Below are 138,132 nucleotides of genomic sequence, written 5' to 3'. Positions count from 1 at the left end.
ATAGTTGCGCAGCCTGGCTGGCCCCCATTTGGTCCTGTAGTTCGTGATCTCCTCCTGTTCCCTCACCCCACCTAAGACAGGCCTGCTTCCTGCCTCCCACCTCCCAAGCGCCACTGACAAGGTCGCACGTATGTGACTTTCCCTGAAGGTTTGGGTTAACAAGGGTGATGGGCCCTGGCGGGTCACATGATATATGCAGGAACAGAGTGGTCGCTGCTAAACAGAGGGCCTAACAGCCTGGACTGGAAATGTGTGGCAAGACGATGTGTGTAGACAACCAAGAACTTCAGTTTGATCCCAGCGACCTTGCTAGAAGCAGCTTCTGCAGCACCGCGAGGCCATTATGCAAGGGCTTCAGGAAGAAGCGGCGGGGAGGACAGGTTGTTTGGCGACCCCCCACCCCCCCGCTCCTAAAGCTACATAGGACACGGCAGATCTCTACCCAGGACGGCCAGAATCCCTTGGCCAACACTCCAGTAATCCGGGGCGACCCAAGAAGCCACAATCCCTGTCCCCTCTGAGCCTGGCGCAAATAGTACCTCAGTGCGTTCCTGGGGCAGACGGCAAGTTTTGGGCAGGCCCGAACCCCACCTTCTGCAGAACCCGTCCAGCGGATTACATTTCAAGCACGTACGTGATGTGTATCAATCATCGCTGACCTCGAGACACCAGCCCTCCTACCTCGGGTATTCCTGGGGTTCCCCCGGGGCCCTGCCTGCAGCTGGGTTTCTCCTTTTCCCCTTGTGATCCCCAAAGAACCCCAAACTGCAGCCGCAGCCCACTCCGGCATTTTAACTCTTTTTATCGAAGACTTTGCATTACTCCGAGGTCTTGCGTTCCGTGAACAAAAATGTTAGTCGAGGTGCCTTTCCCCATCCCAGGAGTAAAAGTGATTCTCCGTAAAAGTGATTCTGCCTGGTTCTGGACCAACAGATACAATACACAGGCCCCAGCAAAGCACACGTCCCCCCATCTCCAAAACATTAACCTGGTCCACGTGTGTGGTTACAGCATTTCCCATACCCAAAAGTGGGACACATATTCTGATACTGGCCCAGAAATCTGCACCATCAGAATACCCTAGAAAATCCAGGATGTACTGTCTTACCTATTTTGCCACGTATCTACCACTCACACCAGCAATGGAAACAGTATCAATTGTATGACTCCCCCTTAACCTTGGAAATATCGGGACCCCTCAGGGGAGCTTCTCAGTCTCGGACACAGGAGACAGCCTCGGGGAGCCTCTAGAATCCTGATAAGCCGTGGGAATCAGACGGGTTTAATTTCAAGGTGCTTGGCAGTCCCCCGGAACCCCTCAGTGCTGGTGACCTGCTCCAGCCAGGTTCCTCGGAGCACCCAGAGCACCTGCCAGGCTGGCCACATTCCTCCTTGGGCTTCCCCCTCTTTTTTTAAGCTCCTACTTGAAGCCAGTTACGCCAGGCCCTCTGCATGAGAACCCACAAGGTTCACGGAGGACTCCAGCTCCGTCGCCGTGGGGAGAACCCTTGACAATCCTGGCCACGAGGGGTAGGACACCCCCCCCACCCCCCGCTGCCACTGGCTTTGGCCTCCTGCGGTGAGCAGTGCCCAGACAGCTCACGAGCAGATGGCATTTCAAGTGTGTTAAAATACCTATACTCAGAACTACTTTAAGATCAAGTTAGTTATTAGACTCACTACTAGATCTCTCTGTTTAGTGTTTTCATAAAGAAGCACATGCATTGGGGCGCCTGGGTGGCTCAGTCAGTTGAGCGTCCGCTTCATCCCAGGTCATGATCTCGCGGTCCATGGGTTCGAGCCCCGCATCGGGCTCCGTGCTGACAGCTCGGAGCCCGGAGCCTGTTTCAGATTCTGTGTCTCCCTCTTTCTCTGACCCTCCCCTGTTCATGCTCTGTCTCTCTCTGTCTCAAAAATAAATAAACATTTAAAAAATAATTAAAAAAAAAGAAGCACATGCATCATTGTATCACAATGTTTTCAAAATATTTTCATCATTACTTTTGAACACAACTGGTTTTTTTTTTTGTTCCAAAGTATTTTGCTTTATACATCTAAAGTGCATTTATGTATTTTTCTGGGAAGGGGCCCATAGACTTCAGATTGCCAAACAGACCGAGGGCAAAAACAAGGTAGAAATTGGGGTGCCTGACTGGTTCAGTCGGAAGAGCGTGTGACTCTTGGTCTCGGGGTCATGAGTTCGAGCCTCACATCGGGCATAGAGATTACTTAAATAAAAACTTTATTTCTAAAAAAAAATTTTTTAACGTTTATTTTTTGAGAGAGAGAGAGAAAGACAGAGTGTGAGTGGGGGAAAGGCAGAGACCCCGAATCTGAAGCAGGCTCCGGGCTCCAAGCCACCAGCACAGAGCCCGATGCCGGGCTCGAACCCACAAAACCGTGAGATCATCACCCGAGCCGAAGTCCGACGCCCAACCGACTGCGCCACCCAGGCGTCCCACTTAATTAAAAACTTTAAGAAAATAAAAAACAGGGGCGCCTGGGTGGCGCAGTCGGTTAAGCGTCCGACTTCAGCCAGGTCACGATCTCACGGTCTGTGAGTTCGAGCCCCGCATCAGGCTCTGGGCTGATGGCTCGGAGCCTGGAGCCTGTTTCCGATTCTGTGTCTCCCTCTCTCTCTGCCCCTCCCCCACTCATGCTCTGTCTCTCTCTGTCCCAAAAATAAATAAACGTTGAAAAGAAAAAAAAAAAAACCACAATAAAAATTATGTCTGTCTGAACTCTGGGAAGAGGGTCCAGCCATAAGATACTTCGCAGGGGGGACATTCTATGTTTTTAAGAGAAAATAAAAGTTGTTTGTTTGGGAAGGGCATCTGTTTATGCAAGATAATGAAGAAGGCCCAGGAGGTCGGGGCAGTAGCATTATTATGGTCAACATGGTCAGCATATAAATAAATGAATAGGTCTAATACCTGAATCAATGATATAGTATGCTACCAGGTGATGCGTGCTGGGAAAACACAGGGCAGGGTAAGAGAGATCCGGGTTGGGGTGCCTGGGTGGCTCAGTCGGTTGGGCGTCCGACTTCAGCTCAGGTCATGATCTCACGGTTCATGGGTTTGAACCCCGCGTCGGGCTCTGTGCTGGCAGCTCAGAGCCTGGAGCCTGTTTCAGATTCTGTGTCTCCCTCTCTCTGTGCCCTCCCCTGTTCACGGTCTGTCTCTGTCTCAAAAATAAATAAACATTAAAAAAATTATAAAAAAAAAAAAAGAGAGAGAGAGATCCGGGTTGTGGTGAAGAGCGGATGCAACTGTAAATCGAGAGGTCAGGGTAGGCGCCTTGAAGACTCATTTGGGGCAGAGACTTGAAGGAGGGGTTGACATGAGCCTTGATGTTATCAAGGAACCGTGTTCCAGGGAGAAGGACAGCAGGTGCAAAAGCCCGGGGGTAGGAGTATGTTTGGTATGTTGGAGGACGTCAAGGAGGCCAGTGTGGCCAGAGTGGAGGAAATCATTAGGAAACAATAGGACTGAACCAGTTTCGCTCCCGTCTCCAGGAAGTTTGCTCTCTACCCTCCACCCCTGGCGCGGTGTGCCACACACCCACCTGCTCTGGGGCCTGCGCAACTATTGTGGAAACCACGGCCCATTGTGGTCCCGGCTCATTTGGCACACTCTGATGTGTTTAAGCTCAAGGGGTAAAAACAAAAAACCTTCTCTCTGCCAACAGGTGGGTATGGCCGCTGGACCAGAAAATAAAAGTCGTGTTTGTCACCGGAGGGAGACGGAAGGATGCAAGGGGGAGGTCCTAGCTCTGCCACTTAACAAGCTGAGGGGCAGCGGTCACCATGCTCGCTTCGTTGAATCTGTTGCCACGTATGTAAACTGAGGTAACAACCCCTGGGAATGTGAGGCTGGAATGCAAAAAGCAGCCTCCGGGTCCCAGCCTGGCTGTAGCTCGCCACGCGGTCACCCCCTCCAATCCTGGCCCAGAAGGCCCCTGTGCTTCTCCTTTGACCTCACCTCCTTTGAAAGTCAACACCAACTCGAGGACCCGAGGGTCGGCTCCGGCGCAAGGTAAGATCTCCGCATGGCCTCTGTTCTATTTTTAATCCTGAAGTCTCCCACGTCATTTAATGCTTGAAGGCTTTTTAGGGGGAAAAGCCTAAATCCTAAATAAATAAAAATGTGAATTAGGTGGGGCGCCTGGGTGGCTCAGTCGGTTAAGCGTCCGACCTCGGCTCAGGTCATGATCTCCAGGTTCGTCAGGTCAAGTTCCGCATTGGGTCTCCATGCTGACAGCTCAGAGCCTGGAGCCTGTTTCAGTTCTGTGTCTCCCTCTCTCTTTGCACCTTCCCTTCTTGCACTTTTTCTCTCTCTCTGTGTCTGTAAAATAAATAAAACATTTTTTTTAATAATAAATAAATATGTGAATCAGAACTGGCACAGTCTTGTAATCATTTGAAAGACGTTGGCCAGAGATCACCCTCTGGGACTCCTTGTCCTCTGCTGCCATCGTCTGGAAGGAGGTGGGACTGCAGGGACATGGAGGGACAGAGACCCACAGGGCAAGGTGTTGGAGGGGGGGCGGCGGTGTGGGACCACAGGGACTGAGCCCCCTTCCAACTGACTAGGAGACACAGGCCTTCTCCGGAGAGGACAGCAGTGCACCTCACAGGAAGAGGCAGGAAGCGTGGCTTGAAAAACTGGTTTCTAGGTCCATTTCAGGGCCCCCGAGAGGGCCCAAGGTCAGAGGAGGGAGCTCCACCAAGGACAGGTGCACTCCTCTTTCCTTCTGCAAAAGAGGAAACCGAAACCAAGGCAGCTATGTAGTTTTCTCCAAGCTGAACTACACCTTAGGGACAGAGTCAGCATTCGAGCCCGGAGCCCTGAGCTAAATCCGGGGTCGCTTTAGAGCCTGGCTACTCGGAGGGTAGTCCTTGGACCAGCAGTCCCCGCGTCACATCAGAACTTGTGAGAAATAATGCAGGCTCTCAGGCCCCACTGGAAACTCACTGAATCCGGCTCGGCATCTTAACACATCCCCCTGAGCGACCGCTACGCGTGTCGCAGTGTGTCAGAGATTTCCCAGGAAGCTGCATTCACATATTCCTATTTCCCTAAGTTCTACACATTCACTGTAGAGAAATTCAGACAATACAGGAAAATTTAAGGCGGAAAGCAATAAAACACTGTGGTGTATAAATATCCTTCTGAGTATTTTCCGTGCGCGCACACACACGTTTTCATAAAAAGCAGATCGTATCCTCCACACTACCCTGTAGCTTTTGCTTTTTACTTAAGATTCTTAAGGATGATTTCTGTTCCGAAAGAGTGGCTGTTCGAGAAATAGCTGCTAAATGAAAAAATTGCCTTGAACAATAGTCAGGGGTGTGTTTGTGATCTAGTGCTGCGTTCAAAATGACTCCCAAACTTAGCAGTTTAAACCAACAAATATGTATCATCTGACAGTGTTTCCCAGACTCAGAACCTGGTGGGTAACTGGGGCTCAGAGTCTCTCACAACATCGCCGTCAACGTGTTGACCAGGTACAGCCACCTGAAGGCTATGACGCCTGGTCTAAGCCAGCACGGCCACTTGCCTGACCTCGTACGGTTGCCATTTTGTCCCTACAGGGTTCCCTGCATCTACGCCGACACCGCTCTCAACCCTCCATTCATTTACCAGCCAGGGTGAGCTTGAAAAAAGGCAAATCCAGCCTTGCTTCCCCCTGCTGAAAATCCACCCAGGGCTTCCCATGGCTCTTAGAATAGAGTATAAAAAATAAAACAAAGGTCTACAGGGCCCCGGGGGTCTGGCCCCTGATGAAGGCCCCCTCTGTCTCCTCCTGGCTTTATCCCTTCCATGTGTATGGTCCAGCCCCTCCTGTGTGCCAAACTCCATCCCATCTGGACTTCCTCCGACCGGGACTCCCTCCACACACCCCCACCACACACACATTTACAGAGGTGCGTGCGCGCACACAAGACAACTTCACAACTGTGCTCCGGCCTTAGTTCTGTGTCCCGATGCCCAGCGAGCGGTAGGCGCTCAATAAATATTTGCTGAACACACTATCTTTGTGGCAAATGCTTTCCCCGGGTTGTGGTTTGCCTTTAACTCATTGTTTCTTTAACCTTCCGAAGTTTAACATCTGATGTAGTCAAATCGGTCCGTCTTTCTTTTGGGATTTCTCTGTTGCTTTGTGCACAGAACATTCCAGAGTTTTGTCAGAAGGGCAGATGCCTGAACAAGGGCCCACGTTTGAGGAATTCAGATTAGAAGGAACAGGAAGCTGACCCCCTTGATGGAAACTGACGGAGGGAGCTACGTCGGGTGGGCCAGACCAAGTTCATGACCGCACCGGCGGGGTTAAGCATGTCCTGCTCACGGTGTTCTTGGCCCACCATGTCTTTGTGGTGTCCACCAAGTCCCTCCCTAATGGGCTGGGAAAGTGTTAACACCCCAGGACATGTCCAGGGAAAGCAGATCACAGCCTAGCATTTGCTGGGCATTGACTTGTAAAGTAAGAATAGGAAGGACTGAGGAGTCGTCCATTAGGGACAGGCTCTGAGTGTGTGTGCACGTGTGTGTGCGCATGTGTTCACAGGCAGAAATGTGTCTAGGAGAGGTTTCAGACAGAGAACAGTATCTTTGAAGAGCCCAAGTTGGTTTGTGCTCAGATGGTCTTCATTAGGTCCCCAAAGCGACTGCAATCACCTGCTGTCTCATCCAAAACCCGCCAATGGGACAGGGAGAGGGTGTTACTGGTCAAGAAGTACGGCCGTGTTCTTCAGGGCCTCGGTTTCCACAGAGGACAGGACCACCCAGCTCCGGTCCCACCCTGCTTCTCCACACCCCTGATGAAAATCATGGGCAAAAAGATCAGTGCAACACAGCAATTGTCCTCGGGAAGCCCTTGTCCATCCCCGGCTCCTGGCTGGCTGTCTCATCCTTGGCCGTGAGAAGGGGCTGCCTTCGGGTGTCCAGAAAAACACCTGTAAACCGCAGCCATCTGGGGACAAGGGGCAGCATTTAACCTAATGGGGTGGGAATGTCAATAAAGGTGCAGCTCAGGCCTGCCCAGCCCTCAGCCCCAGGCGACATGGGGAGGGGAGTCTCTGGCACTGCCTGCTGGGGACCGGTCAGAATAGAATGGTGACCTTATGACTCACAGTTGTTGGCAGAAGCCGGGGCTTGTGCTTTCTGTACTAAAACCTTAGGGAAGTAGGTGTGACCTTTATCCCTACCTTACAGATAAGACCCGGAGGCTCAAAGAGGTTCTGTGATTTGTCCAAGGTCATTCAGGAAGATCGGGACCCAGGTTGCCTGGCTCTAGAGCCCATGAGGGGAACCCGGGTGCCCTGTGCTCTCCCAGAACCTTGTGGAGGGAAGGTGCCCATGGGCTGGGGCTGGGCACACACGAGGGAGGACCAGGACCTCAGTGTTTGGCACCTGGAGTAGGAGCCTGATGCTGGGGGAGGGACTTCGATTCCAAAAGGGAAGAGCTTCTTGGGGACGTAGGGATGCTATTCAGACATTTCTTTGAAGACAAGTACCTCCTCGAGGTGCCTGGGGGACTCGGTCGGTTAAGTTTCGGCACAGGTCATGGTCGCGGAGTCCCTGGGCTCGAGCCCCACGTCGGACGCCACACTGACAGCTCAGAGCCTGGCGTCTGCTTCGGATTCTGTGTCTCCCTCTCTCTCTGCCCCTCCCTCGCTCGCGATCTGTCTCTCTCTCAGAAATAAATAAACATTAAAAATTGTTTTGAGAAAGAAAAGACAGTAGTCTTCTGCCCCATCGCAGAGCTGGAAGATTATTTTAGTAGAAGCAGAACTGTGTGGGCCCCCAACGGCTGGCAGGGAGCCGGCTAAGCCAGGTATGGACAGAGCTGGGAAACACTGAAACCACACTTGTTAGAACATCGCGTTACCCGCAAGGAAGGCTGGTGGGGTTTGGGCTGCGCGACAGCTGGAGGCAGGAGGCCACCCCCCCCCCCCCAGGGGGACAGAGGACAAGGCGCCAATCCGGGCTGTGAGAGGCACAAGGCTGCTGATGGAGAACAGAGAGGGGCTGCCTCCTCTTGGAGCGGGACCCCTGCTGCCTGCCTGGAGGAGGGGGGCCCTGCAGTGAGGGCTGGCGGCAAGTGGGGAACACAGAGGGGTGACGCAGCTTGAAGGGAGAGACCTGGGAGGGCAGCCAGCACCCCAGACCTGCTCTCTGGTGATCCACCCCTCCCCATTCCAGAAAGCCTGTCGAAATGGCCCCTCACTGAGAAGTGCAAAAGAAAGTGTGACTCCAGAAAGAGTGTGTGTGTCTGTGTGTCTGTGCATCTGTGTGTGTCTATAAACTTCCCCACTTCCAAGCTGGAACCAAGACTTACCCGGCAGAGAACGTCATCCTGGGGAAGGAGAAAGACCGCCCAGAAACAGGTGGAGTCGTTTCTCAGAGCTCCGCAGAGGACTTATTTGTCCAAGGCTCTGGTATCTTTCAAAGATAAATAATGGAATTATGGAAACTGAAAATGTATGCTTGCGCAACCTTTGAGAGGATCGGAGCGTGTGAGCCCGGGGTCTGCGTCAGCTAAAGCTTGTGCCTAGAGAGCTGGCTCTAAGCGTGATAAAAACCGGGGCTTACGTCATTTGTTTCTGTGCGTTGAATGGTTTTCTTTGCAGAAAACAGCCATGTGCTGTGAGCGTTCATTGGAAGGGATTAGAGATATGCCCTTGTATTAATAGATTTGTTTTGTTTTCATTGATAGATTTCATTCTTTTTTTTTTTTAATTTTTTTTTTTAACGTTTTATTTATTTTTGGGACAGAGAGAGACAGAGCATGAACAGGGGAGGGGCAGAGAGAGAGGGAGACACAGAATCGGAAGCAGGCTCCAGGCTCCGAGCCATCAGCCCAGAGCCCGACGCGGGGCTCGAACTCACGGACCGCGAGATCGTGACCTGGCTGCAGTCGGACACTCAACCGACTGCGCCACCCAGGCGTCCCTAGATTTCATTCTTTGAGAACAGTTTTAGGTTTACAGAAATATTCAACGGCAAGTGTGGAGTTCCCACATACCTCCCTTCCCCCCACACCCAGTTTCCCCTATTATTAATATCTCGCATTACTGTGGTATGTTTGTCATAGCTGAGCCGACACTGATGCATTATTATTAACTACAGTCCACATTTACATTAGAGATCGCTCTGAGTATCGTACGTTCCGTGAGTTTTGGCAAACGCATAGTGACCTCAATCCACCATCACAGTGTCAAACAGAATAATTTCACTGCCCTAAAATTCCCCTGTGCTGCCCCTATTATCAATAGATTGCTTGAAGGAAGATTTTAGATTTAAGTGATTTCCCCCCCACCCCACTTTCTTCTAGAAAGTAGAGGTTATATTGTGTCCCTTCCCTCCTCACGTCCACCCCCTCTCCATTCCAGAAAGCCGGACCCAATGGTTGGTGCTGACAACCCCAGAAGAGGTGGCCAGGACATGCGAGTGCAGGGTGGCCATGCGTCAGGCCCCCGAGGAACTGAGGGGACGGTCACACGATCGTCTCCCAACGTTGTAGTGGGACGTACTTACCCACAGTCCCAGCTCAGAAGCGCCCGGACGGGTTCCATTCTGTCCGTCCACCTGCCAGCAGTCGCTTCTGGTTGGTCTGGTCACTCTGTCTCTCTCTGTCTCAAAAATAAATAAATGTTTAAAAAAATTAAAAAAAATTTTTTTAATGTTTTTATTTATTTTTGAGACAGAGCGTGAGCAGGGGAGGAGCAGAGAGAGAGGGAGACACAGAATCCGAAGCCGGCTCCAGGCTCTGAACCATCAGCACAGAGCCCGACGGAGGGCTCGAACCCACGGACTGTGAGATCGTGCCCTGAGCCGAAGTCGGACACCCAACCGACTGGGCCACCCAGGCGCCCCCCGGTTGTCCTTTCTCCAGCCCCTTCAAGTCACAAATCGGTGTCACGTTAGTCACTGAACATCTAATTCCGCAAAATAGTGGAAATCATCCATCTTCCTTTTGAGGAGATTGCTCTCCAAGCTGCGGTCCAGACGTAGAGAGAGCTGTGACTGGACAGAGGCCGGCCACTAGTTTCTGCTGGCTTCCGGCAGGGACTTCCGGCCCAGTGGCTGGGAGCGCCGTCATTTCTCTCAGCGGCTGCCTCCCCAGCAGCCCGTCCCCACATCCAGTGACCGGCCACAGGCCCACTGGGAGACGTCACAGGTCACCTGGCCCCTCTGTGCACTCCTGCTCCTGCCCTTCCTTTATTCAGGCATCCTTCCCTCATAAACTGCCCTGAGAAATGTCCTGCAGGCCAAACTCCCCCACATCGTCTGCTTTCAGAGAAGCCAGACTGAGAAGCCCTTCCAGCCTCTCCCTTTCTGCTGGCAGAAGTTTCGGACTGTCCAGGGCCGGCACTCAAGGAGCAAAGCTGCCGTCACGCTGATCCAGCCTCTGCACTCTCCAGAACTGGGATGTATCTCAGGACAACCCCCTGGCTGGTACTTAGCATGAGTTTGCAGGGGTGAGGCTCTACCCTCTCCCCATCTAGAAGAATCTCCCGTGTTTGCTGATGAGACAAAGCTCAGCTTACTGCTCACTGTGGTTGGTCGTCACAAGCAGGTCACCGCCTTGCAAAGCCCAGTAGTGTCTCAGAGAAGGAAAGCTAAGGTCGGGAGGTACCGAGAATAGTAAGCTTGGGACAAATCAGGCCTGGGGGGTGCTAGATTAAGACTGGGTAAGAATCGTGATACAACAGTCCAGGATTGGTGGGGGCAGCCAGGCTAGGATTTTGAGCCACGGAATCTTAGGCCACAAAGGTTGATGCTTCCCATTGGAGAGCTGGTCAGTTTTTCTGGAAGCCCCTCTACCGAATCAACTATTTGCTTGGGCAAGACAATCCCAGAAGAGCAGAGAAACGCCAATGAAGGCAGTGGCCAGCCATGTCCTGTTAATGGGGATGATGAGGCATGCTTTCCCTTCTTGGCGTCCGGGCTGAGTGTGGAGGAGAGAGTTTTGGGTTACGATTAGCTCCCTCAACAAGCCAAATGCATCGCAAGCCCCAGCCCTGGGCCTCTGGCTCTACCTCTAGCTTCTCTCTGCCAAGATGTGTTTGCCACTCTTGGACTGCAGTGACCCCTCACGAGCACTTTCATCCAATCCACGGGAAGCACTCACCCTTCCTTTCCCCCAGCAAACCCTAGAAGCACGGGCCCTGCAAGCCACACCTGTTCTCAGGCCCAACCTTTATGTCCCCCATCCAGGAGTCCTCCATCCAGGGGCCCATCCATGCCCCGGGCTCTGAATGCCAGCGGACACATACTGAAAATTCAAAGCGGTTGGCCTCTAAGCTTAGGGTAAGAGGCAGGCACCCCTACCTACCACCTTCACGGGGGTGGGGAGAGGGGCACTCGTGGCATACCAAAGCTTTCTCGAACATGCCTTTCTCACCCAGCTTCCAACCCTTCCATATCTACCCTTAGGAATCACGCCGCCATGTTGGTATCTTGGCCGAACACCTAACTCTGAAGCGAAGTATCTGTTGTTAACTCCATGCTTCAACCAGAACTCTCTCTCAATATCCTTTTAATGGCATCAGGACCTCATGCCTAAGTGGCATTAAACTCACACCAACATCGTTACTCTCGGTGTTCTCGAAGGACTCTCAGCCCAACGACGATAACACCTGCTCTCAGCCCTCCGTCACCCGGATGCCCGCCTTCCGAGAACCCCTGGAGGTAGATTCATAACGTCTACAATTCTGGTGGTAATATCTACCATTTAGCAAGACATTATGCTAGTCTTTTTCTAAGTGTCATTTCAAATAGTCCTCATAGCAACTCTGTGAGACAGGTGTTCTTATCATTCTCACTTCACAGGAAAGGAAACAGGAAACCCCGAGAGGTTAAGTGACCTGCCCAAGATCACACAGGCAGTGATTGGGAGGTTAGGATAGGAAGCAGGCCCATGGGACTCTTGTGGACATGCTTCCTAGTATCTATTCCCCTCTTCTTCCAGCCCCAGTGCCTGTGTTCATTTTGGGACCCATCCCCCCTCCCCGGATAGCCTTCATGGTCCTGGTGGGCATCGCCACCGGCCATAGGGGAGGAGCACGAGACCAGCAAGGTGCACTCCCCAGAATTCAATCATTGGTCCAGGAGACAGATAGGTCTGAGGCCAGAGAATCGGCAACGCGCAGGATGCAGCTATTTTCAGCGGGACTTGAACTTAACAATATCAGGTCTCACTGCTCCTGGCAGCTACCTGCCTGAGAATGTTGTCAGCCCAGGAGACAGAAGCAGAGTGATGAGAAGAGGGGCGCTGGCCCCCACCAAGATCCTTGTGCCCCTGTGTTCAGCTCCCCCCCACACACACTGGGCAGACACAGCCCACACTCACCTTCTCCGACTAAACCCAACTGAGTGAAGTTTTCTCCTCTCAAGCACAAATGAGGAATCTTGAGGACCTAACACAGAAGCCCAAGCAAGATCTGAGAAGCTCTCCCGCTACCTCTCTGGAACAAAAAAAGCCCAACAGAAGAGGAAGTCTAACATCCAAAATGCTACTGCGTGACCTCCGTGTTTCTCGATCTCGGCACTACTGACATTTTGGAACAGATAACTCTTTGGGGAGAAGGGGGCGCTGTCCTGTCATTGGAAGAAATTTATTTACAGTGTCCCTAGCACCTGACCACCCCCACTTCCAATCGTGACCGCCATAAATGTCTCCAGATATTGCCAACTGTCCCCTGGGGATGGAACTGCCCCCGGTTAAGAACCCCTGTGTTGGGGCGCCTGGGTGGCTCAGTCGGTTAAGTGTCTGACTCTTGAGGTCAGCTCGGGTCTTGATCTTATGGTTCGAAAGTTTGAGCTCTGCATCGGGCTGCATGCTGATAGCACAGAGCCTGCTTGGGATTCTCTCTCTCTCTCTCTCTCTCTCTCTCTCTGCCCCTCCCCCCCCCTCTCGCTCTCAAAATAAAGTTTTTTAAAAAAATTATTAAAAAAAGAACCCCCGTGGTAACTGACCACAAAGAAAAAGAAGAACCATCTAGATGCTCCAGGCCCAAGAGCAAGGGGAATGCACTGAGATTGGAAAGGCAGGGCACGGGGGGGACAAGAGGGGAGTGAAGATGTCTATCCCAGAGATACTTGTGGGGGCCGGGAGTTGGCGGGCGATGTAGGGGTCCCCAGCTCATGGAGTGAAGAGAAATAAATGTGGTGAGTACATGCTGAGTCAGGCAGGATGCGGATCCAACAGGGCAGCCGGGGGAACTTCGATGATGGAATCGTGTACAAGGTACAGGCAGCATCCGGAGTTACTAACAAGCGACAGCCAAGCATCATCAGATTGGCATCTGCCGGGAGCTGTCACCTCCCTGGTGCCTGAAGGAGCGACGGCAGGAAGAGGCCTCTGGACATGAGCGGTGGCCTGTTGCCGTGGGTAAGGGAATTCAGCCACTGCTCCCCCAGCCCATCAGACCAAATAAACATCCTGGCCTCATCCCCTGCCTACCGTCTCATCTCCTGATGACGCTTCCTGAAGCCCAAATTCAACTGGCAGCCGGAAGATAAGAGAACCCGATAGCTACAGCTCATAGAGTTTCGCTTCCCAGAGCACTGAGCAAGGTGGAAAGTGGGTCTGGGAGTAAGTGGCAGGTGCCCAGCACACACACCACGGAGAGCTTTGCAGGGTTAGAAGCAATGGGTTGGGGTGGGGGTGGGGGCGCCTGGGTGGCCCAGTCGCTTAAGCGTCTGACTTCAGCTCAGGTCGTGATCTCACGGTTCGTTGAGTTCCAGCCCCGAATCGGGCTCTGTGCTGACGGCTCAGAGCCTGGAGCCTGCTTCAGATTCTGTGTCTCCCTCTCTCTCTGTCCCTCTCCTGCTCACATTCTGTCTCTCTGTCTCTAAAATCACAAAATACAAAATACAAAGCAGCAAGACTCTTTTTACAAGGACACCTACAAAGAAAAGATTCACTTGCGGGAGTATTTGCCTATGGCAGGAGAGGAGCTACAGAATAGCAAAGGGGAATGCGGATAACAGAGAATGAACTATTATAAACAAAAGAGGGGTCTTGCGTGGACTAGAGATAACAGAACCACATGAACTACGCATGTGATTAACTCAAATTTCTGCACAGAACGCTGAAACGGTATGGGGCGCGGGGCATAAAAGCAAAGGAAGGAGGAAGGAGGACAGGAAGGAAGCAAGCTGATCCAGGAAGGGAGCAGGTGGGTGTGAGCAGGAGCTTCCCAAGGGCGCCCCCCTCCCTGGTCCACAGGGGCTCCAGCCCAGATGGGGAAACGGTTGTTTCAGGGGGCCTCTCGGCACCTTCTCCACGTTTCTCTGAAAATGGAAGACACGTCAAGAGATTGTACAAGGTCCTCATTTCCCAAAATGATTCCAGAATTTTAAGGCCACTAAGCTTGACACCTTTGATTTTGGAATGAATTCAAGTCCCAAGACCCAAATCGAGCCTCGACTTTGCAACCAGCCAGGCGTGAATCAGCCAACAGATGGTGGGTGTGCATTTAGAAATGAGCCTGGTGAGCCCTGGGAGCTAGAGAGGCTCCCAAGACGAGGCCTGCCAAGCTCAGCCTCTTCTGCGAGGGGCTGAGGGACCAGAGGCCATGTGGGTCCCACTCTTTCAGGCTGCTGGGAGTTGTGGCAGTGGGGGCGGGGGGGGGGGGGTGGCGTCTGTCTCTCAGGGCCTTCCCTAGCATCTCTTTTTGTCTGCTTCTCACCTCCAACCTTCCCAAGGAGAGAGGGTTTCGGTGGATAGCCCGGTCACCAACCAACATGGAGACTCTTGATATGGAAGCTTCAATTGGCTCGGCCATTGTTAGCTCATCTGGGGCAAACTGGTTCTCGTGAAGCGCAGGGCTATTTTCTCTGCATGGCTGGGTGGCACCGAGGCTTTGCACCTGCCCAGAGACGCGTAATAGAGACCGTGGGCCTCAGTTTCGTAAGCGTCACTGCATTCGTTGTCCTGTGCCACATGCTGGGACACCACATAACTGATGTTGCCCAGGCCGCTCCTCTGGAGGTCCGTACAGCTGACCCTTAAACAGCACCCATATGTACTGTGGGGGTTCACTTACATGTGGATGCTTTTATAGTCCAGCGCCGGAAATGTGTTTTATCTTCCGTGTGATTTTCTTAAGAGCACTTTCTTCTTTCTAGCTGGCTTTACTGTTGAGAACACAGTATGCAACCCATATAACAATCAAAATACGTGCTAATCATCTGTTTACGCTATCGGTTAGGCTTCCGGTCAAGAGTAGGCTATTAGCAGTTAAGTTTGGGGGGAGTCAAAAGTTATAGGCAGATTTTTGACTGTATGGGAGGGAGGTGGCACCCCTAACCCCCACATTGTTCAAGGGTCATCTGTACAGGGTAAATGGAAGCCCCTTGCTCCAGGGTTCGTCCCCACCAACATGGCCACGTGCCATCACCTCCTGTCTTTGGGGCCATCCTCAGCGAGGAAGGCTCAGTTTCCTCCCGGTCCATGCTTGGGGGCAGAGTTTCGTGGCCAGGACCTTCTACTTTGATCCCCTCTAGACTGAACCAGACTGTTCCATCTAATGTTTCTTATTAGCAAAGCTTCAGGCTTTATGGATTCCCACCCAGATACCGCCCTCTAAGCCCCCACAGGAAGAATAAGATCCAGACATCAGTGACGGTGACAGTTTTGCCCAACGATGTCCAGAATAACTTGGCCAGCAGTGACCTTCTGACTGGGTCTCTCTGGTGGGTTCAAGCATGGAAACAAAAGGCAGACCTTCCCCAGAGAGGCACGGGGCTCATGAGGCTTTCCAACCCTACCCACCGCGTCGTCCTCTTCAGGGCAAAGCAAAGGACCTCCGGAACCAGATCAAATAATAACAGTGCAAATGTCTCCTTTCGATATGGCCTTGCCCGCGGGTTTTCAACGGATGAGATTTAGAATGTTTAGAAAGGAGCCTTCTGTTCTTATTTTGCGAGTGTTAGAGGTCACTGCAGAGCCATCCGCTGTCCTTGAAAGCAATCTCTGTTTTTCCCCCATGCCAATCTTGCATGCTCTGGCATGAATCAGCAATGTGGATTTTACTGAGTATTTCGTGGACAAAACTGAGCAGGGGGGGGGGTTTACAACACTCCCTGGATAGCAAACTCTTCAGATTCCTTGTCGCCCATGTCTTCTTCCCAGTCCCTGGTCAGTGGGTCCTTGGGGCTCTTTTCTGACCCTCCCCATGCAGCCCCTGGCATTGTTCAGCACCCCCACCTCCTGCTTCCTGGGCCCTTGCTTGTTTGTTTGTTTATCTATCTAATCTTTATTAAAGCTGGGTCTTCATGTTGATCAGTCTGACCAGGGGCGTGCCAGGGGCCCACCTTGCCCTTGGCCCTTTCTGAGGCTCTTGTCCCACAAGGAGAGAAACTTGGGACAGAGACAGTATCACCCAGCCTTCCTGATGCCTCCCTGGGAGCCCCGCCCTCCTCATCCTTCCACGCTCTCCACCCCCACCCCCCCCCAATTACCTCGCTGACACTTTTCCTGCCACTCCTGACTCTTCCCATGGACCTCCCCCTTCAGTGCTCTCCTTCCTTTTGTGGAATGGGTTGGCTCCTCTCTGGGCTTCTAAGCACTTTCCTACCTACTTCCCTTTCCGTGACCTTGCTCAGGAAACTCCACTTACCAAGAACAGCGTTGAGACCCAGCCCTTAGGCCTTCAGAGGAGAAGCCTCTGATTGGCCAGTATTTGTCACGTGTCCACCTCTTGGCCCAATCACTGTCTCCAGGAAGATGTACGGCTAAGTTAGGGGCAGCCGGAGGCACGAGCCCACCCTACTTGCAGGAGTGGGAGGGGCCCAGTGATTGACAGCACCCCCACGGTGCCGACAGGGCGTCAGGTGTATTTCCTCCAAAACAAAGGGGATGCTGTTAGCAGGGGAAGGTTGATGTGCACGCAAAACCAATAGTTATCCCGACTTGGGGATCCCCTTGGAAGTGGAAGTAGGCTATGGGAGAGGGGGAGGAGGGATTCGCCTTCTTACTTTGCAACAAAACATTTTGGTTACTTTAATCGCCCCATCACCCTCTCTGCTGGATTTCTACCACTTACCATCAAAAGAATCTATACTTTCCCAGCAGCATTGCAGGGGGGAGAAATACCAGTTTTCGCGCTTCTTTTTCATATCCGCTTGGCTAAAAAATGCTTTTAAGAATTTTAAACTATTTTAAAGTTTGTTTTGAAATTCCGCAGCTTCCTTCTTGACACGCGTTTAAAGATGGGCTTCTGGTGGTTTATCCTCTCTTTATCTCTTCCGCATAAAACTTTTGAATTACTTATGACTAAATACGGCTTAACTTGGTGGTTTCTCAGGAAGTAGACGGAGCGTGACAGCCTGTCCACGGGAAGATCGGCCACCTGAAGAATTCAGGTCCTCGCCTTCCTGACAAACATGTCTCGCCCCAGTTCCCACAAGAAAACTTCTTGCTTCAGCTGATGACCTTGCTTCTTTAGTTTTATTTGAGCTTCAAGCACTTGTCGGAGCAAGCCTGTTTTTTTCATGGGTGGCTGCAGACCCTTTATGAAGAGGAACACTTCGCAAGAGTTAATGACAGAAAGCACTGTCAAAATCCAAGACGTGAATATAATTAAAATCACATGGTGGTCCCTGTTGGCTGCCGCGGCACACATTAAGAAAGTCTTATCTTCAAGAGTACGTTTAGGACGCCCTGTCATAAAAAATTAGTTTAAAATGATAGCTCAGAAAAAGAAATGTAAAAAGCTCTCCTGCCATTTATTATTAATGTGATTTATGTTAAGTCTCTCAGTGGAATGTGAAAATGTGCCAATAAATTCGTTCAAGAAATGGTGTGAAATTAAATATTAATGAAGGGCTCAAACAAGCGCCCATTATACCACAGTATAAGTTTGTAAACATTTCCATAAGTAATTCACACCCCATGTGCAGGTAACCCTACAGTCAAAACAAAAACAAACAAACAAACAAAAAAAGAATCCTCATTAAATTTATACCGAAACCTTTGTGCATATTCCAATTCACTAATTTAATCTTGGCCTCTGGTTTTGAAAACGGGAATAAGCCGTCGGCGCTCGCACGTGGATCCACCGTTCGTGGACGGTCTTTGGGTCGCAAGGGACAGAAAGCCCAACTCACGTGGCCTCAGCGTAAAGGAGAATTTGCATGTTTAACTGAAAAGTACGAAGGAAATGTGACTTCAGGCAAGGTTTCACGCAGCAGCTCAAGGATGTCGCCAAGAACCTGGCATCTTCCGGCCTCTCTCGAGGTGGGGTGGGGGGGTGGGGGAAGGCCTGTGATATCCGAGAACCTTTCCTCTCCCTCCACTTCGGGATCAGGGCTCTCACGCCCCCAGCGGTCAGGTGGCTTGACTGTTGATGGCTCACCGCTTGAGGCGTTGTTTCGTATTAGTGAACGCTCAGGTATTCCCATCCAAATACTCCTCTGCCTCGCCCCAGGTTATGTGGCCTCCTGATGCGCGGTACAGCGGCAAGTCCTCTTGCCTAAATTTGAGACTGCTGAAGGGCCAACTTAGCCCCAGGGCTCCCTGCGGGACCGGCTAAGGCCTTTGCTACAACCTTTTGGTGGTTCACCTTCTTCCTCTGTTCATTCCTTCCTGGTTTGCCCTCTTACTGTTTCCTGAGACCGCTACAGTTTTTGAGACCACTCCCCAACTGATTTCTGGCATGTAAATCTGTTTCCTGGGACCCAGACCAGATATATATAGTTTCCTGGGACCCAGACCAGATATATATAGTTGAAGCTAGGAAGGACTTTAGGAAGCAGACTTCTTTTTAAAAAATTTTGTTTTGGGGCGCCTGGGTGGCTCAGTCGGTTAAGCGTCCGACTTCGGCTCAGGTCATGATTTCGCCGTCCGTGGGTTCGCGCCCCACGTCGGGCTCTATGCTGACAGCTCAGAGCCTGGAGCCTGTTTCAGATTCTGTGTCTCCCTCTTTCTCTGACCCTCCCCTGTTCATGCTGTCTCAAAAATAAATAAATGTTTAAAAAATTTTTTAATAAAAAAAATTAAAAATTAAAAAAAATTTGTTTTAACATTTTATTTATTTTTGAGAGAGAGAGAGACAGAGCACAAGTGGGGGAGGGGCAGAGAGCGAGGGAGACACAGAATCCGAAGCAGGCTCCAGGCTCTGAGCGGTCAGCACAGAGCCAGACAAAGGGCTCCAACTCACAAACCGGGGGATCATGATCTGAGCCAAAGTCGGACAGGAAGCAGACTTCTAAAACCAGTTTGGAGCTGGAAGGTCAGGAGCCGGGAGGCCCTGGCACTCTTGGACCTGGTGCAATTGTTAAAACTTTCACTGGGGATGCCCTGGGTTCGGAAACCTTGGAAGGAAGGCACTGGCGGAGGCCAATCCCCAGGCATTTCAGAAATTGGAGGGAAATAGGAATGCAAGGACTGTGGGGTCACATGGCTGGAGGCTATCAATGCTTAAAGAAAGGCAATGAAAGGCTGAGGACTTAATCACCAATTTAAGGCAAAGTGTAAAAGTCTCCTTGGCAGCAAGTAAAGAGAGACTCTTATCTTCTGCAGCTGGAGGGCAGAAAAAGCTAAGAATCAGGTCTGGGAATTCACTATAAGAATAATGGTTGGGGCGCCTGGGTGGCGCAGTCGGTTGGGCGTCCGACTTCAGCCAGGTCACGATCTCGCGGTCCGTGAGTTCGAGCCCCGTGTCAGGCTTTGGGCTGATGGCTCAGAGCCTGGAGCCTATTTCCGATTCTGTGTCTCCCTCTCTCTCTGCCCCTCCCCCGTTCATGCTCTGTCTCTCTCTGTCCCAAAAATAAAATAAAACGTTGAAAAAAAAAAAAAAAGAATAATGGCGCAGCCACAGGGGAGACAAGATGGCGGATGGTTACCCTTCTCACCCACCCCTTCAGGACTCGTCGTCTTCCTCAGCGATGCCTGGGCCAAGGAGCCAGTGCTGACCCCGGGCCTTCACCACAGGGGGCCTCACTATAATTCTGCCCCCCCCTCCCCACGCCGTTCAGCACCTCTTACCTACCAAGTATGCCATCCTGATTCACCAGGCCACACCCTACCACTACCCAGTGCCCCTCTGAAGGGATGGGAACATACCCGACACGCCCAGCCACCCCAGGACCCCCAGGGCCCAAGTTTGGACAGGCTACAGAAACTGTGAGCATCTCTGTCGACAAAGAGGAGGCTTCCTCTGTGGCCCCCAATAGCAGTGTGAAAACCGACCCCAGCGGAGAAAGAGAAGAATGGAGATCCAGAGAAGATCAAATTCTCAACCGAAGACAAGTCTGTCCTGCCAAGGTCATGCCCCAGTAGACAAGGATTAGGACTCAGAGACTTGGCATGGAAGCATCTGGGTCAATGCACTCAAACAGCTCGAGTCTCCGGGTTCCACTGAACCCCCTGCCCCTGAGGAAGTGCTCCACCCACCCTGTTAAGGGCTAAAGCCCCCCTCCCCCTCCCAGCTTATAGATGGTGCGGGGTCCCTGCCAGGCAGCATGGCACGCATGCCCTCGCCCGGCCCCCAGACAAAGAACACGGGTCAAGTCGCAACAAAACCCAGCCTGTGAAGGGGGGGAAGAAGCCCATACCGTACCCTGGAGGCGCTACCGGAATGTCCTGCCAACAAGTCCTGGCAGGAGTCCGGAGAATGGATCTGAGGCTGGGCCCCAAGAACGAGGGCCCCGGGGGCAGAACATAAGGTCTGATTGGAGAAGATTTTTGTTTTAAGTGTATTTTACTTATTTATTTTGAGGGAGAGAGACAGAGAGAGAAAGAAAATGCAAGTGGGGGAAGGGCAGAGAGAGAAAGGGAGAAAGAGAATCCCAAGCAGGCTCCGCTCCGTGAGCGCAGAGCCCCAATGTGGGGCTCGAACTTCACGAACCATGAGATCATGCCCTGAGCTGGAATCAAGAGTCAGACCCTTAACCGACTGAGCCATCCAGGGACTCCTGCTTAGAGAAGATTTAATAATATGGGAGCACGCTGCTGTGATACAGGATTCCGCCAGGATGGCTTGGGTGGGCCTGGACACAGCAGTGGCCCAAAGTAAGTGAAGCAGAAAAGCCAGAACTGTGGTGGCAGGTGATAGAAGGAAGGATCGAAGGGCTTACTGGACAGGGCCTGCTAGGCCGGATTATCCTACAGAAGGCCTGAAGACCCCCCAGCTGGCTCTTCTCCGGAGACCCCACAGGACACGCTGACCTTCTGGAAGAAGTTCGTTGTTGACTGTTTCCTCCACTGGCCGGGGCTGCGGGTGGGAGATGCTGTTCCAGAGCAGACTCCCTGAGAGCAGCGGGGATGAGAAGAACCTATAATGACAGAGACCACGTGGTAGCACTTGACTGCTGCAAAGTGGGCACAATTCTCATAGGAGCAGCAAGGTCACAGAAGCAGCCGGAGGTCCGGACTCCCAGGGGCCCGTGGAAACGGTTAAGAGCACATGATATTCCTCGAGGCAAGATACGCAGACAGACAGAAAGAGCATTGCTTGGGGCGGCTGGGTGGCTCGGTTGGTTGGGCCTCTGACTCTTGATTTCGGCTCAGGTCACGATCCCAGGGTCACAGGAAAGAGCTCCGAGTTGGGCTCTGCGCTGGGCATGAAGCTTGAGATTCTCTCTCCCTCTCTCTGCCCCTCCCCCGCTTGCGCGCGCGCACGCGCTCTCTCTCTTTCTGTCTCTCTAAAAAACGAAAGAAAGAAAAAAGAACATTGCTTATTTAAAAACGATCAGCCAGGGGCGCCTGGGTGGCTTGGTCGGTTAAGCCTCTGACTTCGGCTCAGGTCATGATCTCACGGACCGTGAGTTCGAGCCCCGCGTCGGGCTCTGTGCTGACAGCTCAGAGCCTGGAGCCTGTTTCAGATTCGTGTCTCCCTCTCTCTCTGCCCCTCCCCTGTTCATGCTCTGTCTCTCTCTGTCTCAAAAATAAATAAATGTTAAAAAAAAATTAAAAAAAAATAAAAACGATCAGCCACCCCAATAAAAAGTCATGATCCCTTGCCAGCTCCCAGCCTAAGGTAAGACCTAGAACCTACTGAATAAAGAAGGCCCTACATCACCTGGCAAACACATAGGGTGAGGTTTCCCCACGCTTTTCCATAGGAAGAAATTGGGTACTTGAGAATCATACACTGGGGAAAGGGGACTACACAGACATTTTGGAAACTGTTGGACCCAAAGTCCAAGTGGACATTATTACCCAGGCACCCGAAATGTCATCGTGGCCCCTTCCCAAAGGGAGAGCATGAAGGTCAAGTAGTAAGCGTAGTCCAAGTTCATGACCTGCTTTACAGTGGCTCCCCCAGGTCCACAGAACCACCTAGCAGTCATTTTTCTGGCCTCTCCATATATAATTGGGATAGACGGAGCTGATTTGGATCCTCGTCCTATGGGGTAAGGGCCACGAGGATGAGGCAGGAGAAGGGGAAGCTTCTGGAACTGCCTCCCACTCCAGCCAACCAATAATCCTGTCTCTTCGGGGCAATGGCAGAGATGAGTGCTGTCCTTAAAGGACAACCTCGTCATTTCTCCCATTTAGTCCCTCAGTCTGACCCTCTGCCATCCACCGCCGTGGGATCCGCACCTCCTGCTTTGACCGCATCTATAGCCACCTTGGGATGGAGGGATTGGGCTCACAACCAGCTAGCTGGTGGGAGAAGAAAAAGACAACGTTTGGTTCACGGATCAGTTGGCTGGGCATGTGGGGGAAAGCCACAAAGGACTACAGCTGCCCTATAGTCTTCTCAGGGGCGGTCCTGGAACTGTAGGCAGGAGAAAACTGTCCCCCGTGGGCAGAACTTCAGGTGCTACATCTGGTCATCTGCTTTGTGCACAAAGAGAAATGGCCTGAACTGGGGATGTGCGTGGATTTGCAGGGGAGTGGTAAATAGTTTGGCTGGTCAGTCAGGGACCTAGGAGTAGCATTCGAAGATTAGGAAAAAGGAGGTCTGGAGAAAGGCGTGTGGACAGACTCCTGGGAGGAGGCACAAGGTGTGAACATTTTCTATCACTCGTTAATGTGATCACTGAGCCCCGCATGGGGGCTGGGGTTGAAGCCAATCCCTCTCGGGCCAGAGAGAAGGGATAAAGGGCAGAGAGGGACAGAAACAGTAGATGCCTACTGCCATGACAGATTTGTTTGGGGAACAAGTCGCCAAGAAAAATGTGCCTAGATTCTTACTTCTAGGACGGAGCGGAGAGATCATCGCGTCCAAGCTCTCACCAAAAAGGTAATTAACCAGCCTCCGCTTGAACACTTTCAGACAGCACGTTCGTTACCTCTCCCGGGAACCTGTTTCTCTTGAGGACGTTTGTGGTTTTGCCTTACGTGGCCAGCTGGGGTTTTCTCTTCCTGTCCGCCAAGGAGGTGCGCCCCCTCCCCCTCTGTAGGTCCCATGCCGAGCAAGGACCTACAAGAAAGTATTTGGGTAAAATGGAGAGAAGTAAAAGATACTTTGTTAGCAGAAAAACTCCACGAAGTCGCCTGGCTAAAAGTGACCCATTTTAGCCAGAGAAAGAATTGTTTCACTGGTCAGTGTTTCACTCAGAGGGAACTAAAACCCTCTCCCTCAAACACAAACCACCTCTGCTTCCATTGAGAGAAAACCCAGAAAGAACCATTTGACTAAGAGCCTGGAATGTAGCACATGGGATAAAATGGCCCCAGGACTAGCTGTTGGGGGGGGTGCGGGGGTGGGGGGTAGGGGGCGGAGGAGAGAATAAGGACAAACCAGAGAGGGAGCTTTCAGATGTCTGCTGGTCTGAGCTCAACAAAAAATAGGGTGAAATTTTCTGTACCATTCTTGAGGCTCAGACTCAAGGATTGGTTGTCTAATGATAAGGGTTTACTTTTAAATTTGAAGGGTTATTCTTTCCTTTAGCTTAAACTGGTACTAATTCTTTCTCTCTTTTTTTTTTTTCTTATGTTTATTTTTTTATTTTGAGAGAGAGAGAGAGACTGCAAGCGGGGAAGAGGCAGAGAGAGCGAGAATCCCAAGCAGGTTCCTCACCGTCAGCGCGGGGCCGGATGCGGGGCTCGAACCCACAAACCGTGAGATCGTGACTTGAGCCAAAATCAAGAGGACTGGCACTATTTCTGAGTATAATCAATGTCTCTTGGTAGGGCCAGTTTAGGAGGAAGGCCAGCATGGCAGCTGCCTGCTGGGAGGAGAGTCCTTGACCCTAATCAGAAAAGCGGTCCCAGCTAACTCAGGTTTCCACATGTGACTCTGTACCTTAGAGGCAGGATATAAATGACCCCACACTTGCCAGAGGGGGCAATGCCTGTGGTGCAAATTTTAAAATAGTGTTCATCGGCCCCCAAACAGTTTCTGTTGAGTATTTCCTCCGACGTGGAAATCACAAGGTGCAGCCATGGTCATGACAGGGGCCCTAAGCCAGCCGGCTCTGAGGAACTTCCCTAAAGACCGCAGCTGCAGTCAGCTGAAATTATGAAACCAAATCACACCAGGGAAAGACTGCTTACCCAGAAGGCGAGATTTATTTTATTGTCTAATATTTAAACAGTTTAATATGCCTCCCAGTACATTGTCTGAATGGTTATAAAGAGACCCTATAACAAATATATGCAATAAGTCCCTCATTTTTTTATTAAAAAATTTTTTTTAACCTTTTAATTTATTTTTGAGAGACAGAGAGAGACAGAACATGAGCAGAGAAAGGGCAGAAGAAAGGGAGACACAGAATCCGAAGCAGGCTCCAGGCTCTGAGCCATCAGCACAGAGCCCGACGCGGGGCTCAAACTCATGAACCGAGAGATCATGACCTGAGCCGAAGTCGGTCGCCCAACCAACTGAGCCACCCAGGCGCCCCTATTAAAAAAGGTTTTTTTTAACATTTTTATTTATTTTTGAGAGAGAGACAAGCATGAGTGGAGGAAGGGCAGAGAGAAAGGGAGATACAGAATCCAAAGCAGGCTCCAGGCTCTGAGCTGTCAGCACAGAGCCCGACATGGGATTCGAACCCAACAATTGTGAGATCATGACCTGCGCCGAAGTTGGACGCTCACCCAACTGAGCCACCCAGGCACCCCAATAAGTCCCTCATTTTTTAACATAAAGGAATTTATATACAGGTTTTATTGACAGAGCACTGTTTCTCCCCATCTACAACTAATGTGTTTGGGGAATGTCGGTTTCAAGGGGCACCTGGGTCTCTCAGTCCCCCTGGCCCCTGGCCTCAATAGCCTGTGGGTCCAAGTGAGGACAGACACATCATCATTAGTGCCCCAAACACAAAAGCTCTTTGCTCTGGCCTGCAGCACCCCAGATGGCCGGCCACCCCCTCCACAGCATCTCCGAATGAGGGACCTCTCTGTGCCCTAGGACAAGCCTCCCTGTCTGAGCCTCTTCCCCAGCCAGCCGCTGCCCGCACGTCTCCTCGAAGACGGTTCCAGCACCGTCTCTGCTCCGGGAGCTTTGCAGCGACCAAGGCCTCTCCTGATGCCTGCTAGTCTTTGCTGGGACACCCAGAGCCCTCCCGCTGGGAAACTGCTGCCGCCTGCCCGTGGAGACCTGGAAGGGGAAGGGGAGAGGGAGGACAGCCCCTCCGCAGCTCCACACCGCATCCTGTCACCTGGGCTCCAGAGGGACAGGGGCATGTGCAGTCTCCCCACATCCTTCAGCTTCTGGCCCCGCACCTGTCACCGTGAAGGTTCTAAACCAGTTCTGCAGGCTGGGCCAGGACGCATGGGCCACTCCGTTCCCTCCCTTCTCCACTCTCACTTCCTCCCTCTCCTGGATCTCCTTCCACACGCTGTGCATGGGTGTGTGTGCACACGTGCACATACGCATACGCACACAGACACACACACGGGAATGTAAGCTCCATGAGCGCAGGTCTTTTTTTTGCCCGTGTTCTTCACCGTCGGCTCTTCAGTGCTCGGAACAGTGCTTAGCGCATAACGGATGCTCAAGAAACTCTGTAGAAAGAACAAGAAAAGGGGCGCCTGGGTGGCGCAGTCGGTTAAGCGTCCGACTTCAGCCAGGTCACGATCTCGCGGTCCGGGAGTTCGAGCCCCGCGTCAGGCTCAGGGCTGATGGCTCAGAGCCTGGAGCCTGTTTCCGATTCTGTGTCTCCCTCTCTCTCTCTGCCCCTCCCCCGTTCATGCTCTGTCTCTCTCTGTCCCAAAAATAAATTTAAAAACGTTGAAAAAAAAATTAAAAAAAAAAAAAAGAAAGAACAAGAAAAAAAAGTGAGTCCCTCCTGCCTCCTCCTTCAGCGCAAGAGCCCATGCCCCCATGTGATCATTTCAGACAGAAGAGCCCACAGGGCCCCCAGTTCCTCCAATCCTGCAGCTCAGCGAGGCTCGGCGAAGCTCCCCAGCCCTCAGGGTTATTGGCAGGCCCTGGCCTCAGCAGCCTGGGCTCCCGCTCCCCTCCCATCGTCTGTGGGACACCCGGCCTTTTCCAGCCTTCTGCCCCTACCATGGCTCTGCTTTCGCCACCCATCCCCTGCCCACTGTGTCACAGCCCATCCCCGGCCCCTGTCAGGGTGACCCTCCTCATCCCCAGGACTGGCCCAGGCGCTCCCGGGAGTTTGACGCAATAGTAGGAGACTAGGTTCCACCTTGTAAAGACCCAGCTGCAAGTGTGAGGGGAGAGGAGGCCAGCAGAAGAGAGACACTTTCTAAATATTTCTTTTAATGTTTATTTTTGAGAGAGAGACAAGAGTGCGAGCAGGGGAGGGGCCGAGAGAGAGGGAGACACAGAATCCGAAGCAGGCTCCAGGCTCTGAGCCGTCAGCCCAGAGCCCGACACGGGGCTCGAACCCACAAACCGTGAGATCATGACCTGAGCCAGAGTCGGACGCTTAACCGACTGGGGCACCCGGTCGTCACTTAGGATTGAAGACCGCTGTCCGAGACACCAGCAGTCTGGTCGGAATTAAGTCCTGCGAGATCCAGGCCAGATTCTTTTAAGTCAGAGTCCATCAGGGTCGGGCCTGTGTGAGTCTCCCCAGAGCCTCAGGGCCCCTGATCCATGAGTGTATGAACACACACACACACACACACACAGGCGACACAGATCATTGAAATCCGTTCTGAGAAGCTTCTGAGTCTGTAAACCGAGGTCCAGTTCTGCACAAACGCACCGCATTGACATTTGGAAGCAGACCGCTCGCATTGTGCTCGGGGTCGGTGTGGTCAGTGACTCAAGGGTCCTCCCCAGGAGGGACAAGTGGGAACCTGCGGGTCAGCCAGGTAATGCGTGTCTCCCGGTGTTTGGCCCAGAATAAGAACGAGCCTTGGAGCAAGGGGAATTCGAACGTCCTCTACAACCGCTTCTAATTTGCAGACGGCGTTTTTTTTCCCCCAGGCCCAGCCAGCAAGGTTTCGGGAGGCCTCCAGCCTTCCACGCCACCCACCACAGCACCGCCCTCCCTGTCCCTAAAGTGCACCTCACTTGCGTTATCTCCTCTGGCACAAATACCCAGGAGGCTTGGTTCACGGGGAATGGCTTTAGCTGTACCAGCCTCTCCCTGAGAACATTTAAAATGTTAAAAGCTCAGAAGATAACTCCTTTAAGTGCTTTTGCAATCAGAAATCAAAGGGGAGGAGGAAACCTTTTGAAATCAGAACAGGCCTGAGGGCGCCTGGGTGGTTCAGTCTGTTAAGCGTCAGACAGCGGCTCAGGTCACGATCTCACGGGTTGGTGAGTTTGAGCCCCGAATTCGGCTCTCTGCTGACAGCTCAGAGCCTGGAGCCTGCTTTAGATTCTGTCTCTCTCTGCCCCTCCCCTGCTTGCACTCTGCCTCTCTATCTCCCCAAAATAAATAAACACTGAAACATTTTTTTAATTAAATTAAAAAAACAATAATCAGAATAGGCCAGGAGTGGACCACATGCCCCCCAAAATGCATGAGCGCACACTGATGAGAGGGGATATGTGCACGGGGTTTGGGGTGCGGGGGAACATGTGGCCACTTCTGCTTGGGGAAGGGGGAGGGCCCAGGAAGAGAAGGACAGAAGGAGGACTTTAAATGGCACTTAAGGGGCACCTGGGTGGCTCTGTCGGTTAAGCGTCCGACTTTGGCTCAGGTCATGATCTCGCGGTCCGTGAGTTCGAGCCCCGCGTCGGGCTCTGGGCTGACGGCTCAGAGCCTGGAGCCTGTTTCAGATTCTGTGTCTCCCTCTCTCTGACCCTCCCCCGTTCATGCTCTGTCTCCCTCTGTCTCAAAAATAAATAAACATAAAAAAATTTTTTTTTTAAACGGCACTTAAAGATGACGTGGCGTTCACCAGGCCACAGCCAGCCAGCTGTGCGGGGGCCAACCAGGCCTCTGTCCTCAGTGCCTGTGCTCATGAAAAAATCCCGTCACCGTCAGGGGGAAGGGATCCAAACCCCCGAAGCATCGAATGGTAAGAGTGAGAAAACATGGAGGTTTCTTGTTTTCAAATGTTCAAACAGACCTAAGAATTGTGAGGAAGCGAGTAAAACTTGGCCGGGAATTCCTGGCAGGAGGGTGGCGTGGACACTGCTCCCCGGATATTGCTCTCAGCCTTCCCTCCTCCCGTCCCGACAGAACACTCGCGAAATGGCCACCAGAGAAAGGGAAAGATGTGCGTCGGCCCCGGGAACTAGCCCTCCGCGCGGAGGAAACCAGAACTTTCTGTCAGGGCCAAATAGAAGGCATCTTGAGAGAAGGCAGGCTGCTACCCCATTGGACAGAGGCCACGTGTCCAGGACAAAGTAGGGGATGCTGGCCACCCAGGAAGTGCCCTCACTCAGCAGGCAGGGTGGCCCGAGAGGTGGGGGGGAGAGGGTCACCCCTAAGCTTCCCTCTTACCTCTGCACGCCTGCAGCTTTCTGACCACCCCGAGTGTACTTTGCGTGCCTGGGCTGGTCGCACCTGGGCACAGCCACAGAGAAGCCCTGAGAAGCTACTGGTAGTTCTCCGAAGCAGAAAAGCCTCCTTTTCTGTTCCTTTTCTTCCTGTTGCCAGGAATTCCCCCAAACCTTTGATGAACCCATTTGCAATGGTTAATGGCTTCTTGAGAATTTAAAAATAATACCACCCCATTTTTTTCCCCCTTTTCTGAGAATGCATCCATAGAGGTGGCACAAACTCAACCAGAAGTGGCCGCTTACCTCCTTTCTCTCACACCTCCTGGGCTGCACCATGTCCGACATGATCATTCCCCCTGTGTTCTGTCTATTTTCCTCAATTCCTGTGGCCTGAACCTGGTGACCTTCTGAGAGAGATTCAGGCAGGAACTCTTACCAGCCTCCCACTGAATGTGGCTTGGTCCCTTGACTTGAGTCATTGTTGGATAGGCCAAAAAAAAAAAAAAAAAAAAGGTATCCCTTTCTTTCCCTCCCCTCATCAGAGACAAAGGTCACAGGAATTAGACAACTGAAGATCAAAACCCCAGGTTTATCACTGACGAAGGGGACTACAGAGTGTGGCTTTGGCTCCTTAGACACATAGGCTCCCTAGTCATTGACACTTGACCTGGACGGACTTGGCAGGCAGCCCCTGACACTGCCCCCTGCAGGGCTAAGCCCGCTATTGCAGGCACAGAGCAGCCCAGGAAACACTGAGAAGGAGCTGAGCCGCAGTCACCAATCAGAGAAGACACTCCTCTGAAGAATGGGACAGACGCCTCCCCTTGTCACCACCCCTAATCTCACCCCCACGTGGAAAATGAAACTGGGGAATAAGTATTCTACCCTGACATCCATACCGGGCAGACTTCCCTCTGTGAGGATGAGGCAAAAGAAAGCTCATAGGATCTGGGAAGTTTCTGCAACTCAAAAGATAAATATCCCCGGAAGGGTTCTGTAGAAGCTGCCTCCCTGGGGGAAAAAATTTTTACTGCGGCACAGGTTTAAAAATATATATATCTGAAAAAGAGAAAAAATAATAAAAAATCAAAAAATATATCTGAATATCTGATTTGAATTTTCAGTAAGATTCCAGGGCTGGGCACCTGGGTGGCTCAGTCAGTTAAGCGTCGGACTTCGACTCAGGTCGTGATCTCCCAGTGGGTGAGTTCAAGCCCTGCATCGGGCTCTGTGCTGACGGCTCAGAGCCTGGAACCTGCTTCCGATTCTGTGTCTCCCTCTCTCTCTGCCCCTCCCCTGCTCGCACTCTGTCTCTCTCTCTAAGAATAAATAAACATTAAAAAAAACAAAAATAAAAAAAGATTATGGGGGCTCTGGAAAAGATCTAGAAACTAGAAAAGGTCATAATAACGAGGCAGAAATCTAAGAGCAGGAAGTAAAGCAGGGAGACAGAAACCACAATAGCTGGGTTAAAACCCGTGATGGAGGCTGTAAATAGATGAGACACTGGAGACAATACAATTAACATGGTCAAGGGTCAGACGATAAAGAGATGAAAAGGAAAGGGGCAAGCAGTCAGGCACAGGGGATACAACCTGGAATAATAGGAATTCTGGAGAGAAAAGAATAGATACAACAAAAGTAGTCATCAAAGACCTGGCAGGAGAAAATGTTGCCGATATACAGAAAGAACTCAGTTGGAAGCTGAGCATATGTTCGGAGTCCCGAGCAAAGTTGACAACAAGAAGAAGGCCACATTTAGACACACTATGGTGGCATTCTCAAAGTGAAAAATAAAAGTTAAAATTTCCAGAACACAGGCACACACACACACCGCCCTTTGAATGAAATTAAAGACAGATTTTACTTTTCTTCTGATAATCCGTTGTTCTGGGGTATGTTGTGTGTGTATGGGGGGGGGGGAGGCGGTGTTTTAAAAAACACCACATGCAGGGATGCCCGGGTGGTTCCGTCAGTTAAGCGTCTGACTTCAGCTCACATCATGATCTCGTGCTCTGTGAGTTCGAGCCCCGCATCAGGCTCTGTGCCGACAGCTCAGAGCCTGGATCCTGCTTCGGATGCTGTGTCTCCCTCTCTCTCTGCCCCTCCCCCACTCTCACTCTGTCTCTTTCTTTCTCAAAAATAAAATAAACATTAAAAAAAAAGCTTAAGAAACACCACATGCATATATTTCTTTTATAATTTAAAAAAATAAGCTTAGGGGCGCCTGGGTGGCGCAGTCGGTTAAGCGTCCGACTTCAGCCAGGTCACGATCTCGCGGTCCAGGAGTTCGAGCCCCGCATCAGGCTCTGGGCTGATGGCTCAGAGCCTGGAGCCTGTTTCCGATTCTGTGTCTCCCTCTCTCTCTGTCCCTCCCCCGTTCATGCTCTGTCTCTCTCTGTCCCCAAAATAAATAAACGTTGAAAAAAAAAAAAAAAAGCTTAGATGGGGGAGGGGCAATTAATTAGGATCTTACAGACAAAAGGGGAGAAGAAACAATAAAAGCCTAAACTAAAACGATCTCAAAGTTCTCACGTCATCCAGAGAAGTAAATGTCAATATCTTTTCTTACCTAAACTCCTTGCTAGAAATACATTTTTTACTTTTGGGGGGCCTGGGTAGCTCAGTCGATTAGGTGTCCAACTTTGGCTCAGGTCATGACCGCGGGGTTCGTGAGCTCGAGCCCTGCCTGCGTTGGGCTCTGTGCTGACAGCTCAGAGCCTGGAGCCTGCTTCGGATTCTGTGTCTTCCTCTCTCTCTGCCCCTCCCCCACTCATGCTCCTCTCTCTCTCTCTCTCTCTTTCTCTTTCAAAAAAAATATGAAAAAAGAAATACATTGTGCTTTGTAAACCATAGATAAGTATGGACAAAAGATACAACAATTCTAAATGTACCTCTTACTTAGATCTTCAGACATTCATGATGCAAAAGTTACCTTCAGTGCACTTCAATATTTTCTATTCTTGTCTCTGTCCTTCCATGCTTTTTCAAATGCCACCGCAGTGTATTAAATTGAGTGCGTTGTGACCCGGGTTTGAAATCCACTGATGTAGAAAACCTAAAGGAAAAGCCATGCTGTCATTCATGAATGAAGGCCAACAAAAAGACCTTCTTAGGTGCGGAAGTTGTTTAAAAAATAATCCCTCCCGAGTACTTTCCTTGAATAAATCAAAAACTCCTCTTGAAAATGTCCTGGTAGGAAACTACAGGAAAAAAAACCCAGATGCAGGGACTCGTGAATGAGAAAAAAATCCACCTGGAAGCCCTTGCTAAGAGGTCTAGGGAAAGGACCACTTTCATATATTCTCAGAAGGATTCAGATATTACAATCTTCTGGTAATGTCTTTTTCCAAAATTGAAATGTACACACTCATTTCACTCTTGCAAATCTATATACAAAAGTAAAGACAACAGTATGGGAGGAAATATGAACTCAGGTGGTTCTTAGAGCAATGTGTGTAATGGCAAAGTAGTTAGCAATGATCAACATGTCCAATAGCTAGTTCATGGTTTAATAAATGACGGTATATCCATACTAAAGTAGTGGACATCGCGTAGCTGTTTGTAATAAATTAGCTATGTATACATTAACCTGGAAGAGTGTCTGTGATGAAATAAACCTAGAACAGTGTCTGGGATACAATGATGTTAACAAGCAAGGAGTTGAATCATTTCTGCGTGATCCCATTTCTGTGAAACGTAGAGGGGACCTATTCAGGGCTTACATCTGCATGTATTTATGAGAGCAGAGAGAAAAATGTGGAGGGAAGAAAACAAACTGTCAAAGCTGGTTAATTCTATATTATTCGGCCATAAAAAAAAAAAAAGAAAGAAATCTCACCGTTTGCAACCAAGTGAATGGAGTCAGAGGGTATCATGCTAAGCAAAATGACTCAGAGAAAGACAAATACCATATGATTCCGCTCATATGTAGAATTTAAGAAACAAAACAAATGAGCAGAGGGGAAAAAAGAGAGAGAAACCAAGAAACAGACTCTTAAGCATCGAGAACAAACTGATGGTTACGAGAGGGGAGGTGGGTGGGGGGGATGGGTGAACTAGGTGATGCAGATTGAGGAAGGCACCTGTCGGGATGAGCACCTGAGCACCAGGTGATGGATGTACATGTTGAATCACTATATTGTACACCTGAAACTAATGTAATACTGCACGTTAACTAACTGAAATTAAAACAAATAAACAAGGGGTGCCTGGGTGGCTCAGTCGATGAAGGCTCTGACTCTTGATTTTGGCTCAGGTCATGATCTCAGGGTTGTAAGATCCAGCCCCGAGGCTGGCTCCTCGCTGGCAGTGCAGAGCCTGCTTGGGATTCCCTCTCCCTCTCTCTCTAACTTTTTTTACACTTAAAAAAAAAAAAGAAAGAAAAGAGGGGCGCCTGGGTAATTCAGTTGGTTGAGCATCCGACTTCAGCTCAGGTCACAAACTCGTGGTTCATGAGTTCAAGCCCCGCATCGAGCTGTGTGCTGACAGCTCAGAGCCTGGAGCCTGCTTCGGATTCTGTGTCTCCCTCTCTCTCTGTCCCTCCCCAACTCATACTGTCTCCCTCTCTCAAAAATAAATAAACATAAAAAAAAAAAAGAAAAGAAAGAAAGAAGAAAAAGTGGGAGTGAATGGGGGCAAACTGATTTTCCACAACAGGGAGTTAAAATCATAGTTCCCTGCAGACTATGATCATTAAATATCACATCCACAACATCCGAAAACCTTCAAGGTAAACGCGAGTAGGATGAACAAAGAACTCTAATTTTTTCCTTCTAAATTATTGAGCATTACAGTAAACAGTCTACACAGCACTAGAAAGGAAATTAACAACAATTTTAAGTGCTGCTTTGGCATGTGATGAAATGAGGAGGACCTTGAATGGCCTGACCGCCAAGTTCCCCTCCCCACTTTGCTCCTCAAATAAGGTCCCCCGGCCAAAGAACTCTCCTTATCAGGGGCACCAAGAGCAGGTGCGGCTTATTCCTGAGGAACAAGTTTCAGTTCCCTGCTAGCCTGCATAATTATTCAAACAAGCCAATAATGTTCTCCCTTGAAAACCAGGGGTTATCACACCCCTTTGATAGTGTAAAGCCTGCCTTGCACGGCCTGTTGGTACACTCTGTTCCTGAACACAAACCTCCTATGACCCTGCACAGTGTACTGTTTTCCCCTCCCCTGGGCAGTGAGTATATGTGACTAATAAACTGCCCAGAATTGGGCATCATGTGTTCGGCCATCCCAATAACCCTAGGGAAGGAATCCCTCCTTCACCAAAGAGGTGCATAGAAGGCAATTAACACACAAGAAGATATAAAAACAAGCAAACAAACAAGCAAACAAAAAAACCCAGAAAGCTCAAATCAGTTGACAAAAACAATACCAATCCTGGTACTGCTAGGAGAGAAAAGGAAAATAGACTTTCTCAATTCAAAAGAAGGTAGGAAAGGAGGAAAAAAATGTGGAGAAAATGGAAGGTGAGGAGAAAATATAGCATAATAACAGAAGAAAGTTCAAATAGATCACTCACAGCAATAAATATGAATGGATTAAACACACTTAGGAAGATATGGCTTATGAGATTGGATAAAAAATAAAATCTCTATTGTATGTTATGAGTTTTTTCTCCAACTCTGGAATAATCTCAGCTATCAAACCTTCAATATTATTTCCCTGCCATTTTCTTCATTCTTTTCCTTTGTAAATCCTATTAGAGGCTCTAGATCTATTCTCCTGTTCTTTGAACTGTTTTCTTTTGAATTTCTCTATTTCTTCTTGCTGAATTCTATGTATATCCTGCCAAACTATCATCCAATTCACTAATTTTATTGTTAACTATATCCAGTCTGAAATTCATCCCATCTTTTGAGATATTTTTTTATTTCATGACTAAATTTTATCTCTGAGTTTTTTTGTCTTTGTTTTTGCTTATTTTTTATTTTTTAAAATTTACATCCAAATTAGCATACAGTGCAACAATGATTTCAGGAGTAGATGCCTTAGTGCCCCTTCCCCATTTAGCCTGTCCCCCCTCCCACAACCCCTCCAGTAACCCTCATGTTTTGTTTTTTTTTTTTGTTTTTTTTTTTCAACGTTTATTTATTTTTGGGACAGAGAGAGACAGACCATGAACGGGGGAGGGGCAGAGAGAGAGAGGGAGACACAGAATCGGAAACAGGCTCCAGGCTCTGAGCCATCAGCCCAGAGCCCGACGCGGGGCTCGAACTCCCGGACCGCGAGATCGTGACCTGGCTGAAGTCGGACGCCCAACCGACTGTGCCACCCAGGCGCCCCTCATGTTTTGTTTAAGAGAGAGAAAGAGAGAGTGAAAGCAAGCAGGCAAGAGGGGCAAAGGGAGAGAGAGAATCTAACCATGGGATCACGACCTGAGCCCAAATCAACCAACTGAGCCACCCAGGTGCCCCTATTTCTGAGACTTATTGTTGCTTATACTTCATTTCATTTTTTTTAAAGATTTTTTTAGGTAACGTCTACTCAATGTGGGGCTTGAACTTACAACCCCAAGGTCAAGAGTCACGTAGTCTCCCGACTGAGCTAGCCAGGTGCCCCACTTATATTTCATTTCTATATGTTCGGTTTATTTTCATCTGCATTGTTTCATAATTTCTTGTTTGTCAAATGATGTCCTCATTTATCTCTCTGAGCATCCTTATTTTCAAGTCTTTGCCAGATTAGTCCGAAAATGAATCTCATCTGTGAGTGCATATTTCAGTTGTTGAGTTGGCTGGTTTATTTAGCATTTGATTTCTTCACGTGCTTTGGAATTTTAGTTTATAGGCTCATTATGGCTGGGAGTTTTTGCTTTTACTTTATGCTATGTTTTTCTCTCTCTCTTCTTCCTTGTCTGGTGGTTTTAGTTTTGTGACTGCATCCACAAGATGATTCCAGAACTGGTCTTGTGACGGCAGCTGTGAACTTGTGCTTTTCACCGACTTGGGGGTCTTGCAGACTCAGTCATGGGCTTAGGGGAGGGCTTACCCAGTTATTGGCCGTGAAGCTGTCTTTGCTATGCTGCTTCCTCAGGCCCGCAGTTTCCGCCAAAGCCCCTAAGAGCTGGTCAGTTGTCATCCTTTTTTTTTTTTAATGTGTTTATCTATTTTTGAGACAGAGAGAGGCAGAGTGTGAGCAGGAGAGGGGCAGACAGAGAGGGAGACACAGAATCAGAACCAGGCTCCGGGCTCCGAGCTGTCAGCACAGAGCCCGACGCGGGGCTCAAACCCACGGACTGCGAGATCATGACCTGAGCCGAAGTCGGACGCTCCATGGACTGAGCCACCCAGGCACCCCAGTTGCCATCCTTTTTAAAAATTATTTATTTATTTATTTATTTTTAAAGAGAGAGAGTGTGCACAAGCCGGGGAGAGGGGGCAGAGGGAGAGAGAGAAAGAGAGAGAGAGAGAGAGAGAGAGAGAGAGAGAGACTTAAATAGGCTCCGCGCTCAGTGGGGAGCCTGACTCGGGGTTCTTTCCTATGACCCTAGGGTCATGATCTGAGCTGAAATCAAGATTCAGATGCTCAACCACCCAGGCACCCCAGTTGCCATGCTTTCCAGCCGCTTTTTCACAAATCAGGGGCTTTACTCCAGTCCCTGGCTTTAGCCAGAGAGTCTGGCTTTATCCTCTATTTCATGTGCAACATTTTAGCTTCCACTACTCCGTAGGCCCTTGACTTTGGCTCTACTTGCCATCTTGGTTTCCAGTGAGATGTTTATCCTGGTGTTTTGTTTTGTTTTGTTTTGTTTTGTTTTTGTTGGTTTGTTTGTGTTAGTCTGTTTATCCTTTTTGTCTCTTGCATGCGTTTGGAACATAGAGAGTATGTCAAAGCACGAACTCTCCAACGTTCCTCCCGTTAACGTTTTTGTTTAAGTCACTCGGAGATGGAGTTTCTGCTTCTCACAGTGAAAACGTGCTGGCAGATAGAGTTTGGGGATTAAAGAGATGGGTGTTGAAACCACAACCGTGGAAGTACAAGTAATGGGCTTTCGTGTGGGTTTAGTGGGCTGGGCAGGGCTGTGGGTCAAACTAGGAAAAGCCCTTCTGGGCACCTTTTAATTACTGACCAGCTTCGTACACCGCCTCCACGTGGCAGCAAAATGATTTGCAGGAGCAGAAGGTTCCAACCAAAGTGCTCTCCTGTTTGGAGGTGGAAACCCAGCTGCCCACACCCCCCCCCCCCTCCTTTTGTGAACTGCATGTGCCCAGCACGGGCTTTTTAGACAACTCAGAAGACCAAGAAAAAGCTAATCCTGCACATGGGCCCTCAACTGGTTAAACAGAAAGATAAGCGATCTGACCTTTTCATTTTTGGAACAATTCATACCGTTGACATACACTATAACCAAAATAACTGAGAACGAAAAACAAAAGAGACATAGTGGAGTGTTTAAATCCTTCTCCTGAAAAGAGATTCACGAATTTCAGGACCGGCCCAAAATTTCAGCACAAAATTCTGAACAGGCCAATAACCAAGAGGGGGAAAAAAAAAGAAGTTGTCAAAGAATTAGCTCCTTGAAGACTCTTGGTTTACATGGTTTTTTTTGGGTGTTTTGTTTTGTTTTGTTTTGTTTCTGACAAGGCTTTTCTAACATTTAAGGAACAGCAGTGTCTATTGTTGTATAAATTATTTCAAACACAGAATAAGGAAAGAATGTTCCTCGATTTGTGTTGTAAACTGATATAACTCTCAGATTTACCAAAAAATAAAAAGGACAAAGAAAACCATCGACTAGGGTTTTCAAATACAAGTGTCTATAAGCCAGAAAGGAGTATAAATGGGTGAAGTTGCTTAGGTGTGAAATGACAGGGGAAAGTGGGAGGTGCTGGAACTAGAGAGAAATTCAAATCCAGACACCTCAGGGGCACCTGGCTGGCTCAGTCGGAAGAGCGGAAGAGCGTATGACTCTTCATCTCAGGGTCGTGAGTTCGAGCCCCGCGTTGGGTGTAGAAAGGACTTAAATAAACAAACGCAAAAAAGAAATTCAAAGCCCTGGGCTGCTGAAACAAACAAGTCCCATGAGTCACCAGTCTGCAGCCTCCGGTGTAGGTCGGGCTATGTTGTAACCACAGATGCCAATATTCTAAACTCAAATACTGGCAAATCCAATTCAACCTATACTACAATTAAAAAAAAAATCTGGGGGCGCCTGGGTGGCGCAGTCGGTTAAGCGTCCGACTTCAGCCAGGTCACGATCTCGCGATCCGCGAGTTCAAGCCCCGCGTGGGGGTCTGGGCTGATGGCTCAGAGCCTGGAGCCTGTTTCCGATTCTGTGTCTCCCTCTCTCTCTGCCCCTCCCCCGTTCATGCTCTGTCTCACTCTGTCCCAAAAATAAACGTTGAAAAAAAAATTAAAAAAAAAAATCTGATAAGACCAAGTTACATTTACCCTAAGAGATGTAAAAAAATGTTTTAATATGTGGAAATTGTTTTTTGTTTTTTAAATAACCCATTACCTCAACAGGTCGCCTAAGAAAAACCCACAGGATCATTTCAATAGATGTTGGAACTTATTTCCTGACAAGCAGAAGCCCCGGGACCCAGAGCTGTATTGGCCGTGGGTTGGCAAGGTGTCCCAAAGGTAGCATCGCGGGATGAAGCCAGCACCGGGCCCAACAGACAGTCCAGTGAAGTGTCCATCCAAGAGAACCAGACGGAGAAGTGGAAACCAGAAGAAGGCCAGAAGACAGAGCTTGGGGAGATGCTGGGAGGCACAGCCTCCAGGCTTCACTGCAGGGCCCTGCACACCCTCTGGTCCTGAGCCAAGTTTGGACGCTAGCTGTTGAAAATGCATTTGAAAACATTCAGCATCCAGGTCTTATAAATAGCTCCTAAAACCGAGACTAAGGAGAAAGCCTTCACACAAGAAAGACTGTCATACAAGCAGTCCCCTTAAAATGTAAAAAATGTTTTAAAAAAACAAACGTAAAAAATGTTTTTCCTGCTCTGAGTTTTAAGGAGCCATTTTGTCTTTTCAAGAATTCTCTACAATAAAAGGAAAAATAAAAGGATGGACGTTATAGGGGAACCGGAAGAAACGAGGAGACCGTGGGGAGCAATGAACCTCGCATTTTCTTTTTTTTTAAAAAAATTTTTTTTTCAATGTTTATTTATTTTGGGACAGAGAGAGACAGAGCATGAACGGGGGAGGGGCAGAGAGAGAGGGAGACACAGAATCGGAAGCAGGCTCCAGGCTCCGAGCCATCAGCCCAGAGCCTGACGCGGGGCTCGAACTCACAGACCGCGAGATCGTGACCTGGCTGAAGTCGGACGCTTAACCGACTGCGCCACCCAGGCGCCCCGAACCTCGCATTTTCTATGGTCAAATCTAAATCAATCTATGCATGTTATAGCTCAGTAGCAAGTGTCTTAGAAAAATTAGTAAAATCTAAACGGGTATTGAGAGAGTAACCGAAAAGAAATGCTAAATAAAGACTTCTGCACCTCTGCAGAAGTTTTGTTCTGCAGAAGTCATACCATAACACAAAACAAATTCCAGGTGGGTTAAGACGTAAATGTAGGGGCGCCTGGGTGGTTCAGTCGGTTAAGCGTCCGACTTTGGCTCAGGTCATGATCTCACGTCCGTGGGTTCAAGCCCCGCGTAGGGCTCTGTGCTGACAGCCTGGAGCCTGTTTCAGATTCTGTGTCTCCCTCTTTCTCTGACCTTCCCCTGTTCATGCTCTGTCTCAAAAATAAATAAATTAAAAAAAAGAAAAAAGAAAAAAAAAGACGTAAATGTAAAAATGTAAGATAAAAATCGGAGGAGAAAATGTATGACACCGAGTTCCTCATGAAGGACAGGAGACATCTGCTACACCAGAACGGAAAACGAGAAGCCATAAAACAAGAGAAGCATACTTGATCCTCCATAAAGTTAAATATTTTTAGAAAGGTCTGAAAAAGTCCAAGTGCTGTGATAAATTGAGGGACACTTTCAATTTTTAAAACGATGAAAACCCCTTAAAATGGATAAGAAAAAGATAAATAATGCAATTGCAATGGATAAACTCAGGAAGACGGTGAAGAGGCTGTTTTGGGAGGAGCAAATCCAAACAGTCAAGAAACCAATTAATACGCTCCCCCCAGCAGAGAACCGAAAATTAAAAAAACCAAGGAGGTCACTTCTCAGTTATCAGATTAGCAAAAATTAAAAACAGAGCACCTGGGTGGCTCAGTCAGTTAAGTGTCTGACTCAGCTCAGGTCATGATCTCATGGTGCCATGAGTTTGAACCTTGCATGGGACTCCCTGCTGTCAGCATGGAGGCTGCTTCAGATCCTCTGTCTCCCTCTCTCTCTGCCCCTCCCCTCCCTCTCAAAAATAAAGAAACATTAAAAAAAAGATAAAAATCTGCCGCTGAAAGGAAAATTAACACTCTCGGACAGTGCTGTTGGAAATGTGAATTGTCACAGCATTTGGGGAAAGCAAGTTGGCAATGCTATTAAGATTTTAAATTCTTGGGGTGCCTGGGTGGCTCAGTCGGTTAAGCGTCTGACTTCAGCTCAGGTCACGATCTCGTGGTCTGTGGGTTCGAGCCCCCCATTGGGCTCTGTGCTGAGAGCTTGGAGCCTAGAGCCTGCTTCAGATTCTCTCTCTCTCTGCCCCTCCCCTGCTCTCTCTCTCTCTCTCTCTTGAAAATGAATAAACATTAAAAAAAAAAGATTTAAAATTCCTTCCCCCCGCCCCCCCCCCCCCCCCCCCCCCCCCCCAAGCCCTTTCTGGGAAACTCTACCATAGAAATAAAAGCGTCAGTGCATAGGGATAGGCATAGAACCAGGTTTACCAAAGCCTTGTTGGTAGTGGTAAAAGCTATAAACCAAGTGAATGCCCATTCAAGAAGCGATGGAGGTAAGATAAGGGCGCCTGGGTGGCTCAGTCGGTTAAGCATCTGACTTCGACTCAGATCTGATCTCACCATTCACGCGTTCAAGCCCCGCATGGGCTCTGTGCTGACAGCTCAGAGCCTGGAGCCTGCTTCAAATTCTGTGTCTCCCTCTCTCTACCCCTCCCCCACGTGCACTCTGTGTGTCTGTCTGTCTTAAAAATAAACATTCAAAATTTTTAAAAAGGGGGGGCGGATGGAGGGGTGCCTTGGTGGCTCAGTTGGTTGAGTGTCTGCCTCTTGGTTTTGGTTCAGATCATGATCTTGCAGTCAGGGCATCGATCCCTGAGCTGGGCTCTGCACTGAACCTGAAGCCTGCTTGGGATTCTCTGTCTCCCTCTGCCCCTCCCTCGCTCACACTCTCTCCATCTCTCTCAAAAATACACTTAAAAAAAAAAAAAAAAGATGGCCCTTAAAAAAAGAAAAAAAAAAAAAAGAAGGGATGGGATATTATGTAGTCATTTAAAAAAATAATGGGTTAGGGGCACCTGAATGGCTCAGTCGTTTCAGTCTTGACTTCAGCTCAGGTCATGATCTCGCGATTTGTGAGTTTGAGCCCCACATCGGACTCGCTGCTGTCAGCACAGAGCCTGCTTCAGATCCTCTGTCCCCCTCTCCCTGCCCCTCCCCCGCTAGCCCTCTCACAAACAAATAAAACGTGTAAAAATAAAAATTAAATAAATAGAAAAAGAATGGTTTACACCTGTCTCATCCGACTTGGGGGACTTTCTACTATGTATTTATGGTTAAGGGAAAGAAGCAAAATACAGAGAAGTGAGTGTAATATGATTCAATTTTTTTAATATAATGACACTCCTCCCCCCCCCCACCAAAAAAGTCTGTGTGTGTGTGTGTGTGTGTGTGTGTGTTATTAGGAGAAAGATGTAAGGAAGGAAATTAGGAAAGAAAGAAAGAAGCAAGGAAGTAAACCAAGCTGTTAACATGGTGGGAAAGTGAGAAAAACCCTTGAAAATATTTGAAAACCACGTAATATGACCCCATCTGTGCAAAATTATGTACGCATAAAGAAATGGCAGGAAAGAGGGTCACCAAAATATTAATGATGATCATCTTGAGGGATGGGATTGCAGGTGACTTTTACTTTATTCCTTATATTTTTTCTGTGTTTTAAATGTTATACGATGAGTATATATTATTTAAATAATCATTGGAAAATAAAGCTATTTTCACAGTGTGTGTGGGGGGGGGCAGTATTGGCAGGTAGAAGTCCCTAGGGGACCTGATTTAATGAGCACACAAGATCAATATTTAATTAACATATCAATTGCTGGCGTGTCAACTGATGTTTTCCAAAATCCTTGAGGTATAGGTTCTCTTAAGTAGCCAAACTGTCATCTGAAACATTGTTTACAATTCTCCCACTTAACTAACGCTGAAGAATGGAATGATTACAAATACCAAAGGGGCAGGAGATGATTAAAGTAGGTCTTAAATTTAAGTGCCATCAAATACTGGATCTCCTGTACTCAACACAGCTTAGAATTCCCTCACCAGGTTTATCTCCTGGCCACTTGCAACATTTACATTGCTTTAAAAAATATATATAGGGGCACCTGGGTGGCTCAGTGGGTGGAGCATCGGACTTCGGCTCAGGTCATAATCTCAGGGCTGGTGAGTTCCAGCCCCGCATCGGGCTCTGTGCTGACAGCTCGGAGCCTGGAGCCTGCTTTGGATTCTGTGTCTCCTTCTCTCTGCTTCTTCCCCTCTTGCTCTCTCTCTCTCTCTCTCTCTCTCAAAAATAAATAAACATTCAAAAAAAAAATATATATATATATATATGCATGTATTAACCATTTCTTTTTCCAGACCACTCTGTAGTGGATCTTAAAGTCTTTATTTTTTTTTTTTATTTTTTTTTCAACGTTTATTTATTTTTGGGACAGAGAGAGACAGAGCATGAACGGGGGAGGGGCAGAGAGAGAGGGAGACACAGAATCGGAAACAGGCTCCAGGCTCTGAGCCATCAGCCCAGAGCCTGACGCGGGGCTCGAACTCCCGGACCGCGAGATCGTGACCTGGCTGAAGTCGGACGCTTAACCGACTGCGCCACCCAGGCGCCCCTTAAAGTCTTTACTTTCAATCCTCCAATTTGGTTTTGCTCTTTTTATTGCTTCGTCCCCACGGTGTTTGGCACTGGCTGGGCATGCACTTTTCGGTGGGCACTGCTTTCCCTCCTCTTGGCCCTCTCTCTGTGGACATGCCAGGTTCAGGGGAGGGCTGTGGGTGTTTAGACCTTGTCTACACTGTGCTTGAACATGCCAGACTCTCAAAAACTGTTAGGGTCAGCTGGTTAAACAGCAAGTTGGGCTTCGCCTCCTCTTTCTTTTGAAACATTTCTTGAGCACGGCTAAGTGTCCAATGTCAAGACAAGAATTCAAAGGTGAATTAGGCAGGATCCCAGAGAAATCACGACCCGCTATGTAGTTAGTGCTCAACTGCACAGTGTTGGGGAAGCACTTGGTGGGAGGGATGTCACTGATGGGGAGGCAGAAGGAGGCAGGCAACAGCTGCTAGCACTTGGCAAAGAGATCAGATATGCAAAGGTCTAATGGTTCTCCAAGTGTAACCCCAGACTAGCAGCATCAGCATCACCCGGGAACTTGTTGAAAATTCTAAATCTCGGGGCCCCACTCCCGACCTACCAAAGCAGAAATTTGGGGGTGGGAACCTATCATGGTCCTCCAGGAGCATCCGATGAACCCTAGAATTTGAGAACCCCCGGCTCCAGTAGAGGCCTTAAGATCCTTAGGATGAAAAGAAGAGGCAAGAGGAAACGAGGCTCTGTGCAAAGCCTCGGGTGCCAGTCAAGGGGGTTAGACTTTGCCCCGTGGGCGCGGACTCCAGGGTTTCTAAGCAGGGGCCTGTGGCTTTTATACACTCTCTCAACTCGGCATTTCTGGGAGCTTTAGCATTCTCTGCGCGCCCAGGGCGGAGAGCTGATCAGCAGGGGGCTGAGTTGCCCCACCTCCCGCGACACCAGGCGGCGAGCAAGACAGAGGTCGGGCCGCAGACCTCTCCGCAAGCCGGTTTGCCATCCTGGAGCAGGTGTGCACCCACGGGGACCCGGCCACGAACGAAGACCGGGGAGGAACCACCAGGGAGGCGGACCCCGCACGGGCCAGGCCCGCGGCTCTGCGACCCCAGGCTCCGCCCCTGGCCTGCGGGGCGCGGCGTTTCTGGCCCGTGGACCCCGCCCCCTGCCCCGCCCCGCCCCGGCGCGCGCCAGGCCCGCCTCCTATGGGGGGGCCCACAGGCTCCGTCCGCGCCCAGGCGCGCGCCCGCGGCCGGGTTGCAGGGCTGGGCGCGCGCCCCGCGTCCCGGGCAGGAAGATGGTGGCGAGCGCGCGGGTGCAGAAGCTGGTGCGGCGCTACAAGCTGGCGATCGCCACGGCGCTGGCCATCCTGCTGCTGCAGGGCCTGGTGGTGTGGAGCTTCAGCGGCCTGGAGGAAGACGAGCCGGGCGAGGTGCTCCGACGGCCGGGCGGGCAGGCTGGCAGGCCGGGCGCGGGGGCGCGCGGGGTCCTGGCGGGGCTGCGGGTGGCCCGGGCCAGGGAAGTGGGGCACCGGCCGCGTGCGTGCTGGCGCGGGCGGCCGCGGGGAGCAGGACATCGGACCCCTGGTGCCCCTTTCCCAGGAGGGCCCCAGGGACTGCGCGCGGAGGCGGTGCGTGACCCGGAGGCCCGGGCCTCGGGCGGGCAGGGGGCCCGGGCGGTAGGAGCGGGTATCGGTGGGGTGGTCTCCGTCCCGGGGAGCTATGAAGGTCAGGCGCGGGGAGCAGGACCGGGAGGCGGGGCCGGGCCCGAGCCTGCTCGGAGGTGGGGAGCCCCAGGCCAAACTTTCTGAAGTTGGGAGGGGGCGGGGGTGTGCGTGTCGTAGGCGGAGGAGCGGGGCCGAGGGACCCCGGGCATCGGCGCCCAGCTGCGCCTGACGGGCTGCCGCCAATGGGGAGATGGAGCCCTGGGCTGGAACTCAGTACAGCAACTGAGGGAACAGGGAGTGACCCCGAGGAAGAGAACTGGGAGTGTATCCCCCAGGTGTGGTTTTCTTAGCCTGGGGTCTGAAGAAAAGTCGTGGGTCTTCAGGAGGAGATGGTCGGGAGAAGTGAGCCAGTGAGTGGCCTCAGGACATTAGGGAATGGGGGTGGGGGGAGTGAGGGGGGCCTCTAGCCCTTAGGGAATGGGGACAGCATCAGCTGGTTCAGCAGAGACTCAGGCCCGGGAGCAGGGACAAACCTGTCGAGCTCAGTACCCAGGTCCCTGCCTTGAGAGTGTCACTCACTCGTGGCTGGGTTCAGCTGGAGGCCCATACACATCCCCTCCCAGGGTGTTCAGGAAGGATCCAGTGGGGTCTGAGGCCATTCTAGAGGGTCCAAACCCTGGTCCTAAGCTGTGGACCAGAGGACAAGGCTTCCCTGCCCCTACCCCCACCCCGTCGGTTCTGGTGCCTCTAGGGCTCTGAGTCAGACACTCTGCTTGGCATCTCCTCTTGGGCCTCTCCACCTGGCAGTCAGAAGGCCAAGAGAGGCTCCATGTTCACTTTCCCTTACCGCATCTCAGTGGTCAGGAAGGCCTGGTATGGAGACTGGGAGAGGGGCTGCCCTTGCCCTTCTGGGGAGAACCAAGAGGCTGGGAGGGTGAAGGAGCTGGAACAGAGTCAGGTGAGACCACAGCGCCAAGAGGAGCAGAGGGGGGTGGGCGGGGGGGGGGGGTTGGGGGAGGGGAGGCTGGCTCTGTGACACCCACAGGGAGTGAGCTTGTTCTGTGTGGACCCATAAATAGGAGGAAGACGAAGAGTGTTTGGGGGTCAGTGTGAGAAGACTGGGCAGATGAGATGTTCCCAGGCGCCCTAGGCTGCTGAGGCAGTTAGGGAACCCTCTGATCCTGGAGTCTGTGAGTAGACGCCAGTGACCACTGTGGGGAGGGCTGTGGCTTCTCAGAAACAAATGGCCCTGAGATGCGTGGCTCTGTGAGTCTCCTAATGGGCTAAGAGATTGTCCAGGCCTCAAATCCCAGCTGCCCTGCCCATAGCCTGGGGCGGAGAACTGGGGAGTAGAGCAGTTGGGGTCCCACCACCCCACCTCCTTCTCCCAGGTTCCTGGTAGAAGCTGACAGGGCTGGACTGGACTGGAACAGAAACGATGCTCGATGACCTAAACGTTGGGCGGTCCAGGCAGCCATTGGTGCTTGGACCCCTTCAGCGGCCACCTCGCTAGAGCTAGGGGCTTTCCAGGCAGCCTAGCATAGAGCTTAGGAAGGTGGGTGCTGAAGTTGTACCGCCCCACCTCCTCCACGTCCTGTGTGTGTTTCCAGCCTTGCTGCTAAGTGGCAGGGAGACCCCGGGCCAATCACCTAACCTCTTTCCGTGTCCTCATCAGTGCTCCCTCTCGGGAGGGGGTAACAATAGCCCCTCTCTCATTGGGTGATTATGAAGACTAAAAATGAAAATGAAAATGATACCTGGGAAGGACTTGCAGGAGTTCCTGGCACAAGCTAAGCCGTCAGGAAGTAACTCTTGCTACTATCTCAGCGCTACACACTGGGAATAGGGATTCATTAGCCAGCCATTCCGTCAGTCAGTCAGTCAACAAACACTTGTTCACTCCTCCTTAGTAGCAGCAGGTGCTGTGCTAATACTGGGGCTACAAAAATAAACAAAGCAGGGGCGCCTGGGTGGCTCAGTCGCTTAAGCATCCGACTTCAGCTCAAGTCATGATCTCACGGTTCGTGAGTTCGAGCCCTGCGTCGGGCTCTGTGCTGACAGCTCAGAGCCTAGAGCCTGCTTCAGATTCTGTTTCTCCCTTTCCCTCTGCCCTTCCCCCACTCACTCTCTCTCTCTCTCTCTCAAAAATAAATAAAACATTAAAAAAATTAAAAAGAAAGAAAGAAAGAAAGAAAGAAAGAAAGAAAGAAAGAAGACAAGGCCTGGGCCCTGAAGGGCAGACAGAGTGCAGGGAGACTGACAGCAGAAAGGAAACTCAGTGTCAAGGGGGTTGGTGGAGCTTGGTGAGGGAAGGCTTTGGCAGGAAGTGGTATGTGAGCTCAAGAAGCCAGTCATCCGAGTTTGGGCAGAGGCCCTGAGGAGAATGGGCTTAGCTGGGTGCCTTCGAGGAATGGGAAGAAGGGTGTGGCCTGCTCCCTGGAGGAAGGTTCAAGAGTTAGTCTGGGGCACATCCTAGAGACCCTTAGGGAGGGCTCGGGTTTTGCTGTAAGTGAAGTGGGAAGGTATCGGAGGGGTTTCAGCGGCGCTGGGGTCAGACCGTGCCTTTCAGACGTACACTCTGTCCATCTGTGGAGGGGCTAGAATGCAGACCAAGGCTGACCATTACCATCCAAAGAGCCACTTTACGGCTTTAAAAGCTTTCACAAACATGGTCTCACCACTTAACTTTAAACACCGTCTGAGAAGCCTGAAGGTGGTAGGATGTGGGGTAAGCCATTCTGCGTTGTCTGCCTCCCAGGCTCAGAGAAGGATTCCAAGCAGGACTGCAGGGCCAGGAAATGGCAGAGGACTTTGAATGCCTCCTCAGTGGGGAGGAGGCACCTCGGAGGTCAGAATGCATCCAGGCCAGAGGTCAGAGGGCGAGTCCCTCCCCCTCAGTAATCAGAGGGGACCCTGACCTCCGGGCTACTGAGGATCATCCCTTTGGGGGCACAAGTAGGGGCCCCGCGGATGCCCCCATGAACGCTGGTGGGAGGGGGCAGAGGTGGGGGCTGGCTGCCCAGCAGGGGCCCCCTCCCGGTCCTCACTGCTGCCTCTAGGGCCCCCAGCTTCCTCTGGGATTGACCTTCTCAGGGTCAGCCAGCTCCCTGCTGCAGTGCAGGGCACCAGCCCGCCCATCTCCTCCCACATCCCGTCCCCCACCGCAGCCAGCCTGGCCTTGTGCCCCGTGCCCTGCCCTCTTGACCAGCTTCCTGCCTCGCTGGTGCTGGCTCCCACCCCGAGAGCCCACAGCTGCTCTGCCGTCTCTGTCCACCTGACTTCTGCCCACCGTGCCACCAGGTCACCCATCACCGGGTCGACATACACTCAGCGCCACGGAGCCGCTTTCTCCTTTCCTGGGGGCTGCCCAGGCCAGGGCGCCGTCCCCACCCTACCCGTCGCTCTTGTAGCGTCTCCTCAGACGGGGACAGACGCCCGGAGCTCTCGTGGGGCACCTCTCAAGAGATCAGAGGGCCGGCTGGGTGCCCTGCGCGGAGAGTGCGGGCGCCTGGGTGGAGGAGCGGGGCGCGGACCCTGCCATGCGAGGTGCCTGCCGTGTTTTGACAGGGGAGGGGAGAAAGGGCCTAGGGAGGGGAGGGGCAGGGAACACTCACTCAACCCAGCGTCCAAAATGTCTGAGCGCCTTTGCGCCCCTCCTGACTTCCTCCTCCAGTGATAGTAATAGCGGTAATAATAAGGATGTCAGGAGGTACTGAATGCTGAGCCTATATCAAGAACTTTATATTCATTCATTCTTCCATTCGACAAATATTTTGGGAGTGTCTGCCTTTGCCAGACATGCTTCTGGGCGCTGGAAGGCACTGGTTGAGGAAACAACAAAAGCCCTGTCCTCGTGGAGGTTGCATTCCTATGAGCGGAGAGACACGGGATAACAAAATATGGATGCATTATAGGATAAGAGAAGGAAGTAAGTGCTGTGGGGAAGGTAAAGTGGAGGCTGAGGGAGAGCTGGAGTTGAAATGCAGCGGTCAGGATGGGCCTTGCTGAGAAGATGCCATCTGAGCAAAGAATTGAAGGGGGCAAGGCATGAGCTATGGAGACATCTGTGGGGGGGGGGGCATTCCAGGCACAGGGGACAGTGTGTGGCCAGTGGCCTGGAGGGACAGCGGGAAGGCCACTGTGGCTGGAGGAGAGTGGGCGTGAAGAGAGGTTAGTAGGAGATGAGGTCAGAGGGGGAGGGTGGTGGGAGGGACAGCCAGACCGCAGCTCTTGTGGCCTCTGTGGGCTCCTGGAGGGGCTTTGGGGTTTCACGCTCGGCGGGGAGGCCAGGGGTGGTTTGGAGCAGGGGGGTGGCGAGACGGGGCTTGTTTGAACAGGAACACTGGCTACTACTGCGATGGGAACAGACCATCGGGAAACCAGAGTAGGAGCAGGGGGACCAGGGACACCGGCCAGGGAGGCCGTGGAAACCCCGGGAAGGCACCCGGCGGCTGAGTGGGGAGGGTGCTGTGGACCAGCAGGTGATGCTGCTGAAAGGCCAGGCCAGAAAAGGCCTGTGGCCTGTGCGGTACTGCTGGGGGCCGGGGGGACCCACGGAAGGGTCACAAGGGAGCAGCGGAGGGCCGGTGGAGACGGCTCTATCTATCTATCTATCTATCTTGTGCTCTATCTCACTTACGCTCACACCTCCCTCCCCCCTTTAGAGCTGAGGGACCTGCTCAGAGGAGGTAGGTGGCCAGGGGGACAGTCACACAGTGCCTCCTGCTCTTCCCACGTCTCAGCCGCCAGACAGCAGCCAGGTGTCCTACTCCACCAGACGCTGGGAGGTGGGGCTGGTGTGACAGTCTCTCACCTGGGAGCTCTGCCTGCCGGAGGAACCTGACCCTCGGGGGCAAATGGGGTGTTCGCACGAGGGGGCTTGGAGCTGGATCACGAAGGATGGGTGGGATGGGGTGCAGGGATGGCGGGGGGTGGAGGAGGGGACAGAGGGAGCTGGGAAGAGAGTGCCAGTTTGAGAAGAGGCAGGGGAGCCAGGAAGCAGGGTGAGGTGGCTGGGACAGATTTCCCTCCCGGAGAGAACCCACCGAGAGGAGCGGTGAGGGGCCAGCCTCCAGCTGCGGGCGCCTTGAGGCTCGGCCTCAACCCTCCGGCCAGTGACGGCATGTGGCAGTGGTCCACGCCATTCGCATTAGCTGGCCACGGCTCCCTCCAAGCTGCGCCGTTGTCTGAAGCCCTTCCTTCGGCCCCCCCTCCTAACACCGGAGTCAGGCCTGCTAGGTGGTCTGACGGCTTTGCCGGCCCAGCTCCGGCTCCCGCCCCCCCATCACCCATGGGTCTTACCCCCCAGGGAAAGTCACGCACTCTGACTCCCTCTTGGTCTCTGCCTCCCAGAGAGCCCGACGAGCATGGTGCTCCCCCCACCCCCCCACCAGGCACGGCCCATTCACTCGCATGGCCTCCACACTCCCACGTGGAAACGCTGTAGTTGGTGGGATGCTTTCTTCCTGTCTCTTCCCAGCCAGGCCTGGGTAGGACCCTGGCGTCCTCGGCCGGGCCCGCCACCCTTCTTTTGTGACATACGCGGACATCGTATTTGCTGGGAAAGAGGGTGGTATTTGATTCCCAAGCACAGGGGGGATGCACAGGTGCCCTGTGGTCTGGGCATGTGGGGACAGGGGTGCAACAGTGCCGTGGAGGTAGGATGGCACTTCCTCGGCCGGCTGGTCAGAGAAGCCACTCGGCGGATGTTGTTGCTCGTGCAGAGTCCTCCCGTGAGGAGCACTCACTGGGTGCAGGGTGGCTGGGGCCAGCAGGGAGCTAAGGGAGCAGGAGGAGGGTGACCGTCCCCGTGACTTGTGTTTGCCTGTCTCTTACAGAAAGGAAGGCAGAGAAAGCCGCGGCCGCTGGACCCCAGCGAGGGCTCCAAGGACACAGACAGTTCAGCTGGGCGGCGGGGCAGTGCGGGCAGAAGACATGGGCGCTGGCGGGGTCGCGCTGAGAGCCCCGGCATGCCTGTGGCCAAGGTGGTACGGGCCGTAACCAGCCGGCACAGAGCCAACCGCCGGGTCCCGCCAGCCCCACCCCCGGAGGCCCCAGGCCGCCAGAACCTCAGTGGGGCAGCAGCCGGGGAGGCGCTGGTCGGGGCGGCTGGCTTCCCGCCACACGGAGACACGGGGAGCGTGGAGGGCGCCTCCCAGCCCACGGACAACGGCTTCACCCCCAAGTGTGAGATTGTGGGCAAGGACGCGCTGTCTGCCCTGGCCCGGGCCAGCTCCAAGCAGTGCCAGCAGGAGATCGCCAACGTGGTGTGCCTGCACCAGGCCGGGAGCCTCATGCCCAAGGCTGTGCCCCGGCACTGCCAGCTGGCTGGTAAGAGTACGAGACAGGCACGGGCGCAGGGGTGGCAGGGTCTTCACCTCATTTCTCAGAGGAAGAAGGCTCAGAGGGGCTCACCTCCCTGGCTAAGCCGGCGATAACCTGTGCTGAGTGGCAGAGGCAGCGCTGGGACCAGGGAGCGTCGGGCGGGCGGTCCCTCTTCCCATCTCAGCCCCGCCCCGTGGCCTGGGGAGGGGCCTCACTGATGCCCCTGGTCTCTCCTCTCAGGGAAGATGAGCCCCGGCATCCAGTGGGACGAAGTCCGGGCCCAGCAGCCCGTGGACGGCCCCCCGGTCCGAATTGCCTACATGCTGGTGGTTCACGGCCGTGCCATCCGCCAGCTAAAGCGTCTCCTCAAGGCTGTCTACCACGAGCAGCATTTCTTTTACATCCACGTAGACAAGGTACTGTTGGGGGGGGGGGCGGGGGGTAACCACACAGGCATCTGAGTAGCGGCACCAAGACCCAGAAGGTCACAGGTGGACAGGGTCTCTGATCTGCTCAGGTGGCCCAGAGAGAGGGGAGCAGGCCTAGAACATGGGGAATGGCCAGCACAAGGCGACATAGCCAGTTAGGAGCTGAGTCCTGCCCGGTGCTCTCTCCATTCCATGTCACTTGTCCCGGGGGTGGGGTGGGGAGGCTGTGATACCAGGGGTCCCCTATGGCTACTGAGTCTCGCCCACCTACCCCCAGCGTTCCAACTACCTGCACCGCGAGGTGGTGGAGCTGGCCCGGCGGTACGATAATGTGCGGGTGACGCCCTGGCGCATGGTCACCATTTGGGGCGGGGCCAGCCTGCTGAGGATGTATCTGCGCAGCATGCGGGACCTGCTGGAGGTGCCCGGCTGGGCCTGGGACTTCTTCATCAACCTCAGTGCCACGGACTACCCGACCAGGTGTGGGGCAGTGCTCTGAATCCGCAGAGCAGAGGGTGGCCGGTGGGGGTGCTTGGGGTGGGAGGGGCCTGATAGACTCCTTCCCTTCCCCCCCACCCCGCCCAGGGTCCGGTCCCTGGACCACAGCCATATGTTCAGGGAGGGGCTGGTGAAAGGTGATGTCAGGACTGAGAGTGACAAGGGACCAGGGAGCAGGCAGAGGCCCGGACCTGGGTGCTAGCTGAGAGGGCAAGGGGCGGAGGGAGGCTGCGGGTGCCCCCACCCCAGAGCATCATCCGGACGCAGGGCCAGTGGCTAGGACAGCTCTCCATGAGGCAGGGAGGGGTGGGGAGGGAAGGCAGAGGGTGCTGAGGGGGCTGTGCCCCGGGCCTGAGCCAGGCCCCCTACCCACACCGCCCACGCCCCTTCCCTTCTTTAGGACGAACGAGGAGCTGGTGGCTTTCCTGTCTAAGAACCGGGACAAGAACTTCCTCAAGTCACATGGCCGGGACAACTCCAGGTGAGGGTTCGGGGCGGGCGGGGGGGGGCGGGGGGGGCCCGGCCAGGGGGCTCGTCACAGCCCCTCCCACACACGGCCGGTTTGCAAAGCCTGCAAACCAACCACAGACTGAGGCCCGCTGGTCCCCAGGTGCCCGAGCGAGCTCGTCTGCCGCCCGCAGGTTCATCAAGAAACAGGGCCTAGACCGGCTCTTCCATGAATGTGACTCGCACATGTGGCGCCTGGGCGAGCGGCAGATCCCGGCGGGCATCGTGGTGGATGGCGGCTCCGACTGGTTCGTGCTGACGCGCGGCTTTGTGGAGTACGTGGTATACACGGACGACCCGCTGGTGGCCCAGTTGCGCCAGTTCTACACCTACACGCTGCTCCCTGCGGAGGTGGGTGGCCCAGGTCCCCGGCGAGGCCAGGGAGGCTGTGTGACGGGGTGCCCGAGGCTCACCCTCCACCCTGCCCACCTCCTCCCCCGCCCCCCCCACAGTCCTTCTTCCACACGGTGCTGGAGAACAGCCCAGCCTGCCAGAGCCTCGTGGACAACAACCTGCGGGTCACCAACTGGAACCGCAGGCTGGGCTGCAAGTGCCAGTACAAGCACATCGTGGACTGGTGCGGCTGCTCCCCCAACGACTTCAAGCCACAGGACTTCCTCCGGCTGCAGGTGCTTCCCCGTGGCCCCTGCCCCCAGCCGCTCTGCGCGCTTCCCAGGGTCGGAAGGGATGCAGGGTGAGCCCACCAGAGCATCTGGGGGGGCCTCCCCTGGCGCAGCGCCTGGGGCTCCAGGGGGCTTCCGGCGGCAGCAGGAAGGGCCCCACGAGGCCGGGGAGGGCCCCCACTCCAGCCACGCCATCTGAAGGGGCCTCCGGACCCCTTCACCCTCCTTACCTCTCCCGCCGCAGCAAGTCTCCAGACCCACCTTCTTCGCCCGGAAGTTTGAGTCGACTGTGAACCAGGAGGTACTGGAAATCCTGGACTTCCACCTGTATGGCAGCTACCCCCCGGGCACGCCGGCCCTCAAGGCCTACTGGGAGAACACGTACGACGCGGCCGACGGCCCCAGTGGGCTCAGCGATGTGATGCTCACCGCTTACAACGCCTTTGTCCGCCTCAGCCTGCGCCATGCTGCCGCCGCTGCACCCCCGCTGGCCACCCCCCTCTGCAGGTGAGGCCTCCTTTTGACATAGCTCAGGTCCTCAGGGTGCCCCGTGGGGAGGTCAGTCAGAAAGCGACAGCCCCCGCCCCAGGGAGCCCCCAGTCTGAGGCAGGGAGAAAGGCAAGAGCCAGGCGTGCAGGTGCTGGGGGCGTGAGATTTGGGGCGAAGGAAGCGCCTGGGGACGGGACTCCCCAGAGCCCCCTCCCTGGGACGCCAGGCCAGTCGGGTGTGCTGATGGCATCTCCCTTTCTCCCTGCTGGAACCTTCTTAGGTTTGAGCCCAGGGGCTTGCCGTCCAGCGTGCACCTGTATTTCTATGACGACCATTTCCAGGGCTACCTGGTGACGCAGCCGGTGCAACCCTCAGCCCAGGGGCCGGCAGAGACGCTTGAGATGTGGCTGATGCCCCAGGGGTCGCTGAAGCTGTTGGGGCGCAGTGACCAGGCCAGCCGGCTCCAGAGTTTGGAGGTGGGACAGGTCCTCCCCCTTGCTTTCTCCCGACCCCCAGCAAGACTCAGGGTAGTGGGAAGAGAGGGACTCTCAAGGGAGGGAGAAAGACTGGGCTGGGCCTCTCAGGACTGAGTCCGTGGGCTCTTTCCCCGTGATGGAACCCTGGTGATGCCCTGCGCTCATGCCTGTGTCTCCCCCGCATGCGCACACTGAGAAGCACCTCCCCACTTGGGGTGCACCGAGGACGTGCAGTGAGCAGGGAGGGGACCGTAGCTGCTCTACGACACGAGCCCAGGCTTCAGAAACTACAGTGATTTTCTTCTGGAGGGACTTTGATACTCCGTTAGACGTTTGAGTGTCCTCTTGCTCTTAGAGGCCTTGGCTTTGTGCGGAGATGGTCTCTGGGCAGGATCTCAAACTTCATCTCTGCCTTACCGCCCCCACCACTGCAGAGCAAGCCAGGACAGGCGTGTAGAACAAATCTGAGAGCTGAGAAAGATACTAAGGAAATCCTAGTCCAAGCCCTTCGTTTTGCAAATGGGGAAACTGAGGCCCAGAAAGATACAGTGCCTGGCCTGAGGTCACACAGAGAGTTAGAGGCAGCATCAGAGTAGAGAGGACTTGCTCCCCAGGCTCCTGCCCAGCTGCCTCCCTCCCTACAGGTCGGCACCGAGTGGGACCCCAAGGAGCGTCTTTTCCGGAACTTTGGGGGGTTGCTGGGGCCGCTGGACGAGCCTGTGGCCATGCAGCGCTGGGCCCGGGGCCCCAACCTCACGGCCACCGTGGTGTGGATTGACCCCACCTACGTGGTGGCCACATCTTACGACATCGCGGTAGACGCGGACACCGAGGTCACGCAGTACAAGCCCCCGCTGAGCCGGCCCCTGCGGCCAGGGGCCTGGACTGTTCGACTGCTTCAATTCTGGGAACCCCTGGGCGAGACCCGCTTCCTCGTGCTGCCCTTGACCTTCAACCGCAAACTACCTCTCAGGAAAGGTAAGGATCTAGGCCCAGAAGCCAGATAGAATAGGATTTGCCTGGCGGGTGACCCCGAAAAGCTGACCATCAGAGCTGACCCTCGAGTAGGGAAAGAGGCAGGGTTGGGGCCCTGATGGTCTGGCCCTTAGTGTCCCCGCACTGAGGTAGGGTAGAGAGGCAAGCTTTGGAGTCAGGCAGACTTGGCTGTGAGGTGTAGCTGACGCTTTACTTGGACCTTTATCCTTGGCAAATTATTTAGCCTCCTGAGCCCCAGTCTTACTACGTGTAAGGTAGGAGTGATACAACTATTGGAGACCTCCTGGGTGTGTGCAAAACAAGTCCCCTCAAACTAGCTCAAGTACAAAGGGAAAATTGTTGGAAGAATGCAGGGCTGTCCCCCAGAACCCAGGAAACGTCTCGGGTTTCACTGGGAACCGGAGGTGCTTTGTCTCTGTGGGGCCATTTTGTCCCTCATCCTGTCCCGTCTGTGTGTCAGCCTCAGGCTCTGGCTTCTCAGTACATGATACGTGGCCTCTCAGTGCAGCAGAAACTAACCAGGGCCTCTTGGGGCCCCCGCTCCTCATTCTTGGGACAAGCAGATCCGATTGGCCCTCAGTCCGTTGTGTGGCTGGGTGGGCAGGGTCACGTGGCCCACCCCACTCTTGGCTGAGGCTAAGCAAGCAGGCTCTGAACACAGGCAGAGACTTCAGGTTCCCTCGAGAGGGGCCTAGTACAGCCACCGCCCGGGAGATGTGAGGGATGAGCATGTGGGTGAAAGTAGCCCGTATCCAGTAGGTCAGCAGGTGCTCAATGGGTAGGTAGAGGTTCCCGTCCTCCGGCTACATCTTATCACAGAGAAAGTGGGTCAGAGCAGGGGTAATCTAGAGGAGGAAGGGTGGGGGGCGCTGTGGCAGATCCAGAGCAGACAAGCCGCACCCCTGCTCTCCTGGGACTCCCAGCCTGATGCAGGAGATGGGGACAGATGGAGGCCGCTGTTGGAGCTGAGCCTTGATGGACTGGAATTTCATAGACAGAGAAGGGCTGTCCTGAGCTGAGGTGTCTGGTGCACAAGGGGAACAGAGAGTCGCAGGAGTAGGATGTAAGGAGCGATGGGAAGGGAGGCTGGACAAGCGAGCTGGGCCCCAGAGCTGAGGGCCTGAGTGGGGGGCCGTTCATGGCTCTGGGAACCACTGGAGGTGGTTGAGAAGGGGCACAGGGGACACAGACGAGACCACTACAGGAACGTCACCTTATCATCCGTCATGCCTGGAACCCACCGTTCTACTTAGTCCCCAAGTCGGGGATTCAGAGATGACCGCCGTGATTTTATAAAACTAACAGTTTTACAGGCACAGAAGGTTCGGCAGATGAGCCCGAGGTCATAGGTCACTGAGCCGTACGTGACTCAGTGGTAGAGTTGGGACAGAAGCGGGGGTGCCCAGACCTGAATCTCAAGAGTCTGGCCTTCGTGGCCTCAGTTGGGCGGGGCATGCTTACCACCTATTCTGTGTCCCCCCCCCCCCCTTCCCCCGCCAGATGACGCCAGCTGGCTGCACGCCGGGCCACCTCACAACGAGTACATGGAGCAGAGTTTCCAGGGCCTCAGCGGCATCCTGAACCTGCCTCAGCCAGAGCCCGCGGAGGAGGCCGCCCGCCGGCACGCGGAGCTCACGGGCCCGGCACTCGAGGCCTGGACAGATGGGGAGCTGAGTGGCTTCTGGTCTGTGGCCGGACTGTGTGCCATGGGCCCCTCCACCTGCCCCTCCCTGGAGCTCTGCAGACTGACCAGCTGGAGTTCTGTTTTCCCCGACCCCAAATCAGAGCTGGGGCCCGTCAAAGCAGACGGGCGACTCAGGTAGCAGGGCCCCAGCCAGCACCTCCGGATGACCCCGGGGGAAATTGCACCTTACAGACAGCGGAGGGACGTCCCCTCCCTACAGGCAAGAACCAGAAGCCCAGGCAGCACACCCACGCCAGCCATCACGAACCCGCGCGGGCGGCAGCGAAGGTGGGCATCATACTTCCTGCTAATGGTTTTGCTGGGGACCAGAGGTTGGCAGGAGTGTGGGGAGAAGGGCTCCAGCTTCCACGCCCCACTCTTCCTCACTTTTCCTTCTAGGTTTCTTGGGGTTTTTTTGTGTGTGTTTTTGTTTTTGTTTTTTTTAACGGGTGGTAGGGGGAGGAACTGGAAACGAAATTGTGCAATAGGGCTCAGGGCAGCTCCAGGAAGTGGGCCATGGCTCTGGGGAGCAGGGGCCTGACGAGCCCATCTGTTGTTGTTCTGGAGGAGGCTGGGCCTGCCTCACTCTCCAGGGCGTCGTCTCCCAGCCGGGGCCTGTGGTGCTCATGGCTGAGGCTCTACAGGGGTGCAAGTGCCATGCCAGGCTCTGAGGCCCGGAGAACAGGTGATTTGGGGGAGCGCTGCAGAGCTGGACTCTAGCGGGACAGCCTCTCCTCTTGTAGCCAGGGGACCGTGGAAGAAGGGGTGGGGCTGGTTCTAGGGCTTTCCAGCATGTCCTGCCCCTTGATGGGCAACACAGGGCACCAGGGCCTGCTGAGACCAATGCAAAGTCTCCCAGGTACCCAGAACTGCAAGCAGGGCCTGGGCTCCCGCCCGGGAGGGCGAGCCCTCACAAGCAGTGTGGGAAGAAGGCTCTGTCAGGGCTCTCAGAAGAACCTAGAACAGCATTGTGCCTGAAGCTCAGTGTGAAGTCTGAAATATGCAACAGAAGAAATATATCTCTATCTCTCTAAGTCGAGCCTCTGTGTTTTTCCTCCTGGGTGTCGGGAAGCCATCACTGTCGGGCCTTGGAAACGTCTTCGCTGGTATATCTTGGCAGCCGTGAGAAGGTGGAGGTCCCATTTGCCTAGAGTGGGAACGGTTTAAGAATCCAAGAGCCAGAAGGGATACAAGAACCCATCTGAAGCAGCTCCCTCTTTTTCTGGGGGCTAAGCAGGCCCAGAGAGGCTTGGAGACTTGCTCGTTGCCACCCAGTAGGCCGGCACAAAAGCCAGTTCAGTTCTCATGGGTCCTGACCCAGCGCTTTCCTGCAGATGTGGCTTCTTTGCCGTTGGCATAATGAGGGCCCATCCCACAAGCCCTCCTCACTCTCCTGCCCAGCTCTGACTTATGGAGCATCCTTGAGAATGGAGGCAGCCCCAGCCACGGCCTGATCGTTCCTGTTGGAGCTTTAGGGGCAAGAGCCACGGTGGCTTGGGGCCGTGGCCACGGCCCCAAGACCTGGGAGGGCCAGGCTGGAAAGGTCTGTCCAGCCTCCCTCCTCTGCCCAAGGCTTTTCTCCCTCCAACTCTCCCGCCGTTGTCAGCAAGGGCTCCGTATCAGCCCCTCACACCTTACTTAATGCAGGAGCGAGGGTTTCTCAGACCTTTAAAACCGTCCTAACATCACGCCTGGGGACAAAGGGCTCAGTTCCTGCCTAGACGGCCTCACGCCCAGTTTTCCTAGTTGCCAGGAGAGGGCACCCCTGCCCGCCAGGAACAGCCCTGGGGTTGTGCTTGCAGCCCGCGTGCTGACCCTGCGGGGCGGCGTCCTGTGGCATCCCCCCAACCTGTGAGGCAGGAACTTTTATTACCTGCATGAAGCATGTAGCACATTAGGAAACTGGAATGACGAGCCCACAGCTATCAGGTGGTGGCAGCAAGCCTCACAGACGCCTGCCTCCTGCCTCCGAACCACTCACTACACCCTGCTGTCCTTAGGGCGGCGAACCAGGAAGGAGCCCACAGTAGGATCTCCCAGGAAATAGTGCTCGGGTTAGGGGCTAGGATGACTTTTTTTCCGGCTGCTTTTTTTGTGAACATCTGAAACTCCCCTCCGATTCTCTAGAATTTTTTTTTTTCTTTTCACACCGACTCTCAGGTCGATAAAAAGAAAAATTGCTAACTGGGTCCAGCCTGTTACGCACAGGCAGTAAGGGTCAGAACGTGAGGCTCTGCTGGCTGAGGACTTGCCGTCCAGCAGGCAGGTTTCACCCGGGCTGTGCCGCTGTTAGGCTTAGTGCAACAGTTTCCAAAGTCTTGTCTCTTTAACTCGTGAGCGCCATCTCGGCCCCTGCCACACTCACCCCATCACACCAGGCCCTCTGTTACTTATTACTCCGGACTGTCCCCGGGTGTGGGCGTTCTGAGTTTGCACTTTTAGCCTAGTGGCCTGGCATCCTGACTGAGGGTTCAGAGTTCATTGGTGTGAGGAGGGAACCCAGGGAAAGTATGGGCTCAAAGCTCCCCCAGGAGATTGTGTTTATTTTGAGAGACAGCGCCTGTGCGCACAGGCGGGGGAAGGTCAGAGAGGAGAGACAGAATCCCAAGCAGGCTCCACACCTTCAGAGCAGAGACCGATGCAGAGACCAATGCGGGGCTCAAACTCATGAACCCGAAGATCCTGACCTGAGCAGTCGCCCCTCCCCCAGGAGACTCTAATGTGCAGGCCAGCTCCACCCGCACTGCTCTGGCGGGCCTGCTTTGGCCTGAGCTGGAAGCATCGCAGGACCTGGGCTGGTTCAGAAGGCAGCTCTCCTCTCCTGTCCTCTCTGCTGTGCAAACCACTGAGGCAAGAGCGAGTGCAGCTTCTCTGCCGTGTTCCTCACCCCCATCTGTCTGTAGGGTGAGCTCAACCTGGAGGCTTGGGCTTTTTGAGGCTTCTTTGAAATCCTCTCCTGGTGGGGCCCCTGGGGTCAAGATCAGGATTCAGGGCAGGCGGGATGTGGACGGGGTGGGGGTGGGGGTCTTCTGGGGCAGGCTGGACCCCTAGGCTGCTGGGATAATTCCTTTGGAAGGAGGGGGGAGATCCCTTGCAGAGAGGCTTTTGTATTTTGTGGCCCATGCCCGGTTTCCAGAGCAACCGTGGACGCCTCCGTTCCCTTAGAGGCAGGAGCGGAGACCAGAGGACAGCCAGTTGGCATCCGGAGCCCAGTTACCCGGGCCAATGGGAAGTGGCGGGCCAGAGTTCCTGCGAGGCGATCTGGAACGGAGGAGTACAGAGGTCTGGGCCAGTTGGAGCTCCCCTGGCTGGCCATGGGGTGTAGAAGAAGCTGAGCCCATTCCTGCCAAAACCCCTTCTGAAGGTTGTAGAGGGGACTTGGTGGCTGCCAGGTCCACAGAGGGGAGCGCCCTCTGTGGGACAGGAGGTCCTGGCACCGTACTGGCGGGACCAGCAGGGGCAGACCTGCTCACAGATACCCTGGGCAGTTGCTCCTCTGGGCCAGAGTTTCTGGGCTGGGGGTGGCCTGGTGACAGAGCAGTCCTGTGGCCCTGCCGACTGTCTTCAAGGTGGCTCAAGGCCGATGCCCTGTCTTGGCACCCCTCTGCCACTGCTGTTCTGCATGCAGAGACCACCATGGGCAATAGCCTCCTTCCTCGTCCTAGTTGTAGCCACTGGTGAGTCCCAGGGTTGGATCAGATGTACCCTTGACCCCTCACTGTAGGCCAGAAGCCCAGCCTCTTCATCTATAGGGTCACCTAGGGCAAGCCACTTGGGAAGAATGCTGCGTATGGCTAGTCCCTTCCCTGCCGAGTTCTGAGATGCCACAGTCTGTCACGGTGGAGAAGGGGCTGGGCACTGGGGTCAGAGTTCAGGCTCTGGAGTCCTCCCCTTTCCCTTCAGACTCACAGCTTCTAAGGGTGCCACAAGTTCCTTCTCCTCAAGTTTGTCCCTCTCTAAACTCCTTACACACATCACTTCCCCGAACTGAAGAAAGAGACAGGATAAAGCTACATGGCTCTCCTAAATAAATCTCTGCCCGCAGGGGGTTGATGCAGCAGCAAAAAGGGAGCTGCCCGCACCCCAGTCTCCCCTGCCTGTCAAGCTGATGTCAGACTGGCCAGCTCAACCCTACTAAACTTCTGGAGCGGGATTCCAATGTGGGGAGGTGAGGTGGGCCTGTGCGTGCCAGGTCCAGGCTGGACCCTTGACCTGTGCCCCTGGGGGCAGGGGGAGAGGTAGCGTTATGGACTCTGCACTCCCAGCCTGGGTTCCCTTGGGGCCAGAGCATCAGCATGGAAAAGGTTAATAACGTTGTCAGCGTCCTGCCTGGTTACTGTTAACTGGGACCCAGTGCTGGGAGTTGCTGGTGAGGACAGTGGTCTCATCCCAGTTCTACAAGCAACTGGAGGCCCACCCTCTCCCTAGTTCCCAGGGGAAAGCCCAGAGCGCTGCCTTCACTGCAGAGAGGTGGTGACTACAGTCAGGCTGCTCCCCAGGGACAGGATACCGTATGGGAGCCTAGGTACAGAGGGCAAAAGGAATCATCTGACCTGCAACCTCCCCAGGGCAGGAGGAGGAGGCTTTCTCTGACTCTCAAAGGTCATCAGAGCCGGCTGCCAGACCATGTGAGAATGAGCTAGTGGTCAGAGAGGACTGGGGTCTCTACACTGGGTGCATCTCTGAAATCCAGAGGATTGAGCTCTGTGCCTTGGCCTGGAGACAACTAGAGGGGAGAGAGCCATAGGGACAGAAGGGGTTGGGCTCTGCTCTCTTGCTTGCTGACCCCAAATCCTGAGTTTACTCAGTCATCCTTCATGCTCCCCAGGACTGCCACCCTCCCTGCTTCCATACCACGGGACACCCTAGCAAAGTCCAGGCAGTGGGAAGCTGCTGAGATTCCCAGGGGACACAGGTGAGGGAGGATCCTTGGGGCTGTCACCCGGGAGTCAGCAGAGAGATGTTGGGGGGGGGGGGGGCGAGGGAGGGGAGGCTGAAGTCAGGCCAGGGGCTTAGGGTGGCTGGGGACGGGATGATGCCTAGAGACTTCTGGGAGCGTAGGCCGAGTGGTACCCCAATCTCAGACTCACCCTGGGGAAGGTCTGGATGGAAGCTAAAGGGTCATGTGTGCCTGCCTGCCCCCCTTCAGCTTTTCTTGGTCACAGGGCTATTCTGTGCGTGGCTTCCCAGCAGCTACCAGCTGCCCCTGTGGCAGCTGGCTCGCCTGCCCAGCTATGAGAGTATTCGAAAGAAGACCCAGCAGCAGCAGGTTCACCAGCTGATTGCACGGCGCTTCGGGATCTGGGCCTGCAGAGAGGCGAATGTTCGGCATTCCTAACCTCAGGTGCCTTGGACAACTGAGCTTTTGTTCATATTACTGATACATAATGCCCAGTTAGAGCCCAGGATGAGGAAGGGGTCACTGGTGGAGAGCCCCAGGCTTTGAGAGGAGGCCCCACTTCACCTCTTCGGGTGGAGGGAAGGATGGCAGACCCCAGCCCAGGGGGGGTCTGCCCTGGGATTCAGAATAGGCTCCTGCGGAAGGGATTCTGTGCAGCCAACAGCTCCACGACTCAGCTTGTCTCCAGGAAGGAACATCACTAGGGGAGAGGAGACACAGAAAGCTGAAGCCAAAAGAAAAGGACGTGTGTACGGGCGGGTGGAGAGGCTGGTGTGTCAGGAAATGGCTAAAGCCTTTACTCTCCTATCCTCAGCTGTCACCAAGCTATGAGGAGGCGAGGCCCTCAGGTCACTGCCTGCACCACGACCGAACTGCGGCTCTGCTCATCCATCCCATGAAGCGACACCTGCTCTGCTCAGGGAAACACCACTGTGTAGGAGGAACACCCTCTTCCATCCTGCCCCTTTCTGCTTTTCCAGAAGACTGGCAGGGACGGTGCTGAGCCTACAGAGACACCTCCAGCCATCTCCCCCAGCTGGGCCTTGGTACGTGAGCCCCCACAAGAAGGAAGCCAAAGTGAACCTCAACAAACCCTGGGCCACCTCTGCCAAGGATCTGCAGGAGGTAGAGAATCCGGGGTCGTGTCCTGAGAAAATAAGGTGACAAGTTCAAGGCAGACCTTCTTAGATTGGGAGGCTTCTGTGCCCCCGGTCCCTGAAGCTCCTGCCTGCAGGGCTGAGTCCTTGGAAAGAAGCCACTGGACTCTACAGGCCCTGCTGGGGCTGCAGCCCAAACTGCCCACCCCCAACAGCCAAGACAGCCCTCTGCCCCAGCTGAGACTTTCTTCCTGGCCTTGCCACTCGAAGCCAAGCGTCTAAGGTCTTGGGCTGGACTGACAGTGAAGGCCCCAGCCCAGTCCAGGCCCAGATTGAGTTCCTAAAGCCAGATCCTTTGCTGTTTATGGTTTGTGATAGATCAAGAACCAGAAAAGGATGTGAGGTGCGTGTGTCTTTCCCCAGGAGATGGAAAGCAGCCCATTTGTCACCCATTCTGCCTCATCAGTGAAAGGACCTGGGTATTCCAGGGTAGATGGGGACTTTCTACGCTGGACCCACAGAGTCAGACAGGGGTTGGCCACGTGGCCACTCCTGGGGCTGCAGCCCCAGCTCCCTCCAAATATGGCTCGAGGAGAGGACATGACCATGTTGCTTCCTTTACGGCCCCTCCCCCACACCCCTACTCCCCCCAGGACCCGGCCTGGGATGGGTTCCTGGGGGAGAAGGAGCAGTGACACCCTCAAGCACAAGCTCTCCTCCTCCTTCCCCTCGGGGAGATGGCTCTAAAGCAATCCCTTCTCAAACACACTCCCCTCTTCTCTTTTCCTCACTCTGCTTTGAGGGTGCTCCGTGGTGCACACTACAGAACGTGGGTAAGGGCCAAAAAACCAGCAAGCAGCGCCATCCAGGTTTATCCCCACACAGCACAGACTCATGACTCCAGCACACTTTATTTCTGGCCCCAGGTCAGGTCTCCCAAGAGCCAGTCACTTCAGAGTCTTCTGCAATCACCACCAAACAGACGTCCTCAGCAGACCTTGTCGTGCCAACACTTGACTTCTGCTGCTGCCATCCTCTCCTGTCACCTGGGCTCCAGTCTCTGTCCGGCGGCCTCGCCAGGAGTTCAAAGCATAGCCACCAGTTTGAAGGTGCCCTCAGGCTTGGTAGGAACCACATGGACAAAAGTCTTATAGAGCACAGCACCCTTGGGCAGCCTGGTGACCAGGTCCACAGCCTCCGCGTTGCTGGGACTGGGCACATAGACCTCCTTAGTGTAGCGGACTATCCCCTCCTCCAGGGCATAGAGGTACTTCTTCTTCCCCAGCCCCACCTGCAACACAAAGACCCAGTCAGCTGGACCGACGGCCAGGTGGTCCATCCCAGGGCCCAAATGGGAGATCAGAAAGCTCTACCCTGGGTTCCCTTTCCTACTGCTTGGTACTTCCTTGACTTCTACTTCTTTACCGACCCTGGGACAGAAGGGGGAAAACAAAAACTCCGACAGCCAATCCACGGGGTTGCTCCGTCCCCAAAGGCTGGGATCTGGACCCGTGTCTGTGCAGCTGGCCAGAAGCCACACCAGACAAATCCCCAAACCCCAAGCCCAGGGAAACTGCCCCTAATCACTGCCCCTGGGAGCTTGCCTCGCTTAAAATGAAAAAGCACTGGAGTTGTCAGAGTAAACACACGTTTGCCATATTTTCATCCAAACAGTGATCTCTAAAGTTCAGGCTTCACGGGAAGGACAGAGCAAGGCCATATCTATGGCAACACGTACACTAACAAAACAGCAGTACCAATGGTATCCGCTGATATGTGCATCAACTCGGTTAACTCTCACCTGCCGGGGCAGCTGTTTATTTCTAGCTGTTCTTTGGGCAAAGACTATGAGCAGAGAATAAACTAAATAAACTACGAGTTGCATACACGGTTTGTAAACTGTATGTATTTCGGCATTTTTCTTTTAGAGCTTGAGATTGGCAACACGGTACTCAGTATTTCTCTGATTAAAGGAATGAGCCCTGGAGCGAGAGTGCCTGGTTCAAATCCCAGCACGACTACCTACTATCATGTGACCCGGACGAGCTGTGTTACTTCACTGTGTCTGGGTTTTCTCATCTGCAAAACGGGGGTAATATTAACTGCTTTACGGGGTCAACTCGAGGAATTAAATAAGTTCATCATTAAGAGCTCAGAATACTGCCTAGCTCAAAACACGTTAGCTTTTGTTATTGTCGCTGTTATTACTTTGGCAAGTCCCAAGAGTTAACACAGCCACACAGCCAATGTCTCAAGTTCTAAAAGACAAAGCTCCTGCAAGTACAATCAATTCACATACAAATTAGCATTTCTGACATAAGAATTGGCTACTATCAGTCTTTCGGTGCCTCCTAAAATTGCCAAAACAGGGGCGGTAGGGGAAACGGATTCCAAAGGAAACCAAACCAACACTTAAGATAACGTGAAGAGTCTCATACCGATCTGCGTTGACAAAGATCTTTCCTACGTCAGAAAGTAATCCCAGCTTGCTGAAGCTGAAATCCCTGCCTGCTGTAGACCTGATTTCTTGCACGTCCGCTGTATTTATTAAATCCAAACTATCTTTTTCAGCCATCTATTAACTTCGTGCAAAACAGCGATTAGAAAGAAAGAAAAAGGAATACACTGGAATTAGCTTCCCCAGATTCAAAAAATATCTCACATCACTAAGCGTCTCCTCCTCCAACAGGTGGGGGTTAGAAAGGAGACCCGAGAGAACCAGGCTGCTGCTACACAAGGCAAGGCACAGTGACCGGCAGTCAGGCATCCCTGGCATGAACCCACGCTCTGTCACGTGGACCCCTCCACTCTCTAAGTCTCTGGCATCTTATTTGGACAATGGAGGTGCCATCTACCGCATCACAGGGATGGGCTAAGGGTGAAACGAGATAATGCAGGCCCAGGAAGCAAAATGATGATTGGCATTTGATAAGTACCCAATGAACGCAACTGTTTTGTTATTTACTATCATGCTTAGGAGCACAGAGAGGTGGTCCTGGGAAAGAAAAAAGGGGAAAGGGCCACGGAGCAACTCACATGGGCGCCCGGGTGCCAACGGAAGTGGCGCTGAGTCGCAAGGATGTTGCCGGCATGAACGTAGTGATCTAAAAGAGAAGTCCACAAGCACACTGACGCTGGACCCCAGTGCTGGGGCAGCACAGCTAACTGCTGGGAAAACACAGCGGCCCTCGCTTTCCCGGACCACGTGCCGCACGCCGACCTCTAAGCCTGACCCTGGACAAAGTCAATTTCTTCATGCAGCAGCAGCTCCGGGTCTCCCTCTGCCAGTTTTCTCTCTCCAGTCACGTGGCCCAGGTTCACAGCTATCTGCTCTTCCTCAGGACCCCCTCCCTGCCCCAGGTCTTCTCTGCATCTGGAATCTGGAACCAAGTGCTCTGGCGAGCTAAGTGCAGAGCAGAGGACCAGGAGTGTGCGTGGTTTTCCTGTTCTGCAAAGGAATGCTGGGGACAGCACGGGAGGGGGCAGGTGGGAAGTGGAAGTCAAGGCACACCCTCACCCTCCATTTTCTTGAGGCCAAAGCGTTTGCCTGGTGACTTTCCACCCAGGTTTTTGGAGCTGCCGCCTGTCTTCTTGGATGCATATCTGACAGCAAGAGACGCAGTCTGAGGGGGGCCCAGCAGGGTTGTAACTGCAGACAGAACAGAAAAGTTGTTCAGAGAGGCTCCCAAACACTCCTCCTCTGCCTCAATGGGCCATCTGCTAAGCTGAGAGGTGATAGGGGGGCAGTGGCAGGGGAGGGGAGGAAGATATGTGAGCAGAAATGCCACTTGACTGTGTTGGTTTTCAGGGAGTGTCTGCAAGTCCTTGGCCTTCTCCCACGGCAGGGGACAAGTCGTTCCTTGTATTGTCCAGGGTGTATGCACTCATGCGAAGAGTGTGTGTGGCCAGGGGAGGTGGTGGGTAGTGAAATATTCATGGAAGATAAATAAACACCATGTGCCCTGGGTCCTGACACATTCAGTCCTGTTGAGGAGAGACAAACACCACAGAAACGTAAGCCATCAAGAGGACACCACAGAGCTGCTGGCTTCAGCCTCACTCACCACATGTCGTCAAAGCTCCAGGCACTGCGGAGGGGCCAGACCACAGAGCCCAGCAACAGGACACCCAGGCAGAGGGTCCTGCTTTGGCCTCACCCACCACTTTCTCAGCCATCCACCCATCCACTGCACACCAGATACGTGTAAACAAAAAAGGGCAGCTTCTCTGAGGGTGGCTCCCACAGGCTCCCAGACATTTCAGAAGGCTAGATTCTCTTGGGCAAGCCTATCCAGCACAGGTCCTAGCGAAGACTGACATCCTGCCCTTGACAACCTGACCTCCCCATATGCATTCCGAAATGCTCAACGGCATTTACTTTTGAAAAAGGAAGTGAACTAAAATTCACACTAACCAAGCTAGAAGCCCCTTGCTATATGACAAGCACAGGGCTGACAGTCCTTGCTCTCAGGTCTCCGGACACAGCCAGGGCTATGCCAGAGTCTTTAGAGAAGTCTTGTGAGTCCCCGGAGCCTACAAGTTCAGAGTTCCTGAAACCGGGTTTCTGAAGTTTCAATGAGCACAGAGAGTAGCTGGGGCAAAGGACCAGATATAAATACTCAGAAAGACATGTTAAATACCCAGCACTGGGATCTATCTACCTTTAAACCTATTCATTTATTCATCCTCTTATTAAGCTGACGAATGGGGCTTTTGTTTTACCTACATTTTCTCTTTCATAAATCTTTGCCTTTCAGCCTACTCCCCATCCTTCACCTCAAAGTAAATGATGCGACTACCTATGCAGTTGCTCAGGAAGAAATCAAGACCTTGCAGATCGCTTCCCTTGGCTCATCTCACATATCCAGCTCACCAGCAAACTCTGGGCTCCATCTCCCAAACAGATCTTAAAAACCACGCACCATTTCCCTCCAAGTTCACTGACACTAGCATCTTGGGGAAATCCTCTCTCATCAAGGCTCCCATTTCAGCTTCCCATCTGGTTTCCTCGTTTCCACTCTTAAAACCCTCTTTAAATTCACGTAAGAGCAGCTGTTTGCTTCTCAAAATGTAACACTGGCGTGAGTCACTCTCCGGCCCCTCATTCTCTGACAGGGCTAGGCCTCCTATCGTGCTTTGGGTCTTAACTTAGATGTCACCTCCTGAAAGGCCTTCCCTAATCACCAACCCCCCGCGCCCAGAAAAGACACCCCCCACACACACGTATTTTTGCTTTCCTTAACAGCACGTGTCACAATTTAAAACGATTTTGTGTACGTGCTTATTATGTATTGGCTTCTCCACTAGAAAGAACCGGTCGGGGGGACAGAGACTGTCTTCATCTTCTCTGCTGAGATCCCCAACACCGAACCACAGTCTAGCACAGAGACCGAGCGGGTTATTTGGGGGGAGGGGGGAACCAATGTACAGTATTTATAGATGGAGGGATCCAAATACACCAGGAAGTGGAAGCGAGGTGCCCAAGTCACCAAGCGCCAGGGAAGCTGTACTGGCGCGTCCGGCAAAGGAAGAACACGTACTCCCCCAACCCATCCACCAGCCAGTGCCGGCCGCCCGAGACGTGTCACGTGACCGGTGACAGCCGCCCCTCGAAGCTCGTGGGCCCTCCCACACGCCCGACTCCGCGCCCAGTGTCCTCCGCAGAGAACGGCCTCCACCCCCAGGCTCCCTGCAGGGCCCCCGCTCCGCCGGCACCCCTCGCCCCGCAACAGCCGCGGCGTCCCGTTACCGGCCGCCCGCGTCCTCAGCGCCAGCGCCGCCGACGCCATATTGGCCGTACATTCGCTTCCGGTCTCAGAGACCTGCTTCCGCTACCGGGCGATCTACTTCCGGGGTCTTCGCGGCCGTTGAAAAAGTGGCGCGGGGAGTGGCGGGGGAGCGTCGCTGTGCTGGCGCGGCGGGCGGCGAGCGGGGGCCTGCCTCCTGAGCGCCCCTCTGCAGGGCCTGGGTGACCAGGGCATCGGGGGCTGTGCCGCGCGGTGTGGACGAGCCGGGCGCGTCTGGCAGGCAGCCTCGTTTTGCCGGACGAATGCGAGACCCAGGGAGGGGACCGGGAGGAGGTCCCTCTGGAGGCATTCAGCGTGTTTACTGAGTGCTTAGCGTGTGTGCCTCGTGCTGTACCGAACGCTGTAGACGCACGATTTTACTCCTCAACAATGTTACCACGTAGGTATTGTTATCCCTATTTTGCTACATTGGAAAGCGAGGCTGGGGAAGGTTAGGTGGCTCATCCCGGGGTCACACCTACAGTGTTAGTGAGTGTTTATTCAAAGATACGGATCCTTGTACCCGACCCAACAGTTGCACTCCTAGGTGTATGTGCAAGAGGGTTGAAAACACGCCCCCACGAAAACGTGGAGATGGATGTTCGCGGCAGCATTGTTCATAATGGGCAAACCCCAGAAACGAACCAAATATCCGTCAGTGCTGAATGGATAAACAAGGTGTGGCCTATCTACGCAGTGTTACACCTCAGTCTTTAAAGAAAGGATGCCTTGATAACCTGCATGTCAAATGCAGAGATCAACCAGGGGTGGTGTTGAGTCTTGGCGTTGAAATTTTCTCATGGTAATCTCCACTTTGTTTATAGGTCGCCTTGACCTAGAAGGGATTTGAGGTGTCCCGTTAGGCTCCAGACAGCTGAGTTCCAGGTTGAATGTGTTGGGACCGCATCCTGTCTTTTCTGTTTCTCTAGATACCGTATGTATTTCCGTAAAGTTGGGCCACAGAACGTGTCTAATGGACTGAATTCAGTGCTAGTCTGTGTCTCATCTCTCTTTTTCCTTTTAGGGAATTAATTTGATAGCGCCTATCGATGGCTCTAACAAAGTCATCACTGTCGCTGGAGTCCAGTGAGAGTGACTCTGAAGAGTTGCCAACGTTTGCCTTTCTGAAGCAGGAAGCGTCTTCAACGAAGAGGAGGCAGCCTCAGAGGGAGAAGATTGTTGTGGTTGACACCTCGGATTCTGAGGCCTCCCGTCCTCCATCACCAAAGTTGAAAGATACACCACCTGTCCCAGACATAGCGGAACCTGTCCCACAAACGGAGCCAGTCAGGGTGCTAAGCAGTGGAAGTGAGGATGAGGAAGAATTAATCCCCCTGGCCCAGAGGCTTACATGTAAGTTTCTGACCCGCAAGCAGCTGAGCCCTGAGGACGCTAGCTCCCCGATTCAAACTGTGTGGGGTCATCGGAGTACTGAAGGAGCATCATGCGGCTGGAAAAAACAGTCCTTTCCAAAGATCCCTGATGCCTCCTTCCGTGACACCTCAGAGAGACGTTCATCAAGTAACAGGGACCCTGTGGGAGACCGTCTGTGCCATCAGCTTCCAGCCTTCCAAGCCACCTGCCCTGTGCAGAGCGACAGCTTGACAGCGACCAAAACAAATGCTGAAGCCCCCCCACTTCAGAAGAGAACCAAGCATGGTCAGAAGGTCCAGAGGAGAGGCCCACGGGGATGCCAGCCGCGGGGACAAGCAAGCCGGAAGGAGAGCACCCTGAGACAACAGGAAAGGCAGAAGAAGGCGGCCCTGGTGAATAGGCTGAAAGTACAGAGGCCCGAGGAATGCTTAAGGCACATCATTGTGGGGCTGGATCCAGGTGCTCCTGGCAACTGTCTTCATCCTGTGCTGGGCCCTTCCTGCTCCTGGGCCACCCACTGATAGCGCCTTTCCTGTCGTCTGTTGCAGTGCTCTTACAGATGGAAGGCGGAGGCCAGCTCCTCGGGGCGCTGCAGTCCATGGAGTGCCGCTGTGTGATTGAGGCACAGGCCGTGCCTTGCAGCATCACCTGGAGGAGAAGGGCCGGGCTAGCTGAGGTAGCAGCTTTTCTGGCTGACGTCTCTCCTCCCCTCTTCGAGCCACCCGATACGTGTGCTTTTATTGTTAAGAATATTAGGCAAGGTCCCAGCAGGAAAACAGAAGGCACACTCAACTTAGGGTAATTTGAGGAAGATTTAATAAAGGATCTGTTTTTTAAAGCGTGGGCAGGCTACAAGGAAACGACAAGGGACGACACAGTACCTCAAGGTAATAATAACACCGTGAACTCAGGATTTCTCCACCTCAGGTACGGTCGGCATTTCAGGTCCGATAATTCTCTGTTGTGGGGGTTGTCCTGTGCGCTGTAGAACGTTGAATGGCATCCCTGGCCTCTAACCACCAGATGCCAGTTAGCACACTCCCGGGCATGACAATCAAAAACGTCTCTAGATGGTGCCAAACATCCCTTGTGGGAAAAACGCACCCCTGGTTGAGAACCACTGACATGTTTCGTACCATACCTCGGCCTGAATGGATGAAGGGGAGAAGTGGTTATCAGAATCCAGGAGAGAGAAATGTAGACAGCACCCACCTTGAGAGAGGCTTGACCTCCAGTAGAGGAAGGTAGCAAACCCTAAGTGACCCCATCTCGAGGGAGCCAGGGAAATGTCTCGACTTCATTCCTCCCTCCCTCCCTCCAATCTCCTCCTGGGTTTCCCGCCAGCCTTTGCACCAGACAGCCTGGTGATGCGGCCTCCTGCAGGGAGCAGAGTGGGGAAGGAGGGAGAGGGGATCCGTGGGGGGGGCAGAGAGAAGGTAATTCTCACAGGATTTCTACTTCTCTCTGGCTGGGCTTTGGGAATGGGTGGGCTCGTGCTTGAATCTCAGGCCCAGGCCTTTATGGCTATGAGCCTAGGCAAATTATTTCATCTCCTTGTGCCTCGTGTGTAAAATGAGGACATCGTTACATCCTTTTGGGTGCCCCGTGTCGTGGGGACTAAGATAACCAAGCACTGGCCCGTAGCAGGCACACAGCAAATGTTCCTTCCTTGGCCCGGGCTCCCAGGTTGCTACAGCTGCTGTGCCTTCCACTCATCTGGTCTGTGAATCCACAATACTCCGCCCCTCATTTAAGAGTTTCTAGATGAAAACGTTAAGATTTTTTCCTCTTGGGGCACCTGGCTGGCTCAGTCCGTAGAGCACTTGACTCTTGATCTTGGGGTCATGAGTTCAAGCCCCACTTGGGGTGTGGAGCCTGCTTAAAAATATTTTTCCTCGCATTTGGCTCTCATTTGCTCAATAATTTAGGGCAATTGCATACTTTTTTTTTTCTTAATTGGTTTTATTTCTTTTGAGAGAGAGAGAGCACACACAGGAGGGGCAGAGAGAAAGAGAGAATCCCAAGCAGGCTCCGCACTGTCCATACAGAGGCTGACCCAGGGCTCAAACTCACGAACCGTGAGATTGTGACTTGAGCTGAAATCAAGGTTCAGACGCTTAACCGACTGAGCCACCCAGGCGCCCCTAACTGCACACTTTGTAACTTGGGTTGTTAGCAAATCTTTATATCCATGTCGCAGCTTAACCTTTCAAGGCACTTCCGCATTCTCCCTCGTGCGTCAGTCGTAGTCACCCCAGTCACCCCGCACAGAGGGAGTTCTTACCCCCACATCACAGGCGGGGGGAGGCAGGTCAGAGGAGCACAGCTGAGCGGGAACTAGAACCCACAGCTCCTCCCACTGCACTTTGCTCTGTTCTGGGCCTTGGCTTCTGTTTCCAGGGACCCAGTCAGAAAACTGCACTGGCCCCGCCGGTCACTGTGCGACACTGGATTGTTGGCCCTGGTGAAGAGAAGGTGCTCTCCCAGGCGGACGTTCCCCTGTGGCTCTTATCTCTGTCACACAAAACCTGTGTGTGTGTGTAAGGGCCACTCAGCTCCCAGTCAGCATCTACCCTCAAGGGCCAAGTTACTTATTTGTACCAACCCCTCTGGAAGAGTTTCCTTCCCCTCCACCCCCCTATCCAAAGCGCCCAGAAACATTGGCAGTTCTCAGCATTTCCACACCTTTTACTCACCGCCTCTGAGACGCAGTATGCCAAGGTCGAGCAGGGGAGGACTGGGAGGGACAGGATCACGGGTGACCGTTTCTGGCCACCACGGCTTCATTCCAGAAGAATACTGCACAAGTGGGCTCGGCTGATGGGAGTGAGTTCATCACCCAGAAGGCCTGGGTCTCCCTCACGGGTGCTGAGCACCTGCTGAGCTGCCCCTCTCTGCTGGGTCCCGGGTCCTTTGGCAGGATGGAGAGGAAGGCTGGGTGGAGGAACCGATGGTCCTGGTGCTGCTCCTGGCAGAGGCGTTTGTGTCCATGGTCTACAAGTTCAAGCAGGTGGGCAGAGACGAGTGTCCCGTGAGGCACGGGGCAGAGGGCCGACTCTAGGGAACAGACATTAACGCAGCGTCTGCCTTCGCGCAGGGAAGCCTGGGTGACTCTGAGAAAGGGAAGGAAACACTCCGGAGCTTCGTAACTGACACCGCAGCGAGGACAGCTGGGAAGGCTCTGTCCCTGGTGATTGTGGACCAGGAGAAATGCTTCAGGTTTGAATTTGTCCTCGAGACAGCCTGAAAAGGGGCAGCTCTTGGGCCGTCGGGTGCACTTACTCATCCCAGATCTGGGTCCTCCCTGGCAAGCCCTGTGGAACCCTCTGGTCTGGTCTTTTCACCCCTTTCCTGCCTGAGCTCAGCCTGGAGCTGCTGCTCTTTGACCTCCCCCCCCACCCCGATTCCAGCGCTCCCCATCTTCCGAGAAGAAGGAAACGGGGAGTGGCAAACAGAGAACAGGCCAAGGAGAGGAAGCGGAGACAACCAGATGCCAGCGCAGGGCAAATGGTGTCCAGGGTAGATGTGGAAGAGGTAAGAACTCGGTGTTGCCTGAGTCGGGCTGGGCTCTCTCTCTCCCCTAACCCAGTTTGCTGTGGATAAGGAACAAAGTGCCTGCTGGACACGACTCTCTGCCTTGGCACCGAGTAGGAGAGAAGGGGCTAAAACAGGGAGCCAAGGCGCTGGGGTGGAGCTTCGGCGGGTGTGAGAGGGCAACTTCGACGAGGCCGAGTCCCTCTGCCCTTCCAGCCCGTCCCGCTTTTGGGTGTCTAGGCATTGGTGGATCTGCAGCTGTACACCGAAGCCCAGGCCCGAATCGTGCAGAGCTGGAAAGAGCTGGCCGACTTCGCCTGCGCATTTACAAAGGCTGTGGCCGAGGCGCCCTTCAAGTGAGTGCCCCCAGCAAGTCTCCGCCCCACCGCCAGGCCTGGTTCTGTGCGGATGTCCTCCTCCCCCGGGGTCTGCTGCCGGCTCATTGTCGGTCAAGCTGGCGGTGGAAGGAGCAGACCTCATGCTGGGGATTCTCATGAGGAACCCTCAAGCCTAGCGCCTGTAAAATGTTCTGCTTTAGCTCATGTTCGTGTAAGTTCGTGGCCTGCAGGCTGCCCTGGGTCACCAGTAAGCCAAGTTGCCAGGTTTCATTACATGGCAGGTCACAGTGTAATAAGCCCTCATGAAACAAACTTTTAGCCTACTTAGTTCTAGGAGTGTTCGTGGTCGGAATTTAGAGTTAGCAAAAGACCTCAGAGACCATTCAGGCCAAGTCCCTCCTCATTCTATACCTGAGGGAACTGAGGCCTTAAGAGAGTGCCTTGTCTAAGCTCCTAGCAGGTTAGAACTGGACCAGGTTCCCCGATTGCCTGACACCCGGTCCCTTGTGTCTGTCTGTCCTTGTGCACACTGCTCTCTGGTCAACACAACCCAATTTCAGCATGTGAAACAATCTGGTACTTTCCTGGTGCTTTCTCTCTTAATGGAAAGGACTAGGTGGTGTTTTTAAGGGAACCAGCAACTAGCGGTGTTTGGGAACAAAGCACTCAAATAGGCCAGATACAACACTGTGCCTGCCTCTTGGGAGGTCAGTGGAAGGAGGGAGGGTTTTTTAAGTTCCCAGCCGAGGGGACAGGTGGAGTGACTGACTCATGACTCTTCAACTGCTATTCACAGGAAGCTTCGAGATCAAACCAGTTTCTCTTTCTGCCTGGAGAGTGACTGGGCGGGAGGGGCAAAGGTTGACCGAGCTGGCAGGGGGCTCGCGCTGGTCTGGAGGAGACAGATTCAGCAGCTGAACAGAGTCAGCCTGGACATGGCCAGTGCCATTGTGGACACCTATCCCTCCCCGCAGCGTCTGGTCCAGGTATGCTGCTGCAGGGGTCACCCCCCACCTGGCACCCCATGGCCTCGGTGGACTCCCAGGCGGCTTCCTTGGGGCACACCGGTGGTCCACAGTGTGGGCCTGCAAAAAGCAGTTAACACTGACCCGGGGAGGACAGGTTCTCCTCCCCAACACCCTAGCTTACTGCCCCCTTATGGATGCACAAGGGTGACTGGATGGTACAGTACTGAGAGGTCATTTGCCACTTGCAGGCTTATAGGCAGTGTTTTTCGGACCAAGAGCGCCAGAATTTGCTTGCGGACATACAGGTTCGCCGTGGGGAAGGTGTGACCTCCACCTCCCGCCGTGTTGGACCAGAGCTCTCCAGGCGGATCTACCTTCAGATGACCACTCTGCAGCCAGCTCTCTCTTTAGACAGTGCAGACTGACGCCAGCCCTCGGGGACAAGGATGACAAACGAGGTTTGCATCTCCTCCGCCTTTGGCCACAGGAAGAGACCGGACGCGCCTCCTTGAAGCACAAGCCTGGGTCGGACCACAGGCTGTTCCCTGGGCACCCTTATCTGCAGAAGTCTCCCTGTCAGCTTGGGACAGATGGCTGAGATACTTGTGTTTACCTTCACAAGCCTTTAATTTTCCTCTCCTAGCAAAAACCCAGCTGCTGTGCACAAATCACCCCTCCCCCCTCCCCCAGCCAGCCCTCAACCCTCAAAACACAAAGAAACACAGACAGACCACTCAGACACATATTTAATAATTGTAGAAATCCAGAAGAACCTCAGCATCAAATCTCGAGATCATGAGTGAACTTCCCTCAGCGGGTTGACTTGACTAGGGCCGGGTGTGCCCTGCCTTCCTACACCCACTGAAGCCGCCTCAACCGGCCCCTGCGTGGGGACTTCCATATCCTTTTAATCTCATGTCACGTACTGTTTAGTTTCAATAAAGCATTTGTACCAATGGCTCTGGAGCTTGGAGGAAGACTAAGGAATGTGTAGTGATTCTGAGTAAGGTATGGGCTTTTGCAGCAGAGCTATCTGGGGAGGGAGAAAGGAACAAGTCACTTCTTCCAATAGGATGGTCATAAGTGGCCATCCTATCCAAATGAGCCACTAAGGCTAAAAACCCTGGACCTCACTCTGTCTCTGAACCATGACAGGTTCTTGTTCCCCTGAGGGAGAGACAAGAAGCTCGTAACTGGGACCTTTCAGTGAATGAGCACCATGATGACCATTTCTTTTCCCTTCATCCGGCTTTTGTGAAAAAGAGAGGCCAAGGAGGCCACAGAGCAAGCAGAGGCATAATCTGGGAGACAAGAGGATGGACAGTCCTGCCCGTCTGTGCTGGTCATTAGGAAGTGCGCCACTTTTAAACTCCGTGGTGCCACTCGCTTCCCTTCATTGCGGAGGTGGTTCTAGGTCTAGACCCAAACAATTCTAGACGTCCATCTCCATGAAACTTTGTGGAGTTTTCAGGTTGACTTTGACTTAACTTTGTCGCACCAACTACCAACAGCTGCCCGAGACAATATGGCTTTGCAATGGTCCACCTCGTTGTTTACTGGCAATCAGGGAGTTAATGCTCTAAAATTGAGGCAAGGAGCCTGGGCCGTCCCCATTTTGCGAAAGCCACATGAGCCGGGGGCAGGGCTCTACAGGAGCTGCCAGGACCCTCGTGGCTATGAGATTTCTATTTGTGGGACATGAAGCTTGCCTACCGTCAAAGATTTTACACCCCAGCCGAGAGACACTCAGTTCTGGTGTGACTTCTGTTCTCTCCTGACATTATTATGGAAGCAAAATGACAGGATACTGGAGCAGGAGTTCAGTTCTGCCTCAACTAGCTGGGAGACCACAGGCAAGTCACAGAAGGCCTCAGTTTCCCTGTCTGCAAGTGTTCTATTGGACTGGGTGGTCCTGAAGTCCCTTTCACAGCCTGAGGTTTTATAGGGTCATTAAAAATGTCTGAGGTCCTTAAGAAAATAGGTATCCCCACCCCCACCCCTCCCAATTTAGGCTAGATTTGCCGAGTATGGTGTTCCCGTAGTCCCCAATCACACTGCCTCCTGATCTGCCCTGGCTGCCCAGGGAGGAATGAAAGAAAGGGTTTGTGACATACAAAAGTATAAATGTAGTGACAGCTGACCTGACCGTTTAGTAGAAATGAGCCTTGCCTTTACACAGCTTTGTAGAACAACTAGAAAAGGCCGTTTTTCCCTCTCCCCACCCCAAGCCTATTCCTTTAGGCATGCAGGTAACTCTCCCCACGTCTCACTTCTTATTCCGCCAGGGGACCCTGACCAAGGAACGGAGAAGTCCTACAAAGAGGGGATCTCAAGTACCAATCGGCAGCCATTTGATGATGGCAGGTAGGTCGGACGCTAAAAAGAGGTTGTGTCCAGCAGAACCCAATTCCATAGGAATCCAAGCTCCAAGGCTGGGAGGCAGCAGGTGTGGAGGACAGGCTCACTGCTGAGAATCGGCCTGCAGCACCCACTGCAGGATGTCGTGGCTGCGCAGACCCCGGACCGCGTTGTCGTAGATGGTGTTCACGCTGGTGCACAGGGGCTGCCGCTGCAGCTCTGTCACCCGACAGGCGACCAGCCCGCCGGCCACACACAGCAGCAGCAGCAGCAGCAGCTTCAGCACAGCCCAGGACCTGGTGTGTTTCCTGGGGGGCGGCTTGCGGGGGCGAGAGCCGGACTTCGATTCTGGAGGGACAGAGTCACAGCGGACAAGAACGTTCAGTCAGTGGGAGACGACCCACACTCGACCCATTGAGGCAGATCCGCCAGAACCTCCTCCTCAAAGGCAAACTCCCAGGCCCTGACGAGAGGACTTTTTAAGACCATCTGAGTTCTTGAAACCCTCTGCTTATGCAGAGCCCGAAACAGAAGTCCTCCTCCAGTGGATCTCAAGAGGGCACACTCAGAACGAGGAGTCATTCCAGGCGCCTCACGGAGCTCAGTCCCCAGGGTCCCTTGGGATCAGGGGAGGGGCTTTTCAGCGGGCAACAAGCACAGTTAGAATGCTGCTTCAATGCTAGAGTGAGTATGTATATTACATTTCTAATTTTTTTTAAAAATTGGTTTTGAGGGGTGCTTGAGGAGCTCAGTCGGGTGAGTGTCTGACTTCGGCTCAGGTCATGATCTCATGGTTTTTGAGTTCAAGCCCCGCGTCGGGGTCTGTGCTGACAGCTCAGAGCCTGGAGCCTGCTTCGGGTTCTGTGTCTTGCTCTCTCTCTGCCCCCCCCCCATTCATGCTCTGTCTCTGTTTCTCTCAGAAATAAACATTTTAAAAAATAATAAAATGTTTGAAACGCTTTTAAAAAATAAATACAATAAAATAAAAACCGGTTTTGAGATTTAAAAAAAATTTTTTAAATGTTTATTTATCTTTGAAAAAGAGACAACGCGCACACGTGCGGGGGAGGGGCAGGGAGAGAGACAGAATCCGAAGCAGGCTCCAGGCTCTGAGCTGTCAGCACAGAGCCCGGTGCGGCGCTTGAACTCACGAGGTGAGACCGTGACCTGAGCCGAAGTCGGCCACTTAATCGACTGAGCCACTCAGGCGCCCCTGGTTTTGAGATTTTTAGCCAAAACTTTTAAACTTGACCGAGCACCCACACGCCAAGAACTGCATGATCCTGTCACATAGGTTTTCTTGCTTAATGCTGTCGCTACCCTGTGAGGAGGTGGGATCCTCATTTTACACAAGGAAACAGAACGGTGGCCAGGCAGCCTGCTCCAGGCCAGCGAGGGAGAGCCGCGGCCGGGCCCCACGCCTTCAGCCTCCCTACAGAATTCCTTCCCCGGCTCAGGGGCCTCTCCCTCACGGGCCCCCCCGGCCCAGAAGGTGTACAATCCTCCCCTATATATGGAGCCACGTCCCTACACAAACCCAACTGGACGTACTCAGGCAAAACACTGTGTTTTTTATACAGCGTGGCTCCCCGAAGGCAGCAAAACGATTCCTCTCGTGTTCAAGCAAAAAGAGGGCGCTCTGTTCCGACTTGGAGAGAAAACCAGAGGTAGTGCTGGCATCTCTGAGACGGTACCGTGCACTCAGAATGCCCTAGTGCACTTCACAGATGATGCGAGGGACTTTTAAGGGCAATGTGACCACATGCAACCTTGGCTTTATGGTGATTTTGCCATCCAACCCTTACAAGAAAGAAGGGCAGCTCCCTATTCTGGGAACGCTCTAAGCCATGTCTCACCAAACACCTGCACGTAAGCACCTGCTCCCCAGGACAGCCCCCCCACCCCCTGTAGGCAAACCCTCCACGTGACTCCCAGGACTGAGAGCATGCTGGATCTGACCGGGTCTGCAGCCTCGCTCACTGCCCCCTCAGTGCCCCCACGGCACCCCCGCCGGAACCCTGCAACTGCGAAAACATACTCGGAGCCTGATTTGCTTCCTTCTTCGGCTTCTTCTCCTGCTCCCGCTTGGCCGCTTTGAGGGCGTCGTACTCCTTTCTCCGGCGCTCCTTCTCTTCCGCCTTCTCCCGCTTCCGCAGCTCCCGCTCCTGCGCCTCCTTAGCTCGCTGCTTGGCCTCCCGCTTCTTCTCGGCCTCTGCAGGAAAATCCACCCCAAGATGACTTCTCACCCACAAACCTGCAAGAGTGCTTTCCTGAGTGACTAAAAGCACGGGCTTGGCCTTTCCCTTATGCCACAGGTCACTGAAGCAGTCTTAAGGAGACAGCTGTCTTCCTGCTCTCCAGGAAGTAAGCGCTCCCTCAAATACGGTAAACTGCTCTCAGGGTTTGCTGGATGGATTATTGAAAGGTTCCCAGCCCCGTGCAGTGGAGAGATTAGGGTAACGTAACAAGGGTACATGAGGAAGGCATGGGTGACGAGCCCGGTGATTCAGAAGGCACAGAGGGACACCCTTATTATACAACTTGGCTGTCAAGAGAAGAAACCGTGATTCTATGGGATTCCGGTCTTCCCAAGCTTCAGAAGGGAACGTAGCATGGGAAGGGCAAGTAAGAAGACAAAGTGAGCACTCAAGTTCACAGTTAGACACGACGGAAATGTTTTCCTGAGAAAGCAAGACTAATCATTTGTCAGAGGGAACCTCTAGGCTCCCACTCAGGAATCTGTGACACATTCTGATTTACTTCACGGTTCAAGTACGTTTACATCCAATGCCCAGCTTACAAATTACTGGGTTCTAAAAATGCACTTCCAGATTAGTTATTTGGAAGCCTGAAGTACATTTTTCCAAAGCCAGAATGCCACAAATTAGGGAGTTAAATGTCTTTCTGGGCTTAAAAGCCCATCTGACCCATAATGTAGCTGAATTGTAGTATGCAAAGTACTGGAGCTTTCCACTGCTTTTCTGTGTACAAACAAGCTCCAAGTTCCAGCTGGGCAATGACAATGCCAAGAGCACATTCTACCCCACCCGGAGAGAACATGTGGAGGCAGGAAGTCAAGCAGCAGTGGTCCAAGGAAATACAGCATCACAGCAGCCACGCATGTGAGAAGGCCCGGTGTCACTCAGGCTCTTTCAGGGTCTGCCCATGACCAGTACTAAGCACGTCCTCCCCCTCTCCAACCACGGAATCCTCCAGTAAGGGGGCTCAGACATCTGCCAGTCAACAGAGCGCCCGCTGTGCGCCAAGCCTTGTTCTAAGTGCTTGAGATACAGCAGTGAAGACAAATCGGGTTCCAGCACCTAAGACCTTCTAGAGACGGAGACAAACGAGTGAACAAACAGAAAAAAGACAACAACATGCGCCACAAAGAGAGTAACAGAGACTGTGATGGAGTGACGGGAGGGATGCTACCCACGTCTGGGTGGTTCGGAAGGGGTTACGGTAAAGCTACGGCAACATCTGAGCAGACAAGAAGGACATGAACCCAGCCGCGTAAAGACCCGAAGAAGAAACCAGGCACAGCCCCTGCGGTAAGACCGGACTTAGCGTGTTCGAGCAGAGGCTCGTGTGGCTGAAGTTAACAGCGTTCTCTCCCCTGGGTGCGGGACACAGCTGGAGAAGCAAGCAGGCCTGGGGCCATGGCGGGCCCGGTCGTCTGTGGAGCTAAGTTTGAATTTCATCCTAAATTCAATCAGGAGCCATTAGAGTGTCTTAAGCAAATAGCAGCATCACCGACTTATGTTGTGAAGGGATCCCTGTGGCTGCCGTGCCGAAGGGGCACCAGCGTGGAGACAGGCCACAGAGCTGGGAGGGGTCTACAGCGCGGAGGCTGAATTACAGTACGGCCCAGGGGTGGAGGAACCATCACACGCGGTCCTTGCTGACACACTGGATACTGGGGAACTGAAGACAGACGTCTGGACATCTTTCCAGTTTCAGGCTTGAATAACTACAGGGATGGTGACAGTCTAGTCCAGGGGACCCCCGGGAGGGCTCGCAGGGGACTGACCGTCTCGGCCACACTTAAGTTGAGCTGCCTCTTAACCCTCCCAGCCGGCTGCCGGACTCTGGAGCTCAATGGAGAAGCCAGGACTAGACACAGATGACACCATACACCACCATACTCCTCCTCACGATGCTTCCACGGACCCCGGCTCCTGACCCGTGGGAGCCAGCGGCCGGGCGAGGACGGGAAGGTGGCTGGCGGAGGGACGGCACCTACCTCGTTCTACTTCCAGCCGCCGCTGCCTCTCTCGCTCCTGGTCAGCCTGCACGGCCTTCATGTGCTGTAACACCTGCAAAGGGGGAGCGGAGATCCGAACTAGCCCAAGCCGGGGGCTCCACGGCACACACGTCTGCTCAGGAGGCTCAAAAGCACGACGGCTCCTTTTAGGTGAGCACAGCCCCACGGCAGCGCGGAGCTAACGGAGGCCATCCTGTCTTCGTCTCCTACCTTACTAAGCCGGCCTTAGCTGGAGAAGGGCCAGCTGAGCCCAGGCCACTAAAGCTGTGAGCAAACACGTTTGTGAAACCCACTGCCAACTGGAGCGTGGAAGGAGTCCTGCTCTTTACAGTCCCTGTCACACGCACGATCTCACGTGTGCCCCAGGCAACTCTTGGTGGTGGGCAGGACGGCACTTCCGCCGAGACCTTCTGACTTCCTGACCTCCCTCCCTCGGCCACCTTACAAAGTTCCGCTCTTCCCAGTCCTCGGGAGGCCTCTTATCTACGTCAGTCGTAACGCTAGTTTCCCTAAGGGTGGCGACTACCGTCCCATCTGCGGGCTAGACACTCAGTATGTGTTTGATGAACAACTGACTGGATCCCCACCTCAAAAGGAAGAAAGCCAAGGCTGACGGGGGGTGATCTGTCCGCCTCGCGTGGCTGGAAGGCAGCACAGCTCAGAGGACTGGTCTTCTGAGCTCCTGGGCCAGAGCTTGTCCCACTCAGGTCAGCACACAAACTAAGGAAGCCTCTAGGAGGAAGCCAAGAGCCATTTGGCCCACACACCGCTCAAAGCCGTGGCTCCCAGAGCCCCTCAAATCCTCGTCCAGTCAGTCGTGGACAGCCCCTGACAAAAACAGCCCCAGAGATTATCACTACGGGCATGGTTAGGGGAGGAGGTAAAAGACTTTATTTTTTCAGGCTGTGTTTTTAGAAGCTATCCCTTGTTTGTAGAGGACAGAGTGAAAGCTTAGAGCCCGGCACAATCCTAACGCTACCACTTACGGACCCTGTGACCTTAGCAAGTGACTCAACCTCTCAGGCTCCCTGCAAGAGCCTGCTTTGAAGCCACAAGGAACCCTGTCCTGAGCAACCCAGGCCTTGAACCTGCCGCAACCTCTCAGAAGGGAGTCAGTCTTACTAAAAAAAAAATGGCCACTCAACAAGGAGTGCAGGATCTGCAGGAAGGTCAAGCCTGATGGTGAGAGGCAGCCCAAGTTCAAAGTCCCTGTCTCACTCTGAATTCCGAATACTAAGTAAGCACCAACCATTCAGGCGGTTTTAAGGGGTGTACAGGTGGCTAAATAGAGAGCTGAGAGGTTTAAGAGACCTCCCTTTTTCCCCGGGCCCTAATACATCAGGAGTTAGCCGAAAACAGCCAGTTCAGGAAAAGGAGCGACTCCTCTGGTGCAGACCGTGAGCCCCGAGGGTGGATTCTGCCCACCGGTCCCAGTCCACGTTTTCTGATAAGCACTTGATGAATGCTTTCCAGCTAACAAATTATTTTTAAAAGGTGCTGTACTACGCCCCAGGCTTATCAGTGACTACAGCTGACCCATGCAGCCACAAGGTCAGGGCTGGTGAGATCTACGCTATCTCCCGGGGACAAGTGACCTCGATCTGGCCGGCCCAAGCCACGCTACTACAACGCCTAAAGGTGTGCCAGAGACCGCTCTGGGCAGCAGTGCCAGGGAGCGTGGCTCTAGTTACCACATCCACGACGCAGTATGCTACCTGGAGCTCCGTCTGGAAGGTAGGTGCTAACACTAAAGACCTCTGTGCTCAACAGAAGTTATCCTCGTGGAGTATCAGCAATTTCACGAGGTTTCACGTATTACTAGTTGAATGAATAAAGGGAGAAATGAAACGTGTGCGTACTGGGCATGTCTCGGGTCAGAGAAATGGCAGTCGTATCCACTACTTCCCGGGGTTATGAGGAGCATGAGGTGAAATACAAAGCATGCAGGACGAAGGGAGAGTCATCCCTTACAGCTATCGTTCTTTCTCAGAACGCACATCACTCCTAAAGCGCCAGGAGTTCCCCGATCACTTGTACTGTTCTCAGCTAAGGGCAAGCTGTTGCCGTGGCTACCTGGCTGCACTGACCTTGTACTTGGATCTCCTGTGCCAGTGGATGACAGAGATGATGAGACTCTCTCAGAAGCCCTCAGCTAATGACAAGACAAGGCTATTATTCTTGAGCCTCACCTAGAGACCCGCGCCCCCCGCCCCCCTCGTGCCCGCATCTCACTGACATCAATTCTAGGATTTAAATCTAAAGCGTTTAAAGTCTATTCTGTTCATCAAGCCTCCTCAACATGGCCAAGTAAGTCATCTGGTGCTCAGCTGAAGCAGCAGCAATCTGTTCTAAAGCTGGAGGGAAGAGGGACTGTGGCTGGAGTGTGAGAGATGCGTGGTGTCGTTCTTAAGAAGCAGCACAAGGCCCCCTCAGGGTTGCTGGCTGTGTCTGCTTCCGTGCCGCCTTTGGTTCCTCGCTCCTCTATCAGATGACTTGACTGAAATCAATCAGATCTGCCCAGGACGTGTCTGCCTATCGGTACAGCACCCAAATGTTGACACCGTTATCAAAATTCCTATAACCACCGTGACTTAGAAAGGCCACAGCCCCTACCCTTCTTGGCCCATTTGAACAACTGTCAATAGTGTAATGTGGGATCAGGCAGGGTCCTGGTTTCTTAAATGTTTATTTATTTTGAGAGAGACAGAGAGAGAGAGAGAAAGAGAACGCACGAGAGAGCAAGTGCGTGAGCGAGTGGGGGAGGAGCAGAGAGGGAGTGAGAGAATCCCAAGCAGGCGCTGCGCTGACACATGGGGCTCGATCTCACAAACCAACAAACCATAACCTGAGCCAAAATCAAGAGCCGGATGCTTAACTGACTGAGCCACCCAGGCGACCCAAGGTCCTGGTTTCTTAAGAACGGAAGTTTTGCAGTAGAGAAGACAGTCTTGTTCTGCTACTTGTAAAGTCAACATAGAAACAAAGGTCCCTCTGCCTGACAGGCTCATAGCAGATGTATTTCACTGGGACCTTAGTGCTCGAATCAACACACAGCTACAGGTGCCCTGGGAGGGAAAAACAAGAGGAGGCGGAGGCTAGTCCCCGGGGAATGGCAGAGGCGACCCGGGGGAGCTTCGTGCTTACCTTGTTGGCACACTGCTTACACTGCTTCTCATCCAAGCAATCCCCTGCCACTTTGGCCAGGACAGGATCCAGGGGGTTATCCTTCAAGTCCAGCCACTTCAGGCTCTGAAGGGATAGAACAGAGAGGCTGGCTAAGCCCAAGTTCACAAGAGAGTCCCTCAAGGCGAGCAAAATGAGCAGGAAGAAAGCCCCTGTGTGTTCCAGCTGCAGGGAAAGCCGTGCGAGGCAGCACCAACAAGGTGGCATTTCCGCCAGCCTTCCTCACAGCCATGCTCCATCGGCCCCCGAGCCCCGTGCCTCACCCGACCGTGGAACGCTGCTTCGTGAACCGTTACCTTGAGCTGAGCAAAGCTGACGGGCAGGGTCACCAGCTTGTTGTTGAGGAGATCCAGGTGCTGGAGGTTGACCAGACGGCCAAAGTCTGCCGGCAGCTGCTGCAGTCTGTTCTTACTCAGGTCCAGCTTCACCAGGTGTGTGAGGCCACAGAAATCCGACTAGGACCCAAAGAGACAGCGCCTAAGCCTCGGGCGCACACTCTGGTGTGGCCACCGCAGAAGCCCGCGAGCCAGAGGCACCTGACCCTACCTGCCACCGGCTGTTCCACCCTGGATGAAGTGCGGCTAACACTCAGCCCCTCTGGTGCCAAGCAGTGAGAAGTACGTGGAAAAGGACGTAGCACAAAGTGGGCACAAAATAAGTGTGTTCCCTCATGCTCTGTTCTCGCTGCGACTGGAGCCATTGAGGGGGGTCCCTCCTGTGCCCCCACAGCACCCTGTGTTCTCCTTTCACAGGAGCTGTCGAAACACAACGGAACCATCCGCCTTCCTGAAAAGATGATGCGCCCCTTAAGCGCTCAGTGTCACTCTTTGTTCTTCACGGCACCTAGCACAGTACCCACCTGAAATCAAGCTCCGGCCTTGGCTAAGAGACACTACTCATGCTCTCCGGGGACCTGAAACCGCCAGTGATTCTGCACTGCCGAGGAAGGCACAAACAACTGAGTTCAGACCGAAAAGAGCACCAGGGGCTGCTTGAGTGACTCCCGACAAAGCGTGCAGCAGCATCAGGCTGCACGGAACAGCCACCATCCTGTCATTAGACATGGAATACTTCCTAGGGGCAGCGGGACCTCAGCTGCTTTTTCAGTGTGAAAAACGGTTCCTGATGAGCCGCAGGAAGACACTGCAGATAATGAGCGAGGCCCGGGAGAATACTGAGAGGGGAACAGACTAACGATCCGATGAATAACCTGCCAACTTCTGAGACTCGGTCCCTGAGCCGGAGCCCAGTGGAGTACGTCAGGGAGCGACACGGCCAGAGTGATGGATGGAAAAGGCAACGAGGAAGGAGCACTGCTCTGGAGGAGAATGGCTATCACCCCGGAGAGGCTGAAGGGCTGAACCACTCCAGGGCCTAGACGGGTATAAAGGATGGCGAACTGAAGAAATCTCGAAGCATATGAAAGAGGAGAACTGGGAGAAGTTGTGCAAGAAAAATCAAAAGGATCTGACCACAGACTGGCTGTGTTGAACAAAAAAAGTGTCTCGAGTAATTCAAGGGTTGGGAGAATAATAATATGGTAGTCCCCAAAACCATACTTTTTTCCTTTCCCCATCAAAAGGAGGCTGTTCATAAACAGCTTTCTCCCTGCGCTGCACAGCAACTTCCGGAATGGCTTCTGATCTCCTCTACCCAATAGAGAGGTAAACTGTTCTTCAAAGGAATAAAATAAGGCAGAAAAAAAGATGAGCCCAATAAGTGATTCAGCCAGCACTCCGCTGCCTTTAGTGTTTCGTGGCCCGACTTTCCCACTGTTCTGAAGAATGAAGCCTTGCTTCCCTTCTTGCTGAGACAATCCACCCCACCTCACCCACCCCCCAGCATGCTCCGATTCAGTCACAGCCTGTCTGCAGGGCCTGTCCTGAAATTGCACCTTATGACCTAACTCCTCTAAACAAGAAGGAGAGGGGTGCCTGGGTGGCTCAGTCAGTTGAGCATCTGACTTCGGCTCAGGTCACGATCTCACGGTTCGCGAGTTCGAGCCCCGCGTCAGGCTCTGTGCCGACAGCTCAGAGCCTGGAGCCTGCTTCGGATTCTGTGTCTCCCTCTCTCTGCCCCTCCCCCACTTGCACTGTCTCTCTCCCTCTCTCTCTCTCAAAAATAAATAAACATTAAAGAAATGAAAAAAAAAAAAAAAAAAAAAAACAAACAAGAAGGAGAAGCAGCATCAGGGCTCTAGAAGGAACTGTGCTTGCTTGCCGATCTTACCGGTAGACTAGTCAGTTTATTGCAGGACAGATCCAGTATGGTGGCCTTTGGGAGGGCAACCTAGGAAAAGGAACAAGAACAAAATGTCAGACCAGCATATGGAATGATTCAGTGACATCTGCTAACGAGGCAATTTCCAGAGAAAATTCCCACAACTAGGAAAGGCCTTTAAAAATCGGCACTGAGGGGCGCCTGGGTGGCGCAGTCGGTTAAGCGTCCGACTTCAGCCAGGTCACGATCTCGCAGTCCGTGAGTTCGAGCCCCGCATCGGGCTCTGGGCTGATGGCTCAGAGCCTGGAGCCTGTTTCCGATTCTGTGTCTCCCTCTCTCTCTGCCCCTCCCCCGTTCATGCTCTGTCTCTCTCTGTCCCAAAAATAAATAAACGTTGAAAAAAAAAAAAAAAAAGAATCAGCACCGAAATATAACGTAGTAAGAGCAGCGTGCATCAGCACTTGCGACCTGGCGAGTATTTTACATTAGTCTTAATCCTCATAACCCTAGAAGATGGGAACTATTATCACCATTTGATAAATGAGGAGGTCTAGGCATAAAGATTAACTAGCTTGCCAAGGGCACTCAAGAGATTAAGCAATGAAACTGGAAATCTGTTCTAACTTCCGCACTACAGAGCCAAGTGCAATTCGTTAAAGGCAGTGGGGAAAACGTAGGTCATCCCCAAGTAATGCTAGGGTGGGGGGTGCAGGTAGGAAACCCGGCGGGAAAAGCGGGGACTAAGATCTAACTCTACCCTGGCAACAATCCAGCCGTGTAACCTTCTGGGACCTCGGGCCTCAGTTTCCTGAGTGGGAGCCGGGGAGGAGCGGGGTGGTGGGGTGGGCGGCAGCGCCCGGATTCCAGCCAGTTTAAGCTGGAATTTGGGAAGAGCCCTCAGCGGCCCCGCAGTGACACTTCGCAGAATTCAAGGAAGGACGCCCCAGGGCTGGGACAGCCGGCTGGGATGGCCGGCTTCCTAGAAATGCAGGGTTCTGGGCCACACCCAGGTCTACCCAGAGGCCTACTTCTCGGCCGAGTCATTCATTCATTTGTTCATTCATTCTCCCACTGCAGCCAGCAACCACACCGTGGGCGCCTACTTTGAGTCAAGCACGGAGCTGAGCGCTGCGAAAGCCCCCAGACGAGGGGAGATTCACTCCCGACCCGTAAAAAGCTCAGGGCCGAACAAGCAGCTCCTTCTCATCTTCTGGAACTGCGCCAAAGTGACACGTGTACATCCAAGGAAGAAAACTGGGGGCAGAGGTGGGCGCCCGAGGACCGAGTCCCACTCCTCCCACCTGGTTTTAAGACCTGGAAACTGAGGCGTGGGAAAGGAGGCGGCCCGCGCAGGGGCCAGCGCCGGTCTCGGGTGGGCACCTGTGCCCCGCGGGACTGTACTGACCAGCTCCTTGATGGGGACCTCATTCAGGTCGCTGAGGCTCAGGTCCAGCTCGTTGCCGTCCAGCTTGTCGCGGAGGTTCCCGCCCTTGCTACCGGCCTTGGTCATGGTGACGCCGGCTGAGCGGTGCCGGCTCCGGGGCTCCGACGGGCAGGAGAGGCGCCGGGAAGCCGCTCGTCGGTTCAGCGGACTCGCACCCAACCGACAACGCCTGCGTCCGCCGCCGCCTCAGGTGCGAGACGCCGCCGTCCGACCGACCGCCCGCTGCACTCTGAGCCCCGCGCCCCGCTCCCACCGGTGCCGCCGCGACGACGACCACTTCCGTGTCCACGTCACCTTCCGCGGCCACTGAGACGGGCGGGGCCAGAGCGGCCCGAGTGTGCGCGAGACCGCCCTCTGGCGCTTAGGAGAGCGCACTGCAGTCGCCTCCACGTCCCGGAAGGGTGGGGTTCAAAGCCTTGAGTTCTGTTGCCGGGCGGGCGAAGCCACCGCTTTCCCCATCCCGGGGCCCCTGGTAGGCCACTGTCGCTGGCAACGCCAGGAGGCGAAAGGGCACGGGCCTGGGTGCCAGAAGACCTGGGTTGCATCCCAAACTGACCTCACCAAGTCACCCCCGTTCCCCTGGATTAGGAACTGAAACCTCATGTCCTTCAAAATTGCTCCCTGCCCTCTTTAACTTAATCCCCAAATCATTATCACTCAGAAAATTCGAGCCTCAGAATCTCTCTTCTCTCCTCTTCCCTGCCCCAGTCCTTGTCTAGGCCGCCGTTAGCTCGTGCCTGGATTTCTCTTGAGTCTCTCTCCCCTCCACCTCTACCCAGCTGCCCAGATCTTGCTAAAAATCTAGCCAAGTCTTTCCGCTGCTTAAAACCCTTCCAACCTTGGCTACCTCTAGGATATGGACCCTCTCTTTTCTAGACCGGTCCTTGCCCGCTTCTGCAGTCTCCTCACAAACCCCAGTCCCTTCCTGCCCGGGGTGCTGTGTAGACTGCCATTAGGCGGCCTCCACACCTTTCCCTCTCCTGGGATGGCCTTGCTTCCCAACGCACCTCTGCCTGGCTAATTTCTAGACCTCCGGGAAGCCTCCCTGTCCACCATGAACAGCAGACTGAGTTAGGGGTCCCTCCTTGGGACTCTGGCAATGTCCTGTGTGCTGCCTTATTATCAGGAGTGGCAGAGTTTGGCTACAGTGGGGCCTCTGGCTCTGCCCGTTGCTGTTCATGAAACCGTAAGCGATCGCCCTGCCTTATTTATGGATAGATGAGAAATGTGCATAATAATGATACCGACTGGTAGCGGCGGGGAGGACTGAATGAGCCAAACACACCAAGAGCTTGCCACAGCGACTGGCACTCAGTGAGTACCTGATAAATATTTGCCTTAATTCATAATCTGCCTTGTGTTATCTTTAGGTGTCTGTCCTCCACTCTGGACCATGAGCGAGGGATATGGTCTTTGTATCCCCAGTGTCTGGGTGTCAGATGCACCACAGTTGCTCATTCAAAGGTGGCTGAATGAATGAATGAACGAGTGAAGCGCTTCACCCGCTTCACACCTCCGTTTGCTCATCTTGGAAGTGGGGATGCTAAAGCTTATCTCAGAGGGCAACTGTGACGACCAGGTGAAGTCCGTGTGCAAATCCTTGCGCACACGCCTCCTACCCCCAACAAGGCGCCCTGCTGGGCTTCTGGGAGCCAGGCAGGACAATTGGATAAGAATACATTAGCACTTGGCAATCTCTAAAGCCGCTGAGCATCCATTATCTCATTCTGATCAAGTACACGAAGAGATGATAGGGCACGTTTTGTTGTTCTCTCTCTCTTCTTAAGGAAGAAACTCGGGGAGAAGCAACTGGTCCTCAGTCACTTAGGGGCAGACCCGAATCTTTTGATTCCAAATCCTGTTTCTTTTCACTCCACCCTATCATGCCTATCCCCAAGGAGCCTACAGTCTACGCAAATAATTATTCTAGAAGGTAGAAAGGATAAGGGCCCTAATACATACGGATAAAATCTGTGGAGAGGTGCAGAGCTGTGCGGGTACGTGTTAGAGCGTGATAACATCAGACTAAAGTATTTGAGGGCATTCTGTGTGACTATGACCATGATTTTCATACATTATTTCTTTTAACTCACAACGGCAGATACTCTTTCCGTTTTCCAAAGACAGTAATTGAGGCTCAGACAAGTCAGCTACTTAGCTATCGAAGGACAGTCACAGCAAGTCAGTGAATGTATTTGGAGGAAGGTGAGTCATGCCCAGTGCAGAGGGGGACAGGAGCCTGGAAGAAGGGAAGACAGCAGAAAAGGCACCACAGAGGAGGAGGCTTGGAAGAATGGGTCAGGTTCAAACAGACAAAGCAGGGCAGAAGAGCGAGCACTATGACAGCAGTTTGTCCCCACAAGTTTCTTCTTTGAAAAAAAGAGACTCAAATAGCCCTTGAGGATGGGAGCCCCCAAAGTACTTTTTTTTTTTAATTTTTTTTTCAACGTTTATTTATTTTTGGGACAGAGAGAGACAGAGCATGAACGGGGGAGGGGCAGAAAGAGAGGGAGACACAGAATCGGAAACAGGCTCCAGGCTCCGAGCCATCAGCCCAGAGCCTGATGCAGGGCTCGAACTCATGGACCATGAGATCGTGACCTGGCTGAAGTCGGATGCTTAACCGACTGCGCCACCCAGGCGCCCCCCCAAAGTACTTTTTAATGCAAGTGATCTCTCTCTATGGTTTATTTCTTTACATAGACTTGCTTTAAACACTTCCGCAAATAGAGAGGTATGCCATGTTCACTGTAGATCAAATTCATCTGGAGGGATGGACGTACAAGAATTGCCAAGAACACTTCGTGGAATAAAAAAAAAAAAAAAAAAAAAGCCACAAGGATCCTGCCAACCAGACGGTAGACCTCGTAGTAAAGCTCAAAAGAGTATAACATGGTCATGGGCAGGTACCAGTGGAACAGCATAGAGAATCTGGAAACAAATACAAATGCATATAGGTCCTTAATATATAACTGAGATCACATTTAAAGTCAAAGCCATCAAAAGGGGAGTGGTTGAATAAAGCAGAGTGCATTCATGCAATGGAACATTACTGCACAATATTCTGCAGCATGAAAGAGAATGAGTAGAACTATATGTGTTGACCTGCAAAAAAAATGTTGTATATGGTCAAGTAAAAAGATGCAAGTCACTGAGTAAGATAGATGCAAGGCACGATCTCATTTAAAAAAATTTTTTTTTAGGGGCGCCTGGGTGGCTCAGTCGGTTGAGTGTCCGACTTCAGCTCAGGTCACGATCTCGCGGTCCGTGAGTTCGAGCCCCGCGTCGGGCTCTGGGCTGACGGCTCAGAGCCTGGAGCCTGCTTCCGATTCTGTGTCTCCCTCTCTCTCTGCTCCTCCCCCGTTCATGCTCTGTCTCTCTCTGTCTCAAAAATAAATAAACGTTAAAAAAAAATTTAAAAAAAAAATTTTTTTTTTTAGGGGCACCGGGGTAGCTCAGTCAGTTAAGCATCCAAAACTTGATTTCAGCTCAGGTCATGATCTCAGGGTCATGAGATCGAGCCCGTGTCAGGCTTTGCTCTAGGCTTGGAGCCTGCTTGAGATTCCCTCTCTCCATCTCCCTCTGCCTCTTTCTCTCTCCTCAAAAAAAAAAAAAAAAAATTGACTTTGACATTATTTCAGACTTCCAGAAAAGTTGCAAGGATAGAAGAAAGAATTCTTGGATACCTTCTACCCAGATTTGCCAACTGTCAACATTTTGCTACAGAAACATATGTATATTTCTAATCTATTTAAGAGTATGCTGGAGGGGCGCCTGGGTGGCTCCGTTGGTTAAGCATCTGACTCTCGATTTCAGCTCAGGTCATGATCTCGTGGTTCATGAAATCAAGCCCCACATCGGGCTCCGCGCTTGGCGTGGAACCTGCTTTAGATTCTCTCTCTCCCTCTGCCCCCTCTCCCCCGACTCGTACTCTCTCTCAAAAAATAAAAAAATAAAATAAAATAAAATTGCAAAATAGAAGTATGCTGCAGACATGATGCCTCTTTATTTGTAAACACATCAGTGTGTTGTCTCCCAAGTATGAGGAAATCTCTTATTTTTTTTTTTAATTTTTTTTCAACGTTTTTTATTTATTTTGGGGACAGAGAGAGACAGAGCATGAACGGGGGAGGGGCAGAGAGAGAGGGAGACACAGAATCGGAAACAGGCTCCAGGCTCCGAGCCATCAGCCCAGAGCCTGACGCGGGGCTCGAACTCACGGACGGCGAGATCGTGACCTGGCCGAAGTCGGACGCTTAACCGACTGCGCCACCCAGGCGCCCCGAGGAAATCTCTTATATAACTACAGGACAATTATAAAAGTCAACGAATTAACACAGATCAATACTACTATATAATCCATGGACTTAATTCACATTTCATCAAATGTCCAACATGGTCTCATTTTTTGGAAAAAAATACATATAAAGGGAGGGCATTGGAGAAACACTTATATGTATGTCTACATGTTTGTATGAGCCTAGGAAAGGTTTGAAAGAATATCTATCCTTTTAATGTGGGTTGAGTATTTGCCACAAGGTGCAGGTATTACTTTTGTAATATATTAATGTAGAAACTGGGGCGCCTGGGTGGCTCAGTCGGTTAAGCGTCCAAACTCCGCTCAGGTCATGATCTCACAGTCCGTGAGTTCAAGCCCCGCGTCGGGCTCTGGGCTGATGGCTCCTGCTTCCAATTCTGTCTCCCTCGCTCTCTGCCCCTCCCCCATTCATGCTCTGTCTCTCTCTGTCTCAAAAATAAATAAACATTAAAAAATTTTTAAAAAGATAAGGGGCACCTGGGTGGCTCAGTCAGTTAAGTGTCTGACTTTGGCTCAGGTCATGATCTCACAGCTTGTGGGTTCGAGCCCCACGTCCGGCTCTGTGCTGATAGCTGGGAGCCTGGAGCCTGCTTCACATTCTGTGTCTCCCTCTCTCTCTCTCTCTGCCCCTCTCCCGCTCACACTCTGTCTCTCTCTCTCTCTGTCTCTCTCTCTCAAAAACTAAATAAACATTAAAAAAAATTCTTTTAAGGGGCGCCTGGGTGGCTCAGTCGGTTGAGCGTCTGACTTCAGCTCAGGTCACAATCTCACGGTCCGTGAGTTCAAGCCCGCGTCGGGCTCTGGGCTGATGGCTCAGAGCCTGGAGCCTGCTTCCGATTCTGTGTCTCCCTCTCTCTCTGCCCCTTCCCCGTTCATGCTCTGTCTCTCTCTGTCTCAAAAATAAATAAACGTTAAAAAAATTAAAAAAAATAAATAAACATTAAAAAAATGTTTTAAAAATGATTCCTGTAAATCTGCTGAAATATCTCGTGTGTTCTCACCTTCTCCTCTGTGCCACGCCATTCTGCTTAGAATGCCCTTTCCTGGAAGGGTCACCATCCTTTCATCCTTCAAGGCCCAATCTAGACGCCGCCTCCTCCAGAAACACTCCCCTGATTACCAGAAGTGAGCCGTTTCTGCAGATGTTCAATGGCTACCCCGTGCCCACGGTACTGTGGCTTGCTTTGCACTGGCGTTGTTCATAGGAATAACGATGATGGCAATGGAACCCCAGGGGAGCGTGGTGGGTGGCCCTAGGGAGAGGCCTTCCTTGCTCATCAAAGGCTGCCATGCCTATTTGCTGGTTCTTTCTTGTGTGATGGCTGGAACTGCCATCTTGAAACTGTAAGGAAAGACACTACCTGCACACCGAAAATAGCAACGTGGCAAGAAGGGTTAGCTCGGGTCATTGTACCAGCTCTGGAAGCATCCCGACACAACGACGAAGGCCTGAAAGGCCTCACTTCTTGATCATAGGGTTTGAATCCCACCAAAGGGGATCCTTTTTATTTGATTTGATTTTTTTTTCAACGTTTTATTTTTATTTTTGGGACAGAGAGAGACAGAGCATGAACGGGGGAGGGGCAGAGAGAGAGGGAGACACAGAATCGGAAACAGGCTCCAGGCTCCGAGCCATCAGCCCAGAGCCCGACGCGGGGCTCGAACTCACGGACCGCGAGATCGTGACCTGGCTGAAGTCGGACGCTTAACCGACTGCGCCACCCAGGCGCCCCGATTTGATTTTTTTTTTTTTAATTAAAAAAAATTTTTTTTTAACGTTTATTTATTTTTGAGACAGAGAGACAGAGCATGAACAGGGGAGGGGCAGAGAGAGAGGGAGACACAGAATCTGAAACAGGCTCCAGGCTCTGAGCCGTCAGCACAGAGCCCGACGCGGGGCTCGAACTCACGGACCGTGAGATCATGACCTGAGCCGAAGTCGGACGCTTAACCGACCAAGCCACCCAGGCGCCCCTATTTTATTTTTTTTAAGTAAGCCCAATGTGGGGCTTGAACTCCCAACCAGCCTTGAGATCAAGCATCACATGATCTACTGGCTGCACCAGCCAGGTATCCCTGGAGATCCTTTGTATATTTCCACCTCCAACAAATGTACAGGAGGCATTCTATGAATATTATTTGTCTGAGTCATTCATTTGACCCAAATCAGCAGAAGTATATTGAATACCTATCACATGCCACACTCTAGCTACGGGCTCCCTGGGAATAAAATCCACAATCATTGTAATATATGCCCTGACTGTCTCTCCCATAAGACTTTACCTTATCTCTCACTCCTCCCAAAAAAGCACTCTTTGCTCCCCTAACAAAACCACTAGCAACTTCCAAAGCGCACATGCTCTCTGTCTTCACATACATACATTTCCTCCCTATTCCCTTCATATGTATTCCCCCTAGAACATCCCATTGGCTGTCCACAGTTTCTCCTCCCAACCTGCCTGTGGTGGCTGCATGATGGTCCGCGGTGATGTCCACACCCTAATCCCCAGAACCTGGGAATATGTTACTTTCCATGGCAAGAGGGACTTTTCAAATGTGATCAAGTTAAGGACCTTCAGATGGAGAGATTATCTGGAATCATCCGGGTGGGCCCTCGATGTAATCACAAGGGTCCTTATAAGAGAGGCAGAGAGGGTTTGGACATACAGGAGGAGGGGGCAGAGATGAGAGTGACACGGCCACAAGCAAGGACGGCCTGGAGCCACCAGAAGCTGGAAGAGACAAGGAACAATTCTCCCCTGGAGCCTCTAGCAAGAACTGTTGCAAGACTTTTTTACCTCAACACCCAGAATTCCTTCTCTCGCCTCTTGGAAGAATGGAAAGGCAGACACAAAATGACCAGCATTATACTCTATAATCTTTGAGTAGAAGATTAGAAAGGAAGAATAGTACGAAAGCTCTCTTTACAGAGAGGGGACCTGCGGAAGTGAATGCCCCCGTCTCCAGGCACGAGCCTTTGCTTTATAAGGTTCTGATCATCACCTTCCCTTCCCTTCCCCCTCGTTCCTTCTCAGGTTCTGCCCTTACTGGCTTGATAGCTCTGGGTGCTGGGTTGTCCATTCCTGATTGGCTCGATTCCATTGTACGAGGGGTGATCTATGGCCGTATCATTTCTTGTGGGTCATGTGTTTCATGGTCAGTCTACTACCATATCGTTAGGTCTTCTTTCAAATTCCCGAGGAAAATCTGAGGGGAGTAGGTGGTGTCTGTTACACTCTTTTTTTTTTTTTTTTTAATTTTTTTTTTCCAACGTTTATTTTATTTTTGGGACAGAGAGAGACAGAGCATGAACGGGGGAGGGGCAGAGAGAGAGGGAGACACAGAATCGGAAACAGGTTCCAGGCTCTGAGCCATCAGCCCAGAGCCCGACGCGGGGCTCGAACTCACGGACCGCGAGATCATGACCTGGCTGAAGTCGGACGCTTAACCGACTGCGCCACCCAGGCGCCCCTCTTTTTTTTTTTTTTTTTTTAATGCTTACTTATTTTTGAGAGAAAGAGACAGAATGTGAGGGGGAGAGGGAGACACAGAATCCAAAGCAGGCTCCAGGCTCCGAGCTGTCAGCACAGAGCCCGTCGTGGGGCTCGAACTCACAAACTGCGAGATCATGACCTGAGCTGAAGTCAGATGCTTAACCGACTGAGCCACCCAAGCGCCCCAAGTGTTACGTTCTTAAGAGGAACCTTATGCCCGAGGGGGGTTTGCTATGGTCAGACACTCCCGGCATTGTTCCAAAATACGTGTTTTCCCCCAGCCTAGGTGATGGGGTTTCGGGGTGATGGTGGGGTTTGGAGCCGATAGCCAAGAAAGAATTCTAGGAAAGGTCTTGGCGCAAATAGGTGATTTTATTAAAGCACAGGGACAGGGCCTGTGGACAGATAGAGTTGCACTGGGGTGGTGACGGGTAACTGATTATATACCCTCAGATTGGGAGGGGCTCAGGGCCAGCTCAAGTCTCTAAGGAATTTTGGAAGCAAGGTTTCCAGGACCTTGAGGGGCTAGCTGTGTTAGGAAAATGCCATTTATTACTGAGGTTAGCCTGTACTTTGCCTTCAGCTTGTCCCTAGGCTCCCTCAACACAGGGACCTCAGGTCCTAACCTTTCCCCTTTCCCTCTCTGCCTCCTGAATCCTATCTTTTCCTATCATGGAACCAGCCCCCCGATTACCTTGATTTTAGTCCCATAAGACTCACCTCAGACTTCTGGCCTCCAGAAATGTAAGAGAATATGGTTCTGTTGTTCTGAAGCCACCACATTTGTGTAATTAATTCCAGCACTAATAGGAAACAAGCACACACTCGTTTTTCAAGGACTCAGCTCGGATATCTAGGAGACCTTCTGCGACATGCCCAGGGTAGGTGCCTGTCCCCTGTGCCCCCTCTCCCACAGCACTGGCCACATCGCATGCCAGCGTCTGTCTCAGGGTGAGTGTTCTTTGCTAGACAGTGAGTTCTCTGAAGGCAGATGTCCTGCCTTATTCATATCTCCAGCCTGAGGACCCAAGGCTGTGCCTGGGACCAAAAAAGGACTCAATGAATGTCTGCAGAGCCAATGAGTGAGTAAAGGAAGATAACTTTGATTTGATCTAATAACACTGGGTCTTTACCCAAGACTTCCCAGCTGACCTTCCTCTGACTTTGACCCAGGAAAAGTTAACAATTACATCACCCAAAAAAGATTTTCGCCCTAAACTCTTTACAAAAGCAAGGCTTTCACAACTTTTGGCAGCTGCTAGGATTGCGGCTTGTTTGGTTTTTCCAATTTTGAGCTGTGGGCAAGAAAACAGGGAATGTTTTAAGGTCATATCTGCCTGTGTCCACTATCAACTATTAGTTGTGACCAAAATAAGTTTGCTCTTCAGAGCAGTTTGGAACAAGTTCCCAAATTTCACTTTCAGTTTGAATGTCAGACACAGCCATTCCTAGAACCATTGTTATCAGCCTTGTTCTTTTATCTTCGGTGCTGGCTACCAGGTCTGATGGGCAGAGTGTGAGCATTATGGTGTCCCAGGGGAGCGTCGTCTCGTCTTTCATGAGCGCTCTTCCTCACCCTTGTCTCCCTTTTTCTCCACTGGCGTCGCCAGCCTCTCGACTTCCCACCTCTCCTTCACTAGAGCACTGCATTCCTAACCAGACATGCTGCGAAGAAGATTCCTTAAAGGGGACGTCTTTCATATACTCCTTGGACGCAGGCGATTACAACAGAGAGCGATGAAAAATGACCCCAGAGGAAAGAAATTTTGTCCAAGGTCATTGAGAAAAAAGGCAGTAGAGCTGGATTTCTTCCCAGATCTGACTCTGAGGCTGACGACAGGCCGGAGCAACCCCTTTGCACTCATTGGCGTCCAGTGAAAAATCTCACCAGACATGCTAGTCCCTGTACGTGATCAATGGCACTCATCAAGAAGCCTTCCTTGGCCTGCTAGTAAAAAATATATATATATTAAAGATAAAACATGTAGGAGGCGCCTGGCTGGCTCAGTTGGTAGAGCATGTTGATCGCGGGGTTGTAAGTTCGAGCCCCACGTTGGGTGTAGAGGTTACTTGAAAATAAAACCTAGAGGGGCGCCTGGGTGGCGCAGTCGGTTAAGCGTCCGACTTCAGCTCAGGTCACGATCTCTCGGTCCGTGAGTTCGAGCCCCGCGTCGGGCTCTGGGCTGATGGCCCAGAGCCTGGAGCCTGTTTCTGGTTCTGTGTCTCCCTCTCTCTCTGCCCCTCCCCCGTTCATGCTCTGTCTCTCTCTGTCCCAAAAATAAATAAACGTTGAAGAAAAAAAAGAAAAAAATTAAAAAAAAAAAAAAAAAGAAAAGAAAACCTAGAAAGATGTTTTAGGAAAATAAAATGAGAAAAAGGCTTTTGAACAAATAAGCATCGGTTTTCTGTCCCACCCCTCCTTCTAGTCCCATGCTCCAAAGAGAACTTTGTTTTATTAGTAGCAAAATCGACATAAATAAAATACACCAGTTTACCATTTTGAAGTGGACGGTCCAGTGGCATTAGGTACAATCACGCTGTCGTGCAACCATCCCCACCATCCATCTCCAGAACTTTTCCATCTTCCCGAACTAAAACTCTATACCCATTGAACGCTAATTCCTCACTCCCCCCAATCCCCTGCCCCTGGCAACTACCGTTCTAATTCCTGAGGACTTTGACCACCTTAAGTACCTCAGGTCAGTGTCTGTTCTTCTGCGTTTGGCTTCTTTTACTCAGCACAATGTCCTCAAGGCAGCACGGGTGAGAGTTTCCCTCCTTTAGAAGCCTGAATAATATTCCATTGTATGGACATACCACAACGTCTTATCCACTCAACCACCCGCCAATGGGCATTTGGGTTGTTTCTGCCTTTTGACGATTGTGAAGAATGCTGCTATGAACCTGTGTGTACAAATGTCTGTCCAGGTTCCTACCTGCACTTCTTTTGGGCACAAACCCGGAAGTGGCGTTACTAGATCATGGGGTGATTGCTTTTAACTGTTTGAGGAGCTGCCATGCTGTTTTCCACAATGGCTTCCATTTTGGAATGGAATGGCTTCCATTCCATTTTACATTCCCACCGCAGCACACATGGCTTCCAATTTCTCCGCCTCCTCACCAACACTTAGCGTTTTCTGTTTTATTTTATTTATTTTTTGTCATAGCCACCCTCACGGGTGTGAGGTGGTAGCTTGTGGTTTTGATTCGCGTTTCCCCAATGACTACTGATGTTGACCACCTTTATGCCTGTATTTTTGTACCGAGTATCGTTTTCATGTGCTTATTGGCCATTGTATGCCTTCTTTGGAGAAATGTCTGTTCAGGGGCGTCTGGGTGGCTCAGCCAGTTAAGCGGCCAACTTCGGCTCAGGTCATAATCTCTCGGGCTGTGAGTTCAAGCCCCGCGTCGGGCTCTGTGCTGACAGCTCGGAGCCTGGAGTCTGCTTCGGATTTTGTGTCTCCCTCTCTCTCTGCCCCTCCCCAGCTCACACTGTCTCTCTGTCTCTCAAAAATAAACGTGAAAAAAATTTTTTTAAATAAATAAATAAATAAATAAATAAAAGAAATGTCTTCTCAGATCTGAACTATTTTAACCACGTGCGTTTTATCTTCTGTTATTTGCCTCGAAATATTATACTTATACAGCCATTTCTTGATCTTCTGTTTGACAGGGGAGGATTTGTACTCGCTGCCGTGTCTCCTCCCCAAATCCTCCTAATACAGTTGTATTGTTATTTTCGAACACAGACTGGTTGCCTGTGCAACTTTATTTATTTTTTTTTATGTTTATTTTTTGAGAGAGAGACAGAGACCAAGACAGAGGGGCAGAGAGAGAAGGAGACACAGAATCCGAAGCAGGCTCCAGGCTCCGAGCTGTCAGCACCGAGCCCCCACGTGGGGCTTGAACTCACGAACCGCAAGATCATGACCTGAGCTGAAATCAAGAGTCGGACGCTCAGCCGTCTGAGCCACCCAGGCGCCCGAGTGACGTTTACATTTTGAGCCCAGTTCTGAAGCACAAAGGGAAGGATTTTGGCAAAGGGGACGGACTAAGGGCTTTCTCAGGGTCGCCAGGGGCCTGAGCAAAACCAAGGCAAGGCAAGTCAGGTGCAGCACTCAGCAGGCATGCTGGGCTCGGGCACAAAGTCCCTTGGGAAGCCGTGAGGAACTGAGTTGGTTGCAGGGACTGGGTGGCAATATGCCCTGCTCACCACTCCCTCAAAGAGACCCAAGAATTCTGGTCAACAGACTCAGGGGCTCCCTCATTAGGCACTAGCATTTTCTTTCCTCCCAACCGTTCTCCCCTTTTATAGAACCAGTGCCTACCACATCTTTCAAGGCTTTGCAGAGATGAAAAACAATTCCTCCTGTTAAACAAAAGGTTTGCAACACTAAACACAGAGGAAAGTCTCAGAGTGTAGACAACAGGAGGCAGGAGAGGATAGAGAGAGAAAGTAACAATCACTGACAAAGGGTCAAGTGCTAGGTCTGTGCCACCACACCCAATCCTTACCCCAACCCTCTGCATGAGGCTGGTGTTATCTCCAGGTTTTTTTTAAGTTTTGAGAGAAAGAGAGAGAGAGAGGGAGAACAAGTGGGGGGTGGGGGGTGGGCAGAGATAGGGAGAGAGAGAATCCCAGGCAGACTCCGTGCTGACGGTGCAGAGCCCGATATGGGGCTTGAACTCATGAATCATGAGATCATGAGATCATGAATCACTCACGAATCACTGAGCTGAAGTCGGACGCTTAACGACTAAGCCACTCAAGTGCCCCTTCCCCATTTTATTATATTATTTATGTTGAAAGAGAGCGCATGCGCAAGAGTGCAAGCAGGGGAGGGCCAGAGAGAGAGGGAGAGAGAGAGAATCCCAAGCAGGCTGTGCACTGTCAGCGTGGAGCCAGAGCCGGATGCGGGACTCAACTGGGAGCCCAACTTGGGGCTCAACGCAGAGCTCAACCTCACCACCCTGGGATCATGACCTGAGCCGAAATCAAGAGTCAGACGTTTAACTGACTGAACCACCCAGGTGCCCCTATTATCTCAATTTTAAACATAACGACTTGAGGCCCGGAGAGGCCCTGTGACTTGTCCAAAGCCACCAAGTGAGTACAGGCTGAGCCCTGGCCTGCACTCACTGTGCTCACCTTGACCTTGGGCAAGTAGCAGAACCTCCCTGGGGCTCGGTTTCTTTTTCTTTCTTCTATTTTTGTAAAGATTTTATTTGTAAGCAATCTCTGCTCCCAGTGTGGGGCTCGAACTTATAACCCCAAGATCAAGAGTCACGTGCGTTAGTAACTGAGCCAGCCAGGCGTCTTTCAGTTTCTTCATCCATAACACCAGAGTCATATTCCAAGGCATGTCTGTTCCTTGCGGGGTGATTGTGAAGGGAGATAATGTCTCTTAAGAGTATGGCTTGAGGAAGGTATCCTGAAATCGGTGACTGTTACTCCATGGCACTCGTGTCCGGGAAGTCAGAAAAGCCTGCGGATGGAGATCTGAGGCTGGAGCAAAGTTCGAGGAGGAACCAATCCTTCTCTTGCCCCAGGGCTACCCTCAAACTAGCAAGGTAACTACCAGGACCACACAGCCAGTTACCGGCAGAGCTGATACCCTGGACTTGGGCTATGCCCCGGGGCACTCCGTCCCTGGGCCAGGCTGTCAGAGTCGGAGAGTTAGTGTCATTAGAAAGGTGTGTCCTTGGGGCGCCTGGGTGGCGCAGTTGGTTAAGCGTCCGACTTCAGCCAGGTCACGATCTCGCGGTCCGTGAGTTCGAGCCCCGCGTCGGGCTCTGGGCTGATGGCTCAGAGCCTGGAGCCTGTTTCCGATTCTGTGTCTCCCTCTCTCTCTGCCCCTCCCCCGTTCATGCTCTGTCTCTCTCTGTCCCAAAAAAAATGAATAAAACGTTGAAAAAAAAATTAAAAAAAAAAAAAGAAAGGTGTGTCCTTGCCAGCTCAACTGGTCGTAATTTCTCTGCTCCCCTGTCTTCCTGCCCCATCCCCACACACTCTGAAGTGTGGAGACCGTCAAGTGTGGAGACCGTCCCCCAGGAGCCAGGGTTTCGGGAGGATCTGAGGCCACTCCCATCATGAGGACGGATGCAGCATAGACTCCTCAGGACCTCAGTCGGAGGCCAAGTCCCCAGATAAGGGCAAAGGTCTTCTCAGGCCAGGCCCCACCCCTCACTAACCTTTCTGCTTGGCCCAGATTTTCACTGCTTCCTCTGGGGCAGGAGCGGGGAGGTCACCCTGCCAGGGCCTTTCCCCCATCGCTGTCCTCCTCCTCTGGAGAAAGGGTCAAGACAGTGTGGACCTGGCACTTGTGCCACTCGGGTGCCCGGTGCCGCCTTTCCCAGCCAGGACCCGAGATGGAACAGGTGCGGTGGGCTGAACCTCTGTCCACTGCTGCTTTCCAGTCACGCCTCGGACAGGGCACGGAATGGGGCCCTGGGCCCGAGCTGGGGTTGGCAGATGGCGGTGAGAAGCCCAGGTTTCAATCCCTGACGCCACCTTACACGGTGCACTGCGAGCCGGGGCGTGGGGAGTCGAGGCAGAGGCCCAGGGTGGGAGGCTGCCCGTGGGAGAAGGGGGTACCAACTGGTGTCCGTTCTGAAGCTGACTTCTGGCTTCCACCTGCAGTCGACCGAGAGGGGGATCGCCCACGGCACCCTTTGTCCGGGCCACTTCCCTCCCCCCCCCCCCCCCCCAGCAACCCACCCCCGCGAGCCCTCTGCTCCAGCTGGCACTCCTCGGGGCGCTTCTCGGAGGCGCCTCTGGCTCGCACCCCGGAGGGGAGCTGGCAGCCTATGACCCGCTCTCTAAACCGGGCTGGGGCGGGGTGGGGGCACGGACGCGTCTCGGCCTCGCCGCCCGGCCCACACTCGCGCCCCGCGGGCTCCCCCTCTACAAAATCAACAAGCTCTTGAGCCCCCAAACTTAGGCCCCCGGTGGTCGGCAGGGGAGCCTGGCCTCGGGCTGTGGCCGGGGCCTTGGGATCCGCAGGGAAACCCGGGCACGTCTTCGAGGTGGGCGGGGAGGGCCGCGGGTCCGAGGGGAAGGTGGCCCCGCGCGGCGCAGCTTCCTCCACGCCTCGCCCCGCCCCCCGCCCCGGCGGGACCGAGTCCTCCGCGCCCCATAGGCAGAGGCGACCCTCCCCGCCTCCCCGCCCGCTCCGCGCTCGCCCCGCCTCGGCTCACTTTAAAAGTTTCCTGGGGCCGGGACGCGGGCGCAGAGAGCCATGGCCATCTACCCCTGGGGGCTGCGCCTCGGGAGGCTGTGCGCCGGGAGCCCGGGGGTGCCGGGGACCCGGGCCGTCCTCGCCCGGGCATGGCAGGAAGCGAGACTGCAGGGCGCCCGCCCCCTCAGGTACTCGGCCCCTGGGGGGAGGGGGGGAAGGGGGGGCTGGGGGAGAAGGGGGCGGCACGAGCCCCCGGGAGGGAGGGAGATTGGGGGTTCCTGCAGGGCTTTTCTGGGGGGCCGAGCCCACCCCGGCTGGCAGGCCCGCGGCTGGGCTGCCGCACCTCTGGATGGCACCCGCTGGGGAGCAGGTAGCCCGCGCTCAGCGCCTAGGCAACAGGAAATGCTGGCCTGGCCCGCGCAGACCCGGGCTGCGGCTGGTGGCTGCCAGCGACCCTGCACTGACTCTGAGTTCTGGTCCAGGACTCTAGGTTGTTTCCGTTCGTGAGCACAGAGGGCCAGGCGTGTGGGCCTTAGGCGATCTAGCCTGAGAAGGAGGGGCAGGGGCAGGGCTCTGTCTTCAGAACGCTGTCTCCGAGCTGGACCCCCTTTAGGGATAAACTTGGGGGGGGGGGGGCTTTGGGACCGCTATGCTCAGCCGCGTCCCCACTCCTCCTGCGGTGCTGACAAACACCGGTTTTGCACCTTACCGCCTCCTGGGCCTGTCTGCTCATGTCCTCCGTGCAAAGGTGGGATGGGGGCCGGCAGGTTCCCACTCCTAGTGGCTCCACTGCCTCCAAAGCCGTGCCATTTTCCTGTAAGATCGAAGTTTGAGCGCGCGTTGGCTGCTTAAGCAGAGCTGGGCTCCAACTGATGTTATCGGTGGTGGTTGTCTTCAGCACCCAGAAGCGGGAGGCCTGGGCGCCACCGAGCCTGCCCTGCCTCCCAGGAGGGCCAAGAACTAAGTTCGGGGAAGGAGAGGGAAGAGAACAGTGGAACTTCTCCTCTGAGAGAACTGTTTGCTTCACAAAAATCGGATGGGGGCGGAGGGGATTGGAAGGAGAGGCAAATTCCTCTTTGGGCTGAAACTTCAAGATCAAAACCTCTCGCACTTGCTGGTTCCGACAACTAGAAATCACGCCATGCTCTAAGATGGCTATGCCTAGTTTTCCAGGAAAACCCGGTGGCTCAAGGCTGCTCGGTAGGTGGGATTGTGAGGAAAACAGCTGGGTTTTCTCACCGTGCCTCCCTAGGCAAATTCTGTCATCGACACCCCTAGCCTCCAAGCCCCACCTCTGGACTCCTGGGTGCCCTCTTAGGATGTGAGGACCCTATGGAAAGTTACCCCCCAAAGTGTACATGTTTCACGATGCTGAATCAGGCCACTTCTGCTCCCATGGCAACATTGCTGACCTTTGATGTTTTTGTGTGTAAACAAAGCAGGACCCTTACCTGGTCCAGGCCTACCATCTCAGGGTAGGGGCACCAGGCCTCAGAGAAATTCTGACCCTGCACCTGGAGGAGATCCTTTGTCCAGAGAGAGAAGGTTTCCTGAGCATTTGGTCTAATTCCTTCCCATCCCTTCCCTGCCTTGTTTTCTGTTGACTATGATGATTTGGCCTAAGTTCACTCCCACTTTCCCCTAAAGAAACCCTCAGGAGTCTCAAGCATTCAATAGATATTGCTGAGTACATACGTCATGTCTTGTCAAGCACCTGGTGGGTGCTGTGGATACAGAAGCCAAAAAAAACCCGGACTCCCAGGAATGTTGCAGTTTAGTGGGGAAAAAGCTAAGTCAGGTGATCACTACTCAGTGTTCCGGTGTAATGATATGTGGAAAGCTCCTGGAGTTCTATTCTCTGCTCTTCCCAGTTACACATAAAACCTGCTTTTCTGCTGTCCACCCACCACCCACCCAGGCCTATTACTTATCAGATCCCCAGCTTTGCCTGTCAGGAAAGAGCAAGAACTTTGAAGCCAGACTGCCTTGGGTTACAGTCCTGGCTCCTTCACCTACTCACTGCGTGACGTTGAGTGCATTACCTAACCTCTGAGCCTGGTGAGTTTGTGTTAATGCTACCGGTCTGGTCCCTGAGACCTTCAAATGATATCTGGGTAGGAATTCCAACTGACTTAAAAGTGGCAGGGCGGGGGGGATCAGTGACCTCTTTCTTGCACCTGGTTCTTCCTTCTGCCAGTTGCCAAGATGGTAGTCTCTGCCCAGCCACAAGTCCAGCCCTTGGATCTGCCAGACGCTCCCTGTCCATCAAAATCGGGGTTGTTCAGAGCCTTTTTCCCCAGAAGGAAAGAGGGAGTAGTCCATTGCTCTCCAGATCTCCTGAACCACCAGCTCCTTCCCCTTGTCCACACATCCCCTTCCCCCGAGGAAAATGGATGGGCTAGTCTGGGGCTTCAGGGAGCCTTGGAGGGAAGGTTCCTTGATGAACCTGAGATGAGCAGGTTTCCTCCAGACAGACCTCTAAAGCTGGCCTGGGGTTGCCTGTGGGGCGGTTGCATCTGGGGTCACTCGGAGCTGAGAAAAGCAGAAAGAACATTGACTTACGCCTCTCAGAATTGGGAACGATATTCAGAGTCGGGGCCGCAGTGACTTGATGCTGGTAGTAGAGCAGAGGGGTACGTGAGCTTCATGGACTACCCTCTAGGGGGATGGCTGTTATCAGGTGGGACCAGTAACAGCAACTATAAAATGCCATCCCTATATGAGGCATCCCTATATATTAAGTCAGGAAGTGTTTTGGTTGGAAACCATAATGGTTGAAAAAATTAGACTCTTCCCATAGTTCCCCAAAGATGATTAACAAGTGATCTAGTAATGATTTCCCTACACATTCCACTGGGGATCCTCCATTCTAAATGTAACAATAGAAAATAAACTACGAACTTGGACGTTGTAACCAGTGAGTGGTACACATCAGCTTTGGTTACCCTTTTGGGCCTGGCATGCAGTAGAGAGAGGTGCTATCTACTGTGGAAGGTGCAGAGAGAGTATAGAGATGAACTTGTTTTCACCGAGTTCTTTTTGCCTAAAAGGGATCTACAGGGGAAGACCATAGACCCCCCCGATTCAAGGCAGAAAGGGTGCTGTTCCTTGGAAGATGCCGATCAAAGCAGGAAACAATCTGATTGGTGGGAACGGGACCGAGGAAGCCTTGCTGGCAGGCTGAAGTTTGAAATTGATCCCTCCGGCGATAGGGCTGTAGTTCGAAGCATGAAGCCTATATACTCATGTGAAATCTTGCCTGTGCTTGAACTCTTTTGAATCCTGGGTATGAAGCTCTCCTAACACCCCCCACATTTCTATAGGCAGAAACTTTGAAGCCAGGCATATCTGGGTTCAAATGAACCATTTTAGCTGGTTGCTTTGGGACGAAGTTGAACTTGATCTTTCTCATGTGTAAATAATGTTGTCTGAGAGTTAAAGAAGGTCACGTGAAGAAAATTCTTGGGGCACCTGGGTGGCTCAGTTGGCTGAGCGTCCAACTTTTGATTTCGGCTCAGGTCATGATCTTGAGGTCCATGGGTTTGAGCCCCGAGTTGAGCTCTGTGCTGAGTGTGAGAAGCCTGCTTGGGATTCTCTCTCTCCCTCTCTCCCTCTGCCCCCGCCCCCTCCCTCTCTTTCTCTTTCTCTCAAAATAAATTTAAAAACTTAAAAAAAAAAAAAAAAAGAAGAGAAAATTCTTAACTCACAGCCTGATGCTAAAGACATCTCCAACCCATTGCACTGATGAGCTCTTATACAAGTAATGTGCTTGGTAACAGTGGGTTAGTACATTCCTATAATGATCTCAAGGCCCACAGTTCCACAGTTTAGTAACTGTCTGAAGAGTTAAGAGGGAGACAGTTCTGGTAGGGCGACTGCCTAAACCAAGCTGGGCTGCTCGGGGTATATAACAGGCCCATGCTCACACTTTCTGTGGGGGGGGGGGGGGGGAGGGGGAGGGGGAGGGGAGGTGTCATATGTTGAGCAAACCAAAGTACAGTACAGGATGTAATTTCATGTCTTGAGCAGGCCTTGCTAGGGGAGTGTCCTAATAAATGACAGGTACCAATAATTCTGCCAGGTGCCTCTCCCTACATAAATAAACGAGTTGTGTCTCCAGCTCACAAATCCTGTTTTGTGGACCTTGCTGGCGTGTGTGTGTTTCTCAGTTTGGGAGTTCGATGACAGGAGAGCAGGTCCCAGCCCTGTCACTTCCAACTCAGTGTCGTGTTGGACAAGCCACTCTATCTCCCTGCACCTTGTTTGTAAAATAGGCCACTTGGACAAGAAGCACTCTACATTTCTGGAGACATTCCGTGATTCCTAAGGAGGCTCGGCTTTGAGCCCAGTCCCCTAATTCAAGAGGGCTGTGGGTGAAGTGGGAACCCTAGTGAATTCCTCCTAACCTCCTGACACTCTGTGACTCTCTCTGGTCCTCCAAGTGAACAGAAAACATTGAGGGTTTTGTTAGATATCTAAGGTCGTAAGCTCGCCTCGTCTGTACCTCGGCGACCCCATCAAGGAGCAAGTGTTCTGAATCAGCCCCCGCTCTGTACAAGTGACCCAGGGGAAGACTTACAGTACGAATGCCTCACATACAGTATGTAAGCTTCACAGACTTATAGCATGAAGCCGAGAATTTCAGGCTTTCAGAAACATCTTCTTGGGTTTGCTAGAGTCAAATAATAACTTCCTGCCTGTTTCTATATACGTGTAAACACACACGTGCCAGTGGTTTTAGTCAAGATACTAAAAGTGGAAGCTTCCACCAATACAGGGTATCTTGCTCACATCTTTTTTTTTTTAACGTTTATTTATTTTTGAGACAGAGAGACACAGAGCATGAACGGGGGAGGGTCAGAGAGCCGGAGACACAGAATCTGAAACAGGCTCCAGGCTCTGAGCTGTCAGCACAGAGCCCGACGCAGGGCTCGAACTCCCGAGCTGTGAGATTGTGACCTGAGCCGAAGTTGGACGTTCAGCCGACTGAGCCACCCAGGCGCCCCTGCCACTCTGGAGTTCTTTGTAGTCTGTGTCCTTTGTAAGCTGTAGACCCCTTCGGGAAGGTTATATTGGGTGGCGGAAAAATCAGGAAGCTTTGTGGTATAATTACAATGCACAAACTTTGTACAGTTTGATGCACTTTAACAAATGTGTGTATATACTCAACCCCCCAAGATACAGGACTTGCCTATCACTGTAACACAGTGCTCTTCAATCGATATATGAGCCCCATGTGGACTTTTAAATTTTCTAGTAGCCATATCAACAAGATAATGAGAAATATGTGACATTAATTTTAATGGTGTATTTTCTGTAACTTAGTATAGCCAAAATGTCATTTCAGCAGGTAACCAACCTTTTAAAACTTTCTCATAAAATGTTTTACCTTTTTTTAAAAAGAAAGTCTTTCAAATCTGTTGTATATTAAACATTTTTTTTAATGTTTATTTATTTTTTGAGAGACAGAGCACGAGCAGGGGAGCGGCAGAGAGACAGAGAGGGGACACAGACTCTGAAGCAGGCTCCAGGCTCTGAGCTGTCAGCACAGAGCCCGACGTGGGGCTCGAACCCATGAACTGTGAGGTCATGACCTGAGCCACTCAGGTGCCCCTCAATCTGATGTATACTTAACACTTACAGAACACCTTCATTCAGACTAGCCACATTTTAAGTGTTCCACAGCCACATGTGACTAGCAGTTACCGTATAGACAGCATAGCTCTAGAACTTTCTGCTCATTTCCAGTCAATCTCCTTCCCTCACCAGAGGCTACCACTGTTCTGATTTCTAATCTCCATAGGTTAATTTGGCCTATTCTTGAATCTTAGACTATATGCTCCTGTGTCTGCCTTCTTTTGCTCAAAAACCAAGGGGTGCTTTTGGGAGGAGGGACCTGTTAACCTTGACAAAAAATCTTGAAAATGTGTGTATTATGCATTAAACAGCTTAAATAGTTAGCTTTCCTTGATAACCCTAGGGAAACAGACATGATCTCATCTGCCCTATATTTTACCTCTTGCGTGTGACAACAGAAAGGCAAACTGAGAAATGGGGCCTCAGATGTGTCAAGGGGCCGTCCCAGCAGGGAGTGGTGGGGACACTGTGGCTTCTGGACCCACTGAACTGGGTAGCCTGGTTATACCTTGTGGTCCCCAATATTATGTAATCTAAGTTAACCTTTTTATTTTGAGATAATTATACATTCACATGCAGTTGTAAAAAATAGTGCAAATGGGGGCACCGGGGTGGCTCAGTCGGTTAAGCGTCTGACTTCGGCTCAGGTCATGATCTCGCGGTGCGTGAGTTTGAGCCCCGCGTCGGGCTCTGTGCTGACAGCTCGGAGCCTGGAGCCTGCTTCGGATTCTGTGTCTCCCTCTCTCTCTGCCATTTCCCATGCTCATGCTCTGTCTCCATCTCTGTCTCTCAATAATAAATAAACATTAACAAAAAAGAAAAAAGAAAAAAGAAATAGTGCAAACAGATCCCATATACCCTTTAGTCAGTTTCCCCTAATTGTAACCTTTTGCAAAGCTAGCACAATATCACAGCCAGGATACTGACATTGATATAGTCAAGATACAGAACATTTCCATCTGCACAAGGATCTTTTCATAACCACACCCAATTCTCTTCCAGTTCCAGCCCCTGCTTAATCTCTAGCAATCTGGTATTGGTTCTCAATTTACGTGATTGTGTAATTTCAAGGTATTATGTAGATAGAGTCATACCATATGCTACCTTTGATACTGATTTTTTCACTCCACATAATTCTCTGGAGATTCATCCAGGTTTCTTTGCGTACCAATAGTTCCTTTCTTTGTATTGCTAAAGAGTAGTCCTTAAGGGGCGCCCGGTTGGCTCAGTGGGTTGAGCATCTGACTTTGGCTCAGATCGTGATTGCACAGGTTCGTGAGTTTGAGCCCCACATCGGGCTCTCTGCTCTCAGCCCGGAGCCCGCTTGAGATCCTCTGTCCCTCTCTCTCTTTGCACCGCCCCCCACTTGCACGCCCGCATGGTCGCTCTCTCTCTCTCTCATAAAGCAATAAAACATTAAAAAAGAAGAACATTCCTTGATATGAATGTTACAGTTGGCTTACCCACTCACCACTGAAAGACATTTGGATTGTTTCCAGTTTTTTCAAATAAGGCTGCTATAAGCATTTGTGTACAGATTTTTGGGTGAACATAAACCTTTGTTTCTCTGGGAGTAGAATTCTTTACCTGGGATAATTGCCCCTAATGTGTAATTGCTGGCTCGTATGGTAGTTGCATGTTTGGTTTTAAAGAAACTGTCTGTTTTCCAGGATGCCCATTACCATTTAATGATGCCACCAACCGTGTGTGAGTGATCAGCATCCTCGCCAGCATTTGCTATGGTCACTATTGTTTATTTTTGCCATTCTGATATGTATGTCATGATATGGCAGCTCTAATATGAATTTCCCTAATGGCCAATGATGTCGAATATCTTTCCATGTGCTTTATTTGCCATTTGTATGTCCTCTTTGGCAAAATGTCTCTCTGTCTTTTGCCCATTTTGTAGTTGGATTATTTTTAACCATTGAGTTTTCAGTATGCCTTATGTATTCTAGATACCTGTTCTTTGTCGGATACGTGTTTCGTGAATATTTTCTCCCACCCTGGAGCTCATCTTTTTATCTTTTTTTTTTTTTTTACATTTATTTATTTTTGAGAAACAGAGTGAGACAGAGCGTGAGCGGGGGAGGGGCGACGAGAGAAGGAGACACAGAATCCGAAGCAGGCTCCAGGTTCTGAGCAAGCTGTCAACACAGAGCCTGATGCGAGGCTCGAACCCACGAACCGTGAGATCATGACCTGAGCCGGAGTCGGACGCTCAACCGACTGAGCCACCCAGGCGCCCCTCATCTTTTTATCTTCTTTTTTCTATGTTTATTTATTAATTTTGAGAGAGAGAGAATGAGAGGGTGCATGAGAGGGGCAGAGAGAGAGGGAGAGAGAGAGTATCCCAAGCAGGCTCCGCACTGTCAGCGGAGAGCCTAACGTGGGGCTCGATCGCACAAACCGTGAGATCATGACCTGAGCCAAAATCAAGAGTCGGATGCTTGAGCCACCCAGACGCCCCTCATCGTTCCATCTTCTTAACCAAAATTTAATTTTGATGGGGCCCAGTTATCAATTTGATGGGTCATGCTTGTGGTATCGAGCCTATAAACTTTTTGCCTAGCCCTAGATCCTGAAGATTTTCTTCCATGTTTTTTAAGTTTTATGTTTTACATGTAAGACTGATTTAGTCTGAGGTTTGTTTTTTTTTTTCCTAAGAGACTTAAGTAAAAATTCCTTTTTTTTTTCTTTCTTGCCGAGGCCCTTTTTCACATCAGTCATTCTGTGCTATCAATTAAGAAAACGACCATTCAGTCGTGGTCTTGTTTGGATTTTGTCACAGCAGCACCGTCCTTTATCTTGAACAAAGCTGTATGTTGTCGCTGCCGTAAATGTGTCGCCCATCTACGCAGATACATGACTTTCAGGGTGAAACAGCTATTACAGGCTCCACGTGGTCCCCTCCTGCCCAGGCATCTGCTGTCTCTACTCCCGTATCGAGTGCCACTCCCAGGTCAACCAGCAGCCTGGTGTCTTTGTACAACTTAGGGGGAGGACGGGACACAGCCCCATGGTGGGATCAGTGTGTCGTCCAGGGGCATGAATCTCGGGGTCGTATCCAAGTGGGATAGGAGAAGAGGAGAATCTGCCTCTTCTCTGCCACGAACTAGGAGGCATGCTGGCACTTTTAGCTACAACTGTGCCTCCCACAAGAGTGAGTGTGTTGACTGAGGACTGAGGCTTGCCCGTGAGTACGGCACGTGAACTTCATGCACAGACTGGGGCTCTTTCTCTTTCATTAACGTTGCCCTGGCCCATGGCCCTTCACATGACAGGGCCGGTGCGTCTCACGCCTTCCACGCCAGGAAGTTGCTCCGTCTTTTGAACGTTTTAGGTGCCCCTTCTGGGGAGTTTATCAACCTCTGGTATTCTCCTTCTTAAATATTTCATATAGAAAAAAAAAAATTAACCACGATCACAAGCTAAAATAACAAACACCTGTGTACCTACCACTCCAAATGAACATAGAGCTATGCTTGATAAAGAAATTTATAAATGAAAGAAATAAAACGTTATGGATCAAGTTCAAGTCCCTTTCGTAGCCGTCCTCCAACCCGTCCATCATTGAGAGCTATAGTTCGAATGCATGTCATGTCAGAGTGAGTTTTTTGCTTTTAATATGTCTCTGAATCCATAAACAGTATATTGTATTCCGTGGAAAGCACTTTGAATCGTATCGAGCTGGTAATCAGTGCTTTCAGTTTCCCTATTTTTTGTTTTCATAAACAGTGCTTAGGCTTTTATAATTTCAGCACAAGCTGCACCAGAGTGCCATTCTTTTTTTCTCTCAACAGTAGGTTTCTAAGATCTATTTCCACGGACGCTATAGATCTGGATTATTCTTTTTCCATTTTATGACTGTGCCTCTAGCAGTGCAATTGCTCTATTAAAGGGTGGGCATTTCCAGCTTTTCTGGAAATAGCCCTGGAGAGGCTTTGCTGCTGTGACCACCAGAAGAAACCCCGAGTCCCATGTGCACGCATTCTTGCAAATGCTTTGTATTGCCTAATGAACGTTGAAATGCTTGCCCCTCCAGAAAGGGCCCAAGCATATCTCACTGTGGTCTGAATGGACCTTTCCCTGATTAGCAGGGAGATCGGGCTCTTTTGAAATGTCTTCTGTGAATCTCTATTCATAATCTTTGCCCATTTCTTACGTTGGGTTCCTTGTCCTTATTGATGCGTGAGTTTGTTTTAAATACAGGCGAAATACGAATCCTTGGTCTCTTACGTGTAGAATGAAATTTGTAAACCCAGGCAGTTACTTGTCTTTTAGCTGTGTTGATGATTTATGTTTTTCTTAGGGCCCGGGGACCAACCAGCCTGGGATCAAATGCCTGTGGCGGGGGAAGGGCAGAGGCCAGTCCATGACTTGGAACCAAAACAGTCTGTTGCTTTCAATTTCGTTTCTAAAGCCTTCTTGCTGGTGGCTGGCATGGCACCTTGCCCAGGGGAGCAGTGGCCTGCCTCAGCATGGGGTGTATTCCTGCAGTTCCCGGGGGGCCCTCGCATCCAGCCACCCTCCCTGCCTGGTGGCTTCTGAAAGGATTAAGAGCTTTGGCCTAAGTAATTTCAACCCCCAGCAAGGGCAGGATCCACCTGCAAGCCTCCGGTCCCTGTCCCGAGCGCCTCCTCCCAGCAGGTAATGTGTAGCAAGAGTCAAAAGAGTTTCTAATCCAAGCAGACAGTACAGACCTGTTTTCTCAGGTGTCATGACGGTCCCTGCCTCCCTTGACTCCTTCCAGGCTCAGTTCTGCCCCTGTCAGGACTGTGGGATGCTTCGCGCCCATGGTGGCCTCCAGCCCTGACTTTAGCCGCCAGCCCTGGAATGTCCAGAATGCCACGGGACCTCCCCAAACCAGCCAGCCCCCTCTTTTCAGTCTAGGTCCTGCTGGAAGGCCAGGCCGGACCGGGCAGGGCCAGCACTGGGGCACAAGGCTTACCATCTTGGTGTAAGGGGGGAACTGGCTATGCAGTTATGGGGCAAAGCCACTGTGGTTGGTGCTAGGAGAGGTGAGCCGGAACATGAGAACGGGACAATGAGATCAGAGGCAGTGAAGGTAAATCAGTTTCCACAAGTAAATCCCAGAAAAAGACCAGTGTGTGCTGAAGGTCTGGGAGGTAGGGGCCGAGTGGAGATATTTCTCAATGGGCTGGTGGCATTCCTAGGGCCCCGTCAGCCTCAGGTTCGCTGCTCCAGACCCCATAGGGGCCCCCAGAGGAGGCTGTGGACAGACTGCCGTTTAAAGAGGAACACACATAGAAAGGGATCCAAAGTTGCCACCCACCGGATTTGGAACCCTAAGAAAACCAACCTCTTTCTTCTTCATTAATAAAAAAGAATAATCCTGGGGCGCCTGGGTGGCTCAGTCGGTTAAGCCTCCGACTTCGGCTCAGGTCATGATCTCACACCTTGTGAGTTCCAGCCCCGCATCGGGCTCTGTGCTGACAGCTCGGAGCTCAGAGCCTGGAGCCTGCTTCGGTTTCTGTCTCTCTCTCTCTCTCTCTCTCTCAAAAAATAAATAAACATTAAAAAATTAAAAAAAAAAAAGAATAATCCTTGTTATAGATGGTGCAAGACTGATGTTCATGTAACACACATGGGGAAGCCCACTTTTAGCCATAAATTCACTTTGTATTGTATGGAGGCCTTGAAAGTCCTGGGTTTGAATCCCAGCCTGGTTACTCATTGGCATTTCTTTGAGCTTCGTTCCCATGTGGAAGTAGGTATGAATCTTGCCTCAGGGAGCAGTTAAGAAGATTATAAGAGATCAAACATAATGGAGTATTTAGAAGAGGACCAGCATGAGGACACATCAGTAAATGTCTGTTCACATTATTCTGAAATGTGCTTTTTCACCTAAAATGTATTAGACATTTTCCATATCGTTAAATATAGAATGTCTTCATTTTTTTTTTAATGGCATAGGTTTCCATTATACAGATGCCCCATGATGTGCTGATCTAATCCCTTACTTATAGAAATAAAGTGTTTTTCTCAATTCTTTGCTAAGCAGCAATTAATCATACTTTTAGGCATTTGCTAGTTTGTCGTTGTTGTTGTTGCTTGTTTTTTAGGATATATTCCTAAAAGTAGAAAGGCTGGCCGAAGGGCATGCGTATTCAAATGTTAACAGATAGTACTAAATCAGAAGGGATTCCGATTTGGAGGTCCTGAAGTTTATACAATTTTGGATGCGTCTTTATAAAAACCAAATTGAATGCAAATTGACTATTAACATAAGAAAAGAATTTGCTACACAGGAATTGCTGGGGCCTTGAATATTCAGGTCCTCATGAGATTTCTTATGCTGTTTGCCAGAAATGCTGACATATAAATGCTTCTTTTTTTCTTAAGTTTATTTATTTATTGGGGGCTGGGGAGAGGGAGACAGAATCCCAAGCAGGCTCCGAGCTGTCAGCACAGAGCCCATCATGGGGCTCGATCTCACCAACCATGGGATCATGACCTGAACCAAAATCAGGAGTCAGACATTTAACCAACCGAGCCACCCGGGCACGCCAACATATAAATGTTTCTTAATTTGCAATCAGCCTCCCTCTTGAGTTTCCAGGAAGTTCCGGCTCTGGGAGGTGGGGCGGGGGGTCCTGACGCATAAGCAGCATTATGGCTGCTGTCTTCACTGCCCTGTTAAAATCTTGTACCAATTTACACTTAGGCCCATTTCTTCACATCCTTGCCAACAGTCTGTGTCATCAGTCATTCTTGTTTTTATGTTGAGATTAATAGCCATGTTATTAATCTTCTCTAATTGGGGAGCTTTATTTTGGCAATATTGAGGGCAGTGTTGTAATCCGTGGGCTCTCTGCTGAGTCCTTCTCCCTATCCTGGGATAAGCTCACATAATGGTTGCACAAAGCCGAGGATGCCACAGACTGGGTATCCAGGGGTACCCTGAACGCTCATTGAGCTGAAAATGCTTTCCAGTGTTGCCTGTGGGGACTCTTTGGCAAGAACACCTTGTGGGGAATTTTGAAATTAAACTTAGACTCCTCTAGAAAGACAGCACTCTTTGCTTTGGGCAGAGGATTACTGATTTGTTACATTTTCCCCTGTAACGACTTTTCATTTATTACAGAATCAAACAGACTGAATCACTTTCAAGATATGTACATATATACATACATATATACACACATACATATATACATACATACATACACGTATATATGATTTTTGGGAGAACAGCTTTTTGGGTCCAGTGCTGCCATAACCCAGATGAATGGCCGAAAAGACCGAATTTGAAATACCAGCTGCTAAAGTGTCGGGAGTACGTCTCTCCCTCCATACATGCCCTGTCTCTCTTTGCACATACATGCATGTGCCACACCACACCACACACACACGCATCACACACGCATGCACCACACCACGCACATGCACACGCACACACACACACCTCACAGTTCTTGGTACCACTTGAAAATAAGTTGCAGACGTTGTGACATCAGTATTTCCCACCTTTGCTGATCTCTTGGGAAACAAGTGCCTCATGGTTGTTATGCCCTGACTTGGGCAACATAGCGGACATCTTTCCCTATGCCTGCGCGCCACTTGTCGACTTCTTCCCCGAGTCTGTGGCCCATTGCGTTTCGTGGGTCGACGCCGCTTGGTCTGTTTTTGCGGAAAGCGGTTTGCGATCAAATGATGAGGCCGTTTTCATCAACTTTTACTGCAGCATTTGGACAAGTCGCTTAACTTCTCCCTCGATTTCTCCATTTGTAAGACAGGGACAAAAGCACTTGGGATGATTCCCCCCCCCCCCCCCCCCGAGAAAACCCACATGACGGCCTTGCAGGGGAGATGCTGAACGTTCTCTTCCTGCCTTTGGGTCACCCCCCCTGCAGGAGATTCACCCACCTCCGCCCTTCCTCACGGACAGCGCCCACCTCTTCCGTGAATCAGAACCCTCACACTCCCGACTTGTCACTAAACGTCTCTACAGACGTCCCTGGATATTACATTGTAAAGCAGATAGCCATCCGGTGGTTCTGGCTTCCCGCTGGAGCAGTATTCCACAGCCTTTGCATCCAGTAAGCGACCTTCTGAACAGCAAGCAATGTGTCACGAGCTGCTCTGTGCTCTTGAACCTGGAGAACATGCGGCCGTGTGGGTCACGGTGTGGTTGGCCCAGGAGCCCCAGTGTATCAAGAACAGCACAGAGACGGGGCACCTGGGTGGCGCAGTCGGTTAAGCGTCCGACTTCAGCCAGGTCACGATCTCTCGGTCCGTGAGTTCGAGCCCCGCGTCAGGCTCTGGGCTGATGGCTCAGAGCCTGGAGCCTGTTTCCGATTCTGTGTCTCCCTCTCTCTCTGCCCCTCCCCCGTTCATGCTCTGTCTCTCTCTGTCCCAAAAATAAATAAACGTTGCAAAAAAATTAAAAAAAAAAGTGGGCTTCATATAGACAACATATAGTTGCAGTTTGGATTTTGGTCCGCTCTGACAGTCTTTAAAAAAAAAAAAAAAAAAAAAGAACGGCACAGAGGACACCTAAACTGCTTTACCATCTACTGGGGTTCTCAGGGCGGAAGATCCTGCCGCATTCAAAACAGAGATTCTCTCTTTGCTGGAGCAATTTCTAGAACAGAGATCATGTGTCAGCTTGACTTGCCCAGCATTTTCTGTTAATGTATGGATGGGTTTTGCACGTGCTGCTTTTATTTTTTTTATTTTTATTAAAAAAAATTTTTTTAATGTTTATTTATTTTTGAGACAGAGAGAGACAGAGCATGAACGGGGGAGGGTCAGAGAGAGGGAGACACAGAATCCGAAACAGGCTCCAGGCTCCGAGCTGTCAGCACAGAGCCCGACGCGGGGCTCGAACTCATGGACTGCGAGATCGTGACCTGAGCCGAAGTCGGCCGCTCAACCGACTGAGCCACCCAGGCGCCCCTTTTATTTATTTATTTATTTATTTTTTATTTTATTTATTTTATTTTTTTTTTGCTGCTTTTATTTTTATGACAAAATGGTAAAGAGATGCCATAGTCTGCCACTAAATTTAGTTTATGAAGCACGAGGATAACAATACTACCAGCTTTAGCCCTAGGAGAGCTTTCTTTCAAACTTTGTATTGAAGTATACCACAGATTCAGAAAAGTACACATGTTTGAAGCACTCCCTTTAGCGAATTTTCTATGAACTCTACACACCCATATAACCAACACCCATTTGGCCGCTCTCCTGATTTCCAGCAGCTTAGATTAGCTTTGCCTGTTTTGTGCCTGTACGTGGAATCCAGGGCACGTGGGTGGTTCAGTGAGTTAAGCGACCGACTCTTGATTTCAGCTCAGGTCGCAATCTCACAGTTCGTGAGTTCAAGTTCCCAGTGGGGCTCCGTGCTGCCAGTGCAGAGCCTGCTTGGGATTCTTTCTCTTCCTCTCTCTCTGCCCCTCCCCCACTCATTCTCTCTCCCCGCCCGCAAAGTAAGTAAATATAAAATATATTTATATAATATAAAATACATAATATAAATATAATACAATATAAATATTATATATTAAATATATTTAATTTAATATATTAAATACATATAAATCTATATTAAATATTGTATATTTATATATAAATATAATATAAATATAAAGAATATAAAATATAATATAAAATATAAAATGTAAAATTTATATCTACAAAATATAAAAAAAGATAAATGGAATCAGACAGTGTATACCTTTTTCTATCTGGCTTCTTTAACTTTTTTAAATGCATTTCACCCACATTACTGGGTATAGTCATAGTTCATTTGCTGTCATTTCTATATAACATCGCAAATAAGAAATCACCATTTATGTATCTGTTCCACGGCTGGTGGGTATTTAGGTAGTTTTCATATTGGAGATAACGCAAACATCCTCGGACCTGTCGTTTGGTGAGCACACGAGTGAATTCTGCTGAATACATATTTATGAGTGGAAGTGTCTACGTTGCTTTTTATTTAAAAAAATTTTTTTAATGTTTATTTATTTTTGAGACAGAGAGAGAGCATGAACGGGGGAGGGTCAGAGACAGAGGGAGACACAGAATATGAAGCAGGCTCCAGGCTCTGAGCTGTCAGCACAGAGCCCGACGTGGGGCTCGAACTCATGGACCGTGAGATCATGACCCGAGCTGAAGTCAGACGCTTAACCGACTGAGCCACCCAGGCGCCCCTCTACATTGCTTTTTAAAGTATACAGTTCCACAGTTTTTAGTAGAGTCATGAATACGTGCACCCCAACCACAGTCAATTTTAGAACATTTCCCTCACCTCAAAGAGAAACCCATTCCCTTCGCTATCACCTCTGGACCCTTCCTTCCCCTCAGCCCTAAGCAACCACTGAATCTACTTCCTGTCTCTGTAGATTTGCCTTTCCTCCTCCTCAACATGTCAGATGTACGGACTTATACAATATGTGGCTTTCTGTATCCGGCCTTTTTTGCTTACTATAATATTTTCACCGTTCACCCACGTTGTAGCGGATATCAATACGTTTCCTTTTTATGGCCAAATAATATTCCATTGTGTAGACAGTCCACATTCCGTGTATCCATTCATCCCGTTGCTGGAACCAATGGGTTGTTTGCATCCTTGGTGATTGTGAATAGTGCTGCTGGGAGCATTTAGGTACAAGTGTTTGTTTGAGTCCCCGTTTTTAATTCTTCTGGGTAGATACCTAGGACTGGAATTGCTGGGTCATCTGCTAATTCTGTGGTTAACTTTTTGGAGAAGCACCCAGCTGGTTTGCACCTTGGCTGCACCATTTTACATTCCCACCAGCTGTGCACAAGGCCTCCAGTGTCTCCGCATGCTGGCCATCACTTGTTACTTTGCGTTGTTTGATTCTCGTCTCCCTAGGGTGTGTCACTTTTCGTTCGCATTTCACATGCTTGTGGGCCAAATATCTTCTTTGGAAAAACGTCCATTCAAGTCCTTCACTCATTTTTTTTTTTCCGTTGGGTTGTTAGGAGCATTATTTATAATTCACTCATTTGGTCATTCCGTTGAACACCTCTTACATTCCAGGCACTGTGAGGCACTTGGGGATAAAACAGTGAACACATTCGTTGCCAACAATAAAAGGTCAAGAGAATAAAAGAAAAATCCTCATTTCCTGACTTCTCACCTGAATTCTCAAGTGCAACTCTCCAAGGACACCTTTAGGTGGGGCTTTGTCTCCAGTTTTTCACGGCTCCCACCTGCCTAATTTATGTGTTTTAGGACGCCCAACCCAAGTAGCTGAAGGCCTCACTAAATATTTACGGTAGCTTCTTCTTATCCATGGGGGATATGTTCCAAGACCCGCAGTGGACACCTAAAACCACAGCTAGCACCAAAACACATATACAAAGTTTTTTTTCCTATGGAGACATACCTATGGTAAGGTTTAATTTATAAGTTAGGCATGTATGAGATTAACAACAATAATAATAAAAGAACAATTATAACAATATACTGTAATAAAAATTACGTGGATGGTCTCTCTCAAAATATCTCCCTGTATTGTACTCACCATTCTTGTGATGATGAGACATGGTAAAATGATGTAAATGATGTAAAAGGATGTAAATATGAGACACTACTACTGACCTTCTGACAATATGTCGGGATCCCCTGCTTAGCCATGGGTAACTGCAGATGGTGGGGAGACCATTCGACTTTAGTTCTTTGAGTTGGAAGCCACAGGAACTGCTGGCTCTCCTCCTCTGACTCATTAAGCTTCCCACCCAGACGTTAAAAATATTAATAACAGAGGCGTCTGGGTGGCTCAGTTGGTTAAGCGTCTGACTTCGGCTCAGATCATGATCTCACAGTCTGTGGGTTCGAGCCCCGCGTCGGGCTCTGTGCTGACAGCGCGGAGCCTGGAGCCTGCTTCGGATTCTGTGTCTCCCTCTTTCTTTGCCCCTCCCCTGCCCATGCTCCGTCTCTCTCTCTCAGAAATAAATAAACATTAAAAAAAAAAAAAAAAGAACAGAAAAAGAAAAGGGGGCCTGGGTGGCTCAGTCGGTTAAGCGTCCAACTTCTGCTCAGGTCGTGATTTCATGGCTCTTGAGTTTGAGCCCTGCATCAGGCTCTGTGCTGATGGCTCAGAGCCTGGAGCCTGCTTCAGATTCTGTCTGTCTGTCTCTCTCTCTCTGCCCTCCCCACTCATGCTCTGTCTCTCTCTCAAGAATAAATAAACATTAAAAAGAAGAAGAAGAAGAACAGAAAAAGACGGAGTGCCTGGGGGTTCAGTTTGTTAAGTGTCCTACTCCTGATCTCACCTCAGGTCTTGATCTCCGGTTTGTGAATTCAAGCCCTGGGTTGGGCTCTGCTGGGGTGTGGAGCCTACTTAAAGAAAAAACAATAAAAGAAAAAGAAGTGGCTGCCCCTTTTTGCCCAAGGCCCTTGGGGTGTGTTCGAGGAAGGAGGAGAGTAGAATCAATTGTTTGCGCTTGGAGTTTCGAAAGGATGGGTGGTTCTTACCTTTATGAGCAAACTGCATTCATACGAGTTTCTAGAATTCTTAAGTCCTCTGGAGGAGCACCTGTTTCCACCTCTGTTCTGCCCTGCTCTGGTCCCAGGTTCCTGAGTTCAATGAGTAAACAGTGGTGGAAAAAAACAAAATGGAGATTAGACAGTCTGGGGGGACACATGCAAAGCCTAAAGAACAGAATTGCCCACCCACTCCTTCCTCCCCGATGTGTGTTCCGGGGGCGGTTTCACTGGCTTACCCGCTGCAGACTCAGCTACTTGGGCTCTGTGCATTTCACTCTCTTTACCTATAGGATGGCAGTTCATGCTTCCCACCTGTACGTTTTAGGATTTGCTTAGCATATGTCAGAGAAACCCACTCTCACTGTGGCTTTGAGGAGATGGGAGTTTCTTTTTCTGCGTCCTGTGTGACAGCCACCTTGTGGAGGCTCGGCGGCACAGTAGGCCCCCCGTCAAGGCTCCAGCCTCTTTGTCTCTGCCATTCCCTTCCTGTCGCAGATGGCACTCCAGCCAGTGGGAAAGGAAAAGGGAAGATGCCCCTTTCCTTTAAGGGAAGTTGCACCTAGTACCTCTCTTTAAATCCACACCTTCACCTTTGGGCCAGACCACCTGCAAGGGAAACTTGGGAATGTGGTTTCTATTCCACATGGCCATGGCCAACTAAACTCCCCGAGGGTGGTTTCTTAAGGACAAGGATCTATTGGGGGCCTTTGTACCTATCAGCACTGCTGTGAAGATAAAGGATATAACATACGTGACAATTGAAATGGATTTTTCTGGTTTTTTGGTTGTTTTTTTTTAATTTTTTAATGTTGATTTACTTTTGAGAGAGAGAGAGACAGAGTGCAAGTGAGGGAGGGGCAGAGAGAGAAGGAGACACAGAATCTGAAGCAGGCTCCAAGCTCTGAGCTGTCAGCACTGAGTCTGACTCGGGGCTTGAACTCACAGACCGTGAGATCATGACGTGAGCTGAAGTCGGCCACTTAACCGGCTGAGCCACCCAGGAGCCCTAGTTTTGGGGGGAATTTTTTGCACATAAACCAACCTGTTGATCTGCCAACTAGAATTTCCAGGAGGCCACTCTCTGGTCTGAAATCTATGGTTGAATGAGTAGAAACCCGGGTTCTGAACCAAGGACAGTGGTCAACTTTGAGGATAAGAGGAAACCTGTTATGCTTTGTTGACAACAAAACCTTTAAAGTGCTTGAGATTTTCCCTTGGCTGCCTCCTGATCCCGATGCTGGGCTGTGGGAGGCTGCCTGCCAGGCCTTCAAGGGCACTGGTTATCCACTGAACCTGAAAACTGTAGGTATATTAGGATGTATCCGTTATAAGCAACAGAAACGCAACTCAGACTGGCTTAAGTTTATTTTGGTTTGTTTGCTGATTTATTAGAGTCCACGAATAAGTGAGATCGGGCAATGTTTGCCTTTCTGAGTGTGGCTTATTTCACTTAGCATGATGTCCTCCAGCTTCCTCCTTGTTGCAAATGGAATTTGGCATTCCTCACCCGCCCCCCCTTTCGGAAACTGGCTTAAATTTAAAGAGGGAATTTATTGCCCTTTGACAGTGGAAAGTCCAGAGGAAGGCAGAAATCACCTGTGGCCGGGCCTAGGGATTCAGAACCTCAAGATGAAGTTTGTTACTGTGCCTTCCTGTCTCTGTCTCTCTCTTCCTACTTAGTAACCCTGTGTTCGTTTTCTTCTTAAGCAAGTTCTCCACATGCTTGTTCTTGCAACTATCACTTTTGGCAAACCCAAAGGAAGAAAGCATACTTGTTTCCCAGTGGGCAAAAATGCATGCCCTCCGCTGCTTGCCTGTGACGTAGGGATTTGGGGCGTGTAATCCCTTTTGAGGGGTGTCATAGTGGCCACTGGGAGCCTGCTCAAGAGTATTTTAGGTTGGTCAACCTAGGGATAGTAGGGTGTGGGGCCTCATAGGATTTTACAGCCCTGCTGTCTGGGCTGTTTTCTGCCCCCAGTACACCTGCAGGAACCACCTGGCCTACGTGGCTGGCCACAACCCTTTGATAAGATTAACTGGGTCATTTACATAGTATCCCCTTTCACTTGAGAATAACCACCGATCCAGTCCTCAGACTACTCCTAGGTGGGGAAGCTGAGGCCTAGAGAGGAGAAACCTGCGTCTTTTCCTGATGCCCCTGAGAACAAGGCCTGCAATTGTTTGTAATGCTAGGAGGCAGGAGGCAGGAGAAAGAGGCAGGAAGAGAAGCTGGCATAGAGTGTTTTATTCAAGTCACAGCCAAGGCAACAAGGGCTTTACCCACCAGGACCTCTGAGAAGGTACAGATGCCTCCCAGCTCTGTCCAGCTGCAGAACGGGAGAGAACTGAAGTCCCTGAGCAGACAGGAACCCAAGGAACTGTCCCAGTAGCTGAAAGCAGAGATGCTCCGTGGAGGTGACATGGGACACCAAAGGTGACTGTGTCGGTTGCCCACCCAGCCAGCAGCGTACTCGGGAGGAGCCCTCAGACCCCCGATCCCAGCCTAGTGCTCCCTTGCTCCCCACAGAGCTGCAGCGGGTCCCCTCAGCTTCCCAGTCCGCCTGCCTCGTGACCCACCCTCCTGCAAGGTGGCAGCGACTTCCTCTCCCATTTATGGGGAAATCCAGTGTGGCTCCCCTCTGCCCTGCATACCTGTTCTTGCCCCAGACTCTCCCCTGCAAGACCCAAGCAGTCAATCAACAAAAGGGACACGTGGTCCTTTTAGCATAGCAGCACCGAATTGGCCAACATTGGCCCTCAGGCCCCACACCACACCCTCTCTGATGGGAACAGGGTCTGAGACCTGTTACACTCCCACATTTAACCGACTGAGCCACCCAGGCGCTCAGAGTTTTTTTGAGTACAGCTTTAGAGATGCAGAATAACTGAGCCTTTCTATCGGGTCGTGGTTCCTGGGGATGGGGCAGGGGCGGGCACTTGTGCACGCTGTGAGCAGCCTACCTCCCGGCCGGGTGTGCCAGCCCCTGGTGCCAGAGCGGCCTGGCCTGGCACAGCGGAGTCCATCGCCTCTCTCCCCACAGCTCCGCAGGGGCAGATCGCACCGTCCCCCTGCCCGTCGGAGGCCTCAGCTACATCCAGGGCCTCACAAGACAGCGTCTTATCAACAAGACTGTGGGGCAGTGCCTGGAAGCCATAGCACGGAGGGTCCCCGACCGGGAGGCCTTGGTCGTCCCCCAGGAGAACATCAGGCTGACCTTTGCCCAGCTCAAGGAGGAGGTGGGTCCTGATCTTGAACCCTCGAAGTCAGCAGGTGCTAGCCCCCCAGGCTGCACTGGCTGGGTGGAGCCCTCAGGGCAGCACCTGGCTATGGGGCAGGGTGAGGGGCTGCCTGAGAACCCCAAGGGATGGCAGGAGAAGGGGGCAGGGCTGAGGCAGAAGAGGCCCGAGGTCACCTGCATCACTCACTCCTGGGCTGCTTGTTCACAATGCACATTCCCAGACCCCATCCAGGCCCACTGAGGCCTGGGAATCTGCCTGTCCCTTGCTCCCAGGTAGTTCCGGTGACAACCCCCGGGCCAAGGGCTGAGGTGGGAGTCAGGGCCCCTTCCGGCTCGCCCACGTCTCACCCCTTGTGCTCTATTTACACCAGGTGGACAAAGCGGCTTCTGGGCTCCTGAGTATCGGCCTCCGCAAGGGCGACCGGCTGGGCATGTGGGGACCCAACTCCTATGCGTGGGTGCTCATGCAGCTGGCCACCGCTCAGGCAGGCATCATTCTGGTGAGCGGGGAACAACTGGGTATGTAGGGGGTGCAGAATTCACGGGGAGTCCCCCAGCTCCTTGGCCCCTAAACCGAACGGGTGCCTGACTGGTTTCAGATCACGTAGTGCTTTCTTCCGAAGCCCCCCAAGGAGGCCTGGACAGTAGGGCACTGCCTCTGACGGCACGGTGTTTCTGTGCCTCCTGAGAGTGGAGAGGCAGTGGGAGGGACGGGATCTGGCCGAGACACTCACTGACATGCCCTCGCTGTCTCCACTAGGTGTCTGTGAACCCAGCCTACCAGGCTATGGAGTTGGAGTATGCCCTCAAGAAGGTAGAACCCGCTCCTGGGGGAGGGGGCTGGCCAGCCAGCCAGCCAGGGGGATGATGGGGGGGGGGGGCGGAGGCGGTCAGAGAGGGCACGCACAGGTGTGCGACACCCAGAGTCTGTCCATCCTCAGGTCTGCAGCAGGGGGAGGAGAGGGTGGTCGGTCAGACCCAAGGCCGGCGTGTGTGTCCCGGGGTCAGCACAGGTGTGTTGGAGGCAATATGCGTGTGAGCCGGCGTGTGTGTGGCACCCGCGTGTGTCGGGGTGGTGGCGTGTGTGTGTGAGAAGGAGTCACTGTTAGTGAGAACTAGCCCGGAGCCCCTGCCTGGAGCTCCCTGCTGACCAGGGGGGCGGGGGGCTCCCCCTCCACAGGTAGGCTGCAAAGCCGTCACATTCCCCAAGCAGTTCAAGACCCAGCAATACTACAACATCCTGAAGCAGATCTGCCCAGAGTTGGAGAAGGCCCAGCCGGGGGCCTTGAAGAGTCAGAGGTGGGGCTTTCCCACACTGGGAAGGGGGCGCGTGGTGTGGCCCCCTGGCCCCCTGATCCCCTCCCACCCCCCAGGGATGAGGCTGATGTCTCCCTGGGTCTCCCCTCAGCCCTCCCTCCCCGCAGGCTCCCAGATTCTCACTACCCTCCCTCCCCGCAGGCTCCCAGACCTGACCACAGTCATCTCGGTGGACGACCCTCTGCCAGGGGCCCTGCTCCTTGATGAGGTGGTGGCAGCTGGAAGCACAGAGCAGCATCTGGCCCGGCTGCGGTACACCCAGCAGTTCCTGTCCTGCCACGACCCCATCAACATCCAGTTCACCTCGGTAGGGCAGCGGTCTCCAGGCCCCAAGCCCCGGCTGGCCTGCTAACCCCTGCCCGCCCCTGTGACCCTTGCCCAAGAATGAGGAGATGACAGAAGAGGCCCAGGGTGTGGACACTCTTCTGGGGCCGGCCCTAGCTGTCCTCTCGGCCCCAGGAAACATCGCCAACTGGCGTCCTTGTCACATGCCCCCCCCCCCCCCCGCCCCGGCCCTCTCTTCCTCAGCACGGAGGCAGGCGCACTGGGCCACGTCAGGCCAGAGCTGACCGATGTGCCTCCTCATTTAGTAGATGAGGAAACTGAGGCCCAGAGAGGGAATCCGCCGCTGGGCCACAGAGTTCTCTGAGCCACTTGACGAGTGGCATAAGAACAGAGACCTTATCTCCCACATTTCTGGATCCTCACACCCGGCACCGTGCGGGCACATGGTAGACCTTTGTGAACACACGTTCAATGAATGAATGGATCAGGGACACTGGTCCCGGTCTCCTGACTCCCGGTCCGGTGCTCTCCCATATGGTGGCCCAGGGTGGGAAGGACATGGGGAGCAGGAGCCAAGCGTCACCTGCTTGTCTTATCAGGGGACGACAGGCAGCCCCAAGGGGGCCACACTCTCCCACTACAACATTGTCAACAACTCCAACATGATAGGGGATCGGCTGAGGCTGCACCTAAAGGTGAGGGGGCTAGCCCAGGCCCTGCAGGGGGTGGGGGTTGCTGGGCTCCCCCTGCTGGCTAGTGGAACTGGCTGGGGGTGGGGGTTGGAGGGGCACTTCTGGCTCCAGGGTAGAACTAGCTTCCTGCCTCCACTTCCAGACGTCAGAGGACTTACGGATCATCCTGCCCAGCCCCCTGTACCACTGCCTGGGTTCTGTGGGGGGCACGATGGTGAGCCTAATGTATGGTGCTACCCTCATCCTACCCTGTCCGACCTTTGATGGCAAGAAGGCGCTGGAGGCCATCAGCAAAGAGAGGTGGGCATCAGTGGGTAGCCCCCCAGGGGCCGATGAGACCCTCCGATTCCTCACTCCGGGGCTCTGATCCCTTTCTGAGATGTGTCCCCGCTTCAGCCCAGAGAAATGGAGACAGGGGTAGTGGGGGACTCCCAGGGGAGGACGAGTTCCTGCCTCCAAAGAGCTTCTCCTTCCTGTTTCCCACATATACAGCCTTGGCCCTTCCTGGGGGGGTTCAGGGTGGGGTGGGTAAGAAGAGGGAGCTCCCTTCCACTTCCCAGCCTGATTCTGAGACTTCCCCCACCTTATACAGAGGCACCATCCTGTACGGCACCCCCACAATGTTCGTGGACATTCTGAACCAGCCAGACTTCTCCAGTTACGACATCTCGTCCATGTGTGGAGGTGGGGTAGGGCCAAGGGTAGCCGAGCCAGGATTGACCTGATGAGCTGGATATGCGCCCAATCTCTTATTTAGGAGGCAACAAGACTTTGCAGAAAAGCGGGTGGGAGGGAGGCAAATCCCCAGTGTCCTTGGACACCAGCCCAAGGCCAAGTGCCAGGTGTAGGAACAAGTCCAGGGTCAAGGGCAAGAGGGGAATGTTCTGCTCTAGGAGGAGCCGTAGGTGAAGGGGGTCCACAGGGCCTGGAGAAGCAGGGAGCTGTGTCAGTCTTCTCTCTGATTCAGGTGTGATTGCTGGGTCCCCCGCACCCCCAGAGCTGATCCGAGCCATCATCGACAAGCTAAACATGAAGGAGCTGGTGGTGAGTGGCAGCTGGGCTGGGGCTGCGGGCAGGGGGCAGGCCAGGCCCGGGGTGAGAACAGACTGGTGTCTGTAGGGATGAGCTCGGGCCAGATCTCCAAGGAAGACCCTCTCGGTTGGCCCTCCTTCCAGAAAGCAGATGTGAGAAAGTGCAGTCTGACCTCATCAGTAGCTGGCGGGTCATAGAAACAGGTGACAGGGGAGTAAATATTACCCATACATAAATTTATATTTATGGAAATCTGGAAGAGAAGGGCAGCATGGGAGGGTAATGCGGCAAAGCACCAGTATCCCGCTAGAGTGTCCTGGCAGGCAGGGGGCTGGCGGAGTTGGGGTATGGGCTCAAGACCCTTTCTGGACGAAAGGAGAAGGGCAAAGATCTGGTATTCGTTTCCAAAGGGCAAGGCCAGGGGAGCAAAGGGAAGGAGGATTCGGGTTCTGGTTCTGAAGGACTTGGGGTCTTGGCAATAGCTTCTCTGAGAGGAGCCGTGGCGGTGGGGCCAGGCGTGATGGAGCTCTCACCGTCAGGGGGAGCTGGGTTCGTGCTGGAGTGCCCGAGTCCCCCTGCCAGGACGTGTCTAGGTGTGAACAGCTCTGTGCATCAGCAGAGGCTGTGGGGAGAGGTGGGGGTCAGAGATGGGAAGGTCAGTAGTTTCTCCAGCTGGAGGCAGAGGCCGGTCACCAGGACCGGCTGAGTCAGGACCTGCAGTGAGGCAAGGTTCAGTGTCAGAAGCCCGATAGCCTTGACAAGGCTTGCAGAGAATGGTGGGAGTCCCAGGCAGCGTCATTTTCTCCTTTAGAGGGGAGCCCCAGTCCTCCCCTCCCCTCCCCGCACAAATGGAGAGTATGCATGCCCCTCTGTGGGCACAGAGTATCCTGGGACCCCCTCCTCACTTGCTAGAATCTCCGGAGAGGGGAATAGGGGAGCTGCCCACCCGTGCCCCACCTGTTCAATGGCGGCCGGCTTTCTTGGACCTCTTAGTGGGGAACTTGCAGCCGCGGAAGGCATCGGTGTCACGGATATGCTGGCCTTTGAACTTGGCGGGTGAGGCGCAAGTGGCATCAGGGCGGGAAGCCTTGGCTTCCAGCCACCTAGAGAGACAGAGAGTCGCTGGGATTGGGCGAGAGATGGCAGGGGGCGGGGGGGGGCGCGGGGGGAGGGGACAATGAGCCAGGGGGCCAAGATCAACTTATCTCTAGGATAGCCTGGAACTGTCACCTTCATTTTACAAACTCCTAGGGCCCACACCTGTTAGGCAGCAGATCTAGGACATGTGCCCCAGACGTCGTACTGCAGGGCCAGTGTGCCTCCACTCCATCCCATGAGGGCAGGTCACAGCGGGTAGCATGGGGGTGTTCTCACCTCCGAAGACCCCGGAGCTGGCAGGTGCACTTCCAGGGGTTGTTGGTGAGGGTGAGGGTCTCTAGGCCGTCAAAGGGGAAGTTGGAGGGCAGCTGGTTCAGGCGGTTGTTCTCCAGGTGGATGTGTTTCAGCGTGGTCACACCCACGAAAGCACCGTCCGAGAACTGCGGAGTGAGGTGGACGTGAGTGAGGACCCCAGCCCCGGTGTCCAGCCTCTCCCAGCTCTAAGGTCCCACAGTGGTGGCTCCTGAGGCTAAATTGTCTCAGATGACCTAAGCCATACAGCCACCGATTGAGATAGGTGGTGTTATTTCCAAAATGCAGATGGGGGGGCGGGTTTGGGCGTGTTGGGGGGGGGGGAGGGCAAGTCTCTTGCCCAGGGTCACACTAGAGAGTAAACAGTAGCTGCGGGACCACACCCAGCTCCTCTTCCCCTGGCATCACACTCCCTGCACAAACACTGGTCCTGGGGAGGCAGCCAGAGTTTGGCTCCAGCGGCCTGCGTTGGCACACGGTGAAGCTGGTCAGTGTTTGGTGGGATGGGCAGTGGGCCCAGGCTCCCCGCAGCCCCAGGGTCCTGGGACTTCCCCCAGCTCTGTCCTCACTGCTCCCTCACTGCTTGCCAGATGCTATTTGTGGAGCCTCCTTGGTGGAGCCTTTGGCCAGGCTGGACGGCTCCAGAGGAAACATTCTATTGGTGCCCGCATCTTGGCCCAGGCATCACAGTCCTGCCTGGCCGCACCGCCCCCTCCCACCCCCCCCGCCCCGCCCCAGATCAGCCCCTACTGCCCTGCTCTGCGACCCACTAAAAGGCCACTCTGGCACCGGTGGCCCACAGGGAAATCCGACTTCATGTCTGCAGGGGCCGGGGCTGAAGAAGGGCGGGCCGCATCCACCCAGACAAAGTTGGCTGCCATCCAGGTATGATTCTGCCCTCATCTCTGTGGCTCAGGGAGGGGTGCGAAGTTCCCTGGTAACCAGACTGTTCTGATGACGGTCTTCTACACCTTGCCTTGGTCCTCGCCCAAACCTCCTGGCCGAAGCCCCTGTACCAGAGTGATTTTCCAGTCCCACGGAGAGATTCCACCGCCACCCAAGGCAACCCCACCTGGGTATCACAGGGGAGGATGGGCTGAGCAAGGATGCAGCCAGGAGACGGGTCTGGTGACTGCTGTGGGCAAAGGGCAGTCAGTGGTCTGGGGGGACAGTGCGGCCCAGCCAGTCTTCCCTGTATGGAGACACCCGGAGTCCTGTGCCAAAGGCTGACAGTGTCATGGGGCTCTTGCCTTTGTCCCTTGGCAGAGCGCATGGGGCCATCCCTGCGACCTGGGGAAACCCCTAGTTCCTGGGCCCCCTCCATTGAAATGAACCTGAGAACGCAGCGGAGTGTGTCTGTGTGTGAACTGGGAGGTGGGGCAGGGTGGGGAGGGGAACATTCGCCAGGGCCTCTGGGGGGCATGGAGGAGGTCTTCTTCCTCAGCTACTTGCTTTCCCTTCACCCCCCCAGCCCCCCACCCCACTTTTGCACACATGCACTCCCCCCGCCCCCCCCCCCCCACCAAGAACAGGGTCTCTTTGTGGGCCTGATTTGCCCAGCTCCTCTGGAAACCTTCTCAATAAACAAACCTTCCTTTATGGGGTGGTAGGCCTGCTGGAGACAGGAAAAAAACAGCAGAGGAGGGATGGAAGGGCCCGACAGGAAGAGGTGGCTCCTGCCCACAGCAGGGGGTTGGGGAGCACTGGATGTGCCTCCCAGGGGCCAACCAAGGGGCCAGGGCAGCCCCAACTCTGTCCGTAAGTAGGAATCCTAGGAGGGCGGTGACTGAGACTAGGGACAGGGGTGAGGATGTGACAAGATGAGGGACGGAGGTGGCAAAGCTCCTCACCTTGGAGACAGCCAGAGAGACAGAAGCAATTTTAGGGGAGAAGGGACGGTGCCCGGCTGTGGCCCTGGATCCCTGGGCCTCGAGGCAGAAAAGGAGCCCGGGCAGAGCTCCGCAGCTGGCAGCTCACCTTCTCCAGGTTGCTGTTGTCCAGCCAGAGGGTCTCCAGGTATCTGCCGAAAGACTGGAAGGCATTGTCGGGAATGCTTTTCAGGGGGTTGTGGGACAGCTTCAGCTCCTCCACCACCCGCAGCTTGCTGAGGGCGGCTGAGGGGTAGCCGGACAGCTGGTTCCTGTCCAGGTAGAACTTGGCGAGGTTCTCCACGTCGTCCAGAGCGCCGGGCTGCAGCGAAGTGAGCGAATTTTCCGACAGGTAGAGCCAGCGCAGGTCCTTGGCGCCCTGGAAGGCGCCAGCGCGCAGCTCGCGGATCTTGTTGTTGTTGAGCTGCAGGATGAAGAGGTTGACCAGCGGGGAGAGCAGCCCCCGGGGCAGCTCGGTCACCTTGTTGTGGTCCAGGTAGAGGTAGGTGAGCTCCGTCAGGTCGTCGAAGGCGCCGGCGCGCAGCACACGGATGTCGTTGTGGGACAGGTACAGGTAGATGAGCTGCTTGAGGCCTCGGAAGGCGCCGGCGGCCACCTCGCGGATCTGGCAGTGCTGCAGGTGCAGCGACACGAGGTTGGGCATGGCCCGGAACGAGTTGGCGGCCAGCACCGGGAAGTTGTTGCGTTGTAGGTTGAGCAGCTTGGTCTTCTCTGACACCTTGGGGATCTTCTGCAGCCCCACCTTGTCACAGATGACGTGCTGCAGGTCTCCGTGGCAATGGCAGTTCTGGGGGCAGGCGGCCAGCGCCGGCAGCAGGCCGGCCAGGAGGCCGAGGCTGAGCAAGAGCAACGGACGGGCCATGGCCGGACGCCGGGGGGCCGGGGGGCCGGGGGGCAGCGGCGGCGGGGCGCGGGCAGCGGCAAGTCCTGGGCACTCCGGTCTCCCGCCCTATTTATACGGTGGCCCTGACCGCAGCCTGCAGCCGGAGCCAGCTTCTACGTGGAGCATCCAGGCCACCGGGCTTAACTCCCTCCCGCCCAGGGATGCGCCCCCGCCCTCGACGGGGAGGGGCGGGGCCCTGCCCCCAGCTGGCGACCGTGCGAGGTGGGGGGGGGGGGGGCTGGGACCGTGACCCCAGAGCCTAGTCCTGGCCCCTGGCCCCTTTCTCCCTGCCCACTCAGATCCTGCCTCTCTCCCGACCCTTCCCGCCCCCCCCTCCCGCCCCGCATCTCCTTTCCCCATCCTTTCCCGGGGGGGGGGGGGGGGGGATACGAGTGCACCCAGAGCCCCAAGTTCACACCGGAGAGTGGAGGCGTTCCCGAACGTATTTGTTTGCTCAAGTTTGCGCCTGAAAGCCGCCCCCCCCCGCCCAATACACGCTCGGCGCGGAGCCCTGGCCCCGGGGAGGGAGGAAGCGGGGCCGGACAGCCGGACGCGAGTCTCGCCGCGGTCGGCCGGCCGGCGGCGCTTTAATAGCACTCTTGTGCGGCGCCGGCCGAGCGTGCGAGCCGCGCTGGCGTCGGGCTCCCCCTTCCGGCCGGCCAACCCCAAGGCGACGGGCCCTCCTTCCCCACCCTTGGGGTGTAGTCTCTGGCCCCTCTCGTCCAGCCCCCGGCTTGAGTTTCTGTCCCCTGCACTCCCATCCCGTTTTTCCACTGCTGAAGGCTAACCAGAAATGTGGGAACAGGGGCGGGGAGTGGGGGGCGGGAGGGGGGGGGTGGTGACCCGTAGAACTCGCAGACACACCTGAAGACCACAGACGCGGAGCGGGGACAACTGAACCAGCACAGTCACACCATCTCTCCCCGACCCCCTCCTTCATTTCCCTAAAATATGTCCATCTCCTCATCCCCACCGCCAGCGGTCAGGACCTGCCCCTGAGGGGTCTCTCAGGGTGGCGGCCAGAGTGGCGCCAAGGTGTACTTGGCAGAGGCCACACCTGGGCAGTGGCCCCAGGACTATGGCAAGGTGGGGGGGGAGGGGGGTCAGGTCCTGGCTACCAGCGATCAGCTCTGGACAGCTTAGGTCCTGTGGGCAGCCGTCCCCCAGCTGACCAGGTCTCTGTGTCCATTTGCCAGCCATGGTGTCCGGATTCCTGCGGAAAGGGGAGGGTAGGTAGGCAGGGTAGGAGCCCTGGGCTGCCTGGTACAGGCTGTTGTCTGGGTTTGAGAGGGGGAGGGGAGGGGCCCCAGCGGTGTGCCAGCTACCACAGAGGAAGTGGGGAGTGGGGTGGGGTGGGGTGGAGGATGGACAAAGGTCTGTTGTCTGTGTTGATCAGGAGCCTAGATTACAGGGTACCTAGCCCCTCTCCTAAGTCCCTTTCACCCGTTGCCTTAGACGGGGGTCATAGTTGGCTCAGAACATTCTCTGATGGTATTTAGGTTCCTCCAAGGTTGGCTTCTGGTTTTCTGTTGCTCAGGATGTTCCAACCACTGGAAGTGTTGGGTGGGAGTGGGGGGGGGGGGGCGGTGTGTGTGTGTGACTGGCTTTTAAACCCTGCTCTGGCTATATTTTAATTGTGATGGAAATACACTTACAGGAAACCCTCCAAAGCTTCGGGGTCACCCACCACAAGGCCAGGCATTGATCTCGGGGTTTCAGGCGGGTGGGTGGGTTGTGTCTGTGCAGTTTCCAGCTGGGCCAATGCAGGCTGGCTTTCTCATCAAGTTTATGGGACCTTCAGTTTGGAAGGGAGGGAAAGGGGATGTTGCGGCCTGAAATCAGGGAGGGGGTGCTGAGACAGCCTGGGGAGGAAGGAGAGAAGGCTGGGGCGTCGGGAATGCAGGGAACCATGGGCTCAGGCACATGGCTGCTCCAGGAAGCAAGAAACAGAGAGCCCTGGCTAGAAAAGAATGTTCCTTGATCTCAATTTTATCTCAGACCTGGGGCCCCTGCTAGTTGAGCTAGTCCCTCTGCCGGAGTGCCTCTTTTCCCATCACCCACTGCCCTCCACTTTCTCCTGGGTTCCTTCACATTCCCCCAGGGTAGCTCACCCTTCACACTGCATCTCCAGTGCTCCCTCCAAACGCCTTCCCCCAACCCTCTAGGTGGCTTACGGAACAACAGAGAACAGTCCCGTGACCTTCATGAACTTCGCCGAGGACACTGTGGAACAGAAGGCAGAAAGTGTGGGCAGAATTATGCCTCACACAGAGGTTAGCCCCAGATGGAGACCTTTGGACCCCACCTCCTATCACTCCACTGGGGCGCATTCCTTGGGGACATTTATTGCTTTCTTTCTTTTCTTTTCTTAAATTTTTTTTCATCTTTATTTTTGAGAGAGGGAGACAGAGCGTGAGCAGGGGAGGGGCAGAGAAGGAGGGAGACACAGAATCCGAAGCAGGCTCCGGGCTCTGAGCTGTCAGCACAGAGCCTGACACGGGGCTCGAACCCACGAGCTGTGAGATCATGACCTGAGCTGAAGTCGGACACTTAACTGACTGAGCCACCCGGGCACCCCCATTTCTTTCTATCAGACAGCCACACAGCTCACTCAAGGTGCCCAGAGCACCCCGAGCCCCCAGCAGCAAGGTCCTCCCCAGGCCTGGCCTAGGGCTTTTTCTGAGCCTGAGGCTAAGGCCTGAGAGGAAAGAGCTGGAACAGTGGCCTTGAGCAGCCGCCAGCTGAACTCCCGCAGCCTCCCTTCCTGTCTGAGGTGTGTTTTTGCCAAGCCCCACTGTCTGTTTCAGGGGCAGCCAGGATGGCCTCAAAGAGGAGCCAGAGCACAGAGATTTTTCCTACACAGTTTTTTTCTCTCCCATACCCCCCGCCCCTGCCTTCTACAGAGCCCGTCTTTTTGCTTGGCATAAACACTTAGTTTCCCAGGCAGCCTGTCCCTTTGAGGGCCCCTTGCACCTTGAAGGCTGACCCAGAGCAGCTCTCACTGATTGGGCTGGGCAGAGCCAGGGGCTGGAAAGGCGAAGCCCCCCACCTCCCCCCATCCCGAGGCGCCCCCCCCCCATTCCTGAGGCGAGAGGGCAGGCAGGAGGCCCCAGCCTGAAGTTGCCCGGTCCCAGGCCCAGATTGTGGACATGAAGACGGGGACGCTGGCAGAGCTGAACACGTCCGGGGAGCTGTGCATCCGAGGGTACTGCGTCATGCTGGGCTACTGGGGCGAGCCCCAGAAGACCGAGGAAGCGATTGGACAGGACAAGTGGTATCACACAGGGTGAGGAGGCAGCTGGGGGCCGAGGAGAGGCTGGGGGGGGTGGGGGGGTTGGGGGTGGGGGTAGGGCCTGAGTCTTAGCTGGAAACATCAAACTAACACAAAGAGAACTTGTTTGTCAAGAGGGCTCCTTCACATCTTGGAGACTTCATTTCCAAAATGTGTCAGATGAGGATGATCGTGCTCCCTGCACAGAGCACCCAAAAAGATCAAACACAGCATGGGTGAGAGCGCCTAGGACAGGGCGCTATACGGGTGTCTGTAAAACCTGAGCCAAGACTCATCTGTCAATTGAGAAAAACAATTTTTTCTCAAAGCTTTTTTTCTTCTTCTTTTAGCGTTTATTTATTTTTGAGAGAGAGAGAGAGAGCACGAGCTTGGGGAGGGGCAGACAGAGAAGGGAACAGGGGATCCGAAGCGGGCTCCACGCTGACAGCGGAGAGCCCGAAGTGGGGCTTAAACTCCTGAACCGCGAGATCGTGACTTGAGCTGAAATCGGACCCGACTGAGCCCCCGGGCGCCCCTCGAGTGAACAAATTCTTATCGTGCACCTCCGATGTGCCAGCACTGTTCTGGCCACTGGTGGTCCAAGGGAAGGCAAGATGAACAGGGTCCTGCCCTGACTTTCCACACGTCTTGGGGAGGAAGACAGATACAAAAGAGATCAGTTCAGACATGGATAAACGCCAGGAAGACAGTAAAACAGGGTCAGAGAAAAGAAAGCAGCAGTGGTGGGGACAGGAGCTTCTCTTAGATTGGGGGGTCAGAGAAAACCTCTTTAAGGTGGACGTGTTTGGGGCGCCTGGGTGGCGCAGTCGGTTAAGCGTCCGACTTCAGCCAGGTCACGATCTCGCGGTCCGTGAGTTCGAGCCCCGCGTCAGGCTCTGGGCTGATGGCTCAGAGCCTGGAGCCTGTTTCCGATTCTGTGTCTCCCTCTCTCTCTGCCCCTCCCCCGTTCATGCTGTCTCTCTCTGTCCCAAAAATAAATAAACGTTGAAAAAAAAAAAAAGGTGGACGTGTTTAAACTGACCCCCGAATGATTAAAAAAAAAAAAAAAGAAAAAAAAAGCTAGCCACGAAAATCATATATCCAGAACGTCTTATTTATGCCATATCCCCCAGAGTCTAGGGCAGTATGAGGCACACAATAGGTGCTCAATAAATGTTTGATGGCTAAGCCAGTCAGAAGAGGCAGAAGTGAGAGGTCATCCCTGGGCTTTCCTCACAGAGACATCGCCGTGATGGACAATCAGGGCTTCTGCAAGATCGTGGGCCGCTCCAAGGATATGATCATCCGGGGCGGTGAGAACATCTACCCCGCCGAGCTTGAAGACTTCTTTCACACACACCCGCAGGTGCAGGAAGTGCAGGTGAGCCACCCAGCCCAGGTGAGCCCAGGTGAGCCCCCCAGGAGCAGGAAACAGGGATGGGCATGGCAATGTCTGACATCTGTCTCTGGCGCTGCAAGGTGGTGGGGGTGAAGGACGACCGGATGGGGGAGGAAATCTGTGCCTGCATTCGCCTGAAAAAGGGGGAGAAGACTACAGCGGAGGAGATCAAGGCTTTCTGCAAAGGAAAGGTGGGAACCTCAGCCCGCCCCATGCTGATGTTGCTTTGTGCTTCAACCCCCTCTCTCTGCCAGCCAGCCAGGCAGCCCACTGCCCCCTCCTCCTCCCCCGCTTCCTGCCCCCCCCCCCATCCTCACGCTTTATCTCCCTCTGGTCTGCAGATCTCCCACTTCAAGATTCCCCGATACGTCGTGTTTGTCACAAACTACCCCCTCACTGTCTCAGGAAAGGTGAGTAAAGGAGACCAGAGAGGGGCAGGGTGGCCTGGGGTCCTAGGTACAGAAGGCCAGGTGGCTCGACCTATGCCTCCCTCCGTGATGGGCAAAAGAGTCTGGCTTGCCACAAACTTTCCCCACTTTACCCTAAGAAACACCTCAGTCCCAGGCAAACCAAGCCAGCTGGGAACCATGGTTGGCAGAGGCCCTGAGCCTGGCTCTCGCTCTGTTCTTTTTCCTCTAGATCCAGAAATTCAAACTTCGACAGCAGATGGAACAACATCTAAACCTGTGAATAAGGGCGGGGGGGGGGGGGGGATCCTCCCAGGCCCTTGCTGCCCTCCTCCCACATTCCCCTGTCTGTCTTTGTGATTTGGCATAAAGAGCTTCTGTTTTCTTTGGTTGGTCTCTTGCTGGTGTGCTCACTTGACAGCTGCTATGGGATGGAGAAGGGAGGGACACTTTCAGACCCTCCGGTTCCTTGTCACGAAGGTGACACGAAGGTTCCTTGTCACGAAGGTGTCACGAAGGTGCCGACTTTGGTGTGCATTATCTATTTCATTTAATCCTCACTTGATCCCTCTGAGACATGAACCCAGATCATTGCTTTTTCACTTTGTTGTCAGATTAGTCCAGCAAGAAGTATCCTTTTTAAAACAATAACAGCTTGGGGCGCCTGGGTGGCTCAGTCGGTTAAGCATCCGGCTTTGGCTCAGGTCACGAACTTGAGGTTTGTGAGTTCAAGCCCTACGTCGGGTTCTGTGCCGACACCGTGGAGCCAGGAGCCTGCTTCAGAATCTGTGACTGCCTCTCTCTCTCTCTGCCCCTCTCCCACTCATGCTCTGTCTCTGTCCCTCAAAAAATAAATGTTAAATTTTTTTTTTAAACAGTAACAGCTTGGGGCGCCTGGGTGGCTCAGTCAGTTACACATCCGACTTCCGCTCAGGTCATGATCTTGCGGTTCGTGAGTTTGAGCCCCATATCAGGCTTTGCACTGGTGGTACAGAGCCTGCTTGGGATTCTCTCTCTCTCCCTCTCTCTGCCCCTTCACCACTTGCACGCACGCGCTTTCTCTCCCTTGAAATAAATAAAAATACTTAAAAAAATTAAAACGATAACAGATTTACTAGTATATAATTAATTTCACATACCATTCAATTCACCCACTTAAAGTGTCCTATTGATGGTTTACAGTATATTCACAGATACGTGCGGTCATCCCTGAAGTCGATTTTTTTAATTGAAGTATATAGTTGACACACAAATGCTACATGAGTTTTCCAAAGTCAGTTTTAAATATTTTCATCACCTTAAAA

At 52.7% G+C, this 138,132-nt stretch overlaps 6 protein-coding genes and 1 non-coding gene across 10 annotated transcripts; 4 read left to right on the top strand and 3 right to left on the bottom strand.

Moving 5' to 3' along the window:
* The first annotated feature begins 43,970 nt into the window (after window positions 1–43,970).
* On the top strand, window positions 43,971–57,458 carry XYLT2 (xylosyltransferase 2). The gene is made up of 11 exons (XM_043584112.1): window positions 43,971–44,165; window positions 50,237–50,729; window positions 50,964–51,139; window positions 51,429–51,631; window positions 52,050–52,130; window positions 52,291–52,507; window positions 52,609–52,785; window positions 53,024–53,286; window positions 53,549–53,744; window positions 54,389–54,722; window positions 56,241–57,458. Exons 1-11 carry the CDS (start codon window positions 44,031–44,033, stop codon window positions 56,561–56,563), a joined length of 2,598 nt encoding a protein of 865 aa, XP_043440047.1. The 5' UTR covers window positions 43,971–44,030; the 3' UTR covers window positions 56,564–57,458.
* Window positions 57,459–63,313: 5,855 nt separating this feature from the next.
* On the bottom strand, window positions 63,314–68,278 carry MRPL27 (mitochondrial ribosomal protein L27). 2 transcript variants are annotated; one of them, XM_043584111.1, is made up of 4 exons: window positions 68,171–68,278; window positions 65,939–66,070; window positions 65,458–65,525; window positions 63,314–63,712 (listed from the first exon to the last, which is right to left on the bottom strand). In XM_043584111.1, the coding sequence occupies exons 1-4, from the start codon at window positions 68,208–68,210 to the stop codon at window positions 63,506–63,508; spliced, it is 447 nt and encodes a 148-aa protein (XP_043440046.1). In that variant the 5' UTR covers window positions 68,211–68,278; the 3' UTR covers window positions 63,314–63,505. The 2 variants fall into 2 exon arrangements, with proteins under 2 accessions (XP_043440046.1, XP_043440045.1); XM_043584110.1 differs by lacking the exon at window positions 68,171–68,278 and adding an exon at window positions 66,486–68,046.
* Window positions 68,279–68,390: 112 nt separating this feature from the next.
* On the top strand, window positions 68,391–75,381 carry EME1 (essential meiotic structure-specific endonuclease 1). Its single transcript, XM_043584108.1, has 9 exons — window positions 68,391–68,607; window positions 69,232–70,040; window positions 70,130–70,257; window positions 72,502–72,591; window positions 72,679–72,800; window positions 72,992–73,115; window positions 73,356–73,471; window positions 74,250–74,439; window positions 74,670–75,381. The coding sequence occupies exons 2-9, from the start codon at window positions 69,257–69,259 to the stop codon at window positions 74,844–74,846; spliced, it is 1,731 nt and encodes a 576-aa protein (XP_043440043.1). The 5' UTR covers window positions 68,391–68,607; window positions 69,232–69,256; the 3' UTR covers window positions 74,847–75,381.
* Window positions 75,150–88,229, bottom strand: LRRC59 (leucine rich repeat containing 59). Its single transcript, XM_043584109.1, has 7 exons — window positions 87,852–88,229; window positions 86,456–86,515; window positions 84,523–84,681; window positions 84,188–84,292; window positions 81,023–81,095; window positions 78,818–78,991; window positions 75,150–77,127 (listed from the first exon to the last, which is right to left on the bottom strand). The coding sequence occupies exons 1-7, from the start codon at window positions 87,954–87,956 to the stop codon at window positions 76,883–76,885; spliced, it is 921 nt and encodes a 306-aa protein (XP_043440044.1). The 5' UTR covers window positions 87,957–88,229; the 3' UTR covers window positions 75,150–76,882.
* A 14,587-nt stretch (window positions 88,230–102,816) lies between these two features.
* On the top strand, window positions 102,817–137,217 carry ACSF2 (acyl-CoA synthetase family member 2). Of its 2 annotated transcripts, none has more exons than XM_043584103.1 (16): window positions 102,817–103,068; window positions 124,046–124,241; window positions 124,615–124,743; window positions 125,004–125,057; window positions 125,424–125,542; window positions 125,702–125,867; window positions 126,445–126,540; window positions 126,680–126,837; window positions 127,505–127,581; window positions 129,806–129,864; window positions 133,917–134,024; window positions 134,886–135,037; window positions 136,262–136,403; window positions 136,502–136,612; window positions 136,763–136,831; window positions 137,061–137,217. In XM_043584103.1, the coding sequence occupies exons 1-16, from the start codon at window positions 102,941–102,943 to the stop codon at window positions 137,109–137,111; spliced, it is 1,815 nt and encodes a 604-aa protein (XP_043440038.1). In that variant the 5' UTR covers window positions 102,817–102,940; the 3' UTR covers window positions 137,112–137,217. The 2 variants fall into 2 exon arrangements, with proteins under 2 accessions (XP_043440038.1, XP_043440037.1); XM_043584102.1 differs by lacking the exon at window positions 129,806–129,864 and adding an exon at window positions 127,130–127,221.
* Window positions 109,732–109,817, top strand: TRNAQ-UUG. The gene has a single exon. It is a non-coding gene; the product is annotated as a tRNA-Gln (tRNA).
* On the bottom strand, window positions 127,785–131,799 carry CHAD (chondroadherin). 2 transcript variants are annotated; one of them, XM_043584107.1, is made up of 4 exons: window positions 130,957–131,799; window positions 128,944–129,107; window positions 128,527–128,672; window positions 127,785–128,191 (listed from the first exon to the last, which is right to left on the bottom strand). In XM_043584107.1, exons 1-3 carry the CDS (start codon window positions 131,728–131,730, stop codon window positions 128,531–128,533), a joined length of 1,080 nt encoding a protein of 359 aa, XP_043440042.1. In that variant the 5' UTR covers window positions 131,731–131,799; the 3' UTR covers window positions 127,785–128,191; window positions 128,527–128,530. The 2 variants fall into 2 exon arrangements, with proteins under 2 accessions (XP_043440042.1, XP_043440041.1); XM_043584106.1 differs by having other exon boundaries at window positions 127,785–128,283; window positions 130,957–131,796.
* Window positions 137,218–138,132: the final 915 nt, after the last annotated feature.

The sequence above is a fragment of the Prionailurus bengalensis genome, chromosome E1 (genome assembly GCF_016509475.1).
Source record: "Prionailurus bengalensis isolate Pbe53 chromosome E1, Fcat_Pben_1.1_paternal_pri, whole genome shotgun sequence".
Classification (NCBI taxonomy): domain Eukaryota; kingdom Metazoa; phylum Chordata; class Mammalia; order Carnivora; family Felidae; genus Prionailurus; species Prionailurus bengalensis.
This window is presented reverse-complemented; position numbering and strand designations above follow the sequence as displayed.

Excerpts from the sequence above, each read along its gene's own strand:
- XYLT2 (XM_043584112.1), top strand. The coding sequence starts at position 44,031 with ATGGTGGCGAGCGCGCGGGTGCAGAAGCTGGTGCGGCGCTACAAGCTG. Across the intron at positions 44,166-50,236 it reads AGGAAGACGAGCCGGGCGAG|AAAGGAAGGCAGAGAAAGCC; the intron begins GTGCTCCGACGG and ends TGTCTCTTACAG. Across the intron at positions 50,730-50,963 it reads CCGGCACTGCCAGCTGGCTG|GGAAGATGAGCCCCGGCATC; the intron begins GTAAGAGTACGA and ends CTCTCCTCTCAG.
- MRPL27 (XM_043584110.1), bottom strand. The coding sequence starts at position 66,597 with ATGGCTGAGAAAGTGGTGGGTGAGGCCAAAGCAGGACCCTCTGCCTGG. Across the intron at positions 66,071-66,485 it reads TGGAGCTTTGACGACATGTG|TTACAACCCTGCTGGGCCCC; the intron begins GTGAGTGAGGCT and ends TTCTGTCTGCAG. Across the intron at positions 63,713-65,457 it reads GTTGGCACCCGGGCGCCCAT|GTGGGGCTGGGGAAGAAGAA; the intron begins GTGAGTTGCTCC and ends TTTGTGTTGCAG.
- EME1 (XM_043584108.1), top strand. The coding sequence starts at position 69,257 with ATGGCTCTAACAAAGTCATCACTGTCGCTGGAGTCCAGTGAGAGTGAC. Across the intron at positions 70,041-70,129 it reads CATTGTGGGGCTGGATCCAG|TGCTCTTACAGATGGAAGGC; the intron begins GTGCTCCTGGCA and ends CGTCTGTTGCAG. Across the intron at positions 72,592-72,678 it reads TGGTCTACAAGTTCAAGCAG|GGAAGCCTGGGTGACTCTGA; the intron begins GTGGGCAGAGAC and ends GCCTTCGCGCAG.
- LRRC59 (XM_043584109.1), bottom strand. The coding sequence starts at position 87,956 with ATGACCAAGGCCGGTAGCAAGGGCGGGAACCTCCGCGACAAGCTGGAC. Across the intron at positions 84,682-86,455 it reads ATAAACTGACTAGTCTACCG|TCGGATTTCTGTGGCCTCAC; the intron begins GTAAGATCGGCA and ends TTTGGGTCCTAG. Across the intron at positions 78,992-81,022 it reads GCGGCTGGAAGTAGAACGAG|AGGCCGAGAAGAAGCGGGAG; the intron begins GTAGGTGCCGTC and ends ATTTTCCTGCAG.
- ACSF2 (XM_043584102.1), top strand. The coding sequence starts at position 102,941 with ATGGCCATCTACCCCTGGGGGCTGCGCCTCGGGAGGCTGTGCGCCGGG. Across the intron at positions 103,069-124,045 it reads CAGGGCGCCCGCCCCCTCAG|CTCCGCAGGGGCAGATCGCA; the intron begins GTACTCGGCCCC and ends CTCTCCCCACAG. Across the intron at positions 136,832-137,060 it reads CCCTCACTGTCTCAGGAAAG|ATCCAGAAATTCAAACTTCG; the intron begins GTGAGTAAAGGA and ends TTTTTCCTCTAG.
- CHAD (XM_043584107.1), bottom strand. The coding sequence starts at position 131,730 with ATGGCCCGTCCGTTGCTCTTGCTCAGCCTCGGCCTCCTGGCCGGCCTG. Across the intron at positions 129,108-130,956 it reads ACAACAGCAACCTGGAGAAG|TTCTCGGACGGTGCTTTCGT; the intron begins GTGAGCTGCCAG and ends CTCACTCCGCAG. Across the intron at positions 128,673-128,943 it reads CAGCTCCGGGGTCTTCGGAG|GTGGCTGGAAGCCAAGGCTT; the intron begins GTGAGAACACCC and ends CTGTCTCTCTAG.